Source organism: Atractosteus spatula, chromosome 4, assembly GCF_055471065.1.
Source record: "Atractosteus spatula isolate fAtrSpa1 chromosome 4, fAtrSpa1.hap1, whole genome shotgun sequence".
Classification (NCBI taxonomy): Eukaryota; Metazoa; Chordata; class Actinopteri; order Semionotiformes; family Lepisosteidae; genus Atractosteus; species Atractosteus spatula.
In genome coordinates, this window is record NC_142709.1 from 3,685,925 (window position 1) to 3,804,300 (window position 118,376).

Genomic DNA, 118,376 nt, shown 5'->3' on the forward strand with positions numbered 1-118,376 from the left:
GAGAAGTTTTTACTTGTGTCTTTCTGACATGGTTTCCCTACTTGACAGACATGATCAGCCTTTTACCAATCACCTCTCAAATTCTATTGAACTTCAGTAATTTGTAGTTTGTACTTTAAATAATAATTGAATAACTGATTGCTTTACATCTGGTATCAGGTAGATGACAGTTCTTACACAACACAAGTGTGAACATGACCTACTCCCCTCAGTGCTTTTAACTGTTCAGAGGTACTGTTTAAGAGACACATTTATACGTTAGATGTATTACAGGGCCTCTGGCTGTATTTCGCTTGTATTCCTTCAGATCTCATATTGTTCAGTGTCCTGTGATTCATTTTTTTCCCCCTACTGTATTTTGGCAGGATTTTCTTTTAAACAAAAGCTACAGGATGCACTACAACCTTCTCTAGATCAAGCTAGATTTACCAGCGCCTGACATATAAGGTCGTTGTGACTTTATTTGCAGCTACATACTCTATCAAGCTTGGTAAACTGAAGGCACTTAATTATTTTGTGTTACACCGCAGTTCCCTGCAGTGCAGTGCTGCAGGAGGTCTGACAGGCTGACATTCAAGCACTGGGCGTCGGGCTTATCCGTGCAGCTTTGAGGAGAGCTGGGGAGGATGGTACACAGCTGGACAGGCTAGTTGTGCAGGGCTGCCCAGGAATCAGGCTGACAGGCTGACAGGAACAGGCCTGTCCAGGAATCAGGGAGACAGGCGGTCAGGAACAAGGCTGTCCAGGAATCAGGGAGACAGGTGGTCAGGAACAAGGCTGTCCAGGAATCAGGAAGACAGACTGACAGGCTGACAGGAACAAGGCTGTCCAGGAATCAGGGAGACAGACTGACAGACTGACAGGAACAAGGCTGCCCAGGAATCAGGGAGACAGGCTGACGTGCTGACAGGAGCAGGCCTGTCCAAGAATCAGGGAGACAGGCTGACGTGCTGACAGGAGCAGGCCTGTCCAAGAATCAGGGAGACAGGCTGACAGGAACAAGGCTGTCCAGGAATCAGGGAGACAGACTGACAGGCTGACAGAAACAAGGCTGCCCAGGAATCAGGAAGACAGGCTGATGTGCTGACAGGAGCAGGCCTGTCCAAGAATCAGGGAGACAGGCTGACAGGAACAAGGCTGTCCAGGAATCAGGGAGACAGACTGACAGGCTGACAGGAACAAGGCTGCCCAGGAATCAGGGAGACAGGCTGACAGAAGTGCAGCTATCTGGGGAAACAGGCAAAAGGGTTTACGGGTTTCACCACCGGATCGGTGGTGGAACAAGAGGTGGTCTTTGGTTGCCAAGTGCAGGATTATCGAGCTGATCACCTTAGCTCAATGTCAGAGCACCGGTCCAGCAGTGAATCAAGCCGTGAGTGTGATGGTTAACTGGTGGCTTGACTATAGGATTGGCTGCCTGATTGATGGGGAGCTGGGCAGACGGTCAAGCGAACTGATCTTGTCCTCACGGGGTCGGCTGGAAGGCAAGCGCTCGTGACAACACTGCTGTTACCCGTGGCGACTGCAGGTAGCGACCTGCCCCCAGCCATGGCGTGACATTTTGAAAAAAAGTTTTGGAGCACTTCAGATTTTGTATGGCAGTGGTGATCACAAAAGAAAGTAATTGTCAAAAATAAAAAACCACAGAAAACAGCCTTTCATAATAATTATTTTAATCTCAGTCCAAAAAAGAAGAACCTTTATTAAACCGCCATTCTCCTTTGATAAGCTGGAGGTTTCAGAAAGAATAAAAGGTTAGTTGGATGCATGCAATTTCATTGGTCATTATGACCTGCTGAGTTCCATGCTTATTTAAAAAATCATTTTTAATCATTAAATTGCAAGGCCTTGTTCCAGCTGTTCCTTCATTATTAAATAGATCTTCAGCACCTGGGTCAGTTTGCACTCTTTCGCACTGGATTGTGAAATATCTAAGGCCTGGAACTCAATGAGCTTACCATTGAGCAGACAGTGTAACTGAAGCCTGACACCTGCAGTATCGAAGGGTTATTGTAACTGAAGCCTGACACCTGCAGTATCGAAGGGTTACTGTAACTGAAGCCTGACACCTGCAGTATCGAAGGGTTACTGTAACTGAAGCCTGACACCTGCAGTATCGAAGGGTTACTGTAACTGAAGCCTGACACCTGCAGTATCGAAGGGTTATTGTAACTGAAGCCTGACACCTGCAGTATCGAAGGGTTACTGTAACTGAAGCCTGACACCTGCAGTATCGAAGGGTTACTGTAACTGAAGCCTGACACCTGCAGTATCGAAGGGTTTGCTGTGGAATGTGGCTCCTTCCACTGGATATTGATGCACTGAAAAATCTCGTGGCTCCAGTCAGAGTGGTGCCTTAGCAGTCACTCATCGTTTAGATGCTGGTGGAAAATGCAATCCAGAATGCTGTAGCCTTGTCACGCTGAAGGATCTCAGCTTTTGCTGGTGGCACTAGTTTACCGGCACCCTAAAATGTGTCTTAGGCCATGAGAACAGTGTCTTAGGCCATGAGAATCTGTAACTCATGGTCCCTTTATGTACAAGTTTATGACTCAAACATATCTCAAAAACTCCACTCACTCACTTGTCCAGTCTGCTTACTTGGGAATTCAATTAATATGATTATTTACAGTATCGTCTAGTGCCTTCAAAAATGTGACTCGTGACTTTGAAGGAATTCGCTCTTTGAAGGCAGCAAGATGAGATCTTGTGCATATATGGTAGGAAGGAAGACTGGGCGGCCTGTTTTCCCCCAGGCTTATGAATAACATCACATGACGACAATTTCTTTACACAAAGGGTTGTGGGGGTGTGGAACAAGCTGCCCAGCCATGCAATTGAATATGATCCCCGAGCTTCTTTCACAAAATGGCTGGATGAAATTCTTAAAACGATTAATGACTCCATCGCAGCTCACTGGCTACTATGGCTATTAAATGTGACCTGTTGTGCTTTGATTTTCTTGAAAAATGTTCCTAAATAAAAACGCATTATTATTTAGTAATTATTATATCGGAAGAAACCCAGTCCCATAAATGACTATGTTCGTTGTGAGCCTCTATTGCCTGTTTATTGAACTATTAAATGTTCTATGTAGTTCTAACACAGGTAGCTTCAATCTGGCCAAAAAAAAATTAAAATGTTTCTGTAACCAGAACACCTGTTCCACAGCAAAACTCTTAGTTTTCATTTATTTTGCTGTGATTCCATCCGGTTTATTTAGACAAAAATAACTTTTTCACACCAAGGCAGCTTAACAGCAACACTTGATATAAACACTTTTTTTTTGCCAGTGAAATGTCTGGGGCGATCCTGTTATCATTTAGCTCGGGCTGTTCAGGAGCTGTGCCGCTGATAGAGCATCTGCATTTCAATCTGGGTGAGTGTGAGTCACTGTGAAAACACAGGAATGTGTCACAAAAACAAATATGCCCCTCACTCGGCTTAGCTACAGTAGGAGAGAAATGTAAAAACTCTCTTTGGCACCCTGAGAATTCTCTAATAATAAAGACGTAAAAACATGGCTGAATTTATGGAAAAAAATAAGACTTTAAATATTGCTGAAGACAACAAATAAGCATGAATTCACAAAAATATGCCCACAGGAAATTAAGGTGAGCTTGTCTTTTGCTCAAGTACTAATGTATACTTCTCTGACTACACAGGTTAATCAAGCAAAGTAAATCTGAATCTTCCTGTAGCCTGCACTGATTTGAAATAGAACAATTACTAATGGGACCAAGGCTGAATATTGGAAATTGGTAACGTCTGCATTTTAATTCATGACAAAGCAAACGTCTGTTTAATTTCTTTGACCTGAAAGATAAAGCTTTCTTGCAATTCATATGCCCTTCAAGGACTTCTAATATCAATAGCTCTATAAAAGAGAGATTTCAGGGTAATATGAAGTTATTCATTCAATTTGATGAACATATAACAGATAAAAATTCAACATTTAATTTCTGAAGAGAAGTAACATCATTTTTAGACAAATGTAAAAATGTATCTTGTGAATTGTGGAATGACAAAAACGATCGAGTTAAAAAAAAGTCTTTTTTGTCCATTTAATAGTCATGTTTTTTTTGTAAATGAAATCATTTTCGAATGAATGTTGAAGAAATGGCTCAAAAGTAGACCAAGGCCATATTAGCAACTGTAAGGTAGTCAAGTTTCAGCAAAGAGTTTTCTTATATTATAACAAAAAGAAGCTTGTTACCTCCTTCAATATATAGTTACTGATGGTATTTTAAATAGCTTTTAATACATATTTATCAATTAATGGAAATAAGGCTTTTTTTTTACCTTGACATTCTTAAAGTGCAGGTGTGAGATCCCCTGAAAATGTATATTGCTGTTTTAACAGTTTTAACAAGTGACAACAAAAGTAATTTACCAAGTCGCATTTCAGCTGAGAAGAACGGACTGTTTTGTGAGTTTGAAATACCTGGCGAGATAAGCTTGGCTGATCCTGCTTGGTAAATGGGCAGCCTCCTGGCCACAGGACAAGACAAGAGGCTCAAAACCCATTCAGCCTGAGTGAACCCGTGAACCAGGGACAGCTACAAGTTAGAGATGGGGCAGAAGACAGATGCTTTACGAGTACGAAGCGAGCTGTTCGAGTTCAGTATGTATAGCTGACTTTGTACTGTAATGATGGTGATTAGGTACAGCTGTGTGTGATTGGCTTGTCATTGTTATCCCTCCTGAACCTTAGAAAAAACGTCCAGTTAGGGGGTCTTCTGTGAAAAAAATATTTCGTGTACTACTGGCACAGAAAACGAGAAAGAAAGACGTGTACGGTACAACAAGGCGGACATGGAAAGAGTTATTTTCCATCGCCTTGCACACTGTTTCTTCAACACTTAAGTCAGTCCCATTGCAAATACAGTACAGGCTACAAAACTCGCAGTCACTGTATAATGAAGTGCGACACAGTTCATGAACGGCAAACTGCGTGGAAAAGACAGCGTTGTTCGCTTGTTTGGTTTATTTGCATACGTCCTTAAAGTCGGTCGTTGTGAAATCTCAGTACGTGAATTCCCCTTGTTCTGCCACGGTGTCCCCGCTGTAAGTATTGTGCTTTACCAAACCCCTCCTTACTACACGTTCAGTGAAGTTTCACAGTGCTATACTGTACCTCACTGTGCCTTCACTCTGAGTCAAGGGGAAATCTCCCGTCAGCCTGGCGGCTGCGGTCCCTGCTATCCACAGGTAAGGGCAGTGACGTCACCGCTCTGGTTAGCCAGTGGAGGCCGTATGCGTTACAGTACATTTATAAGGGTAGGAGTATGTATTTGTCATGAGAACGAGAGACACTACATCGGGAACAAACGTGGTCAAACTGTATAGTCCAATCACTCCATTAAACATGGACATTTAAAGAGATATCTCTACATCGGTGTTATATACTGTAATTATAGTGTAAATATATTCCTGAATAGAAAAAGCTCTCCACTTACTATCCACATTTCACCTTTAATTTCTTCAGTCTGGATTTGTCTCAGTTGGAGTCCCCCTTGCGCAGAATGATGGACGGCTTGTTTTCAGTTTTAATCTGTGTCGGGGTGGGGCAGCTCACAGGCCCGACAGGCAATGCCAATGAAAAATAATAAAATGGAGAGAAACTCCGTCGCATATTTTAAACATGTGACATTGAAGAATGTTCACTTTTCATAATTTTTAGATGAAGCCCCTCAAACTTTAAAGCACTTTCAACATCACAATCCTGTGGTCGAATAGATTTTTTTGAAGGGGGCACAGTGGTGGGGTTGTTACCGTGGTGACCCACAGCTACTGGTTTCGGGGTTTGATGACAGCCTGGGATGTCTTCCGTGGGGAGTTTGCATGCTTTCTCTGTGGTCACCTCCGGAAGCGCTGGTTTCTTCCCATAGTCCCAAAACATCGTACGCCTCTGTGTGGGAATGTCCTGCCTTTTTTCCAATGTAGACTGGATTAGATGGTAGCTCACCACAAACCTGTATTTAATTTAGTTGTTATTGAAAAAAGATGGATAGATTTCATAGAGTGCGTCATTGTAGAAAATGCAGCATGTGCAAAGAATTGAATCTATAAACACTTATTGAAGACCGAACCGGTCAGTCTGTAACCTTTGCTGTACCTCTCAGACTATGTATTGTGAGATGTTGTGTTATTTCTGAGACAGCTGGTTGAAAGGAGAAACACACAGTTCACAACTCATGATTGAGACTCTTCGAAAAAAGATTACAGACGTGTTTCTCCTGTCTCATTGTTGCATCATTTCATAGCATGTTTCTACTTTCTATTTTTTATTTTCATAGTCAAACGATTAATTCTCATCTTAGTACCTTATTTTAAAATCAATTACATGCATAAATGTAAAACCAATAGACTGATCTGTGGTGCACTGAGTAATATTTTATTTGACTTTGTATTTCTATGTAAACATTGATCTAAAAAACTGGATCATTCTGTGTCAAAATCTAAAAACCTAAAAATAAAACACAATAAATTCACTTTCAAGTATTATAAATTAATGTTAAATTATAGGTCAGTTCTCTATTCAAAGCTTTGTAATACTTAAGAACTGACATCAATCATTTTTAGATGGTTATTTACTAGAGAATACTGTGAAGGTTCTGAATATTAAATTATTTGCATGAAAAATGAACATACTTTAGATATAATCTCATGAGATTCCTTTATTGGATTATGCAGGTCACTTAACTACCAGTGTTTGATGTTATTAGTAATATCAATGACATATTCATAATTCGTAGATATTAAAAGGATATAGCATGTTTTAATAATTCATGATCAATATCACTAAAGGTGCATCTTAAAACAACTCTCCAACAACAGGAAAAAAAACATAAAAAATTTAAAGCAAGACATTTAGACTTAATTAAAGGCTAGTGCAGTACTAATGATACTAAACAGTGACACAGATGCACTCTCTCCTAATGATTTTTATTCATAATTACCCTGAACTATACAGAAAATGGCAGACATGCCTACTGGCATTTCACGATGTTTGTTCAAAGAGTTTTGCAAAAAAATAGTACTTTTGCACAACCTTTACAAATATATATCATGTTCACTCTGAAATTATAACCAATTGATTTATAGCTCAACATTTGTCAAGTACAACGTATATCTATTGCTAAATATTGTTTACATACTGAAAGCAGAATGGGGTTTGAACTGTGCGCCATTCAAATGAGTCTGTTTCTCTGAATAAAATATAGCATGACTCACTCTAATCTGTCATTAAGGACATTCTGTAAAAGGCTTCATGAATACCGGATTTCAGTTCACTTCAAACACAATCAATATCTGTCTGAACCTGTTAACCTGTTCTGTTTTAAAATATGTATGGTAATGTTTTCTTATTTTTCTGGACTCCATACCCACCCCCCATCCCCTTTCTGAACTAATTTAACACTAACGTATTTTTATTTAATCTTGTAATTTAAATGTAAGTATTCTTTAGAATTGTGTCACAATTACCAGCAGAGACACTTCCTGTCGCTGACCAGTTTCTCCCTCTTCCTAGCAGGGGACCGAGGTGGGCCTGAGGGAAAACTGAGATCCTTTCTGGGGGAGGGAGGTCTTTGTCCCCCAGGCTGGATTTTTACTTTGTACTGGAGGGAGGGGGGGATTGTGGGTAACAACATGGAACTTTTCTGAGCTCAGTTATCCTCCCTCTCCCATGGCTTATGCTAGAACCGGGCGGAGCGGTGATACTGTGGCCAAGGATCTGCGCCTGTGGCTGGAAGGTTGCCGGTCCAAATCCTGCAGCCGACAGAGGAATCCTACTCCGTCGGGCCCCTGAGCAAGGCCGTTAACCCCAACTGCTCCAGGGGTGCCGTATAAATGGCTGACCCTGCGCTCTGACCCCCAGCTTCTCTCCCTGTCTGTGCCTCTCATGGAGAGCAAGCTGGGGTCTGTGAAAAGACAAATTCCTAATGCAAGAAATTGTATACGGCCAATAAAGTGATCTTAACCTCCCCAAATTAGCAGGCAGGTACAACAAACAGAACAAAGATTTCTCCTCTCATGGGGTGTAATGGCAAGGCCTAAGGTTGCCAAGAATGACCATTTACCAGTAAATAATGGACCGTCAGCACACTAGTCATGCTACACATCTTGTCATAAAGGGAATAATTAAAAATATTTTATCCATTTTAGCACAGGCAGGTTTTTTATGTTTTCCAGTCTGCTCGATTGAAAAAGGCAACGAAACAGAGTACAGCACATGAGCTGTATTTCTTATTGTCCGTTTTAAAATAGAAAGAGATATAATGCAATCAAAGATCTGCAATCCAAACACTAATGAATTAAGGTAAATTTACCAGGGACTCACATATCTATGGCTTCGTACTTTCTGAAAATAAGTGGTTGTGACAAAGCAGGTTGTTTTGCTTTGCCTTCATGATGGAGACATGGGAGATTCAGACCTTGAACACATCAGTGTCTTCAACACCCGAAGAAGACTCCACAGTCGAAAACGTGGTGTTTCCTTTCTTCTTTTTTTCAGCTTGGAAAAAACCTTTACTTGTTCCCAAAAAATAAACATCCTTCCAAAGCAATGTACTGTACATCAGAGTTCCAGTTTACTGGAAACTTTTGTTTTGGTGTTTTTGTAACCGTGAAATGTGACACTGTAATAGTTCTCAAAAAGAGCAAAATTGATTGTCTGAATTTATTGATGAACTTCATGTACCACACATAATATAAAATGGCAAGAGAAGAGAGTCTAACAGCCACACACTGCAAAAAGGCATGGGACATTTTACATTCAATTTCTTTACCTACTGTAATTAACATACTGTACACAGCAGTTCAATGTTTACACACACGAGTGTATGGTTTCAATATCCACGACCACTGACCAATGGCGTAATTTTTCACGTGTTAAGGTTTTTAATAGTGTTGGGTGTTCAAAGAATGAAAAGCGTTCAGCACGGATAAGATTTTGTGACATTAATGCTAATATTCTGTGAAAACAGAATTTCTGTAGTAAAGAAATGCTTGCCCTCAAAGCTTGAAAAACGATAAATCACGATGTATTCTATAATATTTAACTCAGCTGTTTCACCTCAGGTTTTCTTATTCTTTCAAACCACATTTGGCCCAGTTTAAATTAAATGGCTATCCCACCAAAGATCCACAAATCTGAAAGCTGGTTCTTGACAGGAATGATTTATTGGGTAGATACAACTGGTAGATAAAGAAGCACCATGAAATGAGCTGTTGGGAGGATTCTGTTGGCTGTGGTGGATATAATGTCTTAAATGAATCTGGGCTTGACACCATTACTGATTCAGATTTTGTCTTGGGTAGAACACACCCTGTTTTGAAATCATCAGTTGAAAGTATCTAGCTCCAGAGAAGCTAGTGAATCACAACAATCCATAAATTCACTCTGCTTTAAGTTCACTGGAAAAAAAAACCCAAGAACCTCTTGCACTTATGAATGATCCTGCATGAAACGAAACTGACATTACAGTGAATGAACCTTGAAAACAAACAACACAATTTATGAGCCCTCTGTGAAGAGGAGGGGGAGTGAACAGAAAAGCTAGGATCAACATCAATGTGTTTAGAAGCTTGTTAGAGTTCAAGCATCAGCTTGAATGTTGTTTTTACATTTGAATGACACATTAAATTGAGCTCATCGGAACTACCCAATAAGCAAGTAAAAGTAAACTTGTAAGAACTGCTGGTGTTCACTTTAAGTTGAAAAGAAATACCTTCTTCTCAGTGCTGAGTGGGTGTACTGCCTGTAGCTCTGCAATAATTAACTTATATTTCTACAGTTTAAAGCTCAGTGCATTTCAACAAAGACACACCAGTGCAAATAATCTGCAGGTCTCCAATTATTGCATTTTCTAATATGCAAAAACAGGTTTCCCTCTGTTTTCTTGTTAAGTTTACTATTGGAACGCTTGTTTCTTTTCAGAAATGAGCACTGGAGCTAAAACACGTGTTCCATAAGATAACTGACAAAAAAAGGAATAGAAATAATAACATCATATACAGATAAATGTGCAAAATCTCTTTTCGGCATGAAAATATCAGCTTTGTAAATCAAAACAAGCGTGTTTTTCTGATATTTTCGAACATACCAAACCCTGGTTGTTTCCCTTTATTTTTTTCTTCTCTATATTTTCATCCAAGTATCACTCTTAAATACTATAGAAGAAGTCTCAAAGCACACTCTGCCGGTCTATTTTTGAGCACCCTTATTGAAATCCATCTCAGTGGCAAATGTGTAATTTATGGTAAGTTCCATTTTCCAAGGTTTCTGTCCTTCTGGGATGAAGAAAACCGCAGCCACTGACAGTTACACACAGCTCACCTTCTCACTGGCCTGCCCTGAAAGGGGCTTTGAAGTATTAAAATTGTTAATTCCTATAGCAACCAAGGAGTAATCCTTGCCTCCCATTCGACTGCTGTTCTTCAGGGAGCTCAACTCCCCCAGCTGGAGTTGTGTGGAGTTATAAGCCAATGGGGGAAGGGTATTCACCAGTATGAGCTGCAAGGGCTTCTTCTCCTCCTTGTACTGGCACTGGATGTAGCGCGAGAATGCAGAGCGATACGTCTTGTTAAATAAAGTATATACCAGCGGGTTGACCGCAGAGGACAAATAGCCTATCCACACAAATACGTTGAGGAGCCCTCCGATGACGTTCGAGTCGCAGGTGTCTTTGCAGATGACCGCCAGCACGTTGGTGATGAAGAAGGGGCACCACATGACCACGAACAGGAAGAACACAATTCCCAGGACCTTGGAGGCCTTCTGCTCATTGCTGATGCTCTGCATCGTCCTCCGCCCGTACGGCCCCGCCTCCCTGCTCAGCGAGCGGCGGAAGAGTTTCTCTGAGGACAGAGAGCTCTGCTGGAGGAAGCTGAAGGATGTCCACCTGGTTTTGGGCACCAGCTCATCCAGGCACATGGTGGCCTCGTTCTGCAGGGCGTGGATCGTTAAGAAGTAGGTGACCACCATGATGGTCAGGGGAATGAAGAAGGCTACAAACGAGCCGATGAGGACAAAGTTGTCATCTGCGAGGAAGCAGATCCCATCCTTCAGGACCTTAGAATTATCGCGAAGGCCAAACACTGGGACTGGCATGGATATCCCTGCAAACAAAGAGCAAAGGGCGCTGTTATATCAGCCAATCTATTAGTTTTAACCACAAGACACAATCCATTGTGATCTTTTGTAAACGCTCAGGATCTCATAGGTTGGGTCACATGCAGATTTCTGACTCCTTTCCTTTACAATGAGTTTGGTCTCCAGTGCAGAATGTAATCAAAGTTAATCTAATTTGCATTTCATAGTCAGTGTGAGTTTGTTAGAATCTAAATCGCACCTGCTTTAAAATGTCTAACTTCCTTGTTTCCAGATTTTTCTTGTTACTGATACAGGTCAGGCATTGAAGATATCTGCTGAGCTTAATTTTTTTTTATTCTAAAAGAACATATCTTATTAGCACTTAGTTTCTCAAACTGAACAAAACGCAAACTGATCTGTTATCACCCTCGCTAACACAGTATTTCATTCATTTAGTTTTCCTGTTGCTTCAAAATAGAGATAAATCTTAATGTCATGAATTGATGTATCCAATTACCATGAGATCAAAAGCTTGTTGAGGTCTTATTCAGTAGGGTGCCTGTATCTCTTGAGGTCACACTTTCAATTTTTCTTCCCATCAGCAATATTCATATTTTCCTGTTTTAAATGCAGCCATATTTTTGGCATTACAAGTGTCAGAATAATAGAACATTTCATTGTATCCTGACTATAGTTTTTGATGGCCTGAGAGCACATCTAACTGGAAGAACAAGTCAAGAAAGATATGAAGAAATCGCTGTGGAGGTTAAAACTAATACAAAACAGTTCATCCATTGTATCAACAGCCAAAGAGCACCGAGGATTAGGTAAAGTCCTTAGCTGAGATGAGATTAAGAGAAAAAGAGAATTTGATAACACTGAAAAGATAATGTTAATATTTTAAATAAATATTTCACATGGATGTTCACTGAGGAGTTATGGAATATACTATGGAAAGAAACACAAAACACCAAAGATTTGGATGACCTCTGGCAAATGAAAGATTACAGTTTTGCCTCCCCCAAAAAAACTATTTTTCGGTGCAATAGCTGCACGAAACTATGTTTGCTATTGCACTAAAATATACTACACGTTTTTTGCTTCGTCATTTGATGTGACAGAAATTAGGACATACTGTATACTGTACTATATTCCCTAAATTTGTCTAAACCTTGGTGGTCATTGGTTATTACACATTCTAAGGCACGCTTAAGGAAATTAAAGGCAATTCTATGCTTAACCTTGGCTAGCCACCTCAAATATGTGGAGGTGTACAGGTATGTACAGTAAATATAAAGCTAAAAACAGGAGGCACTGCTTTATACAAAGGGTTGAGAAAGTACAGAACACGCTACCCATCCGTGGTGCTGAAGCTAATACCCTGGCTTTTTTCTAGAAGCTGCTGGATGAGGCTGTTGGTGTCACGACCACCAGCCAGCGGAGATCAACTCCCAGAAGAACTGACCAGTACCAGCAGCGGGTTCATAATAACAAGCGCCGCCGCACGTGTTAATCCATCAGCGCAGGCTCTACCGTGCGGCACGCAGCGCTATTTAAACCATCCAGACCCGCTTCCCTCTGCTCGGTATTGAGTCTTCTCTTTGAGAGCTCAACTTCGTGTGAACACTGAACACTGAACACTGAACACTGAACACTGAACACTGAACACTGAACACTGAACACTGAACACTGAACACTGAACACTCTTTTGCCTCTCGACCTTGGACCTCGCCTTCTGTTTCGGATTGTTTGCTTCTCTCTGTACTTCCTGGTTATTGATCTACCTTTCGCTTAACGACTGCGATCTCGCCTGATGTTCCGGATTGTTCGCCTGTCTCTCTATCGCTCCTGCGTCTGCACAGGATCTGCAAGCCTTTTCATTGAGGACTCCTGATAGTTGGGTTCATTTGCTGCTAACTACTAAACCAGCTAGATGGGCTGAATGACTTCCTCTCCTTTTTACAGTAACTCTTCTTAAGTTCTAAACTGAATGCACACAAACCCAACAAAACAGTATGTGCGTTGTCCCTTTAAAGAAACAAGATCAGGCAATATGTGCTATGACCCAGACAAATGTCGAAATATTACAGTAACCACGTTTTTATGTTTAAGAGCTCCTGGCTCCCATTCCAGAGGCTAATTCTCTTCAGCTAATGTTCTCATTCAAAAATGACAGCTTAAACAAATGGGCCAGGTGTTTATATGTGGTCATGCTGAACAGTTATTCAGTCTTCCTGCTGAATTTGATACTATTCCAAACAAAACGAATAGTTTCATTCCCCTTCCTCGGGCTTTTCTTCAAGACTTTGTACGTGTGTTGTCATGCATTTGGCGGTTGGGAAGGGGAAGCTAAATTAAACTTGTTTTCTGCCAAACACAAAAGCTAAGTAGCTCAATCCTGTCATACATACAACATAAACACTGCTCTAATTCTATACACCTACACAGTAACAGACTCACTTAGCATTCACTGCTCTGGGTACTCTGTAAAGTTATTTTAAATTCCAATAGAAATTTTGATACAGTATATGTTAAACTGACGTCTTTGTGAACAGAATAATGTGATGGATCAAAACCAGTCATGATTCTCGCTACTAGGCCCATGTGCTTTATGTATGCATCCAGTGCTATATGTAAAATAGATGCCTCTCTTAAAAATTCTAGGCCTTGTATTTTTAAATAAAAATCTCATTTTATTATATAATTTAAAATATTTTGAGTATACATGGTCTTTAAAATGAAAGCAGATTGTGCTGAAGTGTAAAGCCTCACATTACAGTATATTGTTTAGCACACAATTACACAGTACTGCTGTGCAATATATTGATCAACATATTGCTGTACTACACAGAAAGATACCTTTCATTTTCACCCCCTGAATTCTATTGGATATATGTACAGCAGTATTTAAATCGGTTCAAGATCTTGGTATCAGAAATGAACGTGAAGGGAATTATTAAAGCAACAACTGACCCCAAAAAGCTTAAGTGAAATGTCAGCATTTACTGTGTTTGTTAGCTTAATGTGACAGGGGCAGTGTTGTCACAGACAAAACGCTGGCTTCTCAAGTGTGAAGTCGATGACAGGTACAAGCCACCTGAAATTCGGTAGCCTAACTTCAGGGTTGTGTCTTTGAAAACAGATTGACAGAGTGCAAGCAATGCAGCACAGACTACATGGAGACATCGGACTGTGTTAAAAACCCTCAATACCATACTCATTTTACCCTCCATTTTTACTCCAAAATGAGTGTGGGTTTTTTAAGGGAGCTAGTGTCTGCCGGTTCGAGGGCAGCAGCCCAGAGTGTGGATGTGTGTGCGTCACGGCGTGGAAGTAGCCAGCCGAAATGATCCTTATCTCTCAGCGGGAGAGCAAGTTGCACGTCCCGCAGATTGTTCTGTGCCGATGATGATAGTCTTAGAGAAGGGATCAATTGTGTCTGCAGTGAGCTGGAGAATTCCTTAATCTTTCCTCTAGATCCAATTAATTAAATATAATACAAACAGCGCAGCAGGGGATCACACACACCAACATCTCTCCTATCCTGCAGCTTTTAAGGCGGTCTGTGATTCTTGAGCTTTGTGTGAGCTGTTCAGGACATAGAAATTGACAGCCGTCTTCTCATACAGCAGGTTGTGATCATTTGCATCTGGCCCCCAGAGGCACTGTGCATTCTTCATGTGGTCCTCAAGAGAAAATAATTATACGCCCAGGTCTGTCTTCACACTAAAAGACATAATTATTTTCCCTCATAACTTGATGCCTCATGTGCATGAAAAATAATAATTTGTGCATTGAAACAGCATGATATGATTAACCATTTAACTCAATTTTCACAAACTGTTTATGGAAGAAACCTCTCTTCCCTTTTAGACTTATGCATTTGTCATTTTCACACAAAGAGTTACATTTTCCATTCCTACATATCATTGATGGTCATGGATTTTAAACTGCTGGGGAGTCTGGGAGGTAAACATACAGTACTTCAGCAGAAACTAGTTATGTTGTGAAGTTTGATCTTAAATTGGTTGTGTTGGACACCGCTTATTGGTATGAGTGACTTTTGATAAGGGAACAAGCTGGAGGTCTTGTAACTTCCATGTGTCCTCTGTAATGTCATGCTGCCATTCTGGGGGCACATAATCTTAGGAGGAGGTTTAATATGAACAGCCAGGACTTCGATGTAAAGTGAACTAGATCACTCTGTATTACAGTTTTAATAAAGAAAAGCAGAGAAATAAAATGTGCCTTTTAAATGAGAAAAGTCTGCCAATTCCAGTTAATTACTGTGCTGCAGTGCTCTCTTCAGCAGCCCTGAACCTTGTTTAGATCTTGCTGTCCTCAAGCATGCTCTGCTCAGAACTACATTAACTCCGAGCTGCACTGACTCTGTCCTGTGGCAACTTACGCGGAACAGAGCTACCTAATTCGACAACTGCTCGAGCACGTGTCTGAATGGCGCAGCCCAGAATCTGATCTGATCTCTCTCTGAGCAGGTTCAGTTGAAAGGCTTAGGAGGATCTTCTGGGGAAATGCCAAATATTAGGTCACCAATATCGTTACAGTATGTATCTTCAGTGTTGTTAATACTGCAAATAAGGTGATTTACAGTATATGAAAAATGTTTATGATAGTGATTTGTATGAAAATGTGCAATGATTATATCATAGTTCTAAACTTTGTGGCTATTGAATCCATCATTTATACAGTACAGCTTATAGGCACCTGTATCATGAATATTATAGAAAGCTCTGTTATAACAAAACTACAGTATATCAAAAAACATGATGCATTGCATTTTGTTGGAATTTCATTTCCAATAAAAAATATCCAGTTCAGTCAAAGACATTGCATCATGGTACTGTTGAAATTGAAACAGAATACCCTTTTGGGTGTTTTAACTAAGCTATATGATGTTTAAGTGCCTCATTTTGAAAATCACAGTGATCCTACAGTATGTACTGTAAGTCACGATTACTTTCACAGTGAGTAATTTGTGCCAGAATTGTTACACGGGCAAAAATATATTTTGTCTGAGCCCCCTCATGGGTGCTGAATTCTGTCCTGTTTGTTTGCAAAATGAGAAATTCAGGATACCATTATACCATTGGTTCACACATTGAATTCTGCTTATAATGTGAACTTCACAGTGTCAGGTGCGAAAGATGACTGACTGTCAAAATCAGTCCCAGACAAGTGTCAATAGAGTAAATACTAATTCTAAATTCAAAGTGCTCTGCATTGCAAATGCTGAGTAACAGTTCACATGAATCAATTGATACGTAATACATCTGAAACAAGACATCCCATCCACTGGAGAAATTCTGATTAATGAAACATTAGGGAGACATGAATAGGGCCTTTAGAAACACTTGCTCTTCATTATTGCACTGTAGACTAACATAACCCACACCGCATCGGCTAGAAAGGTATTTGCCCTTCATCAAGCACTGCACGGCTGACAATGGCAGCTGGATTCCAACTCGGCAATCAGGGATTTTGATTTTTCTGCCTACATTTCATTTAGAACAGTTAAACATGCTTTTAAAATCACTCAAAACTCTGAGTACCCATTATTGCTGCTCCCATGCTGATCACATCAATTGCTCTCTTGCAATACACAGGTTTGCATTCATACCACTCAAAAAGCCTCTGGTCAGCATGCAGCAGGACTCCAGAGGGCCTGGGCACTCTCTGGGTTGTTTCTGATTTACAGTAATTAGAGGTGTTTTTAAAACAAAATCCCAACCCCGAAATCCAAAACTCCGATCTTTATTTTTTTTTCTCTGTAGGAGTTTATATGTTAAGTTTTCAAAAAATGAGAGAAAAAGCAATTTCCCCCTTCTTTTTACGAACATGAAATTAGCTAATAATAAACATTTACAATGAATTCCTCTGGTCAACACTGAACCGGAATCTTTTGAAGTAGAACTTGCTGAAAAGGGACGAGGTTGGGAATCGTGCTATTAAAATCCTTCAGGCATGTTCCCAACTGCTTTGCAATTCTGTATGAGAGCTGCCGGTTTTCAAACAGCTGATCAGATAGTTACAGGCTATATCATACATGTACAGTATGTGTGAGATCCACGCGAATATAAATCGAAAGGTTTGCCAACCCTACCAACTGAGATAGTCCACACGGCGATAATTTTCATGAAAGCTTTCGTTCTGGAGTTGAAGCGGCTGTGGTGAATGGGGTTTCTTATTGCGATGTATCGATCCAGAGAGATCGCGCACAGGTGCATGATGGACGCGGTGGAGAAGAGTACATCTAGGTAAATCCAGATCGGACAGAGCTCAGAAGGCAATGGCCAGATATATCCTGCCAAAAAAAAAAGAAAAGAAAAGAACAATTAGTGTATGTGTACAGTAAAACGATATAGAGCTTCGAAAGACTTGGGACAGTTTCTTGGTGATCGCTGGCAAGCGATTTGTTCATTTAAATGACGATGAGAACATTCTGATCATTTCAGGACAAAAACGATCACACCTGAAGGACCCATTTTACTGGAAAATGACTTCGGAACTGGTTGGATGGACGGAATGGCTTCCTCAAGATTGTAACCTTTTGTAACGCAACGGGGGCTCAGGCGGGCGCCCTTGCCGCATTAGGTCGGCCCCGCACCGTCGGGGGCTCGAACCCGGGACTCCCCCGTCACTCAGGAGGGACCCAGCCCGGTGAGCTAAAGAGAGATCTCTCTACAGCCCACTAGCTGTAGTCCTGCTATCACAGGGAAGGGCGGAGACGTCACCGCTCTGCTAAGCCGGCTCTTACACAGTGCCTGTCGGCCATAAGCGTTACACTTTCTTACCAACCTCGGGGCCAGACTTCCCTTCCCTTAGCCAAGAGTGTCGACACCAAATCTGTATCTTAATCTGCTCACCCACTAAAACACCTACAGTAACTGAGTCTAACTGAACAAGCATTATTTGCCAGCCATGAGATACAGCAGCAGTATGAGCATTAATGCTTAAAGCAGTGGAAGCTGGTGAAATGAGTATCTTTTGAAGCCTCTCACAAATATCCACGGTGTTTATCGTAAATCACCTTGTACTGAGGAACCTTTGCAACACCTTCCTTTTCTTTTGCATTCCTCGCTCCATTACACTGCTAAAATGAAAAGATTTCAACTTATCTGCGCTTTGCCCGTATTTCACTTTCTGACCTTTTGCATCGCCTATTCGATAATTACCTATGCCTGCTGCAGATATACAATTATTCTGTACCTACATATTTTACTAAACATTCACAGCTTGAATTGAGGGTGTTTATGAAGTATCTCAGATATGCTCTCTGCTTTTAATTAGTTTACAGATTTCACAAGACATGTGTGACTGTGTAATTTACTTTCCCATCATAATTTCTCAGTGTGTGACATCTTTCCAAAAGCTGTTTCAGCAGAAATAATCAATTCATGTGTCTAGGTACAAATTACAACAATTATGTGGAAGATAGTGTATAATACAAAGCTTAATATTGAAAGATTATGTAAGGTATTTTCTAGTATCTTTGTGAAAGCAAGCTTAAACAGCTATGTCATAGTGTACTGTATACTGAATCTCAGTCTGTCCTAAGCACTCAGTGAGTCTTGTCAGAATTTTCTCTAAGGCTTCTTTATCCTTTTGGAATGTGGAGACAAGAACTACAGTATATGCAGAATTTCAGATCTGATTTATCTGATTGAAACTATTGTGCAGTTTCAGTATGATCTCCCTTAAGTTGTATTCTACAAGAAAAGTTAAAAATACCAGCAGCATTAGATAGCAAAAAGGTGCTGCTTAGTAATATTAATATTTATTTGTTAGATGTGAATATACAAGTCACAATGGGTAAATAAATGTACACAGTAATACACACAACCATATTACTATGAAGTTTGACTTCTATGACCAATATGTTTGTGCTTTCCATATTTGGGGGTTTGCTTCAAACTTTTTAAAAGGGTCTATTTTGATATCTACCTAATATTGGACATACTGAAATACAATATCAACAGTTAATATCATCCAAAACAAATATTAAAGTAAGACCAACATGTCATTCATTCTATGTTGTTAATCCTGCCTAAAACATGGTATAATATCAAATAAAGCATACATTTACAGTAAGCTTGCTGTTTAAACTTACACTTGAGTAACCTTTATATGGAACATTAATTTCAAAATTTACACCAAAGGATCACAATATTGGGTCAGAACAACTGAAAAACCATCTTAATGGCAGTTGCACCCATAGTAAAACAATGTAAAACATTGTAAAACAATAGTAAATAACAAAAACAGTGCTAATAGTAAAAGACAATGTTTGGCACTCAGAATGAGGATATACTGTATCTGGAGCTGCACAAGAGTTAGAATTACCATCAATGTTTCTGACTGTGCTTTAAATGGCTAAATTAAGAGTGTTTTGAACTTGAAGCTTTAGGTATTACTAGGTCTAACGCAATATCAGTAGCTAACAACAGCTGTCACTAGTTTATCAATACAGATGAATAGGCTTTACAAGTCTGTATTAATAATTGGTTTGAAGATTAATGTGTTCATGCCTTTCACTCTTCAATTATCTCAGTGTTACTAAATCTAAGATGAAGAGGCTGAATTTTTATGTCACGATATTTAAATAAACCACTGATGTTTTAGTTTATATATTTATTCTACTGTTTTTAATGGGGTCTGAGTGATACGTCTGATGGTGTTAAGGTAGCATCCATATACGATTTTTTCATATTGCTGATCTAGGCTTAGGCAAAGTGACAGCCCTTACATTGACTGCCTAGGGTAGGGAGCTTTACAACAGAAGTCTATCTGTTATCTTATATGCTTTTTCTCTCTGTTTTTTTGTTTTTCTTTTATGAATACAGAGCTGTGTCAAACAAATAAGGAAAGAACATTACAACAAAGAAAGCACTCCACAGCAGTACAAAGTTCACTGGTTCTGTTTTGTTAAATACTGTAGTACCCAAGCTTCCTTGCTATTTTTCTCTGTGAGTCTGTGAACTCTTTTATCAGCGTTGCTCTAGTTCTTCTAGAACTGTTGCAAAAAGGTCTCGTCTTGACAAGAGTCACTGTCGTTATTGTGCGTCTTGGCAAATGAGCAAGCAGAGGTGCACGCTGACGTGTGCGAGAGAATACTGAGAAACTTGTTAAAATACCATTTGGGAATTGTAGCTTGAGGCTATGTACTGTAAAATACCAGATCATCTAATGAATTTATGTCATTACTTGATCTCAGTCACGATGAGGAATATGGTTTTCATTATCGCGTAGCTGTGTAGCTGTGTAGCTGTGTATGTGTAAATGAAAAACTAATTGATGCAATGACATTAAACCAGAAAATCACATCGTTTCATTTGAAGCATATTGCTTTCATTGTACAGTGGGTTTTGCATGTGCGTTTCACCTGTGTCCAGACAGCAATGTCAGGCTAAAATTTATAAGGAAAGCCACCCCAAAACAAGGTTCTGGGAGTGTAAACAGCATTCATACACTGCAGCTACAGTGGTGTGAAAAAGTGTTTGCCCCCTTCCTGATTTCTTATTTTTTTGCATGTTTGTCACACTGAAATGTTTCAGATCATCAAACATATTGAAATATTAGACAAAGATAACACAAGTAAACACAAAATGCAGTTTTTAAATGAAGGTTTTTATTATTAAGGGAAAAAAAAATCCAAACCTACAGTACATGGCCCTGTGTGAAAAAGTGATTGCCCCCCCTGTTAAAACATAAATCAACTGTGGTTTATCACATCTTTGGAAAGCTGAGTTCAATTTCTCTAGCCACACCCAGGCCTGATTACTGCCACACCTGTTCTCAATCAAGAAATCACTTAAATAGGACCTGCCTGACAAAGTGAAGTAGACAAAAAGATCCTCAAAAGCTAGACATCATGCTGCGATCCAAAGAAATTCAGGAACAAATGAGAAACAGATTTATCAGTCTGGAAAAGGTTATAAAGCCATTTCTAAAGCTTTGGGACTCCAGCGAACCACAGTGAGAGCCATTATCCACAAATGGCGAAAACATGGAACAGTGGTGAACCTTCCCAGGAGCGGCGGCCGACCAAAATTACCCCAAGAGCGCAGCGACGACTCATCCAAGAGGTCACAAAAAACCCCACAACAACATCCAAAGAACTGCAGGCTTCACTTGCCTCAGTTAAGGTCAGTGTTCATGACTCTACCATAAGAAAGAGACTGGGCAAAAATGGCCTGCATGGCAGAGTTCCAAGACGAAAACCACTGCTGAGCAAAAAGAACATAAAGGCTCGTCTCAGTTTTGCCAGAAAACATCTTGATGATCCCCAAGACTTTTGGGAAAATACTCTGTGGACTGATGAGACAAAAGTTGAACTTTTTGGAAGGTGTGTGTCCCATTACATCTGGCGTAAAAGTAACACAGCATTTCAGAAAAGGAACATCATACCAACAGTAAAATATGGTGGTGGTAGTGTGATGGTCTGGGGCTGTTTTGCTGCTTCAGGACCTGGAAGACTTGCTGTGGTAAATGGAACCATGAATTCTGCTGTCTACCAAAAAATCCTGAAGGAGAATGTCCGGTCATCTGTTTGTGACCTCAAGCTGAAGCGCACTTGGGTTCTGCAACAGGACAATGATCCAAAACACACCAGCAAGTTCACCTCTGAATGGCTTAAGAAAAACAAAATGAAGACTTTGGAGTGGCCTAGTCAAAGTCCTGACCTGAATCCGATTGAGATGTTGTGGCATGACCTTAAAAAAGCGGTTAAGGCTCGAAAACCCTCCAATGTGGCTGAATTACAACAATTCTGCAAAGATGAGTGGGCCAAAATTCCTCCATAGCACTGTAAATGACTCATTGCCAGTTATCGCAAACGCTTGATTGCGGTTGTTGCTGCTAAGGGTGGCCCACCAAGTTATTAGGTTTAGGGGGCAATCACTTTTTCACACAGGGCCATGTAGGTTTGGAATTTTTTTTCCCTTAATAATAAAAACCTTCATTTAAAAACTGCATTTTGTGTTTACTTGTGTTATCTTTGTCTAATATTTCAATTTGTTTGATGATCTGAAACATTTCAGTGTGACAAACATGCAAAAAAATAAGAAATCAGGAAGGGGGCAAACAGTTTTTCACACCACTGTATGTCTACAAAGTGTAATAAAATACAGATGAAAAGGACAATACACACAGCCTATCGTCTCTTCTCATTGGATTGTTTTGATATCCAGTCCTAAGAGAGTCTTTCAGCTGTAAAAAGGGGACCTGAGTGTTGACAATTCTTCTGAACCACTAAGCCACTGAAAAGACTGGAGAAACCCTGAGGAGGAAAACATTGGTCTTGCCTGAAGGATACCAAGTCAACACATCAGGTTAAAACACAGAATATGTGATGAATGGTTATAACATTTCTGCTTTGGGGAAACAGGTCATTTTTTTTAGAAATCTAGAATATGGCAGCAAGCCCCCGAGGCTGATATTTTGCACATTTCAGACGGAGTAAGAAAAAGTATGTTTAAAAAAAAAACACAGTCAGGCTGTGTTTTTTTCTTTTACTCTCTTGGGCATCTTTATTTTTTCTGAAAAGGTTCTATATTTTTAGATTATTTGAAGAAAATACAATAGCGCAGACACAGAAAAGCGGAAACGTGGCTATGTGTAGCAGGGGACGTGACACTCCTCTGTGAATATTCGCACCCACTCCAGTGGGAGGTTCTCATAAACCTGCTGACTGTCAGGACCCGTTTGTTTCTGACCCAGAAAACAAACAGAGTCTACAACACAATTTCTGGAGGGATGGCAGCAGCCGAGTTCAATCTCATCTGAGCTCCTCTAACGTCATTTCCCAAATTAAAAAAACTAGAAATACCATATGAGTATCCCTTCTCAAATTTACACTTGTCTCCTGCGTCCCTCCTCCAGCCCATCTGCCCTGTCCAGCTGCCCCTTGGTCACCCCTCACTCTGTAGGGGGTCCCAGCCTCCTGGTCCCACAGCTCTCAGACAAGCGGGTCGAGCCAGACCTCCCTACTGTAGGACTAAACCCCCAGTGAACATTTTCAGTGCATTTGATTCTTGGGTTTTGTTATTTCTTGTAAAATATTTCCTGAGCCTAATGTTCCCCAGATGAATGAATACTAGCACATATACTTTTGTGAATAATTCTCTTTCATAGTCAAAAGGTATTATTAAGAAGTTGCACAGAGTTTCCAGAGAAAATGTTATTTTTCAAAATAATTTTCAGAGAAGCACAAGAAACACATCTTGAGTACATCTGAAATTTCATTAAAACCGGGTATAAAAGTGTTAAGCTGATGAACTGGGAGCAATATCGAAATTGGTAACAAGTAGCATCACTGCAATGTCTTGTTTAAATCAACGCTCTCTACAATGTTATTAACACGACAGCTGATTTCACATGATGCGAGCACTTCATAAACACAGATGTTTGTGAATTCTAGAGAGAGAGAGCACCATTCCACAATTTTACTTGCTTGTTTAGCCCCCTCTATGTATCATAAAAGGAATGGGATTGTAGACTTTTTAAATCACATATCAATATATTTTGGGGTTGTTGCATAAATAAATTTAGGTTAATAATAATTAGAGTTTGCAGCTTGACGCCAGTTTGCCTAGCAAGCAAATTAATAAAACACAATCATATAATATAATGCCCCCTTATTGTCTGAAAACGACAAGCACGGACATGTGTTTCTTTGTTCCTTAGCACAGAATGGTGTCATATTAAATAAGCAGGCAATGACACAAATGGCAAACGAATGTATTTACAAAACCAACATACTTAATGAAAAGCTTGCAAGATATTTTTTCTCTGTGCTGTATATCACACCCTGCAGTAAAATACAAGTGAGATGCACAGTAGGTTTCTTTCACCAAGTGGATACCAAGGAAAATGAAATGAATACATGAGAAAACACTCCCCTTTTTTAAATTCTTACATTTTGCTCCTACAAAAGATGGCTCCCACTCACTGTGTTGCTCTTTCCAGGAAAGAGAGAAAAGAGCTAACAAGAGCTGATGTAACGAGTGGATATTCTGGACTGCCGTTCCCTACTGGCTGGTGATCGTTATACCATATTAGGGCATTTTTACCAGGTCCTCCACTGAGCTCTACAGCGTCTCTCACTGGTCTGCCGGTAACGTGTCAGAATCCTTTGCCCCACTGCATGTGGGGACAGAGAACACCAGTGGAAACCATGTGGATGTCCATTTAAAAGTGAGAACAGGGGTTTACCAAATGGGTTTAGGTGGGCCAAATGGCTTACTGTTTGAATACTTTCTTATATTTATATATTCACACATGACCACAGACCTGCGGGTTGCCAGCTGTATCATCAATGACTCCTTCGCTGTATAGACACCTCATACAGTAGTTAATTGCTCTAGTTCTGGCTGAAGATGAGCTGTATCACAGTGAGTGGTAATCAGCATGTTCTGTGGGAATTTTAACTAATATTGGAATCTCTAATATACCCTTCACATGTAACAATATTTTAAACATGATTTCAAAATTCAGAAAGCAGGGTGCAGGGAGTGAACTAAATTATGCCTGACACAATTTACAATTTGTATATTTCCTTGTTCCGCCTATGTTGTTTCAGTATAAATAATTTTTATAGAGACAACTTTAAATGTACCCTAAAAATAAGTACTCATTAGTTGTCATCCTGATAATTCTGCTTTAGCCTGGCTCTCCACCCATACCCTCCTACAGTGCAGTAAAGCCACCAAAAATACTGTAGCAAAGGGAAATCACAGCTCTTAAAATAAATGTTTGCCAAGATCTCACGTGCTCTGAGTAATTCAAAATGAAATGGAGTAAGTGACTCAGTTTTGTCCTCTGTGAATTAGAAGACAACAAGATTTAATCCCCTGTGAATTAGAACAAAACAAGATATAATTATTTGTGAGTCACTTGTTAAGTGAGTAATCACACAACATTCATGAGAAGCATATGTAAAATCTTATCGAAACTGATACAAAGTGCCGCTGGCGAGAAATGCATAATTGCAGGCAGTATATTTTAGCTATTTCTTGTTATGGTGAGCTTGGAAAACCTAGAATTTATTCATTACAATTCTAAAAATTAGCAAATAACCTCTTGTCAGCTACAAGATACCCATTCTTCTGCCTGCAACTATATCTTTGAGATGACCAAAAAGAAAGGAAGAAAACACAACAGAATGGTAAAAAAAATGATATACAGTACAAGATGTATAGTGAGCAAGGCCTCAGGAACACAGGCTCCTAATTAGGGTTTAAAATATTTCTGCTTCTGGTACGGCAGCTCAGGGACCCTTGCGCATGACAACACAACACAAACAGGTGCCATTTTCTAGTCCAGGAGGCTTTCTGGCCTCTAAAAATAACACAAAAGACTTCTCAAAAAAGCATAAATCTTCTTCAAAGTAATACTGTAACCACTCACAGTTTTAGAGAGATTAGCCATGACCACGCCTCAGCTGCTAAAGCAATGCTTGAACTACAGAACTCCTCCCCACATACCTCAGGCATTTACTGTAAAGTGCTTCTCCAATGGCCAACAACAAACAGTTCTCTAACCCCCAGCTGGTCAGTGACACATTCTATTATTCACAAAACTAATTCCGCTCAGGGGAAAATGTGCACTCTCCTAAATTACACCCATGTGAGAAAGCTTAGTCCTTGTCAGTTATTCAATAGAGTAAACCTTCAGTTTAATGACCTGCTGGGGAGGCAGGAATTGTGCTTTTTTGCAGCCCAAAAATCTACTATTATATGAGGTACAAAATATAATATATCTATACAGTATGTGTGTGTGTGCTTTCTAGATCTGTTAATGTTTTTAACAATTGCGATCAATGCAGTCAATGAAAATGGTTCCTGTGTCTTTTTGTCATAAATATACAAGCTCATTATTTTAGGGTGTCATAAATGTACTATATAAAATTCACAAAACCATACAAAACACAGCCACCGCTCATTGTAAACAATTTCTGACTTTCAAACGTACTGTATATACAGTAGTATTTCTTTTTACTTTGTTTCATTATTTCTGCATTTCAGCATTATTGCAGTAAGAGACCTGTATTTCTGTTTTGTACAGACAAAACTCCCCTTTAGCAGATGTTAATACTTTAAATCTGAAGTTCATTAAAGTGGTGTCCATTAAACTGAAGGTTTACTGTAATACCATTAGTTTAAACCCAGTGATGTTCTTGAGGCTGTGTTTCTCTAGGTAGTAGTTCTCCAGTGACAGGCCCTTGGAAATAACACTGCTTCAATGAGACAACGTGCCACAAAGGGTACCCAGAAGATAATTGGGAATTGGGATCTAAGAAAGATGTATACGTAACAGAGGTTATAAATGTATGAAAGCTATTCCGCCTCTATTCTACCTCTTTTGGTTGCTAGTAGCTAAGTGATGTGACGGTCTGCCTGAAAGACACCAACTATCGGCAACAGTTCCTCCTGTTTTCAGGTTTAAATGTACTGTATTTCATCCTGCGTTTATAATACACAGGCAAGCCTGTCACACCATTTCAAGTTTCTGTTCTCAGGCTGATTTTCTTGATGCCCTTGAGGATCTTCAATACCTGAAACAGACCCCACTGCTGCATATTTTTATGGTTTTATATGAAACAGATGGATTTCATGGATAGTGTCACAGAGGCAGTATAGAGATTTGTTGTTCCTTTACAATACTGTACATAATTTCAAAAGTCTTGCTGTCAGCAATACTGACAAATGTTATTATGTGTAGGTAGCTGTTTCAAGAGGTGATTATTCTGTTTTCTGATTAATTTCCTTATGCTGACCAATACTGCTGTAGGAAAGTTGAGTGAGACTGACAGACGCTCTGAGTTATCTTTGTTTACATGTAAGGTGCAGGGGGAGAGGAGAGACTGCAAGATCGGCTGTTTGAATGTCAGGATAGATTGGTCTCTAACAGCAAATTCTGTGTCCTTTATTACTTTGTAGTTAGTCATGCTGCCAAGCCTTGTGTGACATTTCGCCAACTCACATCCAAAAGCATTTTTACTGCTGAGTTCAACTGATCACTTCAGTAGTGTACAGTATGTCACGTCCGCTGCTAATCGGAACCCTCCTCACAAACGGTCTCGTCTCAGTTAAGCACCAGCAGACACCGCCGATCTACCCCGTCATCCAATCTGAGCATCTCACTTGTTAACACACCCTCTACTTCCAGACTTAAGTCTTCTCCGTTTCACGGAACAGCGCTCGGTATTGTTAGCTTTCTCGGAACTCCTTGCCTCGCATTATTAACCTCCTCTTGCCTTTTTGGACACTCGAACCCGGATCTTAAATTTTGACATCGATCTCGTCTGCCTCTCTCTGTTTTGATAACCTTTGGTATCGAACCCGGAATTCGCCCTCGGCCACGTCTCTGCCTGACGTTTTGGATTCGTCAGAAGTCTCTCCTGCCTGGGCTCCTCTGCCCCGCATAGGGTTCCTCACTCGAACAACAACGCGGCTTGTTACAGTGTAATAGCTTTGCCCTCTTATTATGCTAAACTTATTAAAATGACTTAGTTCCCTTTACATATACATCCACTATATAGCAAACAGCTTTCAAGCATTGGATGTCTTCCTTCCCTGGACTGGACCTGACAAATACAAATGTCACATTACTTGTAAACCTTTGCCTTTTATCAACAGTGAACATGGGATGCAGGATTTAGGACTTCGGTGTTGACTGAAACTGTGATTTTGTCTGTTGGTTTTCTCCCAGATTTTACATTGTAACAGCATGCTTTTTATCTGGATGATCAAATCATTTAGGGAGCTGTTGCACTCAAAATTGATGACCCATGGTCCTTAACAATGAAACCGTGTTGCTGAGTCTAGTAAGATGGTGATACTGTATGTAGAGGTGACCGCACAGTTAAATGTTGCAATAAAACATGCTAGGCAAAGGGTAGCACATTCACATGTCTGTTGCTGAGCAATACGTTGTGAATAAAGTCTAATAACCATGACAACAGCCCCTCAAAATGAGATGCTCTCAGTCCTCAGTAGCTGCTCAGAAAATCCTCAGACAGCTGGGTACAGGCTGTAATCAAAACATCTAGTTCAGTGTTGCTGTGGTGAGAAGGTACTATGCATGATTGAAATTAATTTGGTTCATCATGTTTTGTATTCTTGTTGATCTTCACTGGTGGCCAGAAACTTGAGCATCTGTACTTTGTGCCTTCATCCTGAACTGCTTGAATGTACTTGTAGTGGTTCTTGATGAAATGCAGAAAGTCTGTGTTGTATTTAGAAATGCTGAACCATTAACCAAAGCACTATAATGCCACCCCAGGAAAGCTTGCAAACTGAATGTAAAGGGTTTTCTTGAATGTGCCCTAGGTTTATATAATGCGTACATCTAAACCAGGAGTACAAAATATCTTGTAAAGGTAAAGGCACTGTATAGTCCAAAGTATAGTATTTCTTTAAATATTTAACATATAATTAAATAAATTTAGCACTCTGTGATAAAAACAAATGAACAAGGGCTATATTTGTTAAATGATGGGATACTTGCAGAAGAATACATCACTGAGGAAGAAAACCACTCTGATGATTGTTTTAAGATAAAATTAAACATTTTACAAATTGACAGTGTCATTAGACATTTTTGCCTGTAATACTTTTATATGAACTTTCCTTTCTATCTTTCTCACCTACCATTCCTTTTTCTACTGCTTTCTCTTATTTTTCCTATTTGTATTATTAATGTAATCCTGTGTTGTTATCTGATATCTTTTCTAGACTTTCATCTACAGACTCCAAACACATTATATGATTATTAATTATCCAATTATTAGAGTTCATAGCAAAAATCAAGGAATCAGTAAAGGACCAATTTAGACTTCACAGTCCAAGAGCTTCTGTAGGGTATTATACTGCTGTCAGGTTTTGATCAGATCGTATGATGTGGGGTTTATAAACCCACCTGTGGCTCAGGGAAGAGAGAAAAGACAAGGAAAACAACACAAAAAAAGACTACAGCTTGTCTGTGATTCTTTGGAGAAACTCCATGACTTTTCTCCTGTACTATTCCTGTCCGTAGAGGACTATGCGTTGTTTTAAGATTTGTGTGATATTCATTTTCTTATCGTCTGTACTATTTAAAATTTTTCTTATTCTGGCTTGGGCTTCTGTCCTCTTTTTCAAATCTAGACAAGAGAAGTCAATCTTACAAAGGCTAACTCATCCTAAAGGGTTACATTTTAATTTTTGCTCCCAAAATTGCTCTAACAGTGTTCTTGTACACTTGTTTGAGATTTCAGAATCGCTAGACTGAAGTTTTCTTCCACGCAATGAGCTCCAGGCTACCGAGTCAATTAAGCATCCATCAGACGTTTCGAACCGGGTGCATATTTATGAACCATGCCCATTATGGGCTAAGTGCCCAGGGGAGTCAAATGACAGCTCTGGTTTCCAGATAAATGACACGTGTTAGTGTTGTGCTGTCGTTTGATAGATTTCAGCATGCACGAATAACAAGACCTAAGGATGTCTCCTGGGGTCTCTTTATGGATGATTAAGAAGCAGAGAAAAAAAAAGGGAGAGAAAACTCAGTTGCAGTTTTTCTTCCAAAGTCTCTAGTGGGAGTTAAATGTTTTAGCACAGAAACGCCAAGCGGTACTGAGCACATAATGGGGCAGTATATTTCGCAAGAGTTTTAATTGGAGGGTCAAGTGTTTGGGACGGAGCGATGGAGGCCTCCTCTGTGCTGCTCCAGTGTGATGAATGGAGGCCGCCGGGGGTGGCGGCAGACAGCACAGAGAAATGATGTCAGCCGGTCGGAGGAGCTGAGGGAGGCCGGCGCAGTGGCTCTGATGAACATCCCTCTGTCTGAAGAAGGAGGGGAGGGGAGCCCAGGCAGGACAAAACGGCCCCATAGCGTGCTCCTTACCTACAGTATACAAGCCCTCACTTTGCGCACTCACGCTGTAATCACCACTGGCAACGCCTGAACAGTCACTCTGGTCTCCATCGACGACAAAACCGCTGGCGGGGGAAACACAACACAGCCATTGGAAAGGCAGAAGTGATTTCAGACTGAATTTCGGGTTGTTCTCGGCTCTTGTCTGGTGCCACGGCAGTATTATGGAATTGTCAGTTTTTAACACAAGTATCTCTCCCCCGCACCAGTGGCATAACAGTCTTTACTTTGAACTGGGTTTTTGTTTGTGTCTCAACAACCGCTGTGACTAACGAGGGAGGGCAGCAGGACTGCGGAAACACACTTCTCAGTCTTAAGAATCTTAAAGCTTCGTTTTCCTAAAAAACGCGGTTAGGAATTCATGTCAACTAGAAAAGAATAAAAAACACGTATTACATAAACTGTCAGACAAAATTTCTTGACAGGTATCAAAGGTGCGGTAAAGCGATGATTTATGAAGTGAAACCAGGTGCCAAATCAGATTAACTTTGCTTCATTTAGCAGAAAATAAATGAGGGGGTATCACATCGCACAGCAATAGAAATGAAATTCTTTGAACAATTAACAAGTGTCACAACGTGTTAATTGGGAAGCAGAGGTGGTTCATACAAATTAATTTCCCTTTAAAGATGACAGTTGTGGAGCTAAAGACTATTGTTATCACACAGCATTCGCAATTCAGCACAGTATCGATCTGCGGGACACTCATAGGATACTTCTTCATAACCAATTATTCTCACTTGTATTAGAGATGCAGTGGACCAATAAGCGGATAAAGTTTTTTTTTAACCAAATGGCTTTAATTTGCCTACATATTTGTTAGATCCTATGTCAGGAATTGATTTGTTGCAGTAAAGCCTAGACAAGCATGTCATAGCAGCTCTCAGAGAAAGCAGTGCAATGAGGCTGGGTTAGAAAGTGTCTTGCTGTACTGTATTTCTCGGCTGAGTAAAGAAATAACCCTTGAGCCCAAGGAAAATATCCATGGCCTAAAGCACCAGGTGTTGTGGTTCATATTTTCAAGTTGCAATCTGTGTATGAATTTTCACACAATAGGTTTTTAAATCTCAGGTTACTCCAGAGTTTTCTAACCTCCTAATCCCAAATGCCTCACACTGATTTGCACTGGATATAACTGGGAATTGGAGAAATGTCTTTTCAGTGAAATTTGATTCATAAAAAAAGTGTCAAATAAAAAAGTTAGAACAAAACTGAGGGATTGCAATTGGTATTCTGACACAGGTTTGACACAGGTTTGTTGATTCACATTAAATTTAAAGCCTTCAATGTAATAAATATTAGGTTTTGAAAGTCTGTCAAAAATTGCACAGAGAACTGCACTGTGCATCTATAATACCTCATCTACGTGTAACTTCATTGGGATGCAGGAACATGCATACATATATAAAGTAAATGCACTGCCTTGGTTAAATAGAATTCTCCTATTGCTTTTATTATGACCAAACACAGGTGTCATAGCTTGCGTTGCAATATTAAGAATATTAATTGAAAATTAAATGGAATATGCAAGGATAAAACGATTTTACTTTTTTATCTTAACAGTGTGGTAAAGGCACACGCTCAAAAATGAGAACTAAAATAGAAATGGAAAGCCCATTCAGTACGGAGTACGGAAAACATGAATGTAATATCATGAGACTGGCCCCGTCCGCAGTTCTAATGACTCGTGATTCATAATGCAAGGTGTGATGAAAGTACAGTATGTGTCTGCAAATTCTGTAATATCCCAAATGAAACAAATGCGTAAAGAAAAAACAAAACGCTGGCGCTTGGAGAACGGTGGTTAGTCATCACAGTTAATTTCACCAATCAAAAGGATTTCCCTAGAGGAAGTGATTTCCACATGAAAAATGTTCTTTACGTCTCCAGAGGTGGCAAACAGACGCACGACTGGGAACTGAAGCTATAAAAATACTAACACGTTGAGAAAAGAAGCACAGCAGGCTAGGAGAATCTTTTGGAAGCTCCATGTGTCAATACAGGAGAGACTCATGAAAAGAAGACCTAGTGATTAATGATGTTCATTAAGAGATAACTGAAGAAAAATAGCGCTCTGCAAGAAAACATAGTGCTACTGTACCTTTTTAATGAATCTCATGTGGAACTTCAGACCACGTTTAGCTATTAAACCCCTGTTTTGATGCTCAGCATCTTTGGGAGCTTGGTGAATTGAATCTTGGTAGTGTATAGTGTATGCTCTCATTTGCTTTTATTTTGCAAGTGGAATCATTTTTGTTTTTTAAATTGGGCACCTGATATTAAACTTCATTTGAGTGTAACCTTATGGAGCATAATGCTACAACAATGCCTACAGCAGACATGTTGGGCAGTAGTGTGGAGTAGTGGCTGGGGGCTCTAGACTCAGAGGTGGAAGGTTGTGGTCCATATCCTAGGTGTGACACTGTGATTGTGTACCATTGAGCAAGTCACTCCTCTCAGACTGCTCAAAGAAATTTGCCGCTACTCAAAAGGGCCTCCAATTCATCGCTGTAAATGAGAATTTGTTCGCCATTAACCTATCTGGATAAATAAGGGATTTCAATTAATTAAATTTGGATTTCAGATTTAAAAATAATCCCTTATCAGTATGCACCTCCAACAAAAGTGTTCTTAACAAAATGCATACGAGCGCTCAGGTTTATCTGCAGCATTTTCACAGGTGTGTTCTGCTGCTCTTTTAACCCAGTTTATTCGGACAGTCGAGATCATCATTGCATATCCGAAATCTGAGTTAAGGTTCTGTAACAATAATCGTAATTATATCATTGAGATCAAGCAAAACTACCTCCTGGTGATGATGAACCAGAATATATTTTAATTCATTCCCAAGAGGATTTTTGTTCATGAGCTTCCGGCAGGATTTTGTCATGAATATATTAATGCATCCCTTGTAATTTGGATTAATAACCTACGCAATAAAAGTCTAAGCAATTTAACATTTGTGGGTGCCGGTAATGAGGAGTTTTTCCATCAAAGGTGCCTCCTGAACCACACGTTAATCAGAATAACTCCATAAAACAACGGCCCCTTCAGTGGAAACGAGCCAGTTTAAAAATGATCAGGGAGTTGCATTATGCACTCAGACACCCAGGTGAGCCCTGTGCATTCTGATGTGTAGTCATTCCTAGGGATGAGAAAGCCATTCCATTCCGTTGACTCCGGCTCATCCTCTCTTCACATCCCAACCCCGTAGGGCATTTTAATCACTTCATGGCTGACCCCTCATAAAAATGATTTCATAACACTGTTAGACGGTTCATTAAATGTTACTAAATGTGGAGTAGCTCACGGACCCTGTGTGGAGGGAAACAACTTAGAATGGTTCCGCTTCAGAAGCCTGAAGCCCTTTTAGACTTGTTCCTGTCGGTACCCTGTGCTCGCTGTAGCTCCCCTTTGATCTCCCTGCGAGCCATTCTCTGCAGCTCTGTACATATACTGTACTTTCAACTGGAGAGCTACAGTATGCACAGGAATAGGGGGAGAATCTGACTGCAGTACAACCAGAGGAAGAATAAATGTGAAGTATTCGTTTCTTTGCTTTCTCAGTCACCCTCTCATTTTTAGTGGTCACAGCAATCCATACTCTAAGAACTCCATGTCAGAACTTCATTTTGGTCCATTTAATCCCACTTAGCTGGTTACCATTTTAGTTCTCAGTCTTTTGCCAAGTTTATCTCGGAACATTTCAGTGGAATTAAGGTCTGGTGATGGAAGGAGGCCAATACATCCGTTTCGAAACCTGTGGTTCTTTGTAAGTGATTTCAGCTTTGGCTGCGTGTTTAAGGGGCATTATTGCGCTCAGGAACAGACCCTCATCCCACCCACACCCATATGTCAGTTTGAATTAAACAAGCGTGATGTTCCTTTACAAGAATATGCTTTCTGCTCTTCCTGTAGTACAACACTACAAGCAAACACTTACTGAGAACATTAAAATAATGGAATCCGATACACGTTACACAGCCATGTTGTGGGAACAGACACTCTGTCTTTTTTTTTAAAGAAACCAGCAGATATCAGAAGGCATTTTTTCACTCAGAAGGCTGTGGAACAAGCTACCCGTGCTGTTGATGGGCCCTCTTTAGATCCAACACGGAAACAAAAAGTAGAGGACACAAGAGGAAGCTACAGAGAGGCACATTTAAAACTGAGATCAGAAGTCACTTTTTCACACCAAGGGATGAGGGATTCTGCAACTAGATACCTACCCAAACTTTAGAGGATGATGCGCTAATCTCTTTCGAGAACCGGACACATGAGATTCTCCGATTCATTAACAACCAAATTAATTCACCTGACCAAAAGGCCTCCTCTCATTTGTAACTTTTTTTCATTAAGCTTTTGTGGTCTTACAGAGTGTAGACCTTGGTGAGCACATTATTTCAGTAGTTCAGATAAACCCCAAATAAAGCTAAGTCAAGGTGACATCTGAATGAACTTGCTTTGTTGGCATAACTCACCAAGCTAAGAGAACAACAACCACCTGGCTAAGAGGATGAAACTGTCAGAGCACCCAAGAGGATCAAGTACAACACCATGATGCCGATTTCCATGTTCCATATTGAGTTATGAGGTTTAAATAGAACAGGAACAAGGATACGGATAGTTGTGCCAATGAAGAAAAGGGGGAAAAGAAACATCAGACGGAAGCCTCCGTAACATTTCTGGGCCGAACGGGGAGAGGGGGGAAGTGCGGGGTGTGAGAACTGTGTTGAGCAATGGTCAGCCCACAGGGGGAAAAGGAGCAGGGCTCCTCCCCCTCCAGCTGTGGGAGGACATGCCGGAACGGGAGACAGAGGAGGACTGGGGCAGGAAAAGACCTGTTGCTTGTGCGGTTAGAATCCAGCTCCCTCTTGACCCGAAATGGGATAAAGTGGTTTATAAAATGGAACGGAATTACAGTACTATAGGAATGAAAATTACATGATAATAAGCATTAGTTTTGTGACGAATCTCCAGTAAAGTGAGCATGAACAGAGCTTATAGCCTTAATATCTAAGCAGGACTAAATCGCATAATTTTGAAGATATACGAATACATAATAATCGTGGGGTTTAAAGGCAAAGTGGATATCTTATGCATGCATGCATAATCAATTTAATCAAGCCATTTATCATGAATTACCCTGCAGTTCTTACTGAAATTCCCCCTAAAATATTAGAAAAAAAGAATTTGCATAGTAAGAAAGGCACTGCTTTTTAACTAGTGTTTTGCTTTCTAGATTCAATTCTTGGAAAAACGTAGCAATATGCATTTAAGCTAATCAAGTCAAATAATAATAATAAATTAAACATAATTATTTGTTTTCATAGGCTGAATTTAAATACAACATTAACTTTACTTAACAAGCCAGGAAATATTGTCACAGCTGGAAAATTTACCTTCAGAATCAGAATGCCTGGGAAGAAGAGCACGGTGTTATTTATAAAGTATAAATCCCTTCGTCTTCCTTCATGCATCATTAATTATATAATAATTTAATAAAAAATCTACTGTATGCTCCCAAAAATTCCAATACGCTCTTCATATATACTACAGTAGGTGTCAGACTATCTGCAATATTTGCATAGGAATGTTTACAAATTTAGATACACCTTATAAAGGCATGCACCTGCAGCTTGTAATGCAATCCTAGTTTTGCACTGAATACACTGTATACAGGTATATAAAGTATAATAGCTCTCTGCACTTTTTACTTGGCTATCACATATCTATTGCCCTGTGTGTTTATTGTTCTGTACTTAGGCGTTATATGTTGTTGTGCTATGTTTGGCACAATGGTCATCTACAACTGTCATTATTATTAACTGTTTTGTAATGTGCTGTGCACATTGTGTGGTGTTGTCTATTGTACTGTGTACTGCACATCCCAAGAAAACAGCGAGAATAAGAATCCCAATGCACATGTACAGTACAAATGGCAAATAAACTCCTCTCTCCATAGGTGTTGCAATGTAGCAGCTTAACATCCTGATAATATACAGCATAAACTCTGAACTGTAGTACTGTATATCATCTGCACTTTGTTGTCAATTCAACAAATGAACAGATTAACTTTCCCAACTGCTCATGTAATAGGTTTCTATTCCAGAACGGATTGAGGAGGTATGTTATTGTGTGCCAACAGACTTTCCCCAGCGTGTAGGGGGAATTCCTCTAGAAAGTCTGCTGAAGAAAAGATCAGTGCTTGAGTCAGCACTGCTGAATGTAGAGTCAGATAAGAGCAGAGATGCAGTTTGTCGTGGCTGTGACCACTGTATCTGAATCACGAATCAGTGAAAGAGCATTTGAATTCCTAAAGTCACCAGCACAGGTGCCAGGCACAGGAAGTGCAGTATTTTGAAAAGTGGCACACAGGAATCTATAATGAAGGTCTGCAATGTGAGTGATAAACCAAATCTGTTCACGTGGGAGGATTTCCAATTCCAGTTCTGAGATGTTAACGTCTATCCTATTTATTTACATTTTTAAAATAGGTTGTTATAGAAATGAATTCATCATGCAAAATTACTTGAAGCAGAGGCCTTTTCATAAAATAGTAAATGCATGTGTTCAGCAGGGACACATTTTTAGAGCATGAATTCTTTTGTTTCGCTCATATGAAGACTGCAGCATAGGGCAGAAAATAAATGGCATTGAGCTTTTGTGCAATATCATAATTACCACTTGACGAACATTGAGAAATGCAGATTAAAGGTGAAAGCACATGCTGTTTTGGTAGATTGAAGAATAATGTATGACCAATGTGAAGAATCTAATTTTACCGGACTTTTCCGGAGCTGTTTGAAACCTTATTACAGAAAATAATTCAAAACAAAACCATTGTAATTAAAACTGTGAAAAAAACAGATCAGCTACAACTAAGATGTTTAATTTTGGACTAGAATGCAAAGGTAGTGAGGTTGTGTCACCCTGAAACCTGCAACATGTCTCCTTTTTGAACTAAATCAACACACTTTCAATATTTTAATTTATTTTTTAAAAATGCAACTGAACTAAAGATTTTTATGTATCATGAATATGTACAACAGTATTTCTGCTAATACCATATAATGAGCAAGAGCATTAAACTAATTAAATCAAGCTAATCAAGTCAGAATAAATAAACTTAGAATGCAACAGAATATATTAATAAATTAACTATGATTGAATATTAACCTATATGTCTAGAGTATGTCCCAGTATGGCTTGCTGCTGCCATTTCAAAGAAACAGACACCAGGAGCTGTCGACAAACAGAAAATATCCCACAAATGACACATTCAAATTTCAGTTTTGCATGTTTGGTTGAACCATTGACTTGATTTGGATAGAGTCATGCTTGTATCATCCAGTCCTATTTCCTGTCTTACAGAATTCATATTGGCTGCTCAAGTCAAGTGTAAATCTGCTGCTCAAAAACGTCTTAGGCAATACAATTAAGAAATAAAATGCAATGTCTGTTATAATTTTTCAGTCTGTTTTGTTTATTGTGTATTTATTGTGTTATTGTGTGTTGTACCGGAAAGCTGCACTCTCAAGCGTTTTGTAGGAACAAATAGACTACAATGACCATCAATACAAGTCTGAAATATCAGGAAGTCTGAAAAACAGTACTGATGATATCGCAATGAAGAAGTACTAAAACAAAAATGAAAGAAATGAAAGGAAAAAGTACTCTAGCTATTCTTGTAATGAGGATCTGGGACAAAAAAGAAGTGAAAATAGAATTTAAAAACATCCCTTCACCAATGAGTAAGGAATGAATACCAGAAAAATTGTATTTAATGCATAGTTTGGAGAAAATTCAGGAATAAGAATCCGGTTTCAAGGAACGTCCTAACCCCTGGAGCTTTGTGTGTCAAGTATTTACTTAAAGAACTTAGAAAAATTTGTTTAAATTTGTGCAAGTGTGTTTTATTTGTATTCAATGTGAAACGTGCAGGCAGACAGTCAGCGGGCCGGGTGGAAGGTCTGGCATTTGACCCAGGCGACATGTGAGCCTCAAGCGTCTTGACATTCTACACATGCAGAGGAACACGGAGATTTGCTCACAAGGCCCGAGTGGTAGATTAACTGGAGGCCTGTTTGTTGGTCCAGAGCCTCCTCATAATTTGCTGGAAGTAAATATAACATTCTGAAGATGTCAATCAAGATGGAGACAGAAGGAAAGATGGCAGATGGTACTGAAACAAACAACATTTTGTAAAGATTTAAATTTTGTACAGTATGTATGCAGATTCTACCACTAGAGGCCACCACCTATTATTATTATTGTTATTATTATTATTATTATAAGCAGGTTTTCTTATCCAGAGAGTGATTTACAATACTTATGTGTTAACATCAACAGTACTGTATCAACAGTAACAACTTAAACTAATCTAAATAATCTAATCTGTATGCTCCATGGTTTGTAATGACTAAAAAAAGGTATACAATCAGTGATCACATAAAGTGTGAAGACAATGTACAATTGAATTAATTTAAAAAACTTACATTTCAAAACTAGATTCAGTGGTTTATGTGCTTACTGTGTAACAAAGACAAAATACAATGAAAAATGCCACAATAATTATATTTTGGAAAGCTGATTTTGCAATGTAACCTACAACCAACAGAACACTTGTCTGAAGCAAAATCTAAAAATGAAAACAACTGTTCCTGCCTTTTTTACAGGAACTACTATGAACAAATCTGCAGAATTCCAACTGGATTTAAACAAACAATTGCAAGATGTAAATTAATGTCGTAAGAAAGCTCATATATAAGAACATGTGCACCACCTACAGTACAGTACAGTACAGTATATTAAATAAGTCTAATCATTGTGAAATATCATTTGCTTCCTTTATGTTTTTTCTGGTGATTTTTTATGCTAGTGAAATGGCCATTTTCATAGCACAACATCTTTAGACTGGTTTCCTACATTGGTGTCTTGTAGCAAATCAGCTAGCTACTAAAAGCTCAAGGAATACTGGCTGTTAAAGGGAACACAGTTTGACATTTAAAACTGCAAAGAGAAAGTCCCTGGATTTTAAAGAGATATCTAACAATTACCGGATGAATAGATGAGGATGGTTAAGATACAAAGAAGGTATATAAAGAAAGAAGCTCAATGCACTTTATCTACTGTCACAGAAAGCAGTGTGGTGTGTCATCTGTGAATGCAGAAGTATTATAATAGGCTGGAAGATTTCAAGCGTCTCTTTTTAAATTTTTCAGTGGAGAACTCAATGTGGAAGCACGTCCCGTTTCCCAGATGTTCATCACCATAAGGATACGTGCGCCTTATGGAGTCTAGACCGGTAAATTCAATTTTAGTAGAGTGAAAGCAAGGTCCATTTAAAGCTAGCTGAGTACATGAATGGGGTTTTTTTGTAGTTAGGTGTACTCCTCTGGGGGGAGCAATGTGCGTCTCTGCCCTTTTATGAATGAGTCATAGCAAGCAACAGGCAATATCTAGCTACCTCTGTGCCCGTGTGTGGGTCAGTTGTCTGCACCCAGGCATGTTAATTGGCATTGATTGTGAGGACTTACCATACAAGATGGTGAGCATGGAGACGGGCATCACCAGGAAACCCAGCAGCATGTCAGCGATGGCCAGGGACATCAGGAAGTAATTGGTGGCATTCTGTAGCTTCTTCTCCAAGGACACAGCCATGATGACCAGGATGTTCCCTGCAATGGTCAGGACGATGACGGCGATGGTGAGCAGAGCCGGCCAGTTCTTGTCGAGGAGGGAGACCATGGAGAAGCACTGCGGCGCCGGCCCGTCGGCACACGACAGGTCCGACAGGTTTCTGGCGTCCATGCTGGTGTTGCAGGGGTGGGAGCCGTTGGCTTTGCCCAGGAGGAACTCCGGCTTCTGCGGTCTGCGGTCAAGGTTCAGCGGGACGAAGGAAACGGACGTCAGGTTGGAGCTGTTACTGCTCACCTCCGAAAAGTTCATTTTTTAATGACTTTTTTTTTTATTGGAATATTTCTCGTGTAAGGCTTGACAGAGTGCAGAGCTTGCTACCTGGGGAAGGATGCAGGAGAACCACAAGAGGACATTCCTGGCTGGTGGATGTGTGATCATCACCGCTCCTTTGTCACAGATCAAATACAAAAGTAAGCCATGGGTCCTCACTGTCTTGAAAAACCCATGGATGCATTCTTAAGTCATCCTTCCACAGCAGACAGAGACAGAGATAAAATGCATATTGCTGGGATATAAGGACTCTTGAGTGGTCCCACCTATCTCCAGGTAATAAAGATTCTGTATAACTTACTGACATTATATGATGCAAAAAAGAAAGATATTTGCAACATGTCTGTCGGCTTCAGATGGAACATGGTTTGGAGAAAAGAAATACTTTACATCACATAAGCAGAGCTGCAGATTGTATGTTTACAGTTTACAGCATAGGCTTATCGCAATAACAAGTTGTTAAAGGTTCCTCCTGTATTTTAAACACACACCTCTGTCTGTCCTTTGCGAAATAGAGAAAATCCATTTGCACTAAAGACAGAAGGTGGCTAATTTTTGTGTTGCTTTAAATAGAAAGTGTATCCTGAACTCATCAGAGTATTTCAGATTTTCATTGCCCAGAAGTGCCCTACCTGATCCAGCAGTCATCAAACGTGTTTTTTTAAACACAGGATCAATGGCAGATATAATCCATAGTCTGATGTCTCTGAGAGCTGTCAAGCCTGTGTCCAGTGGTCTTGTTTCCTTTCTGTGGCTGCATGTCAGGTAGTATTAGTTGCTCTCAGTTCGGCTGTTCTTTAGAAAAAAAAAACAAATAACATTCCCCAGAGTCATGAATGACTTCTTTTACAAGGAGCTCTCCACAATTTAAGCAAGAAATTAAGCAGGCTCATTTGAATGCTCCATAACTTAAACACAGGATGCAAGTTGTGCCGAAGTGGGTCTCTTCTCAAAGCTTGTTTTTGTCTGACCTCGGTGTTTTCAGACTCTTCATATGATCCTCCGCGATTCCTTAAACAGCGCAGTAGAGTCTCCCTAACAGTGGAGAGCTAATTAAATATCGGCAGCCAGCACAGCCAGTCCACACACAATACTAATCTTCTAGCAAACTGATTTGCAGGTCCACTGTCTTTGGCGAGCGCAGTATAGCATTAGAGCCAGCCCCCCAACCAGCAAGGAGAACATTTGCACTGCACGTAACATAAGCAGTCTTCAAATAGGGAATTCTCACTCTGGCAGGCTTCTGATTCCTTGCTGACTGCCTTCGTTCAGCTAGTGAGACCACCCACCAATTGGGAAGTCATCAGACACTAGGTAAGGAAGGCAAGGCAGAGGAGAGTGAAGGCTGGAGGTTATAGATCTCCCTCACAAAACTGGATACCGGCTGGATGGTGTGATTTCTCTCTGATGACATGAAATAACTAAGAGGCACGCACATTGTCTAGATAGAATGAATTCTGACAGGCTAAGATGTGACTCTTCCTTGTTTTTTTACCTTTATTTTTGCTATCATTGTCACTTTTCTTCATCCTTATCTTCCAGCCTTGCTTCTGCTCTTTCTTTTCTAGTGAAAGAACTTCTTTCACGTTTAATTATTCTGATAAAACAGGAAGATATTTTTTTTTCCGAGCTGATGAGTCAGGATACAAGAAGTCAGCCCTGTAATTATTTGAGGGGTTTGGCATTAAGGGAGAACAGTATTGCCCTAATTTATAAATTAATAGTTGTGCTCTAAATGCTCAGCACATTACTTACAACTCATTTGGTCTATAAAGTTTAATCCCATCAGAGTTGTTTTAACAGCAATTTAACATAATTTTAACAGCAATTAAACATATAATGTTCCCTTACTGTAATTACAATTCCCACACCATTCCAAATATGAGGCTAAAATTAATTAGGTATGTAATTTATGTGTACTGGACTTTTTGTGGTTGCATGTGTTAATCTCATATAAATATCGGAGGGAAAACCAAGCCTGTATGTTAAGAATGTGGTCTGCCTGGTTCTGTAAAAAATAAAGTAATATTATTTTATCCAGCTGTAGGATATAACAACTGAGAAATGTGAATAATGTGTGTGTGTGTGTGTGGGGGGGGTGAATTCATACGAACCCTTAAAACTTTCTTATGCTAACAACAAAAGGTATAGGATATACACAAATGTTAGCTACTGTATATTAGGATCAATTTGTAACCTTCAAAATAAAGGAAACTCCTAAAATAAACATCATCATCACAATTCTGTCTTGGGTATATATTTCTTACACCTCTTCTGTTGGGGCAGCAACTATCCCATTAGTCTTGAACATGATGATGCTGGACACCATAGATGAAGCTGTTATTTCTGGATAAAGATGTTGTATTGCTGTCACTTGAGTTGTCAAGGTATAATAATATTTGACCTTAGATTTTTGGACAATTCTTGACATCCCCTATTATGATGATGTGGTACAGAGTGATTTACTTTTGTGTTTGTCTCCTTTAACACCCTTTGGCATTCAGGGTGACTTCTAAACTCTTCTGTAAAAATCTCTGGAGCTATGTACAGTACTACTGTATGGCTTCCATTTGAACACTTTATTTTTTACATATTTTTAGAGTGTGATTAAGAAAAATATGCAGCTATTTTCAACAGCTGTGCTTTTGTTTCATTCAATACTAATAGTCTTACAATTATTCCTGTTCTCATTTACTTATGCAAAAAATACTGAAAGTACATTTTGCATTTTCTTTGCTAAAAACAACTTTCAGTCACATTGTATATTGGGTTTAAATGAATTTGGAGCCAAATGTATCTCAAAAACAGTAACAATCAAATATGTGAGTTTAAAAGTAAGGTTTTTATTAAGAGTTTCCCTGAAGGCTTAAAGAGCTGTGTAATGTATCTGAAATTATATCAGAAATTCTGCAATCCAGTAAAAATGTGTTCTGTTTCGACTGAAATTATGCAATGGCAGTCAGTTTCAGCCAGGCCCTGTAGGGCAATTGTGAAATCTGAACTGCACCTGGCTACAAAGAGCCCCATCCCTCAGGACAGACAGCTGTGTCTTAAGACCATGCTCATCTCGACTAATTGTATCAAGAATTAGTTTGATGAAGTTAAAGTGTAAACAGCAACATACTGTAGTATGGACACAGAAATGTAAAATGAAATGGGCCGTAGTTATTACTGACACAATGTTCACCCCACAAAGACTAGTGAGGTCATTACAGCTGTCAATCAGTAACTCTCTCTCCATCTCTCATTAAAATCAGTTAACGATGGAAGCAGGTGTAAGAAACACAACAGAACAGGCAATTGGTTGAGCAGAGAGAGCCACAATAATGATTTAATCAGTTCATACAAAGTGCCCTATGGCAAAAACTTCTGCTGACAGACGATGGGCAAACCTTTTGGGGGCGATGTGATCTCTGATCCATGGATAAATGAACAAATGTAATGAGTGTCAGGAAAATATTTGGTCAAGACATGATTAATTAATTTTTTATTGAAATAAAAAAAAATGTTTTACGTGGCACAGCAGGTATTTCTGAAGAACAGGAGTTCTTCACCTAGCAATGTTTAATAAGCGATTCAATTAATAATAATGTCACTTACATGACGTACTGTACCAGCCTGGGAAGATCAGAAAACTTAGCAAGCCGAAAGAATGTCAACATTCCAGCTTAATGCTTTTAGCTGCATGAATAAAACACAATCAGGCAATCCTGAGTGGATTGACCAGTAAAAAGAATCTGGTTTGTTCCTGGTGTTGTGAACAAGTGTGACCCTGGGCCAGTTTACTCTCTGACTCTCATCAGGGCTCTCCAAACCACAGAGCTCAGCCCTGCCATGGACTGGGATTAGTTGGCTACGCTCTTTCTGCAACCCCTACAACTACCCAGTGTACCGGTTCTTGGGGTTTCCGCCCCTGCCGCTCCTGCCCTGCCAGTTTGTCCCTCATTGCCTGGGCGCGAACCCGGGTCTCCGGCATCACGCAACAGGGAACTTGCCAGCTGAGCTAAAGGAGACCTCCCCCAGCCCGGGCGGCTGAGATCCCTGAGATACGCAGGGGCGTATTCGTTACACCAGGTACCTGTAGGCCACATGACGTCAGTAAGGGAAGTGTCTCTCCTCCCTTCGGCACTGAGCCTCAAACAGTTCAAAACCCCCAGGAGCTCGGAAAGGGTGGGCGGACAAGAGGAGCTTGTGCTCACTTCCTCCTGTCCCCTTGCGGGGGTACAGGGGATGTCACGTGAAGTGCAGACACAAAGACGCAGGTATAAAGTTGGCAAATCTAAATTAAAAAAAAGTAAGAGGTCAGTTCAGAAGAGGCTGCTGTTGGATTTTTTCAGGAATCCTATTTTATGAACCTGAGTGTCCATTATGTTTGTTTTATGCGTAAAGTCCCCAGCTATAATCTGTTGCCAAAAAATCTTGTCTCTGTGACTACAGAGTTTATGTTTAAGGGGTGAATGCTCTGATTGCAATGATGTAATACTTGGTGTACCACAGATCTGTACTGAGACCAGTGCTCTTCCTAATTTATATCAATGATCTGGATTCGGGTAATATGATTACCTCAGATTTATTTGCCTAGTAAGGTGCTTTGTGCAGTTTGTCACTGTTTTCTTGGTGCTTCCATTATCCAATATCAATGGAGACTTAATACATTCTTCCTTTATTCCCATTTCATGTTTGTACCGTGTGGTATTAAATTCTGGAGTTGAACATTGGAACTACAAATTCCGAAAGAAGACTTTCACTAATCACATTGTTGTTTCTGGTATAAAATGGCAAAATTACTTTTAAAGCTTTGCCTGACGACACTAGGCACTCATTCTTAACCTCCAACCAAAATGTACTGTATGTAGTGAACACAAGTTACTGGAAATCTCACTTTCAGAGAACTATCACTAGATAGTACAATCAGCTCATCCTTGCCTACAGTATTCAAAGTGAGCTGCTTTTCCAAGTCCACAGTGAGAATGTTGCCAAACCAGTCATTAGGCTCAGAATTCAACTCTTGAATGTAATAGGCAAACTTCTTGAGTGTCTTCAGGCAAGCAGGAGGCATTAACAAGTGACAAGTGACAACAAGTGACAATGTTTTGTTTGATTTTTATAATGGTTGCATAAGTGCTACCTCAACAGTCAGACAAAAGGGGAAATGTAGAGTATCTCTCACTTCATTCACTATATGATGTTTCTAAACTTCAAGCATCTGGTGAAAAGCTTTAATTTATCACGCACAAGAAGTGGACTTTTATAAGTACCTTGAAAAGACAAATCGGGTGAATTCCCTGCACTAAAAACATCAAAAAGGCAAACCAAATCGGCAGCCTGCTGTATCTTTCTTAAGTTCAAAAATACATTCCAGCACTTTACAAGAGAACCAGCATACCTGTAAATGAACTGCATATGTCTTGGAACATGCGTTTGACTGTCTCGTTACTAATTATTTTAATTCCCTTGTTAAGAACATCATGTAATTTTGTATCCGTTTGGTTTGCTGGTGTTTTGCGAAGAATTATACAAAGCACTGTCATCGCTTCTGTGAAATCTCTCTGATTGTTCCTATAAAACTGTCTTTCACCATCATGGCTCCTGCTCCACAGATCTGTACAAATGCCTATGCAAACTTTACGATTTATATCATTAACCTTTATAAATTTACCTACATACTACAGGTGTTGTAAAACTTAATTTCTATGCACAAAAGCATCTTCTTAATGAAGGTCTCAAAAGAGTATTGAACAAATCCTTAAACAATGCTTTTTCCAACTGCCTGTAGATTTGCAGATTTAAATTTAAATTGATTAAATCTGCAGATTAAATTGCTAATTAAAATTTTTGCAGTTATAAGTGTTTTTATATTATGAGCTTTATCTTCAATTCTTGTATGCACACCGCTGTCAGATTAGTTTTCAAGATGCCTCTTATCAGTCGGGACCCTTAGACATGTTAACGCCTGAAAGTAAAAGTTGCTTTCCAGTTCTATGGAATGCTGATACAGACCCCATGACTGATTATTCAGCTCCGTGTTTTTTTTTTCAGAAAGAAACCCATTAGCTTTTGAGCTAGGTAGGGATGCCTGACATTCAAAGTGTACTGCAATTTTGACTGTTCCATTGATTCATTTGCTACTACTTATGAACGAAACAGATACTGTGGGTTCAGTTTAGCCACAAAATACATTTTTAATCATTGTCAGTCTTGTGTTGTTCTACAATTACTGTATGGGTATAACATTAACAGCAGTCAGGAGTCATTTAGAGCATCGTGCGCAGCCTGTATATTCCCCCAGGCGCCTCTGGCGGGACACAGTGAGTCAGCTGTCACACGTTCACACTTTGACAATGCCTTCCACCCCAGCACAACTTCTTTGCATAAAGAACTGCCTCTTTTTCCAAGCCTGTACACTACTGCACCTGCTTTTTTATGTACAAAATTTGAAGAAACAGTTCTTATGAGATTGTCAATTCATTTTCTAGCTACACATGCCACCTAGAAAACACACACATACTGTACAGAACGAAAGCACGTGATGCACAAAGAGCTTTTGGATCACTGGAGTTAAATGCTGTCTTTTTACACATGTGCTTGATGAGTGTTTTTGAAGCTGTGGGCTAGCTGAGCACTTAAGTCTGCTATCTTTGCAATTGTATCCAATTTTAAGGACCATATGAAGATAGATTAAAACACCAGTGCCTATACAGATAAAGATGAAATACATGGCTTTTGATAACCTTTTGATTTGGAAACAGCTGCCTATAAAACTGGTTAATCTAATCTAGTAAATCAGTACAAATGAATAAAACACAAAGCAATGAAACAGCTGTATGCCTCAATGTGTCACTGTTAAAGGGCAATTTACACATGTCTGCTTCCTCACATGTAATAAGTAGTGCATATTTGTCATAATATTAATTAATTTTAATGTGTGGGATATAATGGATGAAATATATGAAAAATATGTCACCACCAATGTGCCAACTTTTCTTTTAACACACTGAGCAAACTGGAGTGTCTATTGAGCATCAACGTCAATGCTCTGAGCGATGGGAGGGTGTGTTCAATGTGCTAATCTTTGGCATACCCAAAAATATCTAAAAAAACATTGTGGGAAAGTATGATTCACTTGTGACCTACTTTCATTTCATTTCCAATGGTATGACAACATTCTTCTACATTACATACTGTTGCTAGGAACTAGATTTTTAAATTAAATTAATGCAGTACAACACATCTATTGTGTATTGTATTACTTTGCAGGGGTACACTTCCCCCACAACACAGTTAGACCAAATGACCACACAACATACCACCCATGCACACTGTATGCACAGGAATAATTACTGACATGAGGAATAATCATGCATGAAGCTAAACTGAAAATAAAAAGACACATGGCAAATCTGACAATCAGGATAATATTTTTGAGTAACTCCTAGAGGAAATATTATATATAAACAGTTTAGTTGATGAGAGCTTAGGCTGCTGGTCACATGCAGTACTACTGTATATAGTCGATTTTTGCACAGTAAAAAGCATCAAGACATACAGTAAATGGTAAGTAAGCATATTGCCAAAATACTCTCATATTGTACTGAATTATCACAATCCGATTATAGCAGTTGATTAAGCAGTAAAACTAGAGGGTGACATCAAAATGTTTTCCATATTTATAAGCAAACATCTCACCAAAGGTGAAATAATTAATGGAAAATAAAAACACTAAAACAGTAACACAGTGATTTTAATTTCTCAACACATCATATCAAATCAGTTCGACTGAACTGGCAATTAAAAAACAGAGGATTAATATAAAATTTAATACATTTAATAAAATAGCAACATGACCACATGTAGTTATGTATTTACTGTGGGTCATATTTGCATTCACAGCTGAGAATATAATAATGCATATGTTATTGAAACTTTTAAACAGACAAAAGTATGCATTGCTTATGTAATACTGTAGGCACATCCAGTTTATTATTATTAAGTCTAATGTGATTTGGAAATTTTTAGAAAGTCAGCTCTATACAGTTGTCTGACTTCAAATCCAAACAATTCATTAATAGGGGGCCAACACACGGTCTGTTTTAAGGGTAAAACTAACCTGTCTCACGACGGTCTAATCCCAGCTCACATTCCCTATTAGTGGGTGAACAGTCCCACGCTTGGTGAATTCTGCTTCACAATGATAGGAAGAGCCGACATCGAAGGATCAAAAAGCGAGTTTGTACATTAATGATTGCTTAATGATTACAGTGTCGCATTGAACGTTTTGCGAATTCACTCGATAGATTCGTTTCATTGAGGAAACGTGAATCACAATGACGAACATTCGCGTATGGTGAGCGAATAGTTTGCGTGTCGTACACCTGTATTTACCAGAATGATCTAGAAAATGTCATGCCGGAGACCTTCAAAGCTACCGCGCGGCCGCACGCGTGCTTAGTCCAGGCGGAAGCGAGGTCAGACCGAGATCTTTCCTAATGCCCAAGTTGCGAATGCATGACATTTTTTGTCTTGGTTCAGTCTAGCTGTATTTTTTTTATCAAATACTTTTAACTCTATTGAACAAGTATAATGTAATGCAACGCCAGTGGAATGACGGTAATACAAGTCACTATTTTCAAACCCGGCTGTGATATTATATTGATTTACTGTAGAATACATGTTACTGCTGATATGAACAACAGCTAAAATAAACTCTGCCATAGGATATTATCTGGGAAATAATGACATAGCATATGATTTTTCGTATTTGTACTCAAGAGCATTGTTTGCAATACTTACAGTATGTATAATGTATAATATAAATATAATGTAGCCTTTTACCACTGACATGATACATTTATTAAACTAGAGGGTTTGGGATAATAGCTTTATTCTCCTTTAAAAAAAAATCACACATATTAAACAAATTCAAGAACTTACTGTATGCACAAGACCAAGTCTCACTGTAATTTGAAGACAAACCTACAATTGCTTTAATGAAATAAAAAAACATCAACATACAGTACAGTACCTGGCGACAGTTCAGTTAAATGGTTAAATTGACTTCTGAAGAGATTTAGTTTATTAATAATACTTAATGAAACCAAACCAAAGCAGAAACCAGACCAACTGACTAACTGCTACATTATTAATATGTTATACAGTATGTGTGTGTGCATACAGCATATTATACTGTATATTGTATTAATCATTTTTATGCTTTTGTTTAAGCTCTTTTTATCTTTCGCTCCTCTATATGTCACCTTATCTGACGAACAGTGAAATTACCTTTCGCTGATTCTATAAAGAAACGTGTTTTTATCTCTGCAGTATAAAGTGTGTCTGTGTGCAAACGCATCAATATCTGACACAGTGGCCATTATGTACTTGATAATGGTCCAGGCCTTTACTGAGGTGTTCTCATTGTTTTCGTTATCCAAGAAAAAAACCTTGGCTTTTGGAGAAAGAATAATTCAGACAAAGGGCGTCCCCACACTGCCTCCACTATCTAACTCAGAGGATGAACCAAATAATGAGCTTTAATTCCTATAAAATAGAACATTTTCTACAGAGGTGTACTAACCACTGGTATAGTCAATCAAATCTGTGGAGTTATTCTGCATAGTTACACAAATATTTCACCCCATCAGAGCACACTGATTCTGTTTAAGGTATCTGCACCATGCAGGGTGCAGGAACAGATAAGCCGTTCTGAGAGGGCGATTCCTGGGAAGCGTGGAAATGTGTCCATGTTCACACTTTCTCGCCTATGGAAAAAGAGTCCATTTCCATCTGCTATGATGTCCCCTCAGATATTTTGTAATATCTCTGGAGACTTATACAGTAGAAGCCTGGTTCACGTCTTAAATTAAAGCTAATGTAGAGATTAGTACCACTCTCGGCTTCCAGAAACTTCAAGCACATGCAGTATTCCACCTGTGTAAGACGTACCGCTGCAAAGATATTTAATTTATAGTGAAATGGAGTTCGGGGGAATATTCCCTTGCTGTTTTTCTATTTAAGAAGCAATACAAGTTTACTTAGGATGGGTAATAGATTATAATCAATGGGTAATAGGTAGAAATGAGCACATTTAAATAAAAAATATGATAAACAGATTTCAAAATTATAATATTAAAAAACTATTCTCTAGGTTGCAAGAGAAAATAAGAAGCTCCGTCTGACAGCATCAATCACTGAAGAGAGCCTGAAGAATCACTGAAGTCTTCGTTTTTCATTTTATTGTTATTGTTAAGTTATTTCTCAGTTTAACACCCCTTGTGCATCAGCTCCATGTCATATCTTTTGCAGGCTGTCATCCCATATTAACATCTAATTATCATGATCTTAATTCATTACATTATAATTATAGGCCTGATTGCCATTTCTAGGTTGTCAAGCATGGAAGCAGGCCTCTGACAGGAAAAGATTTATCTAGAATAGAAAAAAGATGGAAATCTGCAATGAGGACAAGGTTCTCATGAATCTGATCTGAAGCAAACAGTTCACCCCATTGTATGAGCAAGAGCAGAAATTAAAACAATATCAGTTTACCGTCATCCTGAAAAAGCTCCAACATTATTTGATTCCACTGCGCTTGGGAAACATTTTCTTCAGCTAAATCTTCTGCCCTGTAGGTGCTCCTTATTTAGCACACTGGAGTGCAAAAATAGTTTCGATCAGGGAGATTTCACTATTATGAGATTTTAGGAAAAACTTCATCATCCATTGTAAACCACTGCGAAATTCTTTCCATTTAAAAATTATATGAATTCCAGGGACCCTTGCAACCATAAATGGAGATGTACAGCAATAATACAATTTTAGGCACAACACCATACTAGAAATGAACTGGACAGTAAAGATATTGTACATAGTAAAAATTATGTGCTATTTTTGATAATGACTAAATAACTAAAAATTTAAGAACAAGAGGAGTTGCCTTTTAGATGTGAAAAACATTAACCAAGACAAAAGCTTAAGTAAACATCTCAGTTATGTGTTTTCTTCCAATGATATATTGTCTCAGAAGCTGACGTCCACATGAATACAACTTTAGGACCTCTTTTCCTACACTTGTCTTCTTTTGATACCCTTAGATGTAGAATAGGGCAAATGAAGAGCGCTGTAACCGTAGTAAAAAAGCACCACAAAAAACACCTACAGTATTTCACCTGTGATTCATATGATTTGTATTTATCACCTTAGTGCTCCTTTACCAGCCACAGAATAAATTAATGCTTTTGAAAGACTGGACAAAGCCATACCCTTTTACTTACAGTATATGCACCTAGATGCCCTCCTGTAAGTGGGCTGCACTGTTTTCAAGTCTGTCACGACCAACTGCGTGGGAGTAGGCTGGCTACTCAGGAGCATAAGCTTGTTGTGAAAAATTATGTGCTCAAGTGCTGACAAAATGACTCTCAGCTCAGGTTCAACAACTGGAAGCTTGTCTTATTGAAGACTAATAAAATCTTCATGCACAGGGCCGTTTCTCTAATACAGAGCAGCACTGCAGAGTGACTTGAGTCTTCCCACAATGCTGCTCCCAGTCAGATGGCATGACAGAAACATTGTGAAAATGCCAGTACTTCCCTTTCCCTCCAAGTCATGTGTCTGTTGAACTCTGGTTCTCTCAACAACAGTCAAGAAGGCAAATGCTGACATTTATTCCAAGAATGGAAGGGAAGCTTTTTTGTGTTGATTCCTAAAGTGTTGTCTTCCTAAAGAGACAAAGTATGTTTGGTTAGATCACAAGCACACATCTTATTTCATTTAAACATCTTATCAACATCACTGAGCCCTTTGAAGTACTTGATCAAACTTAATTTTAGTGAAGAAGCAGCTTCTCATTTCTGAAAAGATTACATTCCTCTATGACCCTAAGCAACAATTTCAAATCATGCACCACTTCTGAACATGATAAAAGTGCCTAGTCTGCTGTCTATTATACAGCACTGCTATTGTCTTGCTGTCTGATCGTGTTTGATCTCAGAAGCTAAACTTGTCAATACTGGGAAAACCAGGTTGCTACTGTACGTAGTGCTGGCACTCCAACAGCAGACAGTCAACCTTCAAACCAGAATTTCTAAACAATCCCATGGCACTGCAGATAAAAGAGTAGCTCTTAAAAACATCTTAGATCGCTGGATTCTGATCTGAAAAATAATTAAATCAAACGCGAAACCAAGTTTTGATCATATAAACAACAAATTCAAGGCAGCACCACCTGTATCCAATTGGCAAGAAGGAGGAAGTGCAGACAGGCTCTTCTGACCTGCGTAGCCAACAACCCATTCATCTTTCCACACATGTAAGAACCTTGATCTTTAAACTTGCACTCTCTTTCGTTTAAACTTTTTGTAGTCCGGTCTTCGAAAAAACACGTTGGCTTAATTAGACTATACAATGTCACCGAAATGAATTATTGCTTGTAAAGTTTACATCACCAACCTTCAAGGACCAGAGTTGCTTATCCTTGGCTTAAATGGTTTGATTAAATACATTTTTCAGATAGTTTCAATAGTGTTTTTTGGAAAGGTCTAAGACAATTAAATTGTTCATTATTCAAATACTTTCCCAGTCTTTTTCACGTAGTATTAACCCCAGGATCTCACAGTTTTATGTTGAGATCCTTAGATGCTATTTGCAAGCTTCTTTTGAATTTTTAAGGAATCCAACTTTCAGTCTAAGGTACAGTCATCACTCCTGGTTCTTCCTGCCTGTGGAAAGTTTCTGTTCTATTGTGTATCAGTAAACAAATGAAAGCACAGTGACCCTTGTTAGACCAGTGTTTATACACTGCTGTATGAAACCACTGTAGCAAAACCTTTTAAGAAATTATTTCCTTCTCCATAATTAATACATTTTGTCTCATCATTAGTTACAGATATTAAAAGGAATTATTTTTTATTAATACTGTAGAAATAGCATTGGAGAAAAACACAGCTGTTTTTTTTTATTTACAGGGCAGCTGTGGCAGTATGTGAGCTGAAAAGGAACAAGCAGAGGTTAATTCCATGTTGAAAAGTAAGAGAAAGAAATCACATCTTGCTGTCAGCTGTGGGAAGCACAGCTAAAACCATTTGCTTTTCTTCTTTTCAGCATTAAATTAACTTCTACCTGTTAATGTGTTTTTTAGGCTTAGAGTCTACAGTGCCTTGCAAATGTATTTGCTTCCTTTCAGTGATGTACTTTATATAATTTGTATCACATTGCATAGAAATATGGGTAAAATTGCACCATCCCAATGTGCAAAGCTGTGGAGATTTATGTCCAAAAAGAATCAAAGCTGTTATTGTTGCCAGGGGTGCGTCCATTATGCAGTCAACATTTTTGTATTTTTCATCGCAGTTTAAAAATATTTACTTTATTTTTACCATATATCATTTGTAATAAAAAATTTAAGCCATTCAACTGTAGTGGTAGGAGTTTCACAAAGCCATTAGGACTAGTATAATATGTATTTGTCACGCCCAGTACACCTAGAGGGCGCTCTACTTCTGTCCTGTTCCTAGTTCCCTGTGATTATTCATGTCTTTCTGGTGTGCCTTGTTGTGTAGCCTATTTACTTCCCATTTCTGCTCTGCTCCTCGCTCAGCATTGAGGTTCGGATGTCCTAAGACTCGCCTAGCACCAGGTCACTCCTGTCCTTGGCCTGAGGGCACAGGTTTCTATACGGCATTCCCCGAACAGCTGTGCCCGGGCTAACCCCTGTCTCTCCACTATTTTCTATTTTCGCTCTCCTGCCATTGAGGGTTTTTTTTGGGTTTGCTTTAGCAATGTGTTCAGTAGGAAACATTTTTTTAGCTAAAAGATAAATAAAATAAAGGTAAAGTTAAAAGAAAAATTTTATTTAAAAAAAAACAAATTTCGAGTCCATACATTTAGCATATCACATTATGACTTGACTGAGATATAAAAAACTCTTAGTTCATCCTTCAATATCCACTAATGAAATTACCACTATCACAGTTTCCTACACTCTTCTCAGGATTCTCTCTTTTCATGCTATAGCCCCAGATTCCATGTGTGCGTGTATTTGCATTAGAAAATATGTACAGAAGTGTTTGCTAGGTCTGTTGTACATCTCTGTCAATTAAACTCATTTATTTTTCTTTCATCCTTCTCAGAATTTAGGCCCCACTTGCTGCCCGTGTGTGCATGAGTATTTGTTTATTTTGCTGTGCGCCTGAGCTACAGCACAAGAGTTTCTGTTTTCTGCTAGTCAGCTGTGAAGTCTCCTGCTTAGCAGTGCACTGACACCAGGCCTTGGGAGTCACAAAACCTCATAGAAAAAAAAAGTGGGAATCAGAAACCGTCTCCAACTTTTAAATTCAACCACACATCCATTTTCTAAACACTTTATCTAATACAGGGTGGCTGGAACTTTTAAATCTCAGAATTGTAATGGGCAAGTATATTTCAGGTTCTTTTTTTTTTTTAGTAAAACGTTGTTGTAATAATTCAAACTTGCCTCACACACTTGTGGCTTGAGATCAGGGCAGCTACGTGTTTGCATAATTCAATCCCCAGGTCGGAAAGCTGTGGAGTTTGTATGGAGCCACAGGTGTGCGAAAGGAGATAAAAATGAATGTGGAAGGAAAGACAGATTTTTGCAATGAGGGTTTCCCTTTGAACTACAGATGGCAGCAACTTTCCCATATTCCCCAGGTGTTCCTCTGCCAGGTGACAGTGGGAATCAGAGTGCCATTTAGATTCCAAGCATCGGAAATCTGCAAAGAAACTTCCTATGCAGTTTTTTAGAAGAAAACTGGTTGACGCTTAGATGGCATTTCGAAGGGGGAGTTTCATCCCTACACATTAGCAGTTGCAGTTGCAGCAGCAACACAGCACAAAATGATAGCAGGAAGCTGATAATTACATTTCAGCTCTTTCATTTCTTGAATAAATGAGGAAAACGAGATCTCCCATTTAAAGGCAAATTGTCCCCTATGGGATTGTACATTGGATGTATACAAATTAAGGTCTGCCAAGAATCTGGCAGTTTCTTCATCTTATGAAAAAACAAAATCTGTACATTTTTACTTCAATTACCACCACCACCCCCAGAGGAAAAAAAAATCACACACAGTCTTTAAGATTTGATTAGTAACTTTCGTTTGAGTAAAAAACAGAAGAAACGTCAAGACATACATCTTCCTGAAAAGAATGTACTGATCTAAGGATGTACAAACATCATATACTGTGCTGAACACTGTCAGAAACAGCGTCACAAAAAAACAGATGGTAAAGAAAGAACATATGGTAAGACTTGATGAAAAAGTCTGAAGGGAAGAAAAGACATAGGAAAGCATACATTAAAAAGCAAAACCACAGCTGTCATGCAGATTATAAAACATAATGTATGATTCTGGAAGCGATTTTCAGAGGTTTGCCTAAACGAAATAGAAGAGAATCAAAATTTTCAGAGGAAGTGCTTTTTAAACACACTAGTCAGCAAATTGTCTCAAACAGAACCCTCATTTGTTCAGCTGTTTAAAGCAAGTTCAGCATTTAGGATAAGGACCATCGAGCAATTGTATTTAAATGCAGGTACAGTAATTCAAAGGAATGCAGATTATTTTTTTCCAGAGAGAAAAGTTCTGAGAGCAATAAGTAAAATTACATGTGCTTAGAACTAAAAGCATAAACAAAATGCGGGATTATAAAAGGACAATATTAGAACCTCTGAATATCAATTGTAATTCACATTTCAGGTGTGAAATACTGTATACATTTTTTTAGCAAAAACCTAAAGTACTTCCTGAGCTCATTTCTCATAAAGTCATGACATTCGTGTTTGTGTTGATGTTGTGTCTGTATCTTAGCAACTGAACTCCACCTTCCATCTTCAGGTGACAGTAATTCTAATTGAAAAAAAAACATTTGATTTGTGTTATGTGGCCACCAGCAAAAGAAAAGCTTGCATAGTGTCTTCACAAACAAAGGAAGAGGAAAAGGTTTGTCCTTCTTTGTTGCATGTACAGTGAGGGTGAGTGAATCTCACACCATGCAAAGAAAAGTAATTTGAACTGTCTGAGGGTTTCAAAGTGTGAGCGAAGCTTAATAATAACGGGATATTCCTCCTTCTTCACAGCTCTGTGTTAATGTTACGCAATGCACCCCTGAGGATCCTGCTGAAATAGATGAAGGTATTCTCTGCCTGCTTACCTTGAATACAAAATCTGAAGCTACAGTACAGCATCCTGAAAACAGCTTCCCCATTCTAATATGGATAGAAATTTTAGTCATACACATGAACACGTTTTGTAGCACGTTACAAATAAAATTGTGGCAAAAATCTTATTGAAATGGCATTCTATTTTAAAAGAAATGTTCTTCTGAGTGTTTAATTAAAATATGACTAATGTTTGCCTTGATGCAGTAGGAGCGAATAAGAGCTAATTATCTTTCATAGCTCTTGTCATTTTTTAGTGACTGATTGTTGATAGGAAAGAGCATAAGACTTTATAATTACAGTCATTTTGATTCAACCATTCCAAAAACTGATCATTGACAATTCCTTACACCAGGAGCTGATTCATTCTACAGCTTGTTTTGCATAAGGAGACCATTTGAAGGACTTGCAATAACAATTCCTTTGCCAAAATTAGCCTTCCTTTCCTTTTTTGTCTTGATCTTAGCATTATGAAGACACAGGGAGCTCAGTTTAGTTTATTCGACATCAAAGTCATCAGCTCAAACTGAAACATCAAACGAAATGAAAGCGATATGCGTGTGTAAATTTAATTGTATACGGTTCAGTGTCTATCGTGTATTTTCTGTGTTCTTGCTACCCCTTATTAATAGTTTTATGGGATAAAACTTGCTTGTGGAAGCTCCAGGGAATATCACGTACAGTACAGTACTGTAGGTAGTACAATTTTCAAATGTAATGTGAAAATCTCCAGGCTAACTCTACTAAATCAGAAAGCACTTTGTTATGCAGTGAAAAACAGCTACAGTAGGAGGAAGTCTTGGCATTCTGTGACAACACAGGTTCTAGTCTACCTGTAAATGCAGACTGCCCATGTTGAGCACAAAGGACGACATATTGTAGCGCTCTCGGGTTCACGTGGGTATGCGCCCTCATCGCTGCTGCCTCAGGTCAGCCCCCCACCGCTGGGGACTCGAACCCGGGCCTCCAGCGTCACTCAACAGGGACCCAGCCAGTTGAGCTAAAGGGAAATTTCCCCTCAGCCCGACGGCCGAGGTCCCTGCTATTCACAGGTGACATCACCGCGCTGGTAAGCCGGCTCATACAACCTGCAATTTCGGCCGTATGCGTTACAATATACTGTAGACTCTTAACCCCACCTCTGACTCCTCCTGTTTGTCAGGGCAAGACTCCATTTTGTCACATCTGGTTGGAGTGACAGCCTGTAACCTCACAAGAAGCTACAGGGCAAGTTAACGCAGGTCATAGCCGTAATACAACCACAATACAATACCTAGAGCGAAGGTCTGGTTCGTTGTCACACAGGTGGGTATATGGCATAGTTGGTATCCTGTACTCTATATGGTAGCATGGTGTCTGCCCAAACGATAATAAACTTCTTGGCTCAGGGTTGATCCTCATCACACCTTCTTTCTGTCTCTTTGCCCAAAGCAGAATCCTGAATGATCACAACATTTCCTCATTTCTTCATAATACCTACATTAACAATGTACAGTATGCCACTGTATTATTTGATAGACCATCTATCCCAGCCATCCTCAGACCACTGTAAGTGGACCAGCTTTTCCTGTCAATCATAATTCATAAAGATCACTGTAACGAGATATTTGGAGCCGATAATAAATGCTGTGACCTGGAGTTCATTGGCTATAATCCGAGCTGTTGCTTTCTCTGACTGTAGCCAGGATCTCTTAAATTTGAAGGGCAAACTTTGTCTTCATCTCACCCAGGCAGAACTGCATCCTGTAATATTGCCAGGTTCAATAATAATTCTTATTTCAAATTAAAGGTTGAATATGAATTGATGGCTCCAGCTTGAAACTTACATTTAACAAGTGTTACGACCCCAAGTGTCTAGGGGTAAAGGGGTGTAACATTTAGGATAATCCTTTTGGAAGCAGGGGGGTTTTGGTGAGGGACTAGGAAGCGTGATAACAAGGGTAAGGAACTAGAGTGGTGCCAAAGGAAAGAAAATAACAAACAAAATGGAGCTGGCTAGGACAGTGAGGGAAAGCTAATCTGACTACAAAAGAAAACCCGAAACACACGGTCTTCGGCATCTTCTTCAACACCCTAGCTAACCTGCACTGACTACCCAAACCATACAAGACAAACGGCACTCACCCGTACTAAACTAGTGTACTAATACAAAATCAACTAAGTGTGTAAGTGTACCCAACAACCTAAACTAACCTTATATACAAAAGTTCACACAAAAACACAAGTGAACCAGGAATACAAATAAGGGAAAACAAGAGTAATCAACAGGAGCAGGGTACAAAAGAACACAAAAGTTGAACATGTAACACTGGGGCAAGGTAATGACAAAACAAGGATGAACACACAAACAAACGAAAATACAAAGAAACTAACAAAAAACCAACAAAACAACAAAGCCGAAGCTATACGAAAATACACACACAAAGCAAAACAAACCAACAAACGAAGCCGAAGCAATAACCAGAAGCGAAGCGAAGCGATAACCAAAACCAAACGGGACCGAAGTCAAACGAAAGGCCTTTTCTTCCTGATAGCTTCCATGTTATATAGTGAATAAAATGAGTTCTGATTGACTGAGGGCTGATTGATGATGACATCATATTGAAACAGTGGTGTGATGGTTGGCCAATGGGGAAGGGAGAACAATCAAGGGTCAGCAGTGTGGACATAACAGAAAAAACACACAGAACACACACTGGGACGTAACACAAGTTATAAATCATGTATCAGTCTTTATCAAGGTGAGGTTGAGAGCTACATGATGCTAATGCAGTAGTGTTCATGCAATCAACATCTAACTCTTTTTATCACACTCACATTGCAAAATCAAATTTAATAATTCCTTTAATTTATATTGCTCTCAACATCCCAAAAGAATCCTGATGTATGCAGTAATTTACATGCACGTGGGACCAACGTCATCCACGACTGAATCAAGTGTCCACATGGGGACAGCAGAAATTAAGCACCAGTGGCAACATTACACAACAGATCAAGTGGAGAAGAGAAAAATTGCTTCTCCCATTCTTCCAACAGCTACTCAAGACGGGCAAAACAGATGCACTAGAAAATTGCTAATGTACTCTCCATCCATAAAAACCTAAACCGAGTAATTTCAGACCAGTAAGTTTAACTTCGAATTATATGTAAGGTCATACAGACACAAATTATAACTAAACTAGAGGATCATTTAGTCACTTTGATAAATGGTTTTGATTGTTTTCTTTTTGGTTTGGAGAACATGTCAAAATCCGATGCCCAGAGAACTTCAGATATACAGTAGATAGCAGAAATGCTCAGTTGACATCCAAGGTAGGGTTAGGGTTATCATTTACACACTACTTAGACAATTTTGAAGCTCAGGGCTGGATTTTGGATCCCAAGACAGGTTGAGAACAAGTGGTTTTTACCTCCTATCTGAAATTTGTTTTTCAGAAACTCCGAGGGGCCTGGAAATCACGGAGCACCGCGCAGCAATTGTTTCTGAAAACTGAGTCGGTCGCATCAAAAGGTGTTACCAAGCATTACTGAATGTCATTCAAATGCAAGTGCTTCTATCAGTGGTCTTCTTTGTTTCCCATTCATTCTTTTTGGTTTTTTGGAACATGTTAAAATCCTATGTCCAGAGAAGATCAGATATAGATAGCGGAAATGCTCTGTTGATATCCCAGGTAGGGTTAGGGTTAGCATTTACACACTACTTAGACAATTTTTAAGCTCAGGGCTGGTTTTTGGGTCCAAAGTCAGGTTTAGGAATAGTGGTTTTTAACTCCTATCTGAAATTTTTTTTTTCAAAAACTCCTGGAAATCGCAGTGCACCGCGCATCAATTGTTTCCGAAAACTGAGTCGGTCGGATCAAAAGTTGTTACCAAGCAATATTGAATGTCATTCAAGTAAAAGGGATTCTATCAGTGGTTTTCTTTGTTTCCCATTCATTCTTTTTGGTGTTTTGGAACATGTCAAAATCCTATGCCCCAAGAAGTTGAGATATAGATAGCGGAAATGCTTAGTTGACACCTCAGGTAGGGTTAGGGTTAGCATTCAAACACTACTTAAGACAATTTTTAAGTTCAGAGCTGGTTTTTGGGGCTCAGGTCAGGTTTCGGATGAGTAGTTTTTTTCTCTTTTCTGAATTTTTTTTCCGGAGCGCTCTGGGACCTGGATGGCGTGGTGCACCAAGTGGTAACTATATCCCAAAATCATTGTCGGTCATATCTAAAGTTGTAACCAAGCTTTATTGAATCTCATTCACTTGCAAGAGCTTCGATCAATGGTCTCGATTGTTTCTCACTCATTCACTTTGGTTTGGAGAACATGTCAAAATCCAGTGCCCAGGGAAGTCCAGATATAGATCGCGGAAATGCTCAGTTGACACCCCAGGAAGGGTTAGCATTCAAATACTACTTCGATAATTTTGAAGGTCTGCGATGGATTTTGGGCCCCAAGTTACTTTTAGAACGAGTAATGTTTTTTTCTGAAACTCTCTGGGGCCTGGATGGTGAGGTGCATAGCGCGCTAATTGTATCCCAAAACTGAATCGGTCGGATGTTTGTTCTATGATTTTGATTGTTTCACATTTATACTTTTAGGTTTGGGGAACATGCCAAAATCCGATGCCCAGAGAAGTTCAGATAAGATCACAGAAATGGTCATTTGACTCCCCAACCTGGGTTAGGGATTTTTTCCTCCTATCTGAATTTTTTTTTCTGAAACTCTCCGGGGCTCTTGCAGAAGTGCCAACTCCTAGTCCACCGACACCACTCAGCAACAATACAAAAGCACTAACCTGGTTGATTTTAGAGGACAACCATGATAGGACCCAGCCTTCCTGAGTTTCTAATGAGATCAGACTACAAGGTGGCAACGTTGCTGCAGATTCTAAGCTTTGTAAGCCATTACACTGCCAGACAAATCATGTCTGATATTGGATTTTCGAAAATTAAAATGGCCACAGCTATTCCTTGGCCATTTAGATAGTATTGTAATGCAACGGGGGCTCAGGCGGGCGCCCTTGCCGCATTAGGTCGGCCCCGCACCGTCGGGACTCCCGCGTCACTCTGCAGCGACCCAGCCCGGTGAGCCAAAGAGAGATCTCCCCACAGCCCAGTGGCTGTAGTCCTGCTATCACAGGGAAGGGCGGTGACGTCACCGCTCTGCTAAGCCGGCTCTTACACAGTGCCTGTCGGCCGTAAGCGTTACAGTATTAAGCATGTCTAATTCTTGTATCGAAACACAGCAGATCATTAGAACTGGAAAGGAGAACAACTACAAACTTTAGCAAATAGGATTATAGAGGGTAGAGAGTTCTCAAATGTCTCAGAACTCTGAGTCCAAAATATATTCCCCCCATAACCCTGCCCCTATCATGGCCTTCGGTAACTGCTTTAAGGAACATAGAGTTGGTGTTCATTATTCTTTCCTGATTGATGTGCTTCCCAAACCAGTGGCAATACAGTATTTCTCAGACTAGGAGGTTTCACCTGACATTAGCTATTAAACTGTTTTTCACAGAATGTTTTAGGGAAACTCCTATCTGCAGTAGGAATAATTTTGAAAGAGCTTGTTAAAAGGAGGCTACATAAGGCAATTTGGTTCAATGGAAATAGTGCAGAAAAATAAAAAATATAAATATTATCTAAAACACTATCAGTTAAGTACTTGTTCTATGATGGAAATTACTTTAATTTAAGGTATGATTGTGTTGCATGTTATGTTCTTCATGCTCCTGGTTTTCAGCAATTGCCATATTAGTTATTAATCCCAGGGTGTTGTTTATACAGTATGTTTACATCAGTTACCAGAGTGCAACAGGGAGACCATTGTGTTGAATAAAGAATTGAACAAAACATTTCCGCACACAATGTTGTAATAGTGTTATTGCCGAGGCTGAACCTGTATTAAGGTTTCTGTTACTATAAGTGAAGTCCTGCTAAAATAATCTGTAATGCTTCTTACACAGTACAGAATGTAAAACAACTGATAATAACAGAAACTAAAATGGTGGTGAAATATAAAGCAGTCAACAGCTTTTTAAATATTGGATTGCCCAGCTGTCCTAATCTGGTTTCCTTCTGTTAGTGTGCCCCTGCCTACAAACCCTTATTTCACCTGTGCAGCACAGTGCCACACGTCAGGAGTTGACAGAGTACATCTGTTAAAAGCTCCGACATTACAAACCCTACTTTTTCACATGATGGCTTTGCTTTCCAGTATTCTGTACAGTCCAACTTACTTAAAATTCAAAGAATGCATTTATGTTGTGGCAGAAGCCCCCCCCAACTTATATAAGGTGGCTGCAGGGGGTCTGAATATGTTAAAAAAACACAAAGAAATACAGTGAAGGAGTCTTTATTGCAGAGATTCTCAGCACAGCCCCCTATTAAGAACACAGGCATTACTAGCACTGTGCACACTCTTTTTATAGCAAACAAGCCCTTAATTAACCTCACATGGAAATGTACAATTCTCACTCATCACCAATTATTCAATTAATTAACTAATCATCACCCAGTGTGTATATTTTCAACAATACAGGACTTTACCAGCCTCCAGAAGCAGGTCATTTCAGCTTGAGTCCTTCATGGTCCAGCCTGCCTCATATATTTTTGAGAAAATTGCTTAAAATTTGTCAATAGGAAATTTCATCCTATTATCATTCTATGCAGCTAGAATAGCTGCAAGCTATAGCTTCAAGCTGTACTGTAAAATACCCTAGTTGAGAAGTGGGCAGATGCTTTGTGTAATTTCACGTTGTACAGGATGAGTTCATAGTCAGAGTATAAACAAGGATAGAGAGTAAATAATCCCAAGACAAAGAGAATGAGGTGAGGTTTCTATTACTAATGCTGAAAATGTAGTCTTATATGTAAAAATCAAATGAAGTGTGGCCTTATCTTGCTTAGCAGCTTTTAAGTACAGTGTGACCCAGTTATTCTCTTATATTCCACTACCACTGGAAACAACATGGGCTCACATTGTCACTGATAAGGTTATTGGGATTGGTTCTCCTCAATGTCAACGAATAGGAAAGCTTCAAAATGTGTATTAAAACGATAAAATTAATGTTCAATAAGCATATACAGTAAGCATACAGTTCATAAAGAATGTCACACTGTGTTGGTTAACCAGTGATTAGGTTTCTAAAGGGAGAATGAGCTTTGGTTCATGAAAAAACTTTCACAATGTCTGCTGTAGTCCTTAAGGAAAACTGAACTGTACGTGTATGTAAAACTGAATAACCAGAGATGTTCCGATGAACACCTGTCTGTTATGACACACATCGCACAGCCAGGCAGGCAATACAATTGCAGAATCTCTGTATTTTCCAGAGGCTGGTGGAGAGGGATGTGTTATGGTGGACAGGAGTCAGAAAAGATGATTTGTGTGGGCAGATGGATGTGGGAATGAGGGTGCTTCCTTTTGGGATACAAACATGTTTCGGGTGGCAGTAGTACAGCACTACCTTGGTATCTCAATGACAGAGCGCCTTTCCAGTGGTGTTTTTAAAGGGATAACCGGATTTTAACAAAGAGATTGTTAAAGAGATTGGATGCCAGATTGATAGAGGGAAAGAGCGCATGGACAGGCCGAGCGTGTTCGAGTAGGACCCCCGGAAAGAGTGCAGTTACTTTTGGGAATGTCGCTGTCTCCCAGGGCAACCGCGGGTTTCTAAGCCACTGAGAGGCAGGGTGGGACACTGTCCTTTCACAAAGCCAGAGGGCTCAGGTCTTCCTCCCTTGCCTTGCATGAGCTGGAACTGGAACAAGAAGAAGGACGGAAAAAGGACAGATCCAGAGCAAAGGCTCAGGAAACCAGAGCATTTCTAGGCTGAAAACAGTTCCATCTGGATGGCACACGGGTTTCACCACAAAGATTCATTTCACTGGGTTTGAAAAAGCAGCTTTGGGATTTGGGAGAGTTTGAAGTTGACCTCTTTGGGTTTCTCATTTTAAATTAGGTGCGAACGAAAAGTTTCGGTGAACAAATAACACAGGAGTAAGCGGGGGGGGGGGGGGGGGGGAGGGAAGAGAAACCATCTTGTCTGCTGTCAGGAGCTACTAATCTTTTGATTCACGCTGCTCTTCCCCCAACTTCAAATGCACATTCTTTTGAAAAGCAATCATTTTCTTCCAAAAAGAAGAAATGTTCGAATGAGTCACTGGTCTAAGGTCACTTGTATAACACAGCAACTGTCAGGTTGAAAACACTGGTGAAAAGGAGGTTTTCATCTATATAAAAGAGTCTTTGGCCCACAGGCTCTAACTCACAAGACGGGCGCAATCAGTGATTATAGAATATTCTAATAGAAACTGTCCAAAACACAGTGCTCGTTTTGAAGCTTAGCAGTAAAGTGCACACATTTCACTACCCAGATGACTCATCAATCCATCACGACATTTCGAAAAGCACAAGATCTATTGTAAAGGATGGCCATATATTTTCTGGTTGAAAAATAGAAAAGACTGGTTCTTTTGAAGGTGCAAAAATTAATGCAATTTATGATACATAACAACACAGCAATTATTGATATGGACAATAATCCCAAACAAATCTGCTATTTAAGTAGAAAAAACTAAAAGTAAAACAAAATGGGATGAGAAGTCTGTCACTCAATCCTAGTAATAAAACATATACTTACTATAAATACTTAGTGGTCTTGCAGAGTGACTGAGGGATTAATTTCTCGATCAGCAAGCGGTCACTGAAAACCACTAATCACTGTGTCCAATAAAAGGTTTTAGAAGACTTTTCCAAGGCATGGATGACATTTACATATAATTTATCTGCTACAAGCTACATCTTTTACCAAGCATTTTCAAACAGCTTCTGTGTTATTGCTCTTTGTGAGTTTAATTTGATGAAAAAAATAAATCCTTCTTAAAATGCAAAGTAGTAAAACTAAAGCTTCTTGCAAATCAGACTCTGCAAGTCTGTTTTTCTGTTCATGGGTTGATATGGCATGGAAAATTAAATAAGAGCTTTTCTCTTTACAAAGTGATTTATATCAGTTTCATTTATCACTGCAGTTGTCCTTGAGTTTGTTTTAGATTTTTTATATTGCTTTATTTGTTTCCCACATTCGTAACAAAACACAGTTTACCTATTAAAAAGCCAAAGGTACTCATTAACAAAACTTAGTACTGGAAAGTAATACTGTATCTTCTTTATCTGCAGTCCATGACTCACTGTATAGATCTGTGCTTGCATTATACTACTGATTAAAGAAATATGATCTTTCTTTGATGTAAATTGTGGTTTTGTAAACTGGAACTATATCAATGGTGTGGAACTTTGTAACATCTATATTTAAACCTATTGATGTGCAGTATAAATCAGGAATACTAATGGGTTTATGAAGTAAGTGAATTACTGATGAAAGGAACTGTGGCTCTGGGGGTCTTGGTTTTCAAATGGCTATAGTTCTGTTTATCTATGTTGAAACTCACCAGGATTATCTGTGTATCGGCTATAACACTTTATAGACATTAGCTGTGTTTTAGATTATCTCTCTGTAGTTTACCATCCCCTGTGGATGGTTTATTATTGTATGAAAGCCATCCTTTCCTTTATTAAGATCTAAGAAACTTCTGAGCACGAAGATGGTGAAGTATAGCTTATAAGGCTAGAAGCAATGCGATAAGAAGACTTTTAAGTTATCAAATTGTACTGTAAATAGTTGTACGTCCATGATCTTTGATCCATGGAGCCATCTTAGTTGAGAGAGGGGTCTTTCACATGTGTTTTTATTTTTGTGTAATAAATGTTACTATGCTTAAGCTATTACCTGTTATTAGTCAACCAGAAAATTATTGACAGAAAATTAACAAAATCACATGGTCTTGCTTAGTATTTGGTAAATAGCTGGTACACAAGTTGGTAAGAGCACTATTACTTTGGCTAATTTTCCCTAAATATTTAGCAATTATCTCACCGCTTCCTAACCATGATTTGACCACTGTTGTCTAACACACCCTCTAATGTAATGTATTCAACAAACTCACACTGCTGTACTTTTACACAAAACAGAAGATATCAAGAAATAGCAAAGCAAATTTTCTTTACTTTCAAGCCAAGAGGACAACAACATTTTACATTAAAACTATTACCCATTTTATTGTCTTTTCAGTTCTTATAATTGAAATTTCCAAGATCGTACCATTTTCTACATTTTTGTTGTTCCAGAATAACCATGGATGTGTTTCCGTTTAGAAGAAATTCTTGCATTAACATTTAAAATAAGTTTTCACTGCTGGTGTTTGCATACACATGGGGCCTCTGAGTGATAAGCACAGTGTTTTGTTCTTTGTGAAATTGTTTTCTGTTTCCAAAAACAGCAGAGGACACAAACCATGAAGAATGCTTTAAATCACTTAACCATTGTGCATTTGTTTTTTATAAGTTCCAGTATATAATAATTATCACAATATCTATAATAAAGTAAATGTAACAACCCTCAGTGGTTAGTATAGTTAGAAGCATTTAAGTTCTTTGTTCTCTGACACAGCTCTGGCAAAAGAGTAATAAATGAGGGGCAAACTAAGACAAACTAATATTTCTTAGTAATAACAATAACTAGATAACACACAATGTTACATACATACAACATAAAACATAACTCTATTTAGATACAAAGTGTCTTAGATGTTCTGACCATCCAGAAAAACCCAGACTGCTAAATAAGTACTCATAAATCCTGTATAATGCCTTACAGACTAAAAAGAGAGTTAAACCTGCATCCAAAATAAAACAGAATACAATCTGTAGCTAAGTCACACTTCCTACAAATCTGGATGCTCCAAAGTGAATGGGAATCTCCCAATTTTAAAATTGCACTACTAACTTGGAGAGAACATCTTTAGCCTGGGGATTCCTTATAAAGTAAATTGGAGTTTCCTAAAATAACAGAACAATAAGCTCTATTAAACAAGGTTCAAATACAGAACGGCTAGAATCTGTATTTAAGTTTGATTCAAACAAGGCATGCTTCTTTTCCTCTCTCCTTGTCTCTTTCTTCTGTCTTTCTCTGTCTTCCTATCTCTCTTTATATCCTGTGTTTCTAGACTATCAATGACTCTTAAAAATCTAGTGGAATAATTCCCCAGAAGTCTCCTTTGATCTTTGCCTCTGAGGCCACCTAATGCTCAGTAAACACCTTGTTTTCAGTTCATTGTCTCTATAAATTGCTTTGAAGCCCCAACTGCAAATGCTAACACAATACAGTAGGTACAGTAGGTCCCTTTTCAGGCCATCAAGGCCCATGGGGAAACCACCATCTTTCTTGACCATCCAACACTGGAGGTGGAGGTGATTTGGTCAGCATCACACTCCAGCCAGCCTGTTACCCCTGGAAGGATTAACCCCTGGTACCCATTTGGAAAGCAGGCTGAGTTGACCAGGGAGCCATCTAGAAGGAATTAAAGCAAACTACATTGCTTGCCCCTACGTGGGATTGAACTTGGGACCCACCAGTCAGGAGCTAGACACTCTTGGCATCTGAGCTACCACGGCTCTGCTAACACACTAGCCATAACAATATCATATATCAAATAAAATATAATGTGTATCAAACCATAAATTTCAACCTATATACTGTATTGCCTGTATTAATCATTTATATAATTGGAGAAAGAAAAAACCTGGAATCGGAGAACACAGGATTGGAATGTGTGTATTGTTCTGATCATATGCACATTAAAACCTTGGCACACGATAAAATAATTATTCAAACTAAAAAAGTCTACTTCACTGCTGTTTTGAAATTCCAGGTGGGACATGTGCAATTCTCCCCAGACAGTGGGAAATTCTGGAACGCCAAAAGGCAAGACCTCTCGCCAAGGGAAGGTTCAATGTTATACACAGGTTCTGACAGTGTGACACCACCGGTCACAGGCAACCGTACACAGTCTGCAAGGCATATAAAACAAGGGCACCTGTGTGTGATGTTAAACAGCTACACACTGTAATTCTGCAGAAGGTTGAAAACGGTTCTGCAGCAGGATATATAGTCGGAGGCCAGGCACAGGATTTGGAGCACTTTTAGATGTTGTCTGGATGGCCAAGGTGGAGGTTGTGACGCGGCCTGGTGATGCGGCCTGAGGATCAGAGGTCGGACCGAAGGGAAAAGGTGAGCAAAAAGTTTTTAAAAAAGAGAAAATAAAAAGGGGGGCATGGCTCCCAGCCGACATGAAGAAGAGAATGGCTGGGGAGCTGGCGGAGAAAAGGGAAGAGCAAAGCTCCTAGAGTGATTAAGGGACTGAGCATAATAATCGGGGTCAACAGAGTTAGTCAGACTGACTACCCCAGTGCCTAATTCTTTGATTGAAAGATGATCATGGAAGATTTGAGAGAGCCACACCCCAGAGTAGATCAGGAAAAGGAAAGACTGTTCACCATCTTCCCCAGAAGGGAATCAGCGAAACAGCCAGGAGCCTAGAGAGGTTCTGTCTGCGGGTTTTAATGCCAGACCACTTAATAGACATTAGCATGGCTGTGGTTGCCATGGCTGTCAATATCATAGTCCAGTGCTAAAATCCCTGCAGTATCAAATAAATAAAAGTTGGAACGGACTCCAGAACCAGCCAGCACTACCAAACACCACATAAGGAATTGATTGAAGTAACGAGGCTTCACCCATTTTAAAACTAATATTGTTGCCTAAAGTAATTTCACAGACCAAAACTTTATGATAATTTACGAACAGCTTCAAAAAAAACTTAACAAGTGACCCTCTAAAATTGAGTTTTTATATAAATCTAAAATTTAAGAGAAGTGAATAGTTTAAGTAATCATTTGCTAAAATACAAAGCATATTATCTAAAGATAAATATGTATTTTATTAAAAAATCAGTCAAAAATTGTGTTTTACAACTTGATTTATACCATACAGTATATAAAGATCCTAAGAATAAAGAAAAATAATGTCTCTGGCAAAAAACATTAGAAACAGAATTAGACATACAATGTGAATCATGTTAAAGAAACAGTAGAATAAAACAATATCAGAAACAATAGAAAAAAGAACTTCCCAAACAAGTTTCCAATAAAACTAAATATGAATCATCCAATAGTGCATACAGGACCTAGTTCAATCTCCCTTCTGCTTTTGGTAACAGACAGAAAAAATAGCTTTTAGAAATGTAATGACCCTGAAACCAAGGTTTCTAGAACTGATACCCTCTGGGTAAAAAAGCATTAAAAGTTGAATTAGAAATTCAGAGTGGATAAAATATTTCTATGGAGAATGCAGAGAAAATGATAAAGGCTCCCTCATATCTCACACCTCCACACGTCTCACAGACCCAAGCCTCATTGCTTTCTAGAGGTGAAGAGTGGCAATACTGTAAACAACTTGTATCCATAAACTCTGGCATCTCCCTTGGCACCTGCGAGCTTGGAATGGGCCAGTCTTTCCCAGCCACTCACTCCCACCACACACAATCCCACAGGTTTGGAGTCTACGTACCTCGGACCAGCATGATGAGGTGATGAACCCCACACATCCTCAGAGCCATTTGCCACAGCAAGGTAAGATAAGATCACTTTATTGGCCATATACTCTACGATTTCTTGCAATAGGAATTTGTCTTTTCGCAGACCCCATCTTGCATTGTGCGTAGCAGGTAAAAGGGTTCACTGTTTATAGTAAACTAAAATAAGCAGATAAGCTGACCCCTTCCACTGTTCCCAGCTCTTGCTTTGCTAGACCAGTCGCTTGGGTCACAGTCAGCTAATGATGGACCAATACCCTGGTCCCAAGCCCATTTTGACTGGATGTTATTGAAAACAAAGTGCAGGTGATTTTTTTAACAAATAAAATAAAATCAGTGTTAATCCCAATTACTGCTGTCAATGACAAAATGACATTTATTTTAAATGTTTATGTATTGTTTATTGTGGCAGTTGTCTATATAATAGAAATATATGATAGAAAAAATACATTTCTATTATTCAATGAAAGAAAAAAAGAGTCATGGTTCCTGCTAAGAAACCTTAGTAGTAGAAGAAATCTGTGTTCATTAAGCATGTTTATTATCAGTAAACATTGTGGCCTTTCACAGGATATCACAAACACTTTGGGCTTACGTCATTGTTGATTCCAAGATACATCAGCCTTTGATGTACAGTATTTTATTGTTTCTGACCAAAGGCATATCCAAATCAAGCAGTTGAAGACCACACTTGGTAGTTAGGAAGATTTTCCGATTAAGATTTTTATTTTTTGCTGGATCGAAAGTTTTGTTCACATATACAGTATAAATCCCAAAATGAATCAAAATGTTTTGTGAAACCTGAAATAGGCACCGCAGCAATCCCTGTCTGACACATAATAGTGTCAGACACACAAATGCAGAAACGGAAACAAACCCTAATTGCGTGTTATTCTTGTAAGAGTGATATTCCATGTTTTTCTGTAGCAATACAGTATGTAGATAAAGATTGGTGGCGATGAGCATGATCAAGCAGCACGTGTTGAATCGTTATTGAGGATTATTTAGCAAGTATATTTTAAGGCAGGGAACAATCTGTCCACAGGTGTGTGATGCAGGGACCCAAGGACACATTTAATAGACTGCTTGTATTTATAGCAGCCAAGGAAAGGCAGAGAAAGTATGAAGGGCAGTAATGTGAAAAAAAGCTTAGTGTCCTAATAGAGTGTAGTTAAGTATGAGTCATACATAATATTCAGTGAAAAATAACCTAAGAGAACACATCTATATTTGATGTGTTCTCTTAGGTTATTCTATATTAGTTTAAATCATCCCCAATTTACAAGACAAAAAATAACCCAACACACTTTTGACTACTGAAAAAAAAAATCTCTAAAAATCAAACAGATTAGGTGGCCAACGGTTTAAAAGCAGGGAAATATTTTAATCCGGGCTTTGTAAATAAACTGGTTACTCAGCTGGAACTCATTCTTTGAAAACCAGGATTCTGAACTGATATATCAACCATAGAATAGCTTGAAAGATGAATAAACGAGGATGTTTCACATTATTCTGACTGAGGCTGGGCAGTGTGATCTGAATGGTCCTGATGGCTGAATTGAGTATAGTAGCCCGACCTATAACTCAAGTTTGGATGCAACATCGGCAGGAAGACAACTGCAGCTGTGTTGACAGATTTGGTTCTGATTTAATGCATTTATAAACGAATAAGAGTTTTTCCTAATAGTCTGTGGTTGTGTCCCACTGTTACAATTTTATGTAGGATGGTGACAATGTGAAAAATCGGTTCCATCATGATTTTAATTATGTTGAATGTGTCGTTTTAAACGCCGAAATGTTCTCCCTTTCTTAGAGTGAGCCCCGCCCCGCGTACATCTTTTCCTGCACTTTGGAACCGGCCTCGTCGCAGACGTTTCTAAGATCTTAGATCGCATTCATCCAAAGTTGCTTTCTCGCCTCTTCAGCCAAAAGCTTTTACCAAAAACCCCCTACATGCTGTCTGCGTTTTTTCTTTCAGGTCTCCTGATGTCAGCAAGCCTTCCTCTGAGAAGCTGTGAGCCACTGCAGCCCTTTTGTCCCTCTCTTTGCATCTCTCTCTCCCGGATCTCCCCCCGTTCAGTCTCCTGCCTCCTCCCATCCTCTCTCCGTTTTGGGCCGAGTGTCTAATCTACTGCTCTCAGAGCCCTGTCGTTCCTTCACTTGCCCTTTCTCTTCTCCTTCCTTTCGCTGTCCGCTGCCGGAGCCCCTCCTTCCCGCGGGCAGTGGAGGCAGCGCAAGGGAAACTAAGAATAACTCCAGGTCTCGCGGTCGGACCGGCGGGGGTCAACATGGGGCGGCGGGCGGTCGCGACAGAGCGAGAGTCGAACACCTGAGGGAGCCTACAAAAAGCCACAAGGAATGCTGGGACGCAGGAAAAGGGCCTGACTGGGCCTTTGTTACTGCTGGGCTTAAATACCTGCGGGAGGGAGGTAAATACCGCCTTAACAGAAAGCTGGCGGCTTTGATAACCTTCCCGATTCTGTTACCACGGTGACTGATGAATTGGCTGACCGAGTGGAGACCCAGCCGGTTGCCGTGGTAACAGTGCTGTGGGAGCTGGTATTCCCACAGGTGTGACAACCAGAAGCCAGGTGTTAAAGGAAACTCTAACCCTAAATCCAGTTTAGGGGTAGAAAACTTTCCTGGTTAGGATTGGGGTCAGAACAGCCATAGAACAACCATTCATTCAACAACAACCATTCAGTCAGGGTTTTGGTTGTATCCTCATGGCTTAATTAAGAGACAGTAAGATACAGTATAAGACTCAAACGTATCTTTAAGGTTTTATGGTAGCAGGATGTAACATTACACAAATTCTTCCTACTGTAAATTCTACTGTAAGTACAAAATGCCACACTTCCTCTAGTTATATTCCTATTTAAAAAGCTGGAGAAGAAACTGTAGCACTAGTCCTAGTTGCAGTTTTAAGCTAGCAAATGTGCTGAATTGAACTGTATGCCGAAATACATAAGAAGTAGTAATTTCTTGAGCATCCGATTGAAAGACTATATAAATGCATGTAGTTTGAGATACTGATGTTTTAACGAATCTGTGAAGAATATCTATCACTTTTGCCTGCTGTATTCCCTCACACTTCAGCTAAGATTGTATGATACAAGGTCCAAGCTTATGCACATGTTATAATTTTATAATGTCCCCACCTGCTGCCATTTCCAAGTTTTCTTGGTAAGTAAAAAACACCACTTATACTACATCTAGAAAACCACTCTAATACACATATAACATGGCAAGAAGCCAGATTTTAAGAGGAAGTGCCATTCAGCACTTAAGGACTTACTTTAGTATCTTCACCCACTCCTTCATGGTCTCTGTAGTTAGAATGCTACATTGGTTTTATTTTGATTTAGGTTTTTGTTTTCAGTGAACACAGATGTTTCAAGAGTCTATGGATTAACATGAGGAGCTCTCTCATCAGACAAGTGCAACACCTGTCTAAATGAAGCAAAGCATATCCATTAAGTACCATAGAGTGATCTCCAATTAGTGTTTGAGATGGAAATTGTACTGTATTTGCTGTTCTATAATCTAGTAAATGCTATTGTCTAAATAATAAAAGCTTTGAAGAAAAAAATGTTTTTGCATGTTTTATCAATTTACCCATGTTTGTACGTTTCTCATCTATTAAGTAAGAACTATGGAAGAGATTTATATTGCTATACAATAGTTACACAAAATCTCTAAGCAATTGTGTGATTAGCCAACACAACACAACCTGTTTGCCATTCATTATATACTGTAAAACAAATCAGAAATATTTTTTCCATCAGATCTTCATGTATCGTCATCAAGATAAAACACACCAGGTTATCGTGAAAGACTGAACATATTATAATTTTACAATGCTCATTGTTGATATTTAACATTATGCACTTTTAATGTTCAATGTCTTGTACACATTAGTTTTCTTTGCTGTTAGCTTTGCAAAGTAGGCTGCTTTAAATGAGACAAAATGTTCCATCTATAATCTTTGGGCATGGATGGAAGTACAGGTCTCTGGTAGAGCTCAGAGTGCTTTGATGTAGAGTTCACATACAGTAGCAGTCAGATTGTCTGGCACTCTCACAGGGCAGAGAAACATCTATACTGGTGTTTAGCCATTGATATAAACATGTGCCAGACGAAGTGAACAATTCTGGCAATCCTTAGGAGCCGAATACTGTACAGTGTGGGATTTCATCACCCTGGACTAGTAGAACATACCTCTACATCACAGGCTTTCACAAAAAATGTCTATAGTCTATGTCAGTAGATTGAGAAATAGTTTCTGAAGTTTCTAACAACTATGTCTGGAAATACCCCATAATAAAAAAAGTTTTTGCACATTTCCGATCAATAGTTGTTTCATTTCTTCAAGTGCACGTACGATAGATATGTTTCTCTAACAACATTTCTATAAATACAGCTGAGAGTTGCACAGTAACTTTCTGCTCTTTTTTTATCTTGGCAATATTTTTCATCATTAATGCAGCCTTCACCCATCCCACTCAAATGACTCCCTTAGGAATGTGCCGGGAAGTCTGCTATCATAACAGTTCCCTTTAAAAGCTTTTTCAGTCCACATCTCTCCTTTATCTGTAGTGTGATGACAGGTTTGGATGAAACAAGGTGACAGTGAATTATGATCATGCCTTACCCTGAGGAAGCCACATGAAAATAAAGTTGTGTTGGTTTGGGATGGTCTTCTGCCTTACTCTTTTTTTGTCATGATACCAGCTAGAGCTGAGCTCCTAACAATTTGAGACTTTAAGCATATTTTTATGACAATGTGCTGTTTTAGATAACTGAGGTTTGATCCACACACAAGAGATGCTCTCATCCTAGGCCAAGTGAATCCTGTTTTAGCAAATCCCCATAAGAGCACTGATTGTTAGTATTTTTCCAAGCCTATTCTAAACATGCAGAGTGCCATCTAACGTTTCTGACACGACAAACCCCAGATGACCTCAAAGGGGCTGTAGAATTCTGTGGCTCTTCCTGAGAGCAGCACAAGGTCACGGGGGCCTCACAAGTCACAAGGGTGGCTGATGCTTGAGAGGCCAACAGTGTCCTGGAAGCTCTGGCCTGTTAGGGGCCTGCCAACTCTGGCCAACTGTCCACTGTGGATTGTGGACACACACTCACAGACTTCTGAAAGAGCTTATTCTGAGCACATCAGGATTATGTTAAGATGTGTACAAAATAAGCACTTTTACTAGTGAAGCCAAGAGCAGCACCACGCTTTTTAAATTATAATTCATTGACATTGCCAACGTGCAGGAGCTAAAATAATGTATTTACCCTACAGCATATGATGATAAAAAGAAACCTTCACTGTTATCGAATAGCTGTCATAACTTGGAATTGGATACACCATGTAAACGTCAGAATATTTTTCAGACTTTTATAAAAAAACATTGAACCTATCAGTTTAAAAATATGAAAATAAAATGGGACTGCATTATTAGCCGATCTACAATCTCCCTGTGGACAACCATTAAACAGTAGTATGCAAGGGATAACAGGTCTTTGAAAAAAGCATCTCTTGGTTCTAATCAACAGCACACAGGTGCATTGAATAATACAGAGCCAGAGAAACTGCTTACACATACAGTACATCTAGGCATTGAAATAAACATGGGATTCATTAGTAGATATCTTAGTTGCTATTAGGCAGACATCAAAGAGTTCATCAAGTGCCTCGTCTCTTAGGACTCTGGGGAAAGTGCATTAATACGATTTTTCTTTGCTTTGCAACAACAAAAACATCAGTTAGTGGATGAAAAAATGTAATTGAATATCAGGAAGTAGAACGTGCAGAAGCAGTCCCTGTTATCATTGTATTCATGTATAATCTCAGTTTGGAAATATAGGACTTAACTGACTTGACTGGTGGCTGTAGTTTACACTTTCACAGAGGTCCAGAGTCTGTAATAGGTTGTCTCTCCATTATTAAAACGGAGTAGTTAATAATTTGAGACTGTAAATAATAAAAAAGCAGAAATGTGTTTCTGTGGGCAAATTTAGATCAAGTTCAGGTTCAAGTTGAATTTTCCAGTTTCCTGGTTTTACTGTGGAGACCACTACACTTTTAAAATGTCCTTTTGGGATCTGCTAATAAATAAGTTTTAAACAAAAGGTCAGATCTACTGTTTATTAATATCTCTCCATTAGAGCACCTTTCACGCATCTGTTTTCGTACGTCCTCACCACTTTTCACCACTCCAGGCACATAATTACATTTGGCGACCACTTAGTGTGAAGCAAGAAGATGAGCCATCTTTAGACGAGTTTACCACTTGGTGTGAACAAAACTATTTGACACTGAATGTCTCTAAGACCAAAGACATGGCAATTGAATTCATGAAGAACCCTCAGACCCCCACTTAAACCAGTGGAAATAGTGGATAAACGTAAGGATTTAGAGACTGGTCTGGACTACAAGTTAAATTTTGAGGCAAATATGGATTCTGTTTTCAAAAAAGGGAATAGCGTCTAATTTTCTTAAGTAAGCTTAAACATTTTTAGGTTGATAATTCATTGTTGACCGTATTTTATCAGTGTTTTGAGGAGTATGAACAAACTGGGGAGCCTTGTTAAACCCCATGTTTTTCACTTACAAGTTTCAGTTCACAACCTTTGTTTAATGAATTCCAGTTACTCCCCTCAGAACAGATACAGACTTCTGAAATAAAAAAAAACAGGTTCCTGTTCTCATTTATACCATATTCTTGCTTAACAGATTATTCCTTTGGTCATGGTTATGTGAATTGTTTGTTTGCTTTTATCTTGTCTGCTGCTGTAAAAGAAATTGCCCCTTGGGGATAATAAAGACACACTGTCTCTCTTACTGTATGTAAATTGTTCGCTTGAGAATTGCTCTGAAAGTCACTTTATAAAATAAAGATATTTTTATGTCTTGTTTCCCGTTTTCTAACATTGACCATGGAATCTTAATTCACAATCCTGTTTCAAGAAATGATTCTGATTGTTTTCATTATGGCTCAAAGTAAAACAACAAGCCTACTGAGTTCTCAGGGCTTTGCAGCTCTGTGTTTGTTTCTAGTTGTGAGATGAAGCAGTACAATCTCTTGCTCCCTGTGATTCTAACAGGCTTTTGAAGCACCATAATAAAAAGCCGTCAGTCCCTTCCTAAGTACTAATACCTAAGTACATTATAAGATAATACCTGAAACACTGGTAAGATGTTTCAAGAACATATAAGCGTTAGGCTTTCACTTATGTCTAAATGGATTTATGTGAAAGGCACAGGCACTAGAAAAAATGTCACAAGAATTTTCCATATGGAACAGGCTGAATTAAATGGTTTCTTTGAGGATTTCACCTCAGTATTGAGTATTACATAAAATAATTTGTTTTTCTTTACTGTTTAACATATTATTTTGTTTTCTGTAGCTGCCTCAGAGATGCCACAACGTCTCACAAATGAAGTACAAAGGAATGGCTCACTTTAAATATACAGTATATAAAAGCAATTAATTATTTTCAAGACAATTACATCTACAGTAACCTTTAAACCCTACATCATGTATTGTAGTATTTTATTTAATATAATATATTTACAATTATTGTTATTAAAATAGTTCTATTATTTTTATCCTAACAATCTCCTCTAACTTGATGCTGTCTGTGCTTAGCTTAGTCAGAGGCGGGCTGAATCGTTAACACAGCACACACAATGACTACTGATGCCTGAGTGTGTTCAGAGGGACAAAACGAAAAACTGGGGAAAAGCAGTAAGGAAGCAGTTCCCTGTGACAATGTGATTTTGTGCTCCTGGCCACACTGACTTTCACAAACACATCTTTACAGAATGAAGTGCTCATGGAAGAGCAATAGTACAGCAATACAGTACCCGCCCTCTGGGTGCTGTTCCACACATACAATACAAAGAGAGATCGTAACAGAGAAACACTTGGAAAACACGTAATAGGTAATAGGATGTGAAGTGCTATGTGTTGACTAAATCTAATCCTCTACTGCTAATTCCCTCGAGAAGCTTGATTGCAATGCATAAAAAGAACTAAAACAATCCTTCTTCAGTAGGTAGGGGGCATTACACATCTGTTTGAATCCACACCTCTGAACTACAAGGTCTGAGAAAATACAGGACATATCCCAAATCCAGATGCTTAGGTACTGAATAAACAGTAATATTGATCTGTAACTACAGTCGGCGTGATGGCCATATGCTGTACTTGCTTTTTTTCAATTTGATTGCTAATGTAAATGAGAAAAATACTGTATGTTTCAATGCAGCAGCAGTTGTTAGATGGTTTGTGTGATATTTTAAAATGTTCATAACTCTCCTTTTCATGGAGATAAATTTGTTCTTATTCTTATTTTCTAATTCGGTCCTCGCATATCTGCTGATCTTAAAATTTGGTTTTGTATGGATTTGATTGCTAAAACATTATAAGATCAAGATAATGTACATTATGATATCTAAATAAATGCTGAGAGTATACATGTGTCCGTTTCTCTCAAAATGCATGTGTTAAGTGAAACTATACATTCATTTATGGAAAATAGGGGATTTTGAACAGAGAATTAGTGTTTGTAAATTAAAACCAATTAGGATTTCACAAAGTAGTCAGGTTTTAGTCCTATGTACTGACAGATAATATTTGTATCTATTGAATTTGTTTTTCTCAGAATAAGCACGATCATGTTTTCAAAATTAATTACTGATGTTTTCAAGAACTGTTATTTAAGAGGTCTCTCATTAAGAGCTCCTTATCTAGTTAGACCATCTTGTATTTGTGTGTCGTAATACAATTTGTCAGACCATTAAAACTTACTATATACAGTATGAGTATGTGCACTGGAAGCTAATATATTAGTTTATGAGCAAACAAGTGTTTGCATGACTTGTAGCTTTGGTTTCATGCAGCTCTTCGGTTGCAGTTCACCAACTTTTTTGCGCTTTCATCGTTGTTTGATTTATTTAGCTTTGCGCACTTGCTTTTGATCATATCCAGTGTACGTTTAGTAATTAAAATTAAGGCGGACCTTTAGAAGCACTGCACATTTCAGTAAAATAAGGACATGCACTGTTGCACGAAGGTTTGTGACATTTTGCACGAGTCTAAACTTTTCCCTCAATAATTTCCTTCTTTTTAACCAGAAACGATTCTTTGGTAATCTGCTCTGGACTTCTCGGGCCGTTTTGATTAATGTTTACAGTTAATCCTTATAGAGCAGTGTTTTGTGAAACAAAAAGTAGGCTTAAGACTTTCACTCGGCAGTGTCTATCAGGCATTACAGTATTATTTCTCCCCCCCCCCCCCAGACTCATGTTTTATGAAGATTCCCCAAACCTTCCTTCTGGTGCAATGAAAAAAAAAATACCCATGTCTTTGTACACAGCAGTGGCTGTGGGATTAAGAGCCCCTTTTGACTGACAATGAAATTAGTCCACACCTGCTTTCTTGGCTCGGTCTGCGTTCTTCTTTTCCCCAGCCCGAGGCCGTGAGTCACTGGGCACTCTGGCGACAGAGACCTGCTTCACGGCGGACGCAAAGAGGATGTTCTCTGCTAGGATTCTGGATCTAAAATACACCTTTTCCAACCTGATGGTACACCTGCAGCGCCCGTGTCTAAACACAAGAAAGTTTGGGAAAGTAGTATCACCCGTTTTTTCCCCCCATAAAAGTATCTTTTTTGTGTGTGTGCTTCTCTAGCAGGATATTTTCGGCAAAAAATAAAAATGACATATATCTTTTTATCACGCCAACAGAGACAAAAACATTCATACTGTCCAAAATACTTGACCCTTGGCTCTATGTTACAGTATGACGCAGTTTAAGTCAGAATTTAAAAAAAAATTGTAGCCCTTAGATTCCATATTCCATCTAACATACTGTAGCAAAGCTAATGGAGGATTTAAACTGCATGAACTGTCAGCTTCTGACAAGGCAGACAGCAATTATGACAAACCCAAGTTACAAAAACAGTTCTGCAGTTCATTCTTTCTCAAAATGACTTGGCTGCTAATTACACGTCCTTTATTTATTTAAATTAGTTTCCATCCTTGTCACAGACGTGTTCCTAACCGGGAGACAGACAAGCTGATGACAAAGCTCTTAAGAGTTTAGCAAATCTGGGAAAATAGCTTCAGCTCCTAAAATTAAGAAGGAAGAGTTAATTTTTTTCTAGTTTTGCAAGGTAGTTGATACTCCATTTGACAAACCTATAAAAAATGTAAAGGTAATGACAAGGCAGGCTTTTTTTTATTTTCTGTTTTATTTCGTTTTGGTTATTACAGTACAATTTACAATAGAGAAAAAAGCAGATTCGTTAGTCATATTTTGGTTACAACAAAGCAAAAACAAAAATCTATATTTAAATAAAATAACATTACATAGTAATTCAACACAAAGATTCACAGGGACACCATTCTCCAAAATCTCTCTCAGTATGTGCAAAGCAATTCTCCAAAATATGGCCGGAATTGATTAAAACCAATCATACGTATAAAAACTTACCAGTATATATTCAGTATATTAAAGTTATTAATTCTTGGCAGTCAAGTAAACCCAACTGAAAAAACCTGTCATGTCATCTGTTTATTTTTCACTGATTCCCAAAATGTCTGTGGGATTTTCCATATTCTTTCCACATAGTTTTCCCATTTATACTGTATATAAGATCCTTCTCCCATAACGTTTGAAAACAGCCTCCAAAATGGCAGGTCTTTCCCATAATTTAACAATTTATATATTGTTTATTTCTGTCCTATGCCCTCAAGGCCGTGACCGTTTCCATGTTAGATCATTCAAAAACTGTTAGCGTTTTATGAATTATATAGATAGATAGATACTTTATTGATCCCGTGAGGGAAATTGCAGTGCAACAGCAGCTTAACACACACAACACAGCCACAGTGTAACGAATTATATAATAATGGTACAATACATACAATACAATACAATACAATACAAGGTTACTCACAGTCCGGATGCACAAGAACAAACTAGAACAGAACAGTACACAGAACACAGAGTAACTATAGATATAAATATAAATATAAATATAAATGTATTGCACAGGTCCCTGGCATATATTGCACAAAAAGTGGTTGTAAACGGGAAAAAGAAAAAGAAAGAGAACAGATGTAGCAGTAGATGTGTAGATGCGTTTAGTCCAGAAACAGGTCACTGTCGATGTTGCCTCTGCCAAGACGCAAGGTGGATGCATTGTACAGTCTTATGGCAGACGGCAAGAATGACCTTCTGTAGCGCTCCCTGTCGCACCGTGGATGAATCAGTCTATTGCTGAACGTGCTCTTCATTCCTGCAAGCCTGTCATAGAGGGGATGGGAGAAGTTGTCCATGATGGCCTCTAGTTTGGACATCATTCTCCTCTCAGCCACTACCTCCAAGGAGTCCAGGTCAAACCCAATGACAGAGCTTGCTCTCCTGATGAGCTTGTTCAGCCTTTTGGAATCTACTGCTCTAATCCCAGAGCCCCAGCACACCACTGCGTAGAAAATGGCACTCGCTACCACCGACTGATAGAACATGTGTAGCATCTTACTACATACATTGAAGGACCTGAGCCTCCTCAAGAAGTAGAGTCGGCTCTGTCCCTTCTTATAGATGGCCTCGATGTTCTTAGACCATTCCAGTCTATCGTCGATGTGCACACCCAGGTACTTGTACGAGTCCACCATCTCCACGCCACTCCCATGGATGTAGACAGGAGTAGGTTTGACCTTTTTCCTCCTGAAATCTACCACCAGTTCCTTTGTCTTTGTAACATTCAGTTCCAAGTGGTTCACCCCACACCACTCCACAAAGCTGCTGACCAGTCCTCTGTACTCCTCCTCCTGTTCACCCTTGATACATCCCACAATTGCAGAGTCATCTGAGAACTTCTGCAGGTGGCATGACTTTGAGTTGTACTTAAAGTCCGAAGTATAGAGGGTGAAGAGGAATGGAGAAAGAACTGTCCCTTGAGGTGCCCCTGTGTTACTCACTACCTGTTCAGACACACAGTTCTGAAGTCTCACAGACTGTGGTCTGCCTGTCAGGTAGTCAGTGATCCACGAGGTCGTGGAGGCATCGACTTGCATCTCCTCCAGCTTCCTCCTTAGAAGTAAGGGCTAGATTATATGAATTATGATTAGATCTGAAACACCCCTGATTTTCCAAACCAAACTTTAACTTTTCACTGTTCAAATGCTAACATTTTGCATGTATTGGAAATAATTGGGTTGGCAAATGCCTTTTTATTTCCAGTTTGTATTGTCTAGCACTACATTAAAAACTCTGTTGTTTAATAAGTCTTAACGGAGGTTTCACAGGATAATCCTTTGATAAGATGATCCTAAAAATCGATTTAAAAACAAAAAGGACCTCAGTCCCGAAGCCCATTCATCATCTACTTGACAAGTTAAAAAATAGTCCTTAGTGAGGATTTTGTTCCACAATCCATACAGCCAATCTGGCCTGTGACACACTAGCAGACAGTGTCACTCAGTACACATAACGACTCCCTTCCAAATTGGCAAAACTTCACAGACGTGCAGGCAAGCAGCCAGAGAGAAGATGGGAATTTACGTATGATCGTTTATTTCCCAGAATGATTGTCCCACCCAGAACCTGAGTGCTTGTTCTTTATTTGCTGAGTGGACATTATGCTCTGGTATCTGGCGTTATTCTTCCGCATGCTGTATACACAGAATACACAATGCTCAAATAAAGCTTGATCCAGTATAACTGCTTAATCCAGTTCAGGGTCGCAGGGGAGCTGGGAGCCTGTCCCAGCAAGCAATGGGCCCAAGGAAACACACCGGATGAGACACCAGTCCATCGCAGGTCACACACAAACACTGTCACGCACACACTCACTCCAGGGCCACTCTTCCCACGGGCCAATTAACCTCCCAGTATGTGTTTGGACTGTGGGGTGAAACCCACGCAAACGCGAGGAGAACATCCAATGTCCAACAGAGAGGGCCCCAGGAATTGAACCCAGGGCTCCAGCGCTGCAAGGCAGCGGTGCTGACCACGCCAAGCTTCTCTGAACATAATTGCAGAAAAAAAAAATCACATTATTACATTAGTATGGCACTGCAATACATTTTTAAACATTAGTTAAGTTTTCAACAATAAAATATACTTTTACTTTAGCCGGGTATGAATAACTGTTTACAACCAGTATGTTAGAAACTGACAAAGCTAATGGAAGGTGAATTTCTAGAGTATTACGTGTTATGCGCTTTTTAAACATGCACTTAAAAAATCATAAAGACAAGCTTCTCAGAAACACATTCTTGCTTAAGTCCCAGGCCGTGGCCCCGGAGAAACGTCTTTCACTAGCTTCAGACCACACCCTGCGCTGCCAAGGGGTCAGTTCATCTAATTGAAACAGCTGTTCTTACTGCTCTTGAGACAGAACCTTCTTAGATGAGCTGAGACAAAAATGTCACTACATCTTTATTTAAGAGGTTCAGGAATCAACTGAGGATTTCAGAAATCCAGAGAACATACACACTGCCCTTAATGTAGGTCTGCTAATTTTAGTTCTCTTCCTTTTACAAACCTTTTTGAAAACGGACAGTGACTTACAGTACAAGAGGTCGGTTTTAATGTTCTAGCACTGAAATAAATTAAACTAGCCTTTTCTTCGTTTTGCAACTGGTAAAAATAAAAAATAATGTTGCTATCTTTTGTTCTAGTAACACATTTAGTAACTTAATAAAATCTATCAATATTGCTATCATTATATTCAAAACCCAATGGATCCCATAGCACTGTACATATCTTGGGGTGTTTTTCTGGTGCCTAGTAATGTCCACATCAGGCTCTAACCTGAGAGATGCACATCAGTCCAGCAGCCTGTCACGACCGCCAGCCTGCCTAGACCAGCCCCCAAGAGAGCTGACCAGTGCCAGCAGCGTAGCGATGATTACAAGCGCCGCCGCACGTGTTAACTCAGCACCAGACGCCCGACCGTGCGGCATTAATATTGGTAAAAGTTGAAGAACGGGGGCATATCTCATCCCTTGATCACTGCTTCTGTGGCCAGGAGCTTAAACTTGCATGTGTGGCAGCTAGATGATGACATAGGTTTGTTGATAAGAACGTAAGAAGGGTTACAAATGAGAGATAATTTGGCTGATCTAGCCCTTTTGAAATTAATAACTTTTACTGTAGATCCTCAGATCTACTCCAGTAGACTGGCTCCAGTTCTGACCCATATTCATCCACCAAATGTATTAATGGACTCCAAAACTTTTCAATTTCTTTTTTGTTTCTGAGATTGTGTTTTTAATCAAATCAGATAGTTTACTCTCCTACAACTGTGCTCTACAACATCTAAGGCTACCACAAGACTTAAATCTCTAGCACAGACCCTGCAACACATACTGTATACTATGCTGCCCTTACAGTTCCTTCATCAGAATACCTTACTGATATCCATCAGCTCACCCTGCATGCAATGAAAAGAATCTCAGTGATCCATTCTGTGAGTGCCATGAACTAAACCAAACCAACGCCATGCACCGAAGACAACCACTGGCTGTTTGTGAAGCCCTGTTTTCATTTACAAATGCAATGAGCCTCTTGCAGTTCCTGGAAAACAAGCTTATATTGATAAGAGTGTGTAAGATTATCTCTAATGGGTTTCAGTTTTGCTGTACAGTAATAAATAATACCATGTGCATCCTTGAAGACAGAAGTAAGCCTTAGGCCATATTTAAATTATTGGGCTGTTCCTTTAAAAATTCTGCATTGTTATGATCCACAGGAAAGTGAGTAATTTATTTTGACATCAGGCTTAAAGCATAAAATAAATAGCATTAGAGGAGCATCAGTGATCACAAGGATTATTAAGATAGTTAGACAGAATCTACTCTATACTGCAGTTTAGAAAGCTATAAGCTCTAAATGAGTATATTAAGGTTTTCCCCTGTGGTTTTTTACAGGAAATACTGCTAGTTTTTCTAGAACTGTTGAGATGATTTATGGGGCTTTTATAGATTTTCTAAATAATAACAGAAGAACAAAAGCTTAACAAAATCTTTAATTTTGGGTAAGAAAAATGTAACATCACATCATTACACAAAAGTTTTTGTTGGATTGTTTGAGAGGATAAACCATATACAGTAGAAAAACCAGTGCCGAAGTCCAGCATGGAAATGTTATGTGTGTGCCAAACTCAAGACCATCTATGGCTTCAAACAGAGATATTTTCTGAGTAAGAGATCAAAATAAAAATAAGTATAAATTCACTTTATCTTCTTAAGCAGCTGAAGAAAGAGGAAAAAGACATTTATCTCCAGTTATTTACCTCTTTTGGCTCAAAGCTGACATGATTTTATTAGGTGTAAAGGGGATCTGAAAGTCAACTGCAATGGACATGCCGATTCAGTACAGAGCCGTATACTGAGGTGAGCTCCAGCTAGCACAGTACTATCTCAGGATCATTTCCAAGTACACACGCAACTGCAAGGAAAAATCTGTGGAAGAGAGGTGTAGTTGATTCCCTTCCTAGGACAAGATTCAGAATTCAAATAGTGTTCTACTAGGCTGAAACTGAAGGGGTCTCTGATTTAGAATAGTTGAATTATTAGTACCAGTGAACTAATTTGTCTGCTGACATTAATATATACATACAGTATTTACAACTTTTTCATATATATATAGCTGAATGCTCGTAATAATTTCATGTTAGTTTTTAATAAATAAATGTATGTATGAGAACATTGCATTCACTTCCCTCTCCTCTCCATTTATCTCAATATACTGTATATCTCATAACTCTGTATCGCAGAATACAGGCTCTATGTTTATTATCAGAAGGTTTAATACTGATGATGTCTTTCTCTGTAAATAGAATATGAGGTGTACAGTAGGTCTATGGTGCTGTGGTCGGAGAAGTGGTTATTGACTTGCCATGCACACAACCCCTGGGTGTGCCAAACACGGCAGATTTCTTTAGAAGGTAAATCATCAAAAACATAAATTAAGCACAGGCACACAAGTACAACTACTTTGTTTCATCAAACCTAGGTATTTTAAGGTAAGACTAAAAAAAGTGTGATGCTTCAACATCATCTTTTCTCTTGATATTTAAAAACCCTGTAAAAACCTGTTATCTGTAAAGTTAAAGTTTGCAAAGTTTACATTTGAATAACTGGATTAAAGAAACAAGGGAATACTAGACAAGAATGATGTCAAGGAGTTTCTTTTTTTATTCTGAAAACAATGAATCCATCTTTTAGCACGATCACAGGTGCAAACCTGGAGTGAATCTTTTAACACTTCCAGACGTGGAACATGCTTCTGTAATAAGTGTAATCAATCTCCTCGTTTTAATATTAAAAAAACTATTTTTTTCAAGAAAAATACATCAGGCCACACAAAAGATTTATATGTTCTAACTACTGACCCAGAAAGTGACAACACATGGATTGGACCACTAATTCAAATACACTACATGAGTAGATCACATTACTTACAAGAATGTTTAATGAAATAAAACAGCTGATAGACAAGGAGCAGAATAAAGCAATTATAACAGTGTAAATTAATTTCACATTGCAATGCTGCTTGACATCGTCGTTTCAGCTTGGGCAGTAGTTAACAAAGGCCGAAAGCTGTGGGGAGAGCTCATGTAAACTCTTGGCAACAAGGAAATGAGAAGTCCTTTGCCTTAATAGCAGAATTATTTTGGGGAAAATGACCTTCTAATGTTTAATGATGACACAAAAACTCTTAAAAATGCAGAGACCTTTTAATTTCATTACTTGAGGAGTCAGGGTTCAGATTCCTCAATGCCATAAGGACAGAAGTAACACAACTCCAAAGGGGGGTTTGTGTTTAGTTAACATTCTTGTACTGGCTGTCAGTATATCTCATTCAGATCTGGACTAGGAGAGAAGCACCAAGCTTTGTCCTACAGTAGCTTCACTCATGATTGGCAAAGGTTCATGAGCTTTGGTCTAACCCTAGTACAATTTGAATGTGTGTGAAATACTGACTTTGGCTTTAGAGAATGATAATCTGGCCATAAACATAATGCATTCAGAATCCCCACCACTACGAAGTACACATCAATATCTCCACTGCAGAAAAAAAATGTTAAATGGTCTATCGGAGGAAGACCTGACCTAAATTTAAGACTCTTGAAGAATCAGGTTAAAACTTATTGTAGGGCTAATTCTTAAATCAAAGGGGAATCAAGCACTTCCTTACAAATGAACTGCTGACATCAACCTGACACAGAAGAAAAGAAAAGTAATGATGAGAGTATAAGCTTTTTGTGAGCTTGAAACAGAAGATGCTATTGATGCTATTGTATACTCCAGCAGACTCAGGGACCACAATTAGGACACCTGAAAATCTAAAAGTCCAGGTGACTACCAGAAGCTCAAGGACTATAGTTGGGGTCAATGACAAGTAACATAATGTGTAAAAGGCAGTAAAATTACAGAGGTAAATGTGTAAGCTTAATAGGATCAGAAAAGGAAGATTCCACCTAGGATAGCAACAGGTGATGGGACACCAGATCATGAGTAGGACACTGAAGATGCAGCGGCGTTCCCACACGTCACCACCAGTATGCATGGGGCTGTAGCTGGGGCTCATGCATAAAGGCTGTGACATAAACATGCTGTCAGGGAAGGAGAAGAGGATGTCAGGAGAAGAGGATGAAGCTCTCACAAAAAAAATCAATCTACAGAGAAAACAGAAGAAGATGCCACTGGAAAATTCTGGCATGCTTGAATCAAAAATAATGTGCCACAGGTTATGCTATCATGCTGAAAGAATGGGGACTAACTGTGCTTTGAAGATATCAGGGGCCACAGCTGGGACTGTTGGTATGAAATACATCACAGGCATGTGAAGTGAAGATGGATGGGGGAGTTTGTTTATCAGCAGAGGCCAGGAAGGCAGATCACTTTTAAATTAGGGGGACATTTCCGCTTGGAGGCCTGCTGCCAGTGAAACAGTTTTGATGCCTGTTGTTAAAGGGACACGTGTGCACCAAGAAATGCATGGGTTTGCAAATCAAGGATGAAGGACTGCAGACCTATTGGTTTTGGATGCATACTAGTCCAGAGGGTAGTGTGGCATATGAAGCTTCAGGGACTAGTTTAAAATGTTGAATGGCAGTGAAATAGACATTGGAATATAAATAAATACTAAATACATAAATAAATAAATATAAATAAATACTAAATAGACATTTAGTGCTAGGCTGAATGCTTTTTGAGGAGTGGAAGCCGATAAATGGGGAACTCAAGCAGGTGTGTATGTGTGGCCTGAGAGAAAACTAGATCGAGGAAGGAAAGGATCTCAGACACCTGGTGCTGACAGGGCCACATTCTGGACAAGAGCCAAGATGTGTCAGGTGTAGCAGCAGGGGCTGGTGAAGGGGCTGGTTAATAAGCAGCAGGGGGCCATGCCAGGCATAGGTTTCAGGAAGTGGGTTTGGTGCCAGCGCCTTTCCAGATGGGAGGCCAGGTGAGAGTACAACAGTAATGACCAGACACCTGCTGCCTGAGGACATCTGCAAAGATAAGAGGCCAAACTGAAAGTGCCAGAGCTAACAAGGGTGGAAGGACAGAAGCTGGGCCTTGGGACATGGAGATTCCGAGAGACACACAGTGGAGAAGTATGAAGCTGAAGGAGCAAAGAGTTGGGAATAATAGACGATGAAATGACTGGGTGCCAGTGGCACTGTTCATAAGATTTATGAGATCATCGTGAATTGGAAGCAGCAGGTTGCTTGACGGAACAGAGAAGAGTCCGGTGGACAGCAGCTGGGAGAGCAAGTGAAGAATAAGAAGTATGGAAGATGACAGAGCACGCTGACACACACTAGATGGCCCTCTAGGCAGGCAGTGCAGTGGGCACCTGCTGAGAGGTCCTTGAAGAGTGCTGTGATGTTATTAATTTCAGGTGATTCCCGTTTTTTCGCTGAAGAAGGCCTTGACAAAAGCTGATTGCTTTTCGATTCTGTTGCAACGTTTCCCTTTTTGCATAACCTCAATCAGAGAGGAGATTCCTCAGTCCAGTAAGGTCTTCGTCAACTTAAATACAGCCCCATTGTTTTAATACAAAGCTAACCGATAGAGTGTTTGACTGGATTAGTGGTTTGATCCAACAGGTGGAGAAGTGGACACCAGCTGGGATGTCCTTGCTGACAGGCATGATGCCAGCTTTGTTTACGTAGGCCTACCTAACAGGCTAGGACCTGAGCACTATACCTACAATGTGACCGCTGATACAACCTGCACATCTGCGAGGATTTTTTCTCTGTCTTGTACAGTTTGCAGTATAGCACTGCCTGAGCCACCAGTTAGCACTGGTGATCCAAACCTGAAGACATCATTGGCCAGACTTGGGCATTGGCTTCAATATAAAGAACAGAGGGACAAGGTTTCTGTGAGAATGATACTGTGCATGTTTTCTGCAGTCCCTGGTCTCCTAGAGCAGGGGTTTCCAATCAGGGTATGAGTATCCTCAGGGAAACTTCTATGCCTCTTAGAAGGTAAACCTGACTGTTCAGTAATGCAAAATTTAAATTGGTCTTGAATTTATTTAATTATATTAAATATGATCTCCTCATCTCCGTATATGTATATTAAATGTTGCATCTCAGAATGTCTGTTCTTACCGTCCACTTTAAGTTCCTGTGTAATTGACGGGTGAGCACAGCTGATTCCAAATCTGGGTGTATTGTTTCCTAAAACGATCCAACCGGATACATTTGTCACATGCGAAACAAAAAAGGAGGAACACAAAGAAGTGGAGAGAAATTTGAAAACAACAAAGCACGGCGATGCCTGACAGTTCAGGCTTGAAGGCACGGGTCACGCAATGAATTGCTATCCCAGCGAGAGGTCTGATATATGGAACTCTGCAATTACACTATTATAGGAAACCATAATCATTAGGCAGTGAAGACAACAAAAGCAAATGCAGGAGCACTTTGAAATACAGCTGGAAAAGCTTTCAACATCAGAAGGAGATGTTCAAGATGCTCGGTTATAACATGGCACAAAGCTAAGTGAAATGACACATGATATTATATACATAAAATCCTTACTATGGGCTGTTTCAAAAATTGTTTGAGAAATTGCCAAATGAAAGTGGTTTCTTTTATTTCTTGTTAGCTTTCAATCACTGCCTTATAAATATTCATTGCAGGAGAAATAATCCCAAAATTAAAGATAATACTGTATACGCTTTAATTTTGCATGTTGAAATGTTATGTCAGACAGTGTGCAAAATCATTTTCAGATGTTAGTGTTTGCTCTCTACATTTAAGAAATGAATGAGTAGAAAACGTTTGTTTAGCTATTACTATTACTGAAAGTTCATTACTTGAACCATAGTTACTTGAAGTTATTATATTTGATGTTATGAGTATTTTATATCCCGAACCCTGGTTAGGTAAGGGCTTGGTAGCCCAGTCAGGGGACACAGGAGAAGCTGGGAACCACCACATCACCCAGGAGAGGGCAACAGGGATCCAGCAGAGAGCAGGGGAGGAAGGCCCCAGCATCTTCTTCCTCCCCCCTCTACCCCATGACTGGACCTGGAGACGAACAAGGTAGAGAGGAAGCATGAGGCACCGCACTGTTCAGGACACCGGGCTGGAGAGGAGAGTAGCAGAGTGTCTACGCGGTGGCAGAAGGAGATGCAGTACGCCAGGTCGGCATCCAGAGTTGGTTTCGGAAATGATGCTGCTGCTGGACTTTTCCGCTTAGTCTTGGCTCAGTCTCAATGTGAAGAAGAATTTTTGCAGAGTGTCTTGTTTCTTTGTGAAACGGAATTGACATGACACAGAGTTTAAGTTTAATCCTCAATGATAACCAACTTTATTGGTTTTATTTAACTCCAGAAGGTTTGTTATGTGTTCTGTTTAATCGGGTTTAAACACCCTTAAATAAACCAAAATTACACGAATGAATAGATCAGTTCAGTTAGGTGGATGCTGCTGGTGAACAGTGTGGATCAGTGAGGTTTTAAAATTTTGAAGAGTAAAAAATTAGATTTTCATTACGGGGCTACTAACTGCTAACTTATCAAACAAGACCATTTCTCTCTTAAGATTTATTTTGCTTTCATTTTTCATGATAGTGAAAGTACTAATTCATTATTCACCTGTACATTTTCCACTGTCAAATTCTTCATTCAAAAGTGTGGGCTGAATCGCACGAGTATGTGGGTGAAATAACCTCTCAGGATACAAGATGAAATGTGAAAACAGCATGCCTCTCAATAAGGCAAAATGCCATGTATAATTCTCATTGGTTATGAGACTGATGTGCATCTGAGCCAGAGCCATTGGCTGATATTGGCTTGCTCAATGTCACATTCTAAATTGAATTAGTTTTGAGTCTTGAATTAGTTTACTAAAATTGGAAATGCCTTCTTTTGCATTTTTGGCATGTTAATATAAACAAATTGTATGCCATTAAAAATAACGATGGTTCTTTATTGAGGCAGATCTTTAAAAGAGGGATAAAGGGATTTAAAATGTGTCATTACTTATATGAGTCAGGCAATTTTTCACACTGTTGCAAATAAATGCCACATCTGTAGTCACAGATAAGTTATACCTGGGACTTGGGGACATGATTTTTTAAAAACTGTTTGTATGGTCATTAAGCATTACATCCATCACATGGACAAGAGTCTGTTCAGGAAAAGATCTTCTGAACAGAACGTTTGAAAGCACTATAGTATGATAGTTCTCAAGTTTCACACCTTAAGAAAAACATTCCTGGGGTCTTTGCATGTACAAGATTTGATTTTCAAAGTACCCCAAGTCTTAACGGTGCTATTGCACAGACGTTCAGGTGAAGGTCACGTTCTAATCCTGCACTTTGTCCACACCCCTAGCTGAACGCGGCACTGAGTGTGTCTTTTCTAGCTTCCCTTCCCTCCAGCCTGACTTCACCACCACAGCGTTTTCTCCCTGGCATGTATAAATTCCAATAGTTAAAATAATAAATCAGCCAGGGAAGGTCTTGCAAATTTTTTGCAAGATTTCTTTCAAAGGTCTTCTGCTGGGGTGGCTTAAGTACCCCAAGTCTTAACGGTGTATTGCACAGACGTTCAGGTGAAGGTCACATTCTAATCCTGCACTTTGTCCACACCCCTAGCTGAACGCGGCACTGAGTGTGTCTTTTCTAGCTTCCCTTCCCTCCAGCCTGACTTCACCACCACAGCGTTTTCTCCCTGGCTGATTCCTCATAAGTGAGAGGGACGTAACCGCACTGATCTCCAACCAGGGGAGTTAAAAGTACGAAGCTCCCTTCACATTCGTCAGCTTGACCTAGTTTCATCATTCGAAGAATTTGACTGCACAACTGAATGGCAGAAGAGCTCCAGGTGAGTGCTAAAGTCTTCTGCAGGGGGATGCCATCCTGCTGGCAAACTGGGCTTATCTGCGTCTTGTATGGGCTGTGCGTAGAAGCCTTTGGGCCCTGCTTGAGAGATGGTGGATCGACAGCACACTAATTAGCAATTGCAAGGCAATAACTTTATTCTGACCTCTGCCTCGTTAATGAGCCTGCTTATGTGGAAGTTCTTATAGGGAGTTCCAGAGAGATCATAACCAGACAAGGCAATCTCACCCAGCTGTTTTAAATTGCAGTCCTTACCAACGTATATATACTTCATTTATATAACCCTTTCACACACCTCTTCTCGCATTTTTGTATTCACTATGTAGACCGTGCTTCAGACGATAAGCAGGAAAGTAAAAAATAAGCCAACAAACGAGAAAAATGTGCTGCTTGTTACATATTTGCCTCACTTTTTATCGCTCTAAGTCTATATGTGGGCCGAGCTTAAGACAACCAACAGGAAAGAGAAAAAAAAGGAAAAAATATATATTCTTCTTGTTTAGCATTCACCTCCAACATTTTTTCACATTCATTCCATAAGTAGACTTTACTCAAAGCAGTAAGCAGAAAACAAAACAATCACCTCACAATTGTTTTGAAATCACCTTTCATTTTTATCAAGTGAATTGCTTCAAACAACATGCAAGGCTGAACAAAAGAGATGCCTATGCAACTAGTTGGCATTCGCCTCCTGAATTCGCTTCACATCTTAATGGACCATACTGTACGTCAGAGAAAACAAAAACAAGACACAACAAAAGAAAAAATATGCTACTTGGCTTGCAATCGCCTCATGCATTATTCTTCTGTAAAAAGTTCCTCAGAATTTCAAGCCACACTCCCCCTGCCTTCCTTCATGTTCTCTAATGTAATCTCGGCTCTTTCTGCTGCACTCTCTTCTGCTTCTGGTCCCCGATGTCCCAGGTTCCTCGCTCTCGGCACCTGCTGCTCCTGATGCCATATCCTCAGCCGTGGGCCTGTTGGGCATCCTACCTCCGAATCAGTCAGCAGGCATCCTACCATTTACACTGTCCCCAGCCTCCAATTTAGCTCAGCCCCCCCCCCACACACACACACACCCCCACGGCATGCAATTCCCTGCATCCATTTCAACCCAGATTCCTGCTTCTCGACCCCTGCTGGTCTTTATGTCATCTCCCCAGCTCTGGACCTGCCTGGCGTCCTACCTCTGACTCTGTCAGCAGGCGTCCTACCTCTTTTAATGTCTGCCTTTACTTTTATCACAGTATCCAAGTTTCCATACTGTATCTGTACGTTCCGTTTGTCTCTGTTTGTGCTTTGGTGATTTGGTGGTTTTGGGGTTCATTTGTTTCTTTCTGGGGGTCTGGCCTCCTCAGCCTATGGCCAGGAGGCTACTTCTTAATAAAGAGCTGATCCAAAACCTATTACTGGGGTTGGGTACCGCCTCTGGAACATGTACCACGGTATACCACGGCACACATGCATGTACCACGGTATACCACAAACTATTTTGCATGTTTATGACTCTGTCATAGTTTGATTTCTTGATTATTAAAGCATATTGAGTTATATACAAATTAAAGTAATGAAAATTATGTTGTTTTATTGGAACCGAAGAACTAGAAATAACACTGAACAATGTAACAGAACAATTTAACAACATGCAGATTTTTGTCAATCATTAAATGATTAAATCTTTTTTCACAAGGTATTGGAGGTTGATTTTGCTTAGCAAGATAACAATGTGAAATTCAAAATATGACAGGTGCTTGTACTGTAAGTTGTAACAGTTTTTCTTTACAATGAGTGAAGTTGACATTCACAACATAATGAAACACGTTTAGCATGTTCGATTGCCATTGGCTATTTCATCTAAAACTTCAAAGAATAGAAAAGATACCTTTTATTTAAGTGTAATAAAGGTGGTCTTGCTAGTATTTACATTGTTGTTAGCATGACTTTTATTCCTTACTTCCCAGAACACTCCATTTTTGGAGCTCTTCTATTTCTTTCATTTCAACTTGAGCAGTTAATAAAAAATCAATGTCATTATTTTCATAAATATATAGAGGATGCATATTAAATACAGTATATCTAGAAGATGCTTATTAAAGTCTTTTAAAGTTGATCACTTAAAACATTCACTTTTTCCGAAGATACAATTACCTATAAAACAATCCAAGTTGAGAGAATTACAATTATACAGTAAATTACACATTTAGACCAACAGTGTAAATGAGAGCTCAGCTGGAGCTCAGCTGGTACAAAAAGCAGAAGGTAACGAATAAAATAAGGTTTAAATAAGGTATTCATGTCTTTTAATATACATATAATTAGAGTTGCAGTGTTTATGCAGTATACAGTCATCTTTTGAATATACACACTATGTTGCATATTCTAATCCGCAGGGTATCTCCTCCTACCTCTAGATAGCCCTAAATGGAAGAATTTTAAGGTTTATGATTTTCCACATTTATTCTGTCTTTATTTGAATTTTAGATGTTATTCTATTGCTTCAGGGTGATGTTGTGCTATTTTATAGTGTGAAATCCATGTGCTTTCCCAAACCTCTTTGAAATTCTCTGTCCTAGTGAAATATGACTTTTTTTAAAAAACAAGGAGGCATACTGTAAATGCATAATTGAGTGTCATTTGTGGTGTATTTATAAGGTGTCACTAACAACTCATGACCTATATCATTAAATCAATTTTAATGTTTGTTATAACTGAAATTTATGTTCACTTCTTTGTTACTGTTTTTAAGGCTTATTACATTAAATTCAACTTTTACTCTTGTGGCAAACAAGAAATAAAAATTAGTGTGTTTCTATTGTTCGGGGTGACCTTTCAGATGCAAAGAGGAGTCCAATACTCTGTTCCTGTTGCCTTAGAGACAACATTCAAAACTGTTGAGAAGATTGATTAATTTTCTCTTCAAGAAAATGGCAGTGAACGCTATCGGTGAAGAGCAATGTACAGAAATGTCCTGTAGCACTAAAGAGGCAGTTGCCATCAGTAGACTGTACCACACATGGACCCGGGAAACCGAGCAAGGCGCACAAAACAAGATGTTAGACTGACCCACAAACTGACATAAACAGGCATCTTACCTCTCTGACACCTTTCCCCACAAGCCCTTGTTAATTGCTGCAGCTTGTGTAATTTCATTACTCAAACTGTACTGATGAGGAGCAGGCAGGAGGTGTTTCTGTGGGCATAGCAGGTTCTACAATTTGTGCAAAACTTCAAAGAAATCTGACACGTACACCTCTCCCTGGCACAACTACAACGCACAGGTGCCTGACAGGTTGAGAGCAGAGAGGACCCTGGCCAAGTAAGGCCCTGCTAGCCTCTGGAAAGATCTAATCTCAGTCAACTGTGTACCTCCATTTCGGGCATCTTGGTCACAATCAGCTGGTCATATGGCCCAGGTTGCTCCCATGTTATGTCATGACCCATATTCATGAATTAGAGCATACTGTATATCCTTCACCTGTGTGTCACGTCTCAACAACCTTGGTTAAACAGTTTTAAAACACCTCCTTTATTATATTTATACCATGTCCCTGTTGGCAATTTGTCATTCGCTGTACAGACCTGTTTGTGGAAAGTTAAAAAGCGATCTCTTTTCTTCCATTTGTCTTTCTGTGAAGAAGCATGGCTGTCACATTTCGTCGTATTTCAGTGTAAAAACTGTTAAAGTGTGGTTGGATACTTTCTCTCATTTTCTCATCCTGTTTGAATCACCGACATTTCCTTCTTGAGCTCCCATTGTTGATATTTTATTGCTTTGTTCTGTTTTCAGATTTTAATGAAAGTTTTCTTGGGAATACAGACTGCAGTATGAAACTCTGAACATGCAAAACTGTGTTTTTGCCATCCTTTTAGCAATGTATTTTTTATGTGCCACACAACAGACTAGCTAATATTAGCCTGCAGCTATTACAGTTTATCGAGCAGACGGGGTTGCAAACTGATGATAACAAATTCCCCTATCACCTAAATTTGTTTTTCTTTCCCCAACAACATGAATGATTCACAGATAAAGTCTGATTCAACTTTTCAAGTCAACGTAGTCGTAAAACCTGAAGGAGAATGCATTTTATTTAATTACAAAAAAAGAGAAATGTGATTAGTGCAGCGCTGCAATTGCATGTACAGCTCCACAATCATGTTAACCAGTATGAGATCTAATTTGTTTAAAATGTCATTTCAAAAGTTACTTCACTGTCGTCGGTTTCAGCTGACAGCATGCTCGTTGTCTGTTGATTCTTATCGCTGATTACTGGGAACGTCCAGTCTGCTTTGATTTATTACATGATGTTGTAGAAGTTAAAATGTTTGCCATCCTGGTGAGGCTTACAGTGGCAGTATGTTGAGTAGGAAGAACCAGACGTTTTTTTTCCCTGCATACAAGGTGCCAGAACTACAGTAACTCAATTGGCTCCTCTTGCTTCAGATACATTACATTTTGCAGTAATGTCTCAGTAGCAGCTGACCCCCAGCAGGTAATATGGATGGTCTGGCCAAGGACCATTTTATTTCTAAGACTAAGGTTCTCTTAGTCTTTTTTTCTGGACTGTCTGGACTGGGTTTGTGTCTTGAGCCTGATTCCTGGAGAAGGAATTCCTTAGGCTCTGGAGACCAAGCTCACGGGCTCTATTGCTCAGTGCAAGCTAACAATCCTCAGAGGGCAAAAGCTTGTTTTCTTGATACTAATCTAGTTAGGGAGTAGGATTTTGATTTCTCCACGTGCACAAAAATATCACTAATATTATTAAAATATTTTAATAATTTTATGATTATTTTAAACTATTCAGACCTTTCCTGTGGGTATCATTTTTTCCCCACTCTGCCATATACAGTACAGTAGTCCAGCTCGGTGGAGTGGCTTGGATATTTCTGACAGAAGTTTTGAATGCTCTCGCAGTCAGCCTGTGCCTTATTGTTGCTTTCCTCACCAGTCTTCTCCTGGACTGGCTGCTCAGTCAGGAGGGACAGCCAGATCTAGGCAGTGTTTGGGTGGTATGGTGCCCATTCTCCTTCCTGCTGCTGGCCTTTGACACTGTTTTTGATTTTTTTATACTGCATATCTTCCTCCTTTCTCCTGATCTGTCCTTCCCCCCAAAAAATGTATAACTGAGTTGTTATGAAAATTCTTCGGACTCGTTGAACTCTTGCTTGAAATTCACTACCTGACTGATGGACCTAACAGAGACAGACGTATTTATTCTGAAATTATGAACACCACTTTTAGTGCACGCAGACAGTCTATTTAACTGTGTTAACTGTGACTCATTAATGTAATTCTGTGCACCTAAAACAATTTAGGCTAGCCAAAGCAAAGGGATTGAACACTTACGCAATTATACATTTTCCATTTTCATTTCGTGTTAATTACCTATTTAATTCTTTTTTGTTTTTTGGTTTGAATGTGTGCAGTAGGATATGTAGATAAAAAAACTATAAATTGCTGCTTCAAGATGTTGTGACTGCAAGCTTTAAAGCAGCAACATGTGAAAACTGTACAAGGGTCTGGATAGGGGACTTACCATTTAAGAACAAATATTTTCCAACAATAAAGCATTTCCTTCCATTAGCATCATGCTCACAGTTATGTCTTGCCATAGACAAGTTGCTTTAAAATGGATCTGCAATACTTCTTATGTCTGAATCCAGGAGTAACTGGTTGTTCCAATAAGTGTTTGTCTGTGTCTCCTTATATCATTTTCAATCAGTCTTGGTCTCTGTTTTCCTCTCTCTGTGTGCATCTGTGTGTATAAATGTATTACATGCATTGCTAGGCTAAATCCCCAAACTAATTCTTAGTTTAAGCCCAGTCCTCTCAGGCTCTCCCCATTGTGTGCACTTTCTCATTCTGAGATCGGCAGCCTTCTGAGGAAGATTAGGGGATGCTTCACTCTGCAGCCCAGTGCAGTCACAAACTAACAAACCTGCCAATATCAGATTCAGAGCTGCACACAAATAAGAGTCATGCCTCTTATGATATTTCATGCTTGATTATATTTTAAACTGCTTATTTTATTTGTGTGTTTCCTTTTTTAATTGTTAAGCACCCATGTTTGGATGAAAAATATGCAGGTGACATGAACTCGAATGGGCCACAATAGTACCAGTGAAACACATTGCTGGATTACAACTGTGCACATGCCCTCTTTGCTTTTTGGTAGTTATTCGTTAGATTAATTCATGATGCTCTTTCAGAACCATCTGCCATAGCAACAGATTGGTGCTGTGATATTAACACAGTTGTCTTGAGATGAGGAGCAGCAGCGAAAAAGTCTGAAATGTAGCTACACAGTGAAATTAATTACAGTATTCTCTTTGCATGCCACTTTGCTGGTTTGACTTCACAGTGCTCTCTGAAAGCGGATGTATTATTTATTCCTCATTTTTATGGGTTACTCTGGTGAGTTCAGCTTTTCAAATGATTCATAACTCACCATATTTACATTGGGAATTTAGAATTCAAACTTTTGCTTTGATATTTTGTTTGTAAAAAAAACACTCTACTTGGCAGGGACTTGATATTTGTTTTTGTTTAGTGGCAGAAGCTTTGCAAGGCTTCCAATCCATAATCAATAACATAGATAACAGAGAAGATTCTGGGTGAAGCTACTTCAGAGTTTCAAAACATACATCTTCATTATATGTACTGTACCTTTGCAGGTGGTGTAAGATCACAAGAAGGAAGAACTTGATGTCCACAAACCCACACTTCCCTGCTTCCCTGATGGCTAGTGTGATCCAAAGAGGCAGAATGCCTATTTCAGCACAAAATTCACAACCTTTTAGTGTATATTTGGGTTATGTTTCCTCATCCTTTCTGAGGACACAATATACCCCGCAGAACAAGGCTATTAATTAAATTGGTGTTTAAATCTCATTCCCAGGGACTTTGAAGTATATTGTCCTCAGAGGCACATTGTTTACAGTTGAGGTCTCTGAGTGGTTGGCCTACACTTCACCTTAGTGCACGGTCTTCAGACTAAAAGTAAAGCGTTTAAAAGGATTTATTTAGCCGTTCAGATGTCATACATAGCAATAAGGAGGGGAACAAGCCTCAGGCTGCAAATACATAATATTGTGAAGAGTGATCTGGTTGGAACTATTGAAAATCACAAAGGAATATAAAGTAGCATTAACTGCACCTTTTATTAGACACGTTGCTTAATATTCTGAAATAAGTTCGGAGAGAACACTGTGTTTATTAAGTGAATAGTTTATTTTTCTTCAAAAGATGGCACAGACCTTTTTTTAAAGGAGCAACCTGACACACAGAAGTCATTAATCATTTTCAAAGTTCCCTTTAAGTTGGTTAAAATCTTTCAGTCTTTGGCAACTCTCTTCCTTCTCAAAGAGCCTCTCGCCACTGGCATCCCATTAAAACAGCACAGCAGAAACACTGCAAAACCCAGGAAGCGAAATATTTTAAATGAAATGTTTTATGAAATTCCCATATGAGATGAACTGCTTTTTAACATCTAGTAAAATATATATGTGACTGGTAACAGTAAGTAAAAGTTGTATTAGTATCTAAGGCTAGCGCCAAAAAAATTCTTTCGGAATTGTTGGAGTTTCTTCTGCAATAGGAGAGAAGTCCGATTAAAATACCAGATAATTTCATCAAAACATTCCAATTAAAGAAATCATTACTGATGCAAATCAGAGTGGCAACATATGTATCACTGATATTAATGTGTTGTTAAATCAAATAGAGTACCTCAGATCACATTTTGCAATTTTACAGCACACCTAATGTGTAGTTCATGATTCTCAACATTCAATTTTTAGCTATTTTACTATTTTAGCTATTTATAGCCTTCTAGTATATGTGCTATAAAATATGTTTTCTGTGTATAAGTAGTTTGAATTGTTTAGCAGTTTAAAGGATAGAAAATTGCTTCCTACAATAGTAATGAGGATAAAGCTTCTAAAGCAGATACAAGACAGCTCAGTCCCTCTTAGCTACGCAGACATAATCGTTGAAAGAAATGCTACAGAGGAATACACTGGATTTGATGTGTGTTTAGCACTGAGACAAAAGATTAGCTTTCTAACTCCCAATCCTTAATTTGGCAAAAAGGGCATCGGCAGTAACACAAATAGAGGGGAGATGACAGGTGAGCCCTTGTACTGCAGATGACAGCTGAATGAATTGAACACACTGCATAGGTAACTGCATATATGTGACAATAAAAATAATACTTAATATGATCAATGAAAATAGTCAGTTTAATATTATTTAGGTTTATGGGATTACTGTGTTTTGTTGCTGCTTCATGAACATTACGAGACAATACGCATTAGCTAAAGAAGGGGCTTACGTTACACAAGCTAAAACCTGGATTAAGTTCAAGATTGAACTCATCTGCCAATGGTGAATTCCAGACCCTGTACTTTATGGCTCCAGCCCACAGCACACACACAAGAAGCTGCTTGCAGCCGGAAACCTACCTTCGAGTGGCAGGTTTTGGAATTTGTGAATGTTGGGCAGGTTGAAGTTCTGATTTAATCTTATTTTCTTTTTCTGGTTGAGGGGAACAGGTAAAGTTAGTGATCAAGAAGATAAAGAAAGGAAAGACCCCAGGAATTAATAACATACGTGTTGAAATACTGCAGTAGGGAGGATACACACTTCATTGGAAGATGCAGCATCTCATCAAATTAATCTGGGGAAAGGAGGTAATTCCTGATGAATGGAAGGAGTCTCTTATACAGGTATGTCCAATTTTCAAAAAGGGAGATCCGATGCAGGGTACACATTACAGAGGAATTGCACTACTACTGTATGTACAGTATAGTTGTATGTTATACCAATTTCTGCAGCTAATAAACACAGTACCTTTGCAAAACTATTCAGACCCTTTTCAATTAATACCTTTTCTTATTCAAAATGTGAACAATCAGACTGGAGACTTTTACAGGTAAGATACAGTAAGTCAAAGAAAATGTCAGTGAAGGCTAAGGAGAAAAAAAAATGAAATAAGTTGATTTTTATCAGTTTTCATGATCCACAAATACAATATTTGTATCAAGCACCTTTGAATGCAATTAAGAGATTCTTATCAATTTATTACACATGGGGGTTGCGTAACACCAGAAAATACCTAAAGCCTTTTAAAACCATATGAAGCCATGTTATTTAATTTAATGACTTCTGGTACAGAAATACAGCATCTCCCATAAATAGGACATTAGAGGATTGCAGCTAGCATGGATCTCCAACAAGGTAGGCTGCAGAATATTTGGTCATGCTCAGGTGCAGTTCAGTATTACAGTGCCCAAGCCAGGCATTGCTTATAAGATTCCTATTCATGCTGGTATTCCCTAACCCTGGGGTAGCTCAGCAGAGTTGACATTTAATCCTCGTTGCTCAGAGGTATATAATGTCTAAATCACCAGTATACCACAGTCAATCCACTACATCACTTGTGTTTATGTGAAAACAGAGCTTTTTTTCCTTGTTTCAAACAAAAAAAAAACACTGCTTCTGGTTAATGTAAATGGCAAAACCCAAAGATGCATCATATGAAAATGAGATTCATTTAAAAAGCATCTCCAAATTCCATGCATCAATGTAATGGGTGAATTTAATTTGAAAAGATAACCAACTTTCATAAACAGTCACATCACTTATAATTACATGCAAAATGTATCTTATACAAGTAATTAATTTGGTTTTAAATGTATCAGTATTGTTTTCACCCCAGTAGTCCCCTGGATATAAAGTATTTTTTTGGAAAACTAATGCAGCATGCCTGAAAAAAATGTTTATGCTTTTTAACTTTACATGCTTAGAAAGTATATAAAAATTGTTCATCTTGAAATATATATTGAATTATACTCACCTATTGAAAATTAAAGGATTAAAGTAAAAAGCTGTATGAATATATGTAACGATGCCTAGGTCAGGACCCTATGCAGAAGGTAAAATCCGGAAGAGACTGGAGAAGGGTAACAGGGAAACAAGACGGGATCAGGACGGGATGACTGACAGGTGGGTGTGACGGCGGTGTTCCGGTGCTCGGGGGGTCGGGGGTCAGGCGAACAAGTCCCAAACTGTCCAGAAGGGGAAACCAGGAAGCAGTCCAAAAGTCCATAGCTGAGAGATCCATCCGAAACAAAAACTATACAAGGATAAAAACCGGAACGGGATCCGGTGCAGGTAGAGAGAATAAAAATGGGATCACGAAGCCTGGCTCTCTGAGCCCCAGACTCAGCAGGGTCAGGACGCCGATAGGAGGCCTGTGCCCTCAAACCGTGGACGTAGGGCGACTTGAAGGTAGGCGGGCCTCCGGGCGTCCGTCTTCCAATGCAGAGACAGGAGTAGCGAGAGCGCCCAGTTTAAATAAGGAGGAGCAGGATTGGAGGCAGGTGCACATGGTCGACTAAAATGTGAAAGAGCCGGAGCGCCCTTGAGTGGAGGGATTATGATCGTGACAATATAGCTCTTTAGGTTTGCTAAGGTTAAAATTATTTTGAGTTAAACATATTGCAACCAACCACTCATGAATGCTCAGTTGATTTTCTTGATATATTATTCTTTTTATGTATAACATATGGTATTATACATAAACCCACATAGGGGTCCAATTTTTATTACCTACCTTTTTTTCTGAACCCAATCTCAACTGATATCTCCACTGTCAGTGAGGGGAACTGTCCAGTGATCTCAGTCTTGCCTGTTCTGGGGTCTTCTGTGGACCTGGTAGCTGATCAAAATCTTCTTGAACCTCATCAGGCTCTTCTGGAAGTTAACTGACAGGATACCATTACAAGCGAACAAGTAAAAGTTCATTCCATGCTGAAAAGAGAAGAAAGGAAACAAAGTGTTTCGGCTGTGGAGCCTTCTTCAGGTGTAAGTTTTCATCTATGGTTTGGATTCCATAGCCATTTGAAAATAGAACACAAATATACATTAACAAGTGATTCCAACCACTCTGTTGCTCGACCTCCTAACAATGGGCTCATGAAAATTCATATACTTTTACATATAATAATTAATATCATTTCACCCAGTCAAGCCAGTTGAGCTCTCTGACAGAAACTCCAAAGGTAGGTCTTAAAACATGGCACCGGAGAGTGGGGATATGTTGCATGTTGCTCCTCGTCTGTATGTTTTTGTCTGTTTCATGTTGTCAGCTGAAAAAAAATAAGCATTTCATTGTACTTGTGCATATGTCAAATAAAATGAACTGAAATGACGTGCAACCTTTCCACCATACAGTACTTCTACAAAGTATCCTGAGTGCTTAAATACTGACAATTAGAGCCCACTGGTCACTCCTGCTTTCAGAAGTGAACGCTGCGACTGTCACTGCGGAAGATCAGTGCAACAGTGATTAGCACTGCAGTACAAATTTTAAGTGCTGCTGACAAAGGAATAAGATTTCAGTGTAGTGTAGAGTAGATCTTGTATTTACTCACTGTATGCTCCAGTTTTGTATTGCCAGCATATCTCCCAACACGTAGCACAGATAATGACTGAGAGTATGTTACCCGAAAAAAACCCGGAAGGTGACGTGGTATCCACTACCCTGACATATTTTGCTTTTAATTTCCTCCTTGGGGACACCAGGCAAGCCTGCTGAGTCACACATTAAGACTCAGTATGCCACATAATACCTTTAACACAGTTACTTTGTAAAACAGCACAAGCTGTACACTGAACATTTTACAATTCACTTAATGCAGACAGTGATATAGCTCTGCAGTTTCCAAAACTGATGGACAGCTGATGAAAATCATTGTAGGCAAAATCAGCCTACAAATCGTATAAGGGAATGAAAGAAACAAAAAAAATCCTGATCTAGTTTCCTTAAACTTTTCATAGATTTACAATCTTTTTCTAAAAAATGCCCTCAAAGGATTATAAAATGTGTGGAATGTTACAGAAGCACAACCTGTCCTAGGTCCTAGATGTATTTCGGGGCATGGAGTATGTTTTCAGATATACATTCTCTATATAACTGTTGGAAAATTCCAGTATCCTAACAGAACACATCGTAGTATATACTGTAAGTGTCGTGCATTCCAGTGGATAACTGTGTACAGTTACAGTATATGTGATGCTTGTAATGTTAATTCAAGTGGGGAGCTGCGTCAGCATGCGTAGGCTGAAAAGGAACAAGTTAAGGTTTATTCCCTGCTGAAAAGAGAAGAAAGGAAACACAACGTTTCGGCTGTGGAGCCTTCTTCTGGTGTCAGTGCACAGTGACAGTCTCAGTGTGTGTTTCATTCACTTCTGAAAGCAGGAGTGACCAGTGGGCTCTAATTGTCAGTATTTAAGCACTCAGGATACTTTGTAGAAGTATGTGTCACGATTGTAGTCCCTCCTCCTTAAGGGTGCTCCGGCTTTTTCACTTCGGACCTGATTTTGTGCACCTGCCCCTTGCTCCAGCCTCCTTCCCGTCCCCCTTAAAAGCCAGACACTCAGTCAGTTCATGGCTCTGCATCTGATTCCCATATCGTGCGAGCCCGGGACCTGTATTCCTCTGGCTCCGTCATGTTTTTAAGTTTCCGTTCCTGTTTCCGTTCCCCCCGCTGGTTCCGACCCGGTTCCTGCTTTTAACCTGTCTGTCTCGTATGGATCGCCTGGCTTTTGGACTTTTGCCCTGTCTTTTGGATTTTCCGTTTGTCTCATTCTTGGACTGTTTGCCCCGGACTCACCCACCTGGACACCTGCGCACTTTGGACACGCCCCCCTGTATTCATTCCCTAGTCCTGCATGACTTTTTCCCTCGTGTTTCCTCACTCCACCCCAGATTGTGTCGTCCGCATAGGGTTTGGAAAGAACTGTTTCATTACAGTATGGTGGAAAGGTTGCAAGTTCATTTTATTTGACATATGCACAAGTGCAATTAAATGGTTATTTTGTTTCAGCCGACAACATGAAACAGACAAAAACATACAGACGAGGAGCAACATGCAACATGTCCCCACTCTCCAGCGCCATGTTTTAAGACCTACCTTTGGAGTTTCTGTCAGAGAGCTCAACTGGCTTGACTGGGTAAAATGTTATTAATTATATAATTGATGATAATATAAAAGTATATGAATTTTCATGAGCCCATTGTTAGGAGGTCGAGCAACAGAATGGTTGGAATCACTTGTTAATGTATATTTGTGTTCTGTTTTCAAATGCCTATGGAATCCAAACCATAGATGAAAACTCCAGATGGAATTTGTCAGGATTGAGGAGGCCTGTTCAGATAAATAGGTCATCAAATTTGATCTGGACTGTAGAGATTTAACTCCCCTACTTGTGTGTACTGTACACGTTGTAAGTGGAGACCAAATATTAGAATAATACTCTAAATGAGCTCATGCAAGAGCATTGTAAACTTGCACATAACTGCTGGATTTAAATCCCACATTTTGTGCTATGCACCCAGCATTCTTTTGTTTATTCTTTATTTTACTCCAGGTTATTGAAGACACTTTACATGTTATTGCAATTTCTTTACTTTTGTTCCATGTAGACATACATTATGTAGGAATCCCTTTGAGTGTCACGGTTGTAGTCCCTCCCCCTTAAGGGCGCTCCAGCTCTTTCACTTCGGACTTGGTTTTGTGCACCTGCCCCCTGTTTCAGCCTGTTCCCAGCCCACCTTAAAAGCCAGACGCCCACTCAGTTCGGGGCTTTGCATTGATTCCCGTATCGTGCGAGCCCTTGACCTGGAATCGCCTGGCTCCGTTATGGTTTTATTTTCTGTTCCTGTTCCCCGCCAGTTCCGATCCGGTTCTTGTTTTAATCATGTCTAGTCTCGGCTTTGGACTTTGGACGTTTTGGATTCCCCATTTGGATTACTTTTGGATTGTTTGCCCCGGACTCACCCCCCTGGCCACCTGCGCACTCTGGACACGCCCCCCGTCTTCATTCCCGACTCCTGCATGCCTTTTTTCCCTGTGTTTTCTCACTCCACCCCGGATTGTGTTGTCTGCATAGGGCCCTGAAAGAACTCGTTCGTTACATTGAGTTGTTTTCTTTGCTGTAATTGGAGTTGGTTATTTTTATATCATATGTGATTGGTTTGCAAAACGTCTTACATTTTTATACATACTTGACAAATCTCTTATGGGATACAGTACTGTATGTTGCCCTTGCCTGTTTTTTATTTGAGAGTCTGAATTTTACTCGCTAAATTTCCATATAGCATTTCCAAGACCTTCACTCCAGTATCTGTCTTAAGCTTTTTTTATGAGCACAGATGAAGGCAAACAACTGACAGGACCTGAGACATATCAGAATGGAAAAGCTCCTTGGAAGTCCAAGAATCTCTTTTTTTAAAATAATTGTTCATTTTAAGACTCATTTTTGAAGTCCTTTACTATACCAACCATCTATTCCAAATTGGAAACAGGCTTTAAAATGACCTATTTTCACATAATGATTCTTTTCTTGAGTGGGCGACCTCATTCCACAAAGTACGCAATTTATATTCAGTTAAAAACAAGTAAATAAAATCCATAATGTATTGATTAGTGTTTAACAAAGGAGCAAATGAGCTACTAGATGGTGCGAGTGTTTTGATTTGGTCCCTGACATTCTCTTTGTTGAACTGCAGAGCCAACATTGGCTGTTTTCTTTTGTCAGAAAAATTACAAGATAAAACAAAAAGTTAATTGCTTTCTGTATCTCCTGTTTGCAAGAGGGGGGGGGGAAAGCTTAATCGTGTCCTAGGTCCATGCTCCTCCTCACCAATTTAAATAGTGTTCTGTTCACTCCATATTTAGTGATTTTGCTTTACAAGCCATTCAATAGCATTGAGTTGTAAAACATCCAAGTATGTGGGCATAATGCGTAGTAGCAATATTTCATGCTTGATGCAACTTGTCAGATTACTTAATGTATTCAGTAAATTCTGGTAATTGGTGATTCAATCCTGTGTATAATCTTTTTCCCCTTTCTAGTACATGCTGTAAATAAGTCCAGAACGTTGGCTGATTTGGATTTTTTTTATGTCTCTCAGGAGACCTCCCAAACTGAAAATATCTCCATGAAAGCTGAAGTTTTAATTAATTAAGCCCACGTAAAAGACATGTTAAGGCAATAGCTGCCTTCAGGAAAGACACAAGCAGTGTGTAATTGAAATGGAATGGCTCTCAGCTGCGCAATGTGAAAATTAATCGACCTGCTCGATAAACATTTCAAACCCGCGTGTGCTCTTATTCTTTTAAATGTTGTGCAAAGTGAGTTGGGTACTTGAATTTGATTTAAAGATTTGAAATGTAGTCTAAAATATGTTATTGTGTTGTAAGAAGAGAAAGTATACATAGATTCTCAAGGAAACAACTTTAAAAACAAACATTGAACATTTACTGTAATCATAAAGGTGTGGATGCAGTATTTTTACCGCTGAGTTAACTTCTTCTAAAACATAGGATTTATCATTCATTCCAGAAAACCTGTCCTGTGGTGATATCAGATCCTGAAACCGGCTTTTGTTATGCAAGTAAATCATAAAAATGAATAATAATTACACCCCCCATAGTCAGGTAATACTATGTGTGAAATCACAATTGTGTCCTTACTTTCTCAGACACAGCTTGGTAACACAGTAATAACCAGGCTCTTACGAAAAGTGTCGGGTGTTACATTAGACCCTACGAGAAGCGATAAGAGCTGAAGGAGACAGGAGGAGGAGTACGGGAAGACACACAGGGGTTTAATGGTGCAGTAAAGTAACAGTGATAGTTGGTGAGACGGTGAATGGGGAAACAAAGAGAGGCATCCAAATCCGAGCAGGTCTGCAGGCAGGTCAGGGCACAGTCCCTGAGTCCATCAACAGTAGATGTGAAGGAACAGTTCTTTCCGGACCCTGTGCAGACGACACGATCCGGAGTTGAGTGAGAAAACATGAGGAGAAAGCCATGCAGGAAGCGGGGATGAGAGCGGGGGGGGGGCATGTCCATGGAGTGCTGGTGGTCGGGGGAGGTGTGGCCGAGGTAAACGATCCAGGGACGAGTCCAAAGAGAAATCCAAAAACGGGGCATAAGTCCAAGGCCAGGCAATCCATCCGAGACAGAAGATTAAAAACCAGAACCGGGTCGGGACCGGCAGGGGGAACGGGAACGGGAACAGAAACTTAAAACCATAACGGAGCCAGGCGCATCCAGGTCCATGATGCGGGAACCAATGCAGAGCCCGGATTAGCGTCAGCGTCTGGCTTTTAAGGGGGAACAGAAGACGGACGTAGGGTATCCTGGTGCTAGGCGGGCCTCGCGGCATCAGTACCCTAATGCTGAGCCCCGCGCACTGGAAGCGCTGGGCTTCAGTAGAGGGAGACAAAACATGGCACACCTGGAACACTTATCAATAATCACAAGGGACTATTGGCAGGAGTAAATGGTGCGCCCTCTAGGGGAGGGATGTCAACCGCAACACAGGCAGCAGACTTAAACAGGAGAAATAATTGTTTATCACAATAAATACATGGCTAAGAATGTTACAGTGTTCCTGCTACTGCATATACGGTTATAGAAATAGAAAACACAGAACTCTCTCTAACATCATGACAGAAAAAAACTTAAAAGAGCAAAGAGGTACCGCATCCTATGAAATAAAAGGGATCCTGTTCAGGACTAACTCTCTCCCTATAACAGATGCTAAAACAAAAGGGAACCCATTTTCCCTTTGAGACTGCCTCAAGCGAGGTGATCAGATAAATGATCATATCCTACCTGTTAAAATATTTAAACCATCTCCATTTTTTCAAATGTACAGAATAGTCTAATGTTTGCTGGGAAATCCAAATCTTTAGCTACACCCAACACACTGTACAACACTATGAAACAACAACCTATAACCTATATAATATATATATATAAATATATAACCTATATGTGCTGTATAGCAGTTTTAAAAGGTTCACATTCAGAGTGAAGATACCCCAGATTCTCCAGGTCTCCAAAATAACGTTCACTGCTGAAATGTCTAGGCGTCATGTCTTGTCATAACCTCGTCATATCAAGGCTTAGTAATGATTGCGAAAAAGGGGAGCAAACATTGCGTTCTTCTCCCAGATGCTCATCATGCAAGGTGTGTGTGGTCCAGGTGTCTTTTCCCCATGCAGTGCTATCCTTCACAAACTTCCTACTTCCCCTGGGGGTGACAGAGACCTGGCCTATCACCTCACCTCCTGCTGTTACTTGCCCCCCCCCAGCCTCTTCCCGCCCCCTCGCACATCCTGCATCTTTCTACCCACAAGGCTCTCCTCACTTCCTGTCACATGGTCCAAACCACAGCAGCCTGTTCTGTGTTCCCAGCCACTTTCAGGCCAACCGGCACTTCTGTCACCCTGACTATCCTGCGTAACTCTTCTGTGTGGGGGGGCTTTGGCTTGATCTTCTCCACAGCTCTGCAGCTGGGGTTCCCGTTCCTGGTCCTAGAAACCCCATATACCTATTTGTTTTTGTGCCTGCTAGGCTTAATTACTTAATTGGAGCCTTAATTGGATTAGCAAGCTGCTTAACTGTAACATTTTGAGTTGACAAAATATATGTGCAGAGTTAGGGATTTGATTTAAATTAGGTTTTTAGGGATTTGATTTTGATGTAATCATTTAATCCGATAGTTAAAAGGTTATCTCCAGGAGGTTTCAAATCTGAAAAAAGTTGCAAATTGATTCCGTTATTAAGTCAATGACAAAGTCAGCGGTGCAACTGTCAGGTGTGTGGGTCTGCAGGACCAGGAGGGTCTATAGCTCCAGCACCCATCTTACCACAGCCTATTAGCTTACCTGCTTTACCTGCATCTGACATCCGTCTGCTACTCCTGGTACTTGCCCAGTGTAAGTCAGTTCTGCAATCTCCAGTAATAACATGCACAATGCATCAGCAGCTCTGCTTCCTGTCCGGTCTTTTTACTCTTCAAGGCTGTTTTTACGCATCTATGCATATAAAAAACAAAAACAAAAAACTCAGTAAATGTATAATGCAATGTATTTTATTTTGCATCATACCATGCCAATATAGTGTCCCAATATGGTTCACTAGTCCGGAAAAAAATCAGATCCAGAATTCCGAACTGATTCAGCTTCAGAATTCAGTTTTGTTTCTGAGCCTTAGATCCTGCATATCCATTTGCTGTAAATGTGAGGACACTCTGTTCTGCTTTTTTGCTCTCTCTGCTCAGTGGACTCTAGTGTTGACAGAGAACCACATGTACCTCAGGTTTTCCTTTTGGGCACCTAAGTGCCATCTCAGCACCAATAAGAACAAGGGACTCAGCAGAATGCTGATTCTCTCCTACTTTGACTGTGGGAAAGCAAATATCATTGGGCTGTAATAGACTGCATAGAAGATCTAATATTCATAACAGCTTTTATTCAAACCATATCACTTCAGAGGCTCGTGAAGGCAATTTTCAATTCCCATTTCTTATTTTCTGAAGTATGGTGTTTTTGCAGATTGTTTTGTCACTTACACACTCAATTTTATTTCATGTTCTACACAGTCTGCAACAAATCTGTCACATCATTACTTTCCCAAAGTCTTAAATTGCACCATGTTTTTTAATAAAAAAGAATCGATTGCCTGTAATTTGTTCCATTAAACAATACGGGAGAAGAAATATTGTCTGCTGGAAAGAGGAGTGAATTTACAAACTCACATCATATTAAATGCCAGGTGTTTTTTTCCTGATATAATGACTGTTGAAGATGAGCACATACTGTATTACAGTACACATTCCTCTCATTTGTGGCTATTCCTGTTTATAACATGAGTTTTAAATTTGGTAGCACCATGCAGAACACATGACAACAGGAATGTAATAAAGACAATTTGTATAGTAGTTGGAAAATAAAAGAAAAAAGGTTTGTGGCATGTAAAAAAGCTTAATATAATCAGTTCTTTTCTCCTGATATTTTTTAATTGCAGAATTGCCAGAAAATCTGCCACATTCTTACAGTGTGAATCCCACTTGTTTTGCAGATAGAACTCCATCTGTATAATTTAGTGGGTACATTTACGATTAATGCGTAGGGACATGTAAATATTTTGAAAAATTCACATTGATTACATTTTAGATAGTTACTTATTTGATTGGAATATTTGAACAGATATAGGTGATTTTGTATTCCTTCAGAGGGGCTGATGTTCAGTAGCTACCATTTAGGGTTTAAATATTAACATGATGGCAATACTGACAGCAGACCTTTGTCATTTCCTTATCAATAAAATTATTAATCTATTATGTTCAATTTGGCGCCACAACAAAGGTTGTTTTGTGTCAAATGACTGAATAATAACTATTTAAATGATTTGAATAAATTGCTTTATTTTGCTTCGGACTGCAAGAGGTGATTTGTGGTCTGTTACCTCTAACATTGCATGTTGTTTATCAGTAGATGTACAGTATGCACACATGTAGGTAGGTATGAACCAGATGGTCTTCTCTTACTCTAAACCTTTCTTATGTTTGTATGCAGTGTGTACAAGCTGATTTGTCACAGCTGTCAGAGCAAAGCTTTTACAACTACAATGACTGGGTGCATCTCCTTATCCAAAGAAGTGGGAGGAAACATACATACATATTGGACAGGAGTATCTTCTGAAGATTGAGTATACTGGCTCATAAAGAATATCTTTGTGAACAGATGACTTAGGGTATGCAGCTTCTTGTTTCAGGAAGGAAAAATCCCAAGTGGTTCTTGTACTTTGGTACTGATGATAATTAATTGCCATTAATTATTACCGATGCAATGATTAATTATGTGTTTGAACTTAGAGAACACATCTAATGTAACAGAATCCAATCTGATTCTTAATGCATTATTCAGCTCTTGTTTCCAGCTTTAGATGGTTCATGTCAAACTTAATGTATTCTTCTGTATGTTTACTCCTTTGCCTTGTCATGTAGTATTTATTTCCTGGTGCAATTAGTTAAGCATAATTAATAAAATCAGTTGAATTGTTCTACGTTCATTTCCTTTCATATAACAAAAATAACTTAAGGTAGCTCAGTCAGAGACCAAATTATTTTTGGCATTTTCCTGAAACAATAAGAAAATGAAGTATTATGTGATTGTTAGTTAAACTGTTAAAATATATAAATCAAATCAGAGATGCGGCTTTATACCAATATATAACCAATACAAAGACAATTATTAGCAAGAATAATTTCATACTGAAAGTATTTGGGAAGTCAACAGAATTTGTATGAAACCCATTGGTTGCTAATTATTTATAGCTACCATGATTGATAACCATCACTTGATGGTTTTTGGTGAATAAATCAATACATAACCAAAAAACTGGAAATTTGTGATTCTGTAACGCAAAGAAAATGTAACAGCAAAGCAATAGTTTTGCAAACATAGAAGTGATACAAATGAACAGAGAAAGAGAATTAGCAGATGGACTCTGAAAAGCATGGATTACTGAAAGGCACTGTGTGGGTTATAATTGAGAAGCACAGAACTACTGAAGCTAGCTCTGTATGTGCTCCAGAATGGGCAAGGAAAACTCTGGAAAGTGCCAGGAACAATACAAATTGTTTCAAAATACAAATAAAAGAAAAAAAATGCAAACTTTAAAGGAAGCAAATTGTGAGCACACAAAGCACTGAAGTGGGTCCAAAAAATATATATTGAATTTAGTTTTTGATAGTTCTCATTTTCTGCATGTTGTCTGTAAAGCAGATCAGGTGGAATTTGCTTCACCAATGAAATTAAGGGGGACCTTTAGGGAAGCCAGATTGTATGGATTCGGGTGGAATTTAGCTAGGAAACTACTAAGGAACTACTGCTTGAAAGCAGTACACTTTCAAGAAGTGCCATAGGCTCTGAAAAAGTAGTCTTAATGTCCAAAGTACAGCGCCGCCAGCAGCATATCGTCCACAGGGCTGTTTAAGCCCTGCTGATAACTGTGGTTTTAGATAACTCCATTGAAGTGCTACAGGTTTTTTTGCTCAAAAAACAGAGTTAAAAAGATCTATGCCTTTGGTGTTTGCAGTGTTTCCTACTTGTTTTTCACCTCTATGAGTGCTTCTGTAACGATCAGTTCTTTCCAGGCCGTATGCGGACGACACGATCCGGAATTGTGAGGATACAATAGGGAAAATAGTCATGCAGGAGAAGGGTCAGGAGACGGGGGGCGTGTCCGAGGAGTGCAGGTGTCCGGGGGGAGTGAATCCAAGGCGAACAATCCAAGGGTCAATCCAAAGGGGGAATCCAATACGGAAGGCAGAGTCCAAAACCAGGGAATCCATCCAAAGGAACTAAAAACACGAACTGGGTCGGAACCGGCTGGGCAGGGAATCAGGAACAGGAAACTAAAACCATGATGGAGCTCTCACGAAACGGGATTCAATGAGAAGCCTCGGGCAAACTCCTGCGTCTGGCTTTAAAGGTGGAATTAAAGAGGGTCTGGGCAAAGGAACAGGTGTAAGCAATGGGGGAAAACGAGGAAGGGCTGGAGCGCCCTTAAGAGGGAGAGTAGCGATCGTGACAGCTTCAATGCTACAGAAGTGATCACCCCTGAAAATCTGAACATCATGTTAACCAATTGGCATAGCGATTTTCAGGCAATGACAAATGTGTGTTTACTTGGTTTCACACTCACAGCAGCTGTGTTCAGATTTATGGTGTCTGTTTAAACAGAGGTTCCAGAGACAGTCAATTCTAATCTCACATTTCCACTTCCCTTCTCATAAGATCCCTGGCTGCAGACAACACTGAGTACATCTTTTCTGGCACTCAGTTTTTCTTCGGAGACTGACACATTTCACATTCGGTGTTCCTAGGACATTACTTTGATCGCGTCCAACTCCTACAAGCGCGGACTGAAGTCACTTTCATGCCTTAACCCTCCACTGAAAACAAGCAGCTCTGCTACTGCCACGTTGTTTGCTCTTTTCTTTCAAGTCTTCTGATGTCAGCAAGGCTTCTAGAAACTCCCAACAACTTCATCTCCACTATTCCTGTCCCTTCTCTCTTTTCCTAATCCCACTAAGTGTCCTTATTCAGCTAGCGACAATGGCCCAGGCAGATATAATAATGGGTTTGGCTCCCAGTTTACCCCTCCTTTGGATGGTGTCCAACTGGTATGGGGTTGGCCCTCGACTCTTCCCCTTCCTAAAGCTTCCGGCCAACACCTGTAGCTGGTATTCCTTCTTCAATTGGGAATTTCGCCCGGAATACATTCTCATCCATTTTGTGTTGCATACATCAGGAAATGGCAGCTCTCTTCCTATTTCCATGACAGGCTGCTGCAGCATCTTCCAGTGCCCATCAGAGAGTTCAGTCTCAAGCTAGCAGCTCCAGCCAGTGCTGACACATGCCCCCTGACTCACATTTTGTCTCCTGCACCATACATCACATTCTATATCAGAATATATTCATTCAAACAAACTTAATCTTGCATCTTATGCACCACTCATTCACTGCATGGTCGAATCTACACAATCCACCAAGCTCAATTAGGACCCACACAGACTGCATACTGAGTTCCCCCTACTACACCCACTAACACCTCTTCCAGCAGCAACCTTAGCTTCAGTGTGTGAGCGTCGCGGTTCCACGCAGGCTCGTGCCCTTGCCACTCCACCCCGCCGATTCGTCCCGCAACACCTGGAGCGCGAACCCAGGTCTCCGGTGTAACGCAACAGGGAGCCAGCCGAGTGAGCTAAAGGAGACCTCCCCCAGCCCAGGCGGCTGAGGTCACTGCTACGTGCAGGGAGGGTGATGACGTCACCGTGTCCAAACTTAGCTCCGCTACAAGTTTCCCAGTTGTATACTGCAGGGTGATATAGCTGCTTGCAAACTTTGAATTGTTTTCAGGGCGATTTGATTACAGTGCATTAATATTGTGCTGTATTGCATTTCTAGAATTGTTACAGTACCAGAATATGTACTATAACTTAACACTATAGTGTTAAAAGATTGTTTTCTGAGATGTTCCCAATCAGCCTCATGTTGTCATAACTGTACATGGAACAGTCCCAATTATTGTGGTTACCGTGTTCTGTGTTCTGCTCTAATGCCTCTTTAATGAGGTCACTTGAGATGTACACATAATTACGAGACAAGAATCAAACAAAACCTGCTGAAAATGCACAAAAAAATCCTTTCTTGTAAAAAGCAGTCCTGGAGCCATGGGATTGCTGACATGTGAACACATGGACAAATCTCTGAAAGCATGAGGGTGAATCATGTTCAAACCCAGGCCAAAAGAGCCTGTTAAAGCCAACTTTCCATCGCTTTACAGAAACACTGCGCTGTCTTTCACACCTGTAAGTGCAAATCAGAAAGGTTCAGCAAGCACTAACATTAAATAGAAGTAGTGTCCTTAAAAGACACACAAAATGTCACAGTAGTTTTCTCTGTTCAAGACTAAAAAGGGTCAGTCCTTTTAGCCTGGGAATGAATCTGATTGTTCTTCTCATAACAGGATCCAGCAGTATTTGGTTTGTAACACTTTACCAGAATTGTGCAAAATATTCTAAACGAACTCCCACTAGTGAGTTGTACAATTTCAGCATAACATCCACTTGATTTAATTCTACACATTTACAAATATATATCCTGAGACACTCAAATTCTGTCTGCTGTTTGATTACAGTACTTCCCCACATAGTCTAGTAGTTGAAAATGATGTGTCAACATTGACTCAGTGTTAACCATTTTACATCTGTAGATTACATTGCTGCTTCCCACGTGTAACACTCTACAAGTCTCTGCATTAAATGCCATCAGGTGTTTTCCTGAGTTTTGTCTAAATCTTTTGCATGTCCTTTAAAGGACCGAGAGTGTTTGCTGGTCTTCTTGTTTTGGTATAATATGACAATGTGACTTCTTCAATAAACATACCAGAATCTAGATCACTGATACAAATTAAGAGCAACAGGGACTTAATACATTTTTTCCCTTATCTGTGTTTTCTATCCCTGAAGCAGTATGCCACAGTCAAACATGCATTCACTTATTACTTAAGAGCCCTAACCACCTCGTTGCATCTAACCAGAAAGCCCACCATAAGCTATAGAAGACTTTTATTGATGGGTTTTAGATTTTGTAAGAGCCAGAGCCAGTTGATGCTTAAGTCATTTTCAGGAAAGTCATTGCAACGTTGTTGTTGATGCGTTGCTTTTTGAAAGGTCTTGTGTTCCCACCTAGCAGTCCTGTGTCGGAAAATGGCTGGAAACAAGTGATATCCCTGAATTAATGTATAAAAATCCTGTTTTCAGAAGTGGTAAACTCATGCTTTTAATAGTGGCCCTTTAAATATCTTAAACATTTAACTTTAAAATAACTTAATCAGTTTCATCTTTATATTTGCAGTTCTTAACATAATTACTGCTTTTGCATTGCTTTATGTTTTAATGTTGTTATTGTACCTCCATATAATACAATACATGAATTAATATTTAGTTGTAATCAAAGCAGAGAAGAGGCATGATTTGAATGGTGAGCTTTGTTAGATATCCCTCTTGCCGAGGAGAATGAAGACCCAGTTGTAAGGAAGAAGCTGTCGCAACCCAATCCATTTTAATGAGGAATGAGCCAGGGAGCTGCAGCAATGGTGAAGATGGGTGGAGGGAACCACAAACTTGTAATCAAGTCAGCAACATTGGCAGGCAGAAGTGGGCAAGATCAGGTTCTCACATCTAAACCTTTGTTTAAAACTCAATTAATTGTTCTTCAAGTGTGCAATTAGTATCTTTAAATTACCTTGCTATCATTTAATAGGAAATGTATATTTCAATGTTTAACTTACTTAGAAAACATATTACTGCCACTGTTGGGATAGCTGTATAAAGTGTAACCGCCTCAATTTGTGGGAGGTGAAAGTATCTCATATAGTTTTCCTCACAGCTGATTCGAATTTCAAAGAACCACAGAATCCCATTTTGGTGGAGAAAAAAAAATCAACTTATTATTTTTCTGCCTAGTTCCACAACTACATTTTTAAATAAATTGAATTCAGCACCAGGTGAATCTTTCAAGATGTGTGTAGCAAAGGTTCTGCAATTTTCCACATGAAATGTGGCTTATGCAAATATTCCATCAGACAAAATAATAATGACACTTAACACTGAGCATTATAAATGCCACAGTATAAGCTGAAATGATCTAAAACAGCTTTCTTGCATATCATGAATGTCTTATTACTACGGATGTCACAAGACATTCCAAGGAGACCAGAAATATGTTTTCTGCATCACAGCCTCTCCGAGTTTCTTTGATGAATAAAAGTTCACCAATGGGGTTTTTTCAACACCTCAATCACTTTCGGTCCAGATGGTGCACATGTTTAAAGAGAATGCAAAATGAAAATCTTGAGGAACAGAACCATGGCATGCATTATCGTCCATAAGTAATTCAGTGGTTCTTTTATGTTGTACTTTCCTTTAGTTTTGGAAACAGGCACCTCTGGTTTGCTCTGAAACCAATCAAGCTGCTCTTGATAACCTCTTCTGCATATACGTTAAAGTATGTACAGTTATACAACAACACTAAACCATGTGAAACAGAAGTGTCTCTTCTGAACAAAGATATAGACCAGCATCGTCTCATAGATCTTGATTTCCTCATTTGATGCCTGATGTCACCGGTAATTTAGAAATAAGGCTGATATGCACATCTAAAAAAAGTTTTTTTTTGAGACACATGAACTAGTTACACAACAGCTCAGTTTCCAAGCACTGTATCCAGTGTGGTTGTTATATGTTTTACGATTCAGAGATATTTGCTTCTTTACACACCATACAAAACAGGACGGACCTGACTCAATGAGCGCTCATTACTGACTAGTGTTTGAAACCAAAAAGAAGACGATGGAAGAGAAAGTAGAAGTAGGAAAAAAAACGGACCTTGAGCACAAGCTATGTTTTTCAAATATTTTCGGACGTGCATTTTGAAGAACTGTGCAGCAGTGTGGGAAGAAAGAAAACCCAGCAGCATTTGTTCCACTCTTACTCATTTCTTATGGCTCATACAGACATACCGGCGTGAGTCTGGATTGAGGTCACGTCCGGCGGGCAGACCACGTTTCTTTAAGTGCTGTACTATAAGGACAAAGATCCATGTTTAAAACAAGCTTGGGTTCAATATTCCATCCACAAGTATACCCAAACAAATGTAGGATACATTCCATTTGCCACAGCATTTGCTTAATTGACTTTGTTAATGATTTCGTTTTGCAAAACAATAAATTACATTCATAGTGAAACAATTATTTTTGTGGTGGTTATGGTTTCTTCTCATTTGAAACTTGCTAATATCGTTTTTTCATGCTCTTGCATTACAATTGAATTTAGGTAAATGTTGAACCTGAGGAATGTAGCAGACCTAAGAGGGATTAATTAA

The 118,376-nt window shown here is 39.3% G+C and overlaps 1 protein-coding gene across 1 annotated transcript; it reads right to left on the reverse strand.

Annotated features, from left to right (window-relative positions):
• Positions 1-9,175: 9,175 nt before the first annotated feature.
• Positions 9,176-41,238, reverse strand: htr2aa (5-hydroxytryptamine (serotonin) receptor 2A, genome duplicate a). The gene is made up of 3 exons (XM_088913525.1): positions 39,571-41,238; positions 17,220-17,420; positions 9,176-11,124 (listed from the first exon to the last, which is right to left on the reverse strand). Exons 1-3 carry the CDS (start codon positions 39,980-39,982, stop codon positions 10,328-10,330), a joined length of 1,410 nt encoding a protein of 469 aa, XP_088769651.1. The 5' UTR covers positions 39,983-41,238; the 3' UTR covers positions 9,176-10,327.
• Positions 41,239-118,376: the final 77,138 nt, after the last annotated feature.

Bases quoted from the DNA above. Each gene is read 5' to 3' on its own strand.
- htr2aa (XM_088913525.1), bottom strand. From the start codon at position 39,982: ATGAACTTTTCGGAGGTGAGCAGTAACAGCTCCAACCTGACGTCCGTT. The intron at 17,421-39,570 runs GTAAGTCCTCAC...TTTTTTTGGCAG, and splicing joins CATGCTCACCATCTTGTATG to GATATATCTGGCCATTGCCT. The intron at 11,125-17,219 runs GTAGGGTTGGCA...CTTTGTTTGCAG, and splicing joins CGTGTGGACTATCTCAGTTG to GGATATCCATGCCAGTCCCA.